Below are 126,763 nucleotides of genomic sequence, written 5' to 3'. Positions count from 1 at the left end.
TCACATTTCGACGTTACACTCAGTGTTGCATGGTGGCTCCTCTCGCTCTCTGTCAGTACTCCATACTAGCACCGAGGCGGCCTGGGGGAATTGGACCCAGGACAGGCATCAGGCCATCACTCAGCCTTTTCCATCTTGGGAATCCTCGTAAAATGAGGTGCAATTTCTCCAACAGTGAAAGTTCCTTCTTATCCTCAAGACAGGCTCCACTACTTTCACTCTTGCAGACTTTTTACTCTCTTTGGACTGCCTTTATTAACCCATTTAGTGCTGCAGAGGTGCAATACACATCACAAATGCATACACATAGAAGACAAGGACAATACAAAGGCACAAGACAAACACATTCACACTTATAGAGGGGCCCTGTTAACTCTGGGCCACTACATTAACCCCTTAATGACATGGTCTATTTTGGGCTTAAGGACGCAATGATTTTTGGCGGATTTTCTTCTCCATTTATCGAAAGTCATAACTTTTTTATTTTTCCGTCGACACAGCCGTATAAGGGCTTGTTTTTTGCGTGGCGAACTGTAGTTTTTATTGGTGCCACTTTTAGGTACGTTGACTATATTGTAAAACTTTTTTTTTTTTTATGATAGCAGGGAGAGAAAACGCATCATTTCTTTTTTTACAGCGCTAATCATGCAGCATAAATGACAAAATCCATTTTTTTCTGCAAGTCGGTACGGTTACAACGATACCAAAATTCTTCCATTTTTTTAGGTTTTTCCACTTTTCTGCAATAAAAACCCTTTTTTTGGAAATCTTTTTTTCCCCTCTATCGCTGCATTCAAAGTCCTGTAACTTTTTTATCTTTTTATGTAAGGAGCTCTGTGAGGGCTTATTATTTGCAAGACAAGCTGTAGTTTTTATTGGTACCATTTTGGGGTACATACGGCTTTTCTGATCACTTTTATTGCGTTTTTAGGGAGACAAAATGCCAAAAATTAGCGTTTTCTTTTTACAATTTTTTCTGTGCACACTCAAAAGCATGTACAGCTTATTATACGTGTCGTTACGGACGTGACAATACCAAATATGTGGTATTTAAATTTTTTCTTAACCTTTTTTTATGCTAATATGAGAAAAAGCATAAAAAAGTTTTTTTTTTACATTTTTTAAATCTTTTTTTTTCACACAATTTGTGTCCCCTGAGAGACTTTTACCACAGTACTGCTGATCGCTGTGATAATATACAGCGATCATAGGCATTGGCACTACAGCGATCATAGGCATTTGGCCTGTGCCATGGACACAGGCCGGGCTCTCGCGATAACATCGCCAGAGCCAGCTGAAGACATAGAGGGAGCGCGCTTCCTCTGTGAACTCTTTCCCTGCCACGTTCTACTTAGATCGCGGCTGGAATGGGGTTAACAGCGGGGGGGGGGGGGGGGGGCGGGGTGACTGACAGCCGGCTCCCGCTGCGGGATAGCACGAGATCATATGTGATCTTGCGCTATCCCCAGGACGTAAGTTTACGCCCTGTTGCGGGAAGCACCCTGCTGCCAGGACGTAAACTTACACCCTGGAGCGGGAAGGGGTTAAGGGCTAATGTCCACTAACGGACTTGTACCGTGGTTCCCGCGGCATAAATCCACAGTAGAATTCCGCAGCTATTAGGTTCCATTGAACCTAATAGCTCTTCTGCCAGCCAATGTCAACACGCGGATTTTACCACGGATTTCTGCAGCAGGAAATAAATCACGACATGTTCTATTTTCCACGGATTTACGCCGCAGGAGGTCTCCATTAATATAGCATTAATTGGTCACCAGCGACGCATTTTGTTTACCAACGCGGTACTCTGGCAGTGTAAATCTACAGGCGTATCCCGCGATGGTGATGGGCATGAGGCCTAATACTGTGAGATTTGGGCCAGCAGATTGCACTTTTCATGCAGCATAGCTTCAGGTCCTTGTTGTATGAAACACTCTCCAGTTTGTACAAGTGTTTACAAAAACCTTAAAGGGGTTGTCCCGCGGCAGCAAGTGGGTCTATACACTTCTGTATGGCCATATTAATGCACTTTGTAATGTACATTGTGCATTAATTATGAGCCATACAGAAGTTATAAGAAGTTTTTCACTTACCTGTTCCGTTGCTAGCGTCCTCGTTTCCATGGAGCCGACTAATTTTCGCCGTCTAATGGCCAAATTAGCCGCGCTTGCGCAGTCCGGGTCTTCTTCTGTTCTCAATGGGGCTCCGTGTAGCTCCGCCCCGTCACGTGCCGATTCCAGCCAATCAGGAGGCTGGAATCGGCAATGGAACGCACAGAAGCCCTGCGGTCCACGGAGGGAGAAGATGCCGGCGGCCATCTTCAGCCGGTAAGTAAGAAGTCCCCGGAGCGCGGGGATTCAGGTAAGCGCTGTGTGGATTTTTCTTTAGGTCCCTGCATCGGGGTTGTCTCGCGCCGAACGGGGGGGGGGGGGGGGGGGGGGGCGGGTTGAAAAAAAAACAACCCGTTTCGGCGCGGGACAACCCCTTTAAGGCCTCATTCACACTGGTGAGCAGGATATGGGGCCGTGAATCCTCCCCCCCTATCACTCTAGCTACCATGTGAATTCCCCAGAGATGCGAGGTGTTTTCATGTGAAAACAGCCTCACATCACTTTGGGGATGCAGGGATCCCCCAGTGCGGCTGTCACAGTCATGGCAGAGGATCGCGGAGTGTCTCCCATTGCTTTCCATGGGGCCAGTGCTGCTGCCGCCAGCCCTATTGAAAACATTAGGCACTGCAATGGGGAAAGTACGCAGCAAAATAGAACATGCCGCAACTTGGTTCCCACATAGCATCACATCACAGAGCTATGCAGGAAAACATCACCCATGTGTATGACCGCATGGGGTTCATATTTGTGCGAGATTTCTGTGTCTTACAACGCTCAAATCTTGCACGATTTTCTTGGCTGTGTGAACTTGCATTCGCAATACGCAGTGAATAGATTCCATTGATTACAATGGGATCGTTCACATGAATCTGCTTTATTTTCACACCTAAAGTCCCCATAGAAATCAATAAGGATGCGTAAATGCGCTCAAAATACGCTAGGAGAAGCGTAATACGCTGCTGAATTGCACAGGAGAAAGAACACATCTGGAACTCATTAGACTAATTAGCTATTTCAATTGGTGCATATTTTTGCCAAGTGCAAATGCTCATGCCTTGTGCAGAAAAAGTACAGTAAAATACGCCGATGTGCACACAAAACGCATAGTTTGTCACAAAAATGCTAGACTCTTGAACATGTAAATATGCATATCTATGTGTGTAGGGGGCCTAAGGGAACAGTGCTACAGAATATACCCTCCTGCAGAATATTCATCAGCAAAATCAGATGGCTAACGTTAGCTGCTAACAGTTAGCTGTGTGGATTTTGGCGCAGAATTCAGGGCCGTCAAATTCCGTAACGTACAGAATACTTCTGCAAGATGTACCGAAGGTCGTTTTCATATGGACAAGAAAATTGCGCATGATTTGTGCATTGCATTCATGTGACAGCCCTTTGGATATTTGTAGACAGCTATTAAGTCTCCTCTCAGCCTACTCTTCTGTAAGCTAAACATTCCCAGATCCTTTAACCGTTCCTCATAGGACATGATTCGCAGACCGCACACCATCTTGGTAACTCTTCTTTGAACTTGCTGCAGTTTGTCTATGTCTTTTCAAAATTTTCCATGCCCACAACTGGACACGGTATTCCAGATGAGGTCTGACTAAGGAAAAGTAGAGGAGGATAATTACCTCACATGATCTAGATCACTGATGGCGAACCTTTTAGAGACCGAGTGCCCCAACTGCAACCCAAAACACACTTATTTATTGCAAACTGCCAACATGTCAGGGGGCGGGGCTTATCACGACGTATGATTTCACCTCCGTCGTTATAAAAAGGAATGGTGTATTTCAAAATAGACAGGGTGCAGTTTTTGATTGCATTTGCAATGCGGAAATGCTGCAGAATTTGCCACGGAAATTTCCACTGAGGACACGCTGCAGCATTTCCACCACATGTAAACATACCCCAGTAGTAATATTAACCCCCCCCCCAGAGCGGCCACAGTGGTAATAGTGACCCCCCCTCCAATAGCAGCCCCAGGAATATTAGTGACCCCCCCACAGCAGCCCCAGTATTAATAGTGACCCCCCCCCCTCCCACAGCGACCCCAGTAGTAATAGTTAACCGCCCCTTCCCCCACAGCGGCCCCAGTAGTAATAGTGATACCCCACAGCGGCCCTAGTATTAATAGTGACACCCCACAGCAGCCCCAATAGTAACAGTGAAATCCCACGGCTGCCCTAATAATAACAGTGACATCCCATGGCTGCCCCAGTAGTAACAGTGATATCCCACGGTTGCCCCAGTAGTAAAAATGATATCCCACAGCTGCCCCAGTAGTAACAGTGACATCCCACAGTGGCCCCAGTAGTAATAATGACATCCCACAGTGGCCCCAGTAGTAATAGTGACACCCCACAGTGGTCCCAGTAGTAATAGTGTCATGCCACAGTGGTCCCAGTAGTAATAGTGTCATGCCACAGTGGCCCCAGCAGTAATAGTGACACCCCACAGTGGCCCCAGTAGTAATAGTGAGGGGAGGGCTCTGCGGGAGGGCCAGCATGGAGGGCTCTGCGTGCTGCTCTGGCACACGTGCCATAGGTTCGCCACCACTGATCTAGACTCTATGCTTTTTTAATACATGTGCTTGCCTGTTTTGGTGCTGCATCACACTGTTGACTCATATTCAGGCTGTGATCCATTAGTATACCCAAGTCTTTTTCACATGAGCTGCTTAGCTCAATTCCTCCCATTCTGTGTGAGTTTTTTTGGGACAGAGTCTAGTGGTACCCTACTTGACATATTCTTCCAGTTGGATGTGCAGCCATTTACGAACACTCTTTGAGTACAATCACTAAGCCAGTGGTAAATCCAACTAATAGTTGCCCTGTAAATCCCATATTTGGTATTTTTTTCAATGAAGATGGTATGAGATACTTTGTCAAATGCCTTGCAGAAGTCAAGATACAGCATCTACTGCATTTTCTTGATCCACCCAGTCAGTGATTCTGTCATAAAAGGAAATTATCTGGCATGAATTGTTTGCTACAAACCCATGCTGGCTCTGGTTAGTTATACATTCTCATCCAAGTACTTGCATACATGCTGTTTAATCATTTGTTCAGAGATCTTTTCCTATAGAACATGCTGCGAGCGAAAATATACTTATATACAGGAGATACCTAGGTTATATCAGCAAGCTCCATATCATTATATACAGGGAGATGTATAACTTACACCAGCTGTACATATATATTTATATACAGGAGATACCCAGGTTATACCAGCATGCTCCATATTACTAAATACAGGAGATGTAAATGATCACCACCTAAGGGGCTACAAACACATTTTCACGTATTCCAGGAAATGCATCATGTTTGGAAAGACTATGCCAAGGCGCTAGCTCACATATGTAAATTCGTTTTGCAGCTGCATGCAGCGCATCTTAGATATGGGTACAGGTAAGGGTACAGGGGTTAGGGGGGTGGGGGAATGGTCATAATACTGAGCTAATGTAAATCCCTTTACATGGCCATGTTTTAAAAACGCAGCATTACCAATTTTTGTTTGATTTTGCCTCTGTATTTTCATTTATTGGTACTATTTTCTATTGGCCAAATATGGATCAACATTTGCCCTGTATAAAAAAAAAACAATCATAGCAAATATGAAGGCACAGATCAAACAATGATGAAACACTAATGACATGTGGCACAATGTCGTCTGCAGCATGTCTGTATTATGGGTCCCTAATACGGGCGAGTACCATACGCTTGTCTGAAATCAGCTTGAGGGTGCATTCAGACGACCGTATATCGGCCGGGTATTCACGCCGGCCGATATACGGCGTCTCTCTCTGCAGGGGAAGGAGGCTGGAAGAGCCGGGAACAGTGCCCTGAGCTCCCGCCCCCTCTCTGTCTGTCCCTACTATTTGCAATGAGAGGAGGTGGGGTGGGGCTAAGTTCCGGGAATTAGCTCCGCCCCCGTCCTGCCTCTCCCATTGAAAATAGTGCAGGGCGTGGAGAGGAGACAGAGAGGGGGCGGGAGCTCAGTGCACTGCTCCCGACTCTTCCAGCCTCCTTCCCCTGCAGAGAGAGACACCGTATATCGGGCGGCGTGAATACCCAGCCGATATACGGTTGTCTGAATGCGCCCTAAGGCCGGATTCACATAAGTGTACGCGTATTTACACATGCATTTGTGCAGCGTTTTTGTGGAATGGGCGTTGCGTATTTGCACGCACAAGTTTGTTTTTTACTGTACTATTTGTGTGCACAAATCATGGCATTTGCACGCACAAAAAAAATGGCCAATTAGAGTTCAATACGTGCTCTATCACTGTACAAGTACGCGGGAAATTAGAACATGTTGTGTACTTTTTTTGCACAACTGAAATGCGCACACAAAATACTTGCATGTGAACAAACTAGTTGACATCAATGGGTTCTATTCCCTGTGTATTGCGTGTGCAAATATTTCATAGGCAAATAAGCCGGTATGAATCCAGCCTGTGGTCTGTGTCACGAAAATGTATCTGTGCAGAGTTTTGCGCATGTAGAAATTTGCGCACGATTCGCAGTGAATAAAACTCATTGATTTCAATTAATTTAGTTTGAACAAAAAAATACACAGCCTGCTGTATTTTCCCGGGCATTTTCGCATGAAAGTAGCGCATACTAAACTTATTTGCCCATTTTAATTAATGGTCGTGTGTCTTTTTGTGCGCGTGGTTTGTGTGTGCAAAAACTACACTAAAATACACAGAGGTGTGCGCAAAAATGCAATGCCCAAATACGCATGTAAAGGCACATACGCCTGTATGACACTGGCCTACAGCCGGCCTCACACGGACATATTTGCGTGTGCAATATTTCATTCTCATGCATGTGCATTTCGGCTGCGCAAAAAAAGAAATAACATGCTCTATTTTCATGCTTAATTGAGCAGCAATGGTCTCCATAGAAGTCAATGAAGATCTGCAAATGCGCGCAATATGCAACAAGATGCGTAAAAAAGTTTTTTATAATTGCGCTGAAACAAGAACATATCTGGAACTCTTTAGCCATTTCAATCAGTGTGTTTGCTTCCAACCCGCAATTGGACATGCCCTGTGGGCAGAAAAAGTACAGTAGAATACGCCTGTATGAGCGCAAAAATGCCTTGTTGATAGCACAAAAATGTGCTAAGGCGTGAACAATTGCGCTTACGTCCATGTGAAGCCGGCCTCAATCTCTGTAGCTCTAGCTGTCACCTGGCAGACAGAAAGCAACACAGGAGGTTCTGAGCAGGCAGCACAAGAATCAGAAGCAATAGTATAATATATCAGATATAACATGGGCCCAACTTATTAACTAAGGAGCGATGAAGAAGAAGAAGCGTGCATTGCCTGCAGTACATACACTACAGATAGGACTGCAGACTGGGGAGGAGAGTGACAAGGAATCAGCCTGATACTAGTGATAGAGACATCAAACAGGCAGTAGGGAGGGTCTGACAGCAGAGACAGCTGCTGGGAGGGTCTGCTGAGAGACAGCCCCAGGGAGTGTCTGAGAGACTGGAAGAGCAGGGAGGAGACTGCAGCAAGACAAACACAGCCCAAAAAAATTACCAGGAAGGGTGAGACTGTGAAAGCTGCAGTCTATTACACACCAAGAGACCCTCACTAGCAGCAAGCGGGGTCCTCAGCACAGGTAGGCAGCATAAAGTACCAGGAAATGTCTCACTAAGGAGACTCCCTTTGTGGAGATATTTTTAGATTTGGGGAGTGTTCATGGGGGTAGAACATTTGGGGAAAGTAACAAGTTTGTACCTTGTGAATTTCAGTGTTATGTTTTTGATACTTTGTAACTAAAAGTGTAACCATAACATTGATACTTTGTATATGTGGAGTCTGTTTTGACACATAGATCTAGTAGAGCTGAAATGGCCGTTAACTCTTTAGGGCTGCATTGCTTCTGTACTGTAATAACTGCGGTACATTGGCCTGCACCTCTATGTAAAACCATATAATTGGTACATCGTGATATCACAAGTGATAAAAGCCTAGATTACACTCCCATCTGCACAGTATAGTAAGTAGTAACTTCTTCCCCTATAGAGAAGCACCGCAAGCATGCCAGAGCTGCTAGTCATCTACTGTATATCTTCCAATATGGTGACGTGAAAGATTACAGTTAGTCATGAGGGGTGTTAAAGTGCTGTACCATGTTTTAAAGCTAGAGTGAACCATATTCTGCTGTGTGTTACTTGCTCAGCTCTGCTAAATCTGTGGGCAGTCAGTGGCTCTGACATTATACATATGGGCATTAGATATAGAATATTTGGACTATATAGTCATAAGGGTGCTTTCAAGTGAGCAAAATAATTTTGCAAGATATACTGAAAGACGTGTAAAATTCTGTACCAAAATCTAGATGTAAACACACAGGTATTGGAGCGCAATTCTGCAGCTGCAGATCAAAATGCATCTTTCAGTGCATCTAGCAGAGATGTTCTGCTCTTCCAAAAAAAAACCTAATAAACCTGGTTTGTTACTGTTGCTAGATGGCCATGTTGATGGGTAAAGAAAGATATATCTTGTAACTACAGTCTGTAAGTAAAGCAAAAAAAACCTGTGCAGTATGCCAGACTAAGGCCTTGTTCACACAGCAGATTTATTTGCGCCAAATCTGCTTAAAACTCTCCTCGCATTCATTTCAATGGGAACTCCTTGCTGCTTATATATTATGGATTATTCCACAACAGCTTTAAAATCTGTGTTGTGGGGAAAAAAAATAGTCACTTGCGGAATCGGACTCAATTTTCCTATTGAAATGAATAGGGCCGCTAAAAATCTGCGCTAAATCCAGATCATATTCTTCATGTAAATTTGAAAAATGCGAACGCCATGTCAATTTTTTTTTTTTCCTCTTTAAACCACCGTGTGAATGTATTCTTTAAGGGTGCATTCACATGGGCGAGAGCGGGTCGCACCCAACATTCTTGGGCACGACTTGCATCACACACAGCACACAGACACCCCGTCCGTGTGCTGCGCGATGTGTGGGAGACGGCATATCTGCATGCTCGATTCTCATGCTTGAATGTTCTCCGTTTTGCAGGGCCGCTGCTAGAGAAAAAACGCTCCTGTATAGATTCTCATTGCAAATATTGGGTTGTATCTTTGTGTGAGTTTGGATGTCTTGAACCTCACGCCAATTTCTCTCCCGCGTGAATGCACCCTGATGAGGTTGTCCGGAATTAGAAAAACATGGCTGCATATATTATATATATTTTTTTTTTAAACCTCACTGCACTGGGTTACATCTGGCATTGCAAGCTCAGCTCCATTGAAGTGAATCAGGCTAACCTGCAATACCACATACAACCTGCAGATGTGTCTGGCACTGTTGCAGCCATGTTTTTCTAATCTTGTACAACTTCTTTAATGATAATAAGCAGAGCCTGACAGCCTGTGCCTCACCCAAAATTGATTCCTGCTTAAACCTCTCTTAAACTGGTTTATGTAAAATAAAGCAGATGCAAATTATACTGACATGGGCTTTGTGGGATTTAATGTAAAGATGCCTTGTCACCTGCTCTTCACCTTCACCTTCAAGAAGATGATACTAGAAAACCTGTTCTTCTAGCTGACATTCACTTTAATATGTCAGTGTATTAGGCTTTACATGGTGATTTATGTTTTGTTGTAGAGGTGAATCTCTCAGGAACTCGCCCTGAACGCCTACTCCCAAAGTCAGAATTTTGGCCTTGTCTGCAACCAATCAGATTGCTTCTTTTTTTGTCACAGTCACACAGCAATATTCTGGTCAGTATACCCCATCAATATTTGTAAGCCAAAACCAGGAGAGGAACCAACAGATAAAAAGCATAATGGAATGCGGGAGCAGATTAGGAAATTAAAGTGGTCTTGGGAAAAAAAAAAATTACAAAGCGGCCCCATGTTGTAGGTGGGCCCAAAGCAGCAGCAAAGTGGGTGAATACAAGTAGGTAGGGGTCAGTAAATCACCTGCTGCAGCCAGGAAACCTATGTGGCATGCGTAGCTCGACACAGTAAATTTACTATGTAGCACAGAACATGTTAGAACTGGGGGTATATATGAAGATGCCACCTATTTCTAACCCCTTAAACCTTCATGACATGAATGAACCTTATAGAATGGCTTGTCTTTAGCTGGTAGGGCAGAGATTTGTCATGGGTACTGCATCTGCATGATCCCTGTGCTGACTTACAGCCGAGCTCTTGTTGCAATGACTAGGATCAGAAAGACTTTGATCCCTGTCGTTTAAAGGGGTTGTCCCGCGCCGAAACGGGTTTTTGTTTTTTTTTAACCCCCCCCCCCCCCCGTTCGGCGCGAGACAACCCCGATGCAGGGGTTAAAAAAACAACCCGCACAGCGCTTACCTGAATCCCGGCGGTCCGGCGTCTTCATACTTACCTGCTGAAGATGGCCGCCGGGATCCTCTGTCTCCGTGGACCGCAGGGCTTCTGTGCGGTCCATTGCCGATTCCAGCCTCCTGATTGGCTGGAATCGGCACGTGACGGGGCGGAGCTACACGGAGCCGGCATTCTACACGAGCGGCCCCATAGAAGACTGCAGAAGACCCGGACTGCGCAAGCGCGGCTAATTTGGCCATCGGAGGGCGAAAATTAGTCGGCTCCATGGGAACGAGGACGCCAGCAACGGAGCAGGTAAGTATAAAACTTTTTATAACTTCTGTATGGCTCATAATTAATGCACAATGTACATTACAAAGTGCATTAATATGGCCATACAGAAGTGTATAGACCCACTTGCTGCCGCGGGACAACCCCTTTAACTCATGGTAACCATGGTATCCAGGTGATTAGATAGAGTGAGGGGGCTCCTTCTGTCCCCATCGGACCCCCACAAATACAATCATGGGATGCCGTTGCATAAACATGGCAGCCATAGGCCTAGATAAGATGCCCAGGCATGCCACAGCTGTATGACCATTAGGATGAGCTTTCAGCATTGCCTAATAGATTGTTTTACAGTTGTAGACGAGTATAAAATAATTCTTTGCTACGAGTTATATATATATATAATAGAGAATATACCAAAGATCACATTGTGACGTCCTCAGTGGGTCTAAATAGATAAACTTTATTAAAGATTTATTCCATTGTTAAAAATGTGAAGAAAAATAAACCACGCACTGCATCAGTGTAAAGATCGTGACCTGTATAATTACCTCCATACTGTCACTGCATAAAACCCATTCTATTAAGACCAACATTACTAATAAGAACACTATATAAGGGGCAAAAACTCCCGCTACACCAGGATCACATATTACCATCACCTAGTGATTAATATCAACGTACTGTCACTGAATAAAGACCACTACAAAGATCATTATTACCAATAACAACACTAGATGAGAGCCAAATCATATCCCCAGAGCATGACCATATAATACCACCACAGTGTTGCTGAAAAAACCAAACGCTAGACAGAGACCAATATTAGACTTGCATAGAGTGACCATATAGCACTAGATTTACACAGGGACTTTGAAGACTGTATAAGTGATTACAGTACCGTTATATCCAGATGTCTCCTCTGACTGGAGTTGTTCACTCTCCCTTTTTTCTTCATCTTGCCCAGACCATCATGACTACTTCTCTCTGCTGAATTTGACACGGACATCTTTTACACTTCAATTTTCCAGAGACCTGGCTTTATTTTCTAAACTTCTACATGATCTCCCTATCCATAGTGCCCTAGATAGTAGTAATGGAACCTGAGGTGATCCATGTAGTAATAGTATCCACCTATTTGTGCTCCCTGTAGGCCCCACGTAATAGTGCCACTTTTTTTGACCGACAAACAGCAAAAGTGCTCCCACTCAGTAAGAATGCCCCATATAGGCCCTTGCTCAGTAAGAATACCCTTCACAGGCCTATGGAATTCAGAAAGTGAACAGTGTGGGTGCAGCAGACTAGAGTGGCCAATAGTGGGAGGAGCAACTTAAAAATAAAATTTCTCCCCTCTGCCAGCCCCATGACCTAACCGCTCAACTAAAGATTTTCCCGGTGGGTTGTATGGTCAGTCCGCCCGTAAAGGATAGATTTGTATCTCTTCCACATTCCGGACCCACTCCTGCTTTGGCTTACAATTTTTTGGGGTGGAAAATACTGATCAGAATATTGCCATGCAAATAGAACTGAAGGCCAAAGGCACACGGATGTATAAAACTCATCCGCAATTTTTCTGCATCCATGTGGAATTCTGTATGTAGCCCAAGTGGTGGGCTATACATAGAAGTGCTTTTTCATAAGACAGTTGGTCCATATGAAAATAATCACTGCACACCCTATTTTTCTCTGTATCGCAGACAAGAATAGTACATGAAATGTCCACTGCCCCCACAGATCGGACAGCACATGGCTTGGTGTCAGTGTGCTGTCCAATGCAAGTTGTGCAAAACGCATATGGATATCTGAATCTGGTCCAGTCTAGTTTTGCTGGAAGTATGTAAACCTGAATCTAGTTGCTAGATTGCTTTTTAGATGTAAGAATTGACCTGTGAATATGGCCTTCCAGTAACAATGTCATGATCTCTATTTTCTGTGTGTTCTAAAAGGGGCTACAGTTACAATAACACAACTATGTCAATGGCTACAAGGAAGGTAAAATTAAATGGATCATAAGTTGTTCCTTAATAGAGATGAGCGCGCGTACTCGCTAAGGCAAACTACTCGAGGTGCCTGCGGGGGAGAGCGGTGAGGACCGGGGGGGGGGAGGGAGGAGGATATCTCTCTCACTCCCCCCCCCCCCATCCTTTTTGCCGGTACTCGCATAAAGCACTACTCGCTCGTGTAGTTTACCTTAGCGAGTACGCTCGATCATCTATATTCATTAACTGTCTGGGACAATGGAGAATAAATTATAGTTTCGGCCTTGCTGAATTCAAATAGCTCTTAGCCTGAATTTGTCTACCCTGCTATAGGAGCTCTCCTTCCTCCATCCATGCCAATACTTATGGGTAGCATTAAGCCACGCTAACGGTAATACAGTATATATAACCTGGGAAATAATGTGATGCTTCATTCTCTTTTTACTGAGAATAGTCTATTTCATGCATATGTTTCAGGAGTAGACTCAATCTGTTGGAGAGCCAAGATGTCTGAGGAAGTGATAGTTCCAGTATACGCAACCGGGATCTCTGCCCAGCTGCAGAAGGAGCGGGACCAAGAGCTAGGCATAGGAAAACATGAGAACGCTGTGAAGTTTTTGGGGCAGGATTTCGATCGGATTCAGCATGAGTGTCTACAAAGCGGAACTCTCTTTAAAGATGATACCTTTCCTCCCTCTGCTTACTCAATCGGGTTTAAGGAGCTTGGTCCAAACTCGTCTAAGACCTATGGAGTTAAATGGGTCCGGCCTACGGTAAGAAACTAATGAATTTAATTGTACAGACTCTCCATTGTCTAAACAGCTTTTCTCTGTTTGCCTTTTTTGCTGAACCTTTGGCTGAAACTATGTACAAGTAGAACGCTTGGACTGATTTTCGAATAAGTGAAATTTGCCACTGGCTGTTTTAAAGCATTCCTCAATTCAATCCCTAAAGTTCACATGTATGTTTTTGGGCTTTATTTGCAAAAACATTGCAGCCAAATTACTTCAAAGCCTACAGGAAAATATTGTAAAAGTCTGTAAAGACAGTGTTTTTTTTTTTTTTTTTCATTTTTATGCTTTTTTTTTTTTTATGCTTGCAGATGTTGCTTTAAAGTCTACAGTAAAACATTGCAAAGATTATATACAGAGCAGTTTTTTTGGATTAAGGTGGATCAATGGCCTTTTTATCCCCCTCAAGACAAGAGATTTTTTTTTTTTTTTTTTTTTTTCATTTTCTTTCCTAAGTATTTCCTAAGATGTAAATTCTAAAGTTCAGATATATCCTATGGTTACACACGATTTCTCCTCCCTGATTTCTCTATCAGTATCTGGGGGGTTCATGTTATATGTATGTTTGTCAGTCCTAGCCCCACATATTTTAATTACATTTTCTAATAGAGTTGATTTTAGGTGTCTGTTTTGTGAAGGGTGTCAGATTTATACTTGGACATCTCTGCTTCAGTGAATCTACTTAACTAATTTTAGCATTAAGAGGCAGTAAATCCTTTCCCCTGTTGTGTTCCAGCAGTCATAACTGTTTAACTTTTTCGTTAATGTAGCTTTATATTGCTACTTTATGTTGGCACAAAAAATGTGTCAATGTTTGAGGTGTTTTTTTTGGGGTGGGGTGGGGTGGGGGAAGAGAGGAGGGTTTTAGAAGAATGGAAAGAAAAAGCAATTTCACCATTGTCTTTTGTTTATTTCTGTGGCATTGACAGTGTGGTCTAAATATTGTGGCCTTTATTCTATAGGTTGGTACAATTATGTCAATACCAAAATGATAGTGTGTTATTATGTTTTACCACTTTTGCGCAATATAACTTTTTGTTAAAAAAAACAAATCCTTTTGTGTGGTGCCACATTCCAGGACCAGAGCATTTTGTATTTCTCAATCAACAGAACTGTATCAAGCCTGGGTTTTGGGGAAGCTAAATATTTTTCTGCTTTATTCCCCATTGATTTTAATGTGTTTCATTTAAAAAAAAAATATATTTGTTTACTTATTTTTTTAACTTGTTTAATTTCCATTTTACAAATAGTGCAGTCATATAAAAAACAAAACATTGAAATGATAGAATACTTACTTCTACTGTACAGCGGCCCCTATCTGCATAGTACAATGTTATAGCCCATGGACAGGTCTTTCCATAGTAGTGTCAATCCAGTCACGTGACCCCTGGTGTTCAACTCGCGCTGATCTGGTATCTAATAGGTGAATAGTAGAAAACTGAGGTGCAGCAATCGCACAGTACTACTACCTGCAGCGTCCACAGATACTGACAGACATGACGACGTTGTGGGTAGTGATCTACTAGTTACCTATTAGATACCTGATCAGTGTAAGGGCTCATTCACACAGGTGTGTTGTCACCACGTATTTCCCATCCGTAACACACGGTGAATGGAGGCAATGAAAGTCAATGGACTTTAACTCCCCTATTCACACCTGTGTGTGGGCACTGCGTATCTATATAAAAATAAATCTCGGCATGCTCTATTTCTCCACATATCATACGCGGCCCCTTTAATTGGCTGTGTATGAAACACTGTCCATATACACGCAATTCGTATGGGAGTGTTTCGATACGCATCTAATGTATATGTGAATTTCCAAAACAAAAAAAAATACTACGTCAGGTTGCCGGGCATGCGCAGTGCCAATCGCAACCAGTACGCACTTTCTGCCAGCAGGGAAATTCGCAGTGTTGTAGGCATATGCCTGGGTGAATGAGCCCTAAGTTGAACATCAGGGGTCACATGACTGATGGCCATTACTAGGGAGAGACCTGTCCATGGGCTATAGTATTCTACTATGCAGATAGGGGCCGCTGCGCTGGTGTAAGAAAAGGATGTGAGCAGAATTTTAAATGCATGTATATTAGAAAATTGTATGATTTTATAACTAAATAACTGAAAAAAGAGCAGTAGAAGGCGGACAACCCCTTTTGAGTGCAATATTTTATAAACACGACAATAGCAAACATATTTTTTTCCATCATTTAGATTTTTATTGGAGAAAGAGGGGCGGGGGTGTTTGAACCACATATATATATATATATATATATTATAATATTATTTATTCTTTTTAAAGAATTTGTTAAACTTCTCTTTTCGTAAGTCCCCATAGGGAACTTCAACTTGCGATCAGTATTAAAGTATATAGTAATTTTCAATATTGCTTATTTGGCTCTGCCACAGGGAGGGCTTAATAAACATCCACACATGGCAGCCTTGAGAGCCTTCACTAGGCTCGGAGCTACTATACTAACCCATTGGCACCCCACTATTGCTTCCTAGGGCCCCCTCTCTGACTGTCAAAACTGACCATACATCTAAAACACAGTGTCCTCTAAATCAGGGATCCGTAACCTCCGGTCCGTGGACCAGGCCGTTGGAAGTTTTTTGCTGCGCCACCGTCGGCTGCTCACCACGTTATTAGTAAATACCGGCAGGGGCCGCAGCTCCCCTGCCGATATTCACTAAGCAGCGCCTGACATCAGTGTGCAGCTGGGATCCTCCCCTGATGTCTCGTACTTGGTTCCGCGAGAGCAGGAGGGGGAAGGCATCCAGCAGCACATTGACGTCACAGTGTGCACCTGGGATCAGCGCTGCTAGCAGGGCCGAGCAGAGGAGTAGCAGTGCCTGCATAAGGAGGAAGGGGTAAGTATGTGAATTTCAGGGGGGGGGGGGGGGGCGCTATTACTACTTGGGCTGATATAGGGGATACTATTAGCAATAGTGTCCCCTATATCGGCCCCAGTAGTAATAGCATTACTACTGAAACCCTGCCCCATCCCCACCTCGCCCTGCCAGGCTATGGAAAAATGGTCTTGCTTGAAGCCGGTCCCTGGTGCAAAAAAGGTTGGGGACCACTGCTCTAAATAGTAACCTGCTGTATTTGAAGCTAACTTCAATCGCGGTAGTGCTGGCGGCTGTCAGTTCTCAAAAGCAGCTTCAAGCCCCTGATTATGGAGAGGACGCGGCTCAAGGACCCGCTTCATACACCTTTTTATGACTATGTGATAAGGCTAGGAAGGAGTTAACAAAACACAGCATTTGCTTGATATGGCGATTTTTCTAGTGCGTTCTCCGTAGGCTTCTTTATACAACTTCCAAAATACCAGAATAAATACTGTATAAAATGTAAAAAAAAAAATAAAAGAAAAACCACTTATAATGCATGGCATTATTTTACACATGTAGAATGCAGACAAATTGATAAATGTAGGAGGCGTTAATGGGATCTTATAGGGTCAGAGAGCAGATATGTTTGATTACACATGTAGGTTCACATAAGTGCTCCTATGGACATGTTGCTTATGTATGGAGTGCATTCATATAGGGGACTCGGCATCAGCCTACAAGCCGAAGTGCCTGAAAAGTAACTTATTCCGTGTCCTATGGTAAGGTTATGCTGTGCAATTGCCCTGAAAATCTGCAGCAATTTACAATACAGTACTTGTGGATGAGGTTTTAAAAACCCTGTTCACATATGGCGGAACAAATCTATGCAGAGTTGCAGACATGCTGGATTTCCTAAAGCTAAATGATTGGCGTGCCAACCTTTAATAACCCACACAGTCTGCTTATAGTGAATTTTCCCCGTATTCTATAACTCCCAGTACTACAAGCCACCAATGAAGACTCGAGTTTCTGTTTTAATATTGCAAAATTCCCAGTGATCAGAAAAATATTTTTCCTCTGGCAGAATGACAAGAAGTGAAGAAAGATAGATATGAGCCACCAAACCACACCCATTACACCATGCCCAGCACCCACACTGCTGCTTTAACAGATTGTAGATTCTTGTATAGGACTTCTCAGTTATACAGCTCATACTTAAAGAGCACTTGGCATCTTTCCTGACTTGTCTATTTTCGGAAAACCTTATGTCTCCAAAAAAACAATTTTAGAGCATCTCTTCTGAACTCTGTTGTGCTGTTCCTCTCCTAGTCCTCCTGGAAATCTATGAATTGAGGGCTAGGTGATACCATTTCCGTATCAATGAGATATGTGCCTATACGGTGTGAAATTGTTCACCATGTAAAATGGTTTATGAGCATGGTTTATTGGTAAAAGCTCATTTACATGCAAAGACAATCTTTCAAACGATAGAAAGATTGACCATTTCAGCGATTTATTTTGCATAAAGTCCTAATGGGCACTAATGCCCATTAGCACTTAATCAGCTTCATTTGCATGTAATAGAGCCCCCAGGAGCTGCTTGCAGAACACAGCAGGTGGTCTGAGCTCTGCAATCAGCTCCTTTTGTTATCGCATGGGTGGTCAGCTGAATACAATGTAATCAGCTGCTCTGGTGCAGAACACAACATGCTGTCCCTGCTATCTCTCTCCGGCTGAACAATGCATTTTATGCTCGTCTAAAAATCGTCGTTCAGCCGAACAGCGAAAGATGAAAGCGTTTACACTCAATGATTATCGCTCAAAAGCCATTGTTTGAACGAATTCTGAGCAATACTTGTTACATGTAAATGGGACTATAGGGTAATGGCAACACCCTCCTGTCAATTTATTTGTTCATTATCAGAATAGCAGAGGAATGGCACAAGGAGGATTATAGATATTTACTAAAATAGACATGTCAGGAAAGTTGATGGGTCTTCTTTAATCTCTTAAGGACCAAGAATGGCAAATATAAGGCACTTGGTCCTGGGCTTTATTCCCTGCCGATAGCAGATGTATGGTGCTGGAGTAAAGCCTCTGCTTCTGCAATCAAGCAGCAGCAGGTTAGGTTCCCTCCTGTCAGACACAGCATAGGACTGGAGTAGAAGGGAGAAGCTGTTTTTAACTGCCTCTGCCTTCTCCTTTCCCAGCTGCATAGCACTATGTACTAAAAAGTGAAAGCAAAAATATTATTTCCACTATGCGACCCAGCGATCACATGACTGCCATGTGCCGTCTGTCACAGCAGAATTGCATGGTCCTAGCAGACCCAGATCAGCTCTGTTAGTGACTGATGTCACTACAGTGCTATGTTTTTCCCTGTAACTAGGGCTCCTATGGATGCTTCACCTACAGTGGAAAAGTGTGAAATTAAAGAAAAAAAAGACAATGATAATGACCGCCCATAGGTCTTATATGACATCATGGGGGACATAGTTGGTAAAAATAATAATTACAAAAATAAGAAAAAAAATAATTACGGAATAAAATACAAATGCATAAAAAATAAAATGACCCAAAGCCGATGCCAACCAAAACGTCGTTATATGTGCCCTGTAATCCAAAACCATACATATTATATATCAAAATGAGGTATCCGTTCCTATGCTTCTTTAAACGTAAATATACTAATTAAAAAAAAAAAACAATTATACATTATAATTTTTTTTTTCCAACCCCAATAAAACTAAAAAACAGAAAAGTCAGTGAAAAAAAATATAAAAAATAGCCCTATATGTCATGGAAAAAACAGCAAAAATAAGTTTTGTAGTTGAAGGGAAAAAAAATAGGACAGTAAAACCGCGACATGGGTAAAATAATCCCTAAAAAGTGTCTGGGCCTTTAGGATCAAAACATCCTGGTCCTTTAGGAGTTAAAATATGTAAAACACTCAGCAATTCATCCATCTGTTCTCCTTTCAGTCTGTCATGTTTCATAGCTGCATGCAGATATTGTGCCTATAAAATGCAAGAAAATATTTGGATATTACGACCTCTTCTTTAACATTGATGGTGACAAAAAATGCATCTGGACTTTCTAAAATGGTACATTTTTCATAACGGCATTTTCAGAATGATAAGACCAGTCACTACTTAAAGGGGTTGTCCCGCGCCGAAACGTTTTTTTTTTTTTCCCCCCCCGTTCGTCGCGAGACAACCCCGATGCAGGAGTTAAAAAAACAAACCGGAGAGTGCTTACCTGAATTCCGGCGGTCCGGCGTCTTCATACTCACCTGCTGAAGATGGCCGCCGGGGTCTGCTCCCTCCGTGGACCGCAGCTCTTCTGTGTGGTCCATTGCCGATTCCAGCCTCCTGATTGGCTGAAATCGGCACGTGACGGGGCGGAGCTACACGGAGCCGGCATTCTGCACGAGCGGCCCCATTGAAGAGAGCAGAAGACCCGGACTGCGCAAGCGCGGCTAATTTGGCCATCGGAGGCCGAAAATTAGTCGGCACCATGGAGACGAGGACGCCAGCAACGGAGCAGGTAAGTATAAAACTTTTGATAACTTCTGTATGGCTCATAATTAATGCACAATGTACATTACAAAGTGCATTAATATGGCCATACAGAAGTGTATAGACCCACTTGCTGCCGTGGGACAACCCCTTTAACATGAAGATAAGGCAAGTTGTCCTCGTTCTCAGCAGTTCATTGCAATGAATGCAGTAGTACTCCAACTCCCACAGGAGACTTATGACTAATACGGCCTGTGAATTGTATTACACAGATATTTTTTTTTGCTATGCATGTTATGTTGTCAAAACAGAACAATTGGCTGAAAAACCGGTTAAACAATGATGACCGCAGTATTCACATTCAGAGTGGGGGAGGCAGACTAAAAAGAGAGGAAACAAGGAATGAACAAAAAGCATGAAAACTATTACCAATTTGTGATTACAATCTTTGAGCAAAAGAATTTTTGTGGAAAACTGAAGGGAGGCTCTAGTACCCTGTTGTACCGCCTCTAGCTTGGATACAAGGTGTGATACAGGCGGGCATAAAGGCTTTAGTACCCTGTTGTACCGCCTTTAGCTTGGATACAAGATGTGATAGGGGCGGGCATGGGGGCTCTAGTACCCTGTTGTACCACCTCTAGCTTGGATACATGATGTCATATGGGTGGGCATAGCAGCTCTAGTACCCTGTTGTACTGCCTCTAGCTTGGGTATAAGATGTGATACGGGTGGGCATGAAAGCTCTAGTACCCTGTTGTACCACCTCCAGCTTGGATACATGATGTGATATGGGTGGGCATGAAGACTCTAGTACCCTGTTGTACCACCTCTAGCTTGGACACAAGATGTGATACGGGTGGGCATGGAAGCTCCAGTACCTTGTTGTACTCCCTCTAGCTTGGATACAATATGTGATATGAGCATGCATGAAGGTATAAAGGTTCTGTATAGTATCCTACAACATATCAGTCCACATTTGCTGTAACCGAGCCTCTAGATGTTGCAAAACGCATAGGCTGTTGAAGTTTGCCTCCCGGATGGGCTAATACATGTTCTATTGGTGATAAATCTGGTGACCGGGCAGCCACAGAAGTGTGACAATGTTGTGGGGACATTCCTGTGACCCCCTTATCTGTGCGGTCGAGCATTATCCTGCTGGAAAATGCCTCTTGGAAGCCACCATGAGAGGAACACGTGACTGAAGGATGTCCTGAACATATCACTGAGCTGTCATTGTCCCACTACTAGGGGTAACTGACTGTCGTATGTAATACGCCCCAGACCATCACACCAACAGTGGGGGCAGTGAGCCGCTCCACAGCAAAGGCAGGATTGAGGTGCTCACCCCTAAGTTTTCAGACACGAACATGACCATCACCAGTGCCCAAACTAAACCTGGATTTATGACTGAAGAAATCCTGGTTCCACTCTGTAGCAGTCTAGTTTGGTCGTTCACAACACCAAACGAAGGTGACTGTGGCCGAGTGTCATAAACAGTACACATAAGGAGCTCCATGAGACTAAATATCCTTCAGCCAAGCGCCTTGGTTATGACAGACACAGGGGCCTGCAACGATGGTGCCACCTGTCTCTGGATGGCGGACAACGAAGCACTTGGAGCTGCTTGTGCTTCTCAGATGATCCTCTCTACTGGTGGTCTGTTAAGGGCGTCATTTGCCCAGTCGCCTTGTGTGCCAGTCTGGTCAGAATGGCCCAGGTGGTAGGCAATTCATCAATATGACCATCGAGCTTCTCGCAATAACGTGCCCCTCTCAAACTCTGTTAACTGGGTGAAATCTCTTTGATTGTGTCGTAGAAGCATCTAATGATCAACGAGCTCTGCACAAGCGGAAAAAGAGGTCTGTTACGCACAAGTAACCTTTGAGAGCCTTTTTATAGACCAAGGGTGGAACCACTTTTAAGCCCTCAACTGCCAAGACCGTCCATGTAATCACCCCACAACTCTAATCATTTGCATATCTGCCTGACCTGTAACTGCATGCCGAGTTTTGTCGCAAAATGACATGATTTTATTTATTTTTTACACAAACCGTGTAAAACTGGCATCTACTTATGTGGAATACTAACAGGACATGTACTATTTTATAGTGGAAGGAAGATATATTCCATATATGTAAGTGCTTAATCTTTAATACTGGTCTCCCTCAGTTCTATGTATGTCCCTATAAGGTCAATGGCCTTATATGGAGGTTCTCCCTAATTTCATGTCATGAGGCATAAGTTGGGGGATATGTTGGGCTAGAACGGCAGTTTTTACTCAAATGATCCCAACGTGGGTCAGTTAGTTGAATTATTAATGTGAATTGATCCTGTCCATGGCGTTAAACGAAATTTACTACTCTAAAGAAAATGTACGGCAGCTAAAATACTAAGCTGCCCAACCCTGCAATCGGGGTCTCTATCACTAGTTGAGTTTATGCCGCCCTCAAAAGTATGGTGACAGATTCCTTTAAAATGCTTAGTTGGAAGCAGATATTCTAGCTAAATTATACCCCCAAGGCCACTTGGAACATACCATAATGACTCAATAACATGAACAGTAATACACCACTAACCACTAAATGTTCGACGGTAATCCTGAGGAAGAGAATGAGGAGAGTCCAAGCAAGACTCTGCAGGCACCATGAAGAAAAACCAGATCGGTGACATTTTATTGGTAACTCGCCTGCCTGATCCATGGCTTCTAATATAGAGGAGGAGAGCCTCCCACATACTGTTACTATAGCTTGACTTTGATCTCTGTATTCTGAAGTTGTGCATTATAAAGGTCCTGCTGACAGATTTGTCTTCAACTCCTCATTCTTTAAATTTTATTTTGAATTCCAGTATTTCATACTTTTTGGGCCCTGTTCATACTGCTGACAAAACCTCCATTGGCCGTTGTGTCATGTTTAACAGCCAGAATAGTACGGCATGCAGTGCTATTATTTGCCTTAAAATGATGGACACTAGAGATGAAAGCCATGATGCACATGTAAACGGAGCCTTAGACAGGGGTTGTTCAGCTGTAAACTGTTGATGGCCTATTTTTAGGGGTCTGCTGCCTGCGATCCCCATTGTTCAGTTGCTTGCTGGGCAGGTGCTAGTGCACTGAGACAATTTTGCGCAGGAAGCAGAAAGCTCAGTTCCCACTGCAGTGGCCAGATTTGGAATGGCAGACGAAGATTCCCTTCCAGTGAACGAAAGCTTGGCATGCAATGCCAAATCCGGCCACTGCAGTGGCAATGGAGCTGCCTTCTTCCTGCATAAATCAGATCAGTGCATGAGCACTTTGGCCCAGCAAACACCTGATTTAGAAGAAGTCCCAGCCAGCACATCTCGCTGATATACTCTTGATGGCCTATCCTAAGGATAGGCCATCAATAGTTTACAAATGGACAGTGTCTTTAAACATATGTATAGTATATATTACATATATCATTTCCTTGTGATAAAAGCACCTTAAGTATCGATATATGATCTTGGGATCTGATAAACCTGTGTTATGATGGAAATATTGATCAGAATGTCCATAAACACACATTTTTTTTAATGATTGGGAAAGCAGTATTTCAGGTCCTTTTCAAGTCGGTCTCTAGTCAAAAACTAAAACCACTGTCCTAAGAGTTCACCTACTAAACCACACCCCTGCCCAAGTTGATTACCATAGACACACCCCTGCCCAAGTTGGGTACCATAGCCTCACCGCATGCTCTGTGCAAAAGAAAATTCTCTGGGTTGACCTGTAACTAGATTTCAGAAGCAGGTGACCCTAGCAGGTAAGACTTTAGCTTTTATACACTCATTTTTGGGGTGGTGTTGATTGAGGTATTTTACTGTGAGAATGTGATGGCAACAAATGGGGAGAGATATAATTTTTTTTCCTCCTTAAGAACAATTTCCTACCATTGCACATGCATGGACTCTGTGTGCCTGATGTGCCATTAGTAATACAGAATGTTGTATTTGCCCTCTTTTATTAGCCCATTTATTATGTGCGCAATAAATGACCTGTTTATCTGGCTCACCTAAAAGAGACCCTAGTCAGAGTCCATCCGTTTGGCTATGGTTCAGTAAATCATGGTAAACACTAATTACTTGAAATTGCCTGAAGCTCTCTGGTTGTTCAGTTCTCAAACACATTTACATGTATTCACAGGACGCTATGGCAGGCACTATATAGCAGTACTGAGATAAACCCTACCAAATGAGCACCATGGAGACAATGTTGAGGGTGCAGCGAAGGGTCTCGTCATATAGTACAGTGGTAGTCACTTTGTAGGCACTGTGCGCAAAAACAATATGTAAGCACTGATGTGGCAGGCTCTATTTTTATGGGCACTAAGATGGGGGAGGGGGTGTTGGATTGTATGGCACTATTATTTGCCACTGTTGTTTATGCAATGTATAGTAGTAGTATTAGGGGCAATGCATGGCAGTCTTTTTAAAGCGTCTCTATCAGCTGTAACGTGCTACCAAAACTGCAGGCATCCCGTTATAAAGCAGGAGGAGCCAAGCGGATCGATTATATAGCTTTATAGGGAAAGATTCAGTACAACTTGTATTTTATTTACTTGCATCTCTGCACATTCTGAGCTGAGTGGTCCAATGGTGGAGCTATCAGTGATTGACAGCTGTCTGTATGACTATGCATGCAGTGGAAGCTGTCAATCACTGATAGCTCCGCCCATTTGACTATTCAGCTCAAAATAGCTCAGAATAAAAGTTAATAAAACAAGTTACACTGCATCTTTCCCCATAAAACTATATATCAGTCTGCTCAGCTCCTTCTGTTCTATAACATCATGCCTGCTGTTCGGACAGCATGTTTAAACCAACACACTCCCTTTGAAGGGGTTGTCCCGCGGCAGCAAGTGGGTCTATACACTTCTGTATGGCCATAATAATGCACTTTGTAATGTACATTGTGCATTAATTATGAGCCATACAGAAGTTATAAAAAGTTTTTTACTTACCTGCTCCGTTGCTAGCGTCCTCGTTCCCATGGAGCCGACTAATTTTCGCCCTCCGATGGCCAAATTAGCCGCGCTTGCGCAGTCCGGGTCTTCTGCTCTCTTCAATGGAGCCGCTCGTGCAGAATGCCGGCTCCGTGTAGCTCCGCCCCGTCACGTGCCGATTCCAGCCAATCAGGAGGCTGGAATCGGCAATGGACCGCACAGAAGAGCTGCGGTCCACAGAGGGAGCAGACCCCGGCGGCCATCTTCAGCAGGTAAGTATGAAGACGCCGGACCGCCGGGATTCAGGTAAGCGCTGAGCGGTTTGTTTTTTTAACCCCTGCATCGGGGTTGTCTCGCGCCGGGGGGGGGGGGGTGTGTTAAAAAAAACAACAAAAAAAACGTTTCGGCGCGGGACAACCCCTTTAAGGCCGCCTGCACACGAGCGTTCCGGATTCTGATAGCGGATTTTCACGCGCGTATGGTACCTAAATGCGCTTGCGGATAGGTGCGGATGCGTGAAAAATCACGCGCGGATATACGCGGATGTGTTGCGGAAAAAAACGCGCAGAAAAACCAGCAGACACCCCTTATTGTAAACCCAACCCCTAGAGAACTGCCCATTCTTTGGAAAACAGCTTAAAAACCAACACCCAGACTCCGTTTTGTCCCTCTTGCTTGTGCGAGCACCGTTAAATTATTCTGGCAACATGCTTTCACCTGGTGAGCAGATGTCTTTGTGGGCATGGTTGATCCATGTAACTTTTTTCAGGCGCTTCTCCAGCGTGACTTTATTTCAGTCACTGCAAAAAAATTCACAAGAGGAAGGCCGCCTGCACACGGGCGGAAATCCCGCAGCGGTATTTCCGCCACTGAAAGTCTGCATAGGAGTGCATTACAATACGCACTCCTATGCAGACGGCCGCGGTTTGGCCGCGCGAAATCTCGCGCTGCAAACAAACCGCGGCATGTCCTATTTTTGTGCGGGGCTCGCACTCACCCGGCCGCCGGCTACGGTCTGCGCATGCGCCGGCTGCGCGGCAGCCGGCACATGAAAGAGCCGGGGCCGCCAGGCGCGGGTGAGTATGCGCTCGTCACTGCAGGCTCTCGGGTCGGGTCCCGCGGCGAGAATTCTCGCCGCCGGATCCGACCCGCTCGTCTGCAGGCGGCCGAATTCATTACTACAGATTTTGCATTCTTAGATCCTGCATTGGCAAGAAATACTACCTATCTCCCTCTACAAATTTGCCTGTGAAGCTCTGTGCTGTGTGTTGGGACGCCTCCTACCATGCCTACTTCCTGTAGTCATAGCAACCAGTGACTCCATCCGCAGCTGCACTGCGGATGTGCTGCGTGAAAAAACGCACCCATTCACTTGTATTGGAGGCTTCACGCGCAGAATCCGACCCAAATTAGAACAGGTCGCAGATTTTTTCACGCGCGTGAAAAAACGCGATACAAATCCGTCCGTCTGGGAACAACTGCGGATCCTCATAGGAGTATATTGGCTGCGGTCTGGGGCAGATAATGTGCCTAAAATAACGCGCTGGAAATTCCGTTCGTGTGCAGGCACCCTAAGGCCGCCTGCAGACGAGCGGAAATCCCGCCGCGGGATTTCCCGCGGGATTTCCGCCGCTGAAAGTCTGCATAGGAGTGCATTACAATACGCACTCCTATGCAGACGGCCGCGGTTTGGCCGCGCGAAATCTCGCGCGGCAAACAAACCGCGGCATGTTCTAATTTTCTGCGGGGCACGCACTCACCTGGCCGCCGGCTCTGGTCTGCGCATGCGCCGGCTGCGCGGCAGCCGGCACATGAAAGAGCCGGGGCCGCCAGGCGCGGGTGAGTACGCGCTCGTCCCTGCAGGCTCTGGGGTCGGATCGCGCGGCGAGATTTCTCGCTGCCGGATCTGACCCGCTCGTCTGCAGGCGGCCTAAGGCATATATTTCGAACCTGAAACTCTAAAATAAGTGTATTTTTGCTAGGTGAATGTGCAGGGTTATGGGAACATGATTTTCATGCATTTTAGAATGTTGGCGGTTATCATACTGTGTTTGGGAAGTGAATGTCAGTTACAAGCATGTTTTCTCTATTTATCAGCTTTCTAATTTGCATATGACTCAAATACTATATGTGAAAAACTTGACACCGCTGCTGCAATTGTTGGTATTAGCAATGTTTATGCAATTTCATAGTGGGAATCGCCACTGATGGTTATAAAAATGGTGGAGTAAAAACAGAGCAGATTTACTACTAGAAGTGCCAGAAAACTTTTACATGCATTGCACCACATTTACAACGTCTTAGACACTTTTTTTCTTTTTTCTGCTGTGAGCATGACTCTACGAATGGTTTTGCAGAAAGGGGGCATGACCTAAATGAGATGCCGTGCTTGAAAATTTTGGTTTAGAATAAACCAACGGGGTAGTATAAAGTTAGACAAAGGTGTCTAAAGATGGAAAAGAAGGTAAAAAGATAAGCAGCTCACTGATTATTTCCAATACATCAGTCATCCAGGGAGCATGTGTTAGGGCTCCTGTCCATGGGCGTAGCAATATCCCGCGGCAGATCTCCGCTGCGGGAGCCACCGCCGGGAAGCAGGAGAGAGCTGACGGCTCTCCGCACTGAGCCTATCTGACTGACAGGCTCACCGTGGAGAATCGCAGCATGCTGCGGTTTAAACGCCCGTGAGCGGAGAATTGCTATGATTCTCCGCTTGTGGACAGCGAGGCTGTGCTTTCCATAATAAGTGTCTATGGAAAGCATTCACTGTGTTCCCCGCGGCCGGATTATCGCCTCGGGGAATGCAGTGAAAATTTGCCTGTGGACAGGACGCCATAATGCATGGACATGCACTGAAACAAATTTCAGTTGAAACATGAAGCAATAGCAAGGGTGAAGCTCAGTACTGTACCAGGAAAAACGATGGTTACAAATAAAATGGATTAAAAATTCTTGAGTATCTTGAAGTCTCCCAAAAAACTGGTTCTTACCCAAAGTATCATGCAAAAGCAACAACAGGGAGTGTTTAAATGTTTGCAAGTGAGTACAGAGGAGTGCGGCTCAAAATAGTCACATGTTTCCCCTGCAGAGAGAGGAAAAGGGAACATTAAAAAAGTGTGAATTAGCTTGTGATTGCGGTGCAGCTCTACAGACATCAGCCACTTCAAGGAATAATCCAAAAATAAAGGTCTGCTTGTCGGGCTCTTCAGTTACATAGAAATAGCCGACTGGTGGACTACCCCCTCCCAGCCCAACAATATAAAGCCAGTCCACATAGAAGTCCTGAACTCGCACAGCATCCAGCAGAGAGAACCCAGAACTTTTAACATTACAAGTCCCATAGACCCCTGCAGAAAAAAAAAACGCTGCGAATTTTGCTGTAAAAAAAACTGTAGTGGGTAGTCACCCTTAGGGTGGACACCCACTCGCGGTTTTTTTTCTATTTTGCACTGCGAGAGCAAGTGAAAACACTCGCCTCGCAGCGCAAGAAAAACGCTGGAACATCGCCAGTGTTTTCAATGGGGCCAACGGCAGCAGCGCTAGCTTCATTGAAAACATAGGGAGAATACCACGAACGTCTGCCACAGCTGTCACACCTGTGGCAGAAGTGCAGCATGCTATCCCATTGCTTTCAATAGCTAAGATGGTGCTATTCATGAATGAATAGCTAAGCGCTATCTGTAATTGGCTGAGCGCTCAGCCAATAGCTAAGCACTAGCTGAAAGTGCTGGACAGCAGTGCCGGGGAGCCAGCTGGAGGATGCGTCTGAGCAGCGGAGAGGTGAGTAATTTTTTATTTTTTTTTTACCACTTATTGTTGCTTTTCAGGGAAGGGCTTATATTTCAAGCCCTTCCCCGAAAAACATACTGCAGGGTTTGCTACAAACCACTGCTTTCAATGGGACCGGCAGCAGCGCCGATCCCATTGAAAGCAATGGGATAGCATGCTGCACTTCTGCCACAGCTGTCACAGCTGTGACAGCTGTGGCAGAAGTCCACGGCATTCTCCATATCTTTTCAATGGGGCTAGCGCCCCATTGAAAAAAAAACTTAAAAAGATATAAAATATAGGAAAAATGTATACTTGCCTGATTCAGTGGCTCCCTGTTCAGTGTTGGAACTCTATGCCTGTCGCTTGTAACCTGGAAGCCGATAGGAGGTCATGCGCTGTACGTTGCTCATGTGACCACTCAGCCAATCACAGGCTTAAGCAGCTATGGAAGAATTCACCACTGAAGCTTGTAAATGGCGGAGAGGCCATGTTCACGATGAATAGCACGTGACCACCTCTTGGCTTCCTCCGGGTTCAGTGCGGCAGGCACTGTTGCTCCTGTGCTGGACTATTTGCTGCTGAAGTAGGTGAATGTAATTTTTTATATTATTATTAGAGATGAGCGAACACCAAAATGTTCGGGTGTTCGTTATTCGAAACGAACTTCCCGCGATGTTCGAGGGTTCGTTTCGAATAACGAACCCCATTGAAGTCAATGGGCGACCAGAACATTTTTGTATTTCGCCGATGCTCGCTAAGGTTTTCATGTGTGAAAATCTGGGCAATTCAAGAAAGTGATGGGAACGACACAGCAACGGATAGGGCAGGCGAGGGGCTACATGTTGGGCTGCATCTCAAGTTCACAGGTCCCACTATTAAGCCAGAATACCGGCAAGAGTGGGGCCCCCCCCCCCCCCTCCTCCCAACAACTTTTACTTCTGAAAAGCCATCATTAGCATGGCATACCTTTGCTAAGCACCACACTACCTCCAACAAAGCACAATCACCGCCTGCATGACACTCCACTGCCACTTCTACTGGGTTACATGCTGCCCAACCGCCCCCCCTCCCCCCCACAGCGCACACCAAAGTGTCCCTGCGCAGCCTTCAGCTGCCCTCATGCCACACCACCCTCATGTCTATTTAGAAGTGCGTCTGCCATGACGAGGGACCGCAGGCACACACTGCACAGGGTTGGCACGGCTAGGCAGCGACCCTCTTTAAAAGGGGCGGGGCGATAGCCCACAATGCTGTACAGAAGCAATGAGAAATAGAATCCTGTGCCACCGCCATCAGGAGCTGCACACGTGGGCATAGCAATGGGGAACCTATGTGCCACACACTATTCATTCTGTCAAGGTGTCTGCATGCCCCAGTCAGACCGGGCTTTTTAATTCATAGACACAGGCAGGTACAACTCCCTATTGTGAAGTCCCTGTCGACCCACAGCATGGGTGGCTCCCTGGAACCCACCGGCGGTACACAGAAATATCCCATTGCATTGCCCAACACAGCTGAGGTAGTAATGTCGTGCGTAATACAGGTGGGCTTCGGCCCACACTGCATGCCCCAGTCAGACTGGGTTTTTTTACAAGTGGAAACAGATGCATTTATAATTCCCTGTGGACCCACTGCCTGGGTGGGTGCCAGGAAGCCACCGGCGGTACATAGAAATATCCCATTGCATTGCCCAACACAGCTGAGGTAGTAATGTCGTGCGTAATACAGGTGGGCTTCGGCCCACACTGCATGCCCCAGTCAGACTGGGGTTCTTTACAAGTGGACACATGTAGGTTACACTCCGTGTGCACCTACAGCATGGGTGGCTCCCTGGAACCCACCGGCGGTACACAAAAATATCCCATTGCATTGCCCAACACAGCTGAGGTAGTAATGTCGTGCGTAATACAGGTGGGCTTCGGCCCACACTGCATGCATGCCCCAGTCTGACTGGGGTTCTTTAGAAGTGGACACATGTAGGTTAAACTCCCTGTGGACCCACTGCCTGGGTGGGTGCCAGGAAGCCACCGGCGGTACATAGAAATATCCCATTGCATTGCCCAACACAGCTGAGGTAACGTCAGCTGGAATGCAGGTGGGCTAAAAATTAATTTGATTACACTGTAGGCGAGGGCCCACAAAAATTGCTGTATCAACAGTACTAATGTACATCCCAAAAATTGGCCATGGCCAGCCAAGAGGGCAGGTGAAACCCATTAATCGCTTTGGTTAATGTGGCTTAAGTGGTAACTAGGCCTGGAGGCAGCCCAGTGTAACGAAAAATTGGTTCAAGTTACAGTTCCAACGCTTTTAAGCGCATTGAAACTTATAAAAATTGTTCAGAAAAATTATTTGAGTGATCCTTGTGGCCCTAAGAAAAATTGCCCGTTCAGCGTGATTACGTGAGGTTTCAGGAGGAGGAGCAGGAGGAGGAGGAGGAGGAATATTAGACACAGATTGATGAAGCAGAAATGTCCCCGTTTTGGATGGTGAGAGAGAACGTAGCTTCCATCCGCGGGTGCAGCCTATGTATTGCTTACGTATCGCTGCTGTCCGCTGGTGGAGAACAGAAGTCTGGGGAAATCCAGCCTTTGTTCATCTTGATGAGTGTTAGCCTGTCGGCACTGTCGGTTGACAAGCGGCTACGCTTATCTGTGATGATTCCCCCAGCCGCACTAAACACCCTCTCCGACAAGACGCTAGCCGCAGGACAAGCAAGCACCTCCAGGGCATACAGCGCTAGTTCAGGCCACGTGTCCAGCTTCGACACCCAGTAGTTGTAGGGGGCAGAGGCGTCACCGAGGATGGTCGTGCGATCGGCTACGTACTCCCTCACCATCCTTTTACAGTGCTCCCGCCGACTCAGCCTTGACTGGGGAGCGGTGACACAGTCTTGGTGGGGAGCCATAAAGCTGGCCAGGCCCTTAAAGACTGTTGCACTGCCTGGGATGTACATGCTGCTTGATCTCCGCACCTCCCCTGCTACCTTGCCCTCGGTACTGCGCCTTCTGCCACTAGCGCTGTCGGCTGGGAATTTTACCATCAGCTTGTCCGCAAGGGTCCTGTGGTATAGCAACACTCTCGAACCCCTTTCCTCTTCAGGAATGAGAGTGGGCAGGTTCTCCTTATAGCGTGGGTCGAGCAGTGTGTACACCCAGTAATCTGTTGTGGCCAGAATGCGTGCAACGCGAGGGTCACGAGAAAGGCATCCTAACATGAAGTCAGCCATGTGTGCCAGGGTACCAGTACGCAACACATGGCTGTCTTCACTAGGAAGATCACTTTCAGGATCCTCCTCCTCCTCCTCCTCCTCCTCCTCAGGCCATACACGCTGAAAGGATGACAGGCAATCAGCCGGTGTACCGTCAGCAGCGGGCCAAGCTGTCTCTTCCCCCTCCTCCTCATCCTCCTCATGCTCCTCCTCCTCCTCCTGTACGCGCTGAGAAATAGACAGGAGGGTGCCCTGACTATCCAGCGGCATACTGTCTTCCCCCGCCCCCGTTTCCGAGCGCAAAGCAGCTGCCTTTATGGTTTGCAGGGAATTTCTCAAGATGCATAGCAGAGGAATGGTGACGCTAATGATTGTAGCATCGCCGCACACCACCTGGGTAGACTCCTCAAAATTACCAAGGACATGGCAGATGTCTGCCAACCAGGCCCACTCTTCTGAAAGGAATTGAGGAGGCTGACTCCCACTGCGCCGCCCATGTTGGAGTTGGTATTCGACTATAGCTCTACGCTGTTCATAGAGCCTGGCCAACATGTGGAGCGTAGAGTTCCACCGTGTGGGCACGTCGCACAGCAGTCGGTGCACTGGCAGCTTAAAGTGATGTTGCAGGGTGCGCAGGGTGGCAGCGTCCGTGTGGGACTTGCGGAAATGTGCGCAGAGCCGGCGCGCCTTTACGAGCAGGTCTGACAAGCGTGGGTAGCTTTTCAGAAAGCGCTGAACCACCAAATTAAAGACGTGGGCCAGGCATGGCACGTGCGTGAGGCTGCCGAGCTGCAGAGCCGCCACCAGGTTACGGCCGTTGTCACACACGACCATGCCCGGTTGGAGGCTCAGCGGCGCAAGCCAGCGGTTGGTCTGCTGTGTCAGACCCTGCAGCAGTTCGTGGGCCGTGTGCCTCTTATCGCCTAAGCTGAGTAGTTTCAGCACGGCCTGCTGACGCTTGCCCACCGCTGTGCTGCCACACCGCGCGACACCGACTGCTGGCGACATGCTGCTGCTAACACATCTTGATTGCGAGACAGAGGAGGAGGAGGGTGCTTTAGTGGAGGAAGCATACACCTCCGCAGATACCACCACCGAGCTGGGGCCCGCAATTCTGGGGGTGGGTAGGACGTGAGCGGTCCCAGGCTCTGACTCTGTCCCAGCCTCCACTAAATTCACCCAATGTGCCGTCAGGGAGATGTAGTGGCCCTGCCCGCCTGTGCTTGTCCACGTGTCCGTTGTTAAGTGGACCGTGGCAGTAACCGCGTTGGTGAGGGCGCGTACAATGTTGCGGGAGACGTGGTCGTGCAGGGCTGGGACGGCACATCGGGAAAAGTAGTGGCGACTGGGAACTGAGTAGCGCGGGGCCGCCGCCTCCATGATACTTTTGAAGGACTCCGTTTCCACAACCCTATACGGCAGCATCTCAAGGCTGATGAATTTTGCTATGCGGACGGTTAACGTTTGAGCGTGCGGGTGCGTGGCGGCGTACTTGCGCTTGCGCTCCAACAGTTGCGCAAGCGACGGCTGGACGGTGCGCTGAACTACACTGCTGGATGGGGCCGAGGACAGCGGAGGTGAGGGTGTGGGTGCAGGCCAGGAGACGGTAGTGCCTGTGTCCTGAGAGGGGGGTTGCATCTCAGTGGCAGGTTGGGGACAGGGGGAGAGGCAGGGGTGCAAACCGTCGGTCGTCAGGCGTCTCTGTGAAAAACTGCCAGACCTTAGAGCACCTCGGCCTCTGCAGGGTGGCATGGCGCGAGGGGGCCCTTTGGGAAACAGTTGGTGGATTATTCGGTCTGGCCCTGCCTCTACCCCTGGCCACCGCACTGCCTCTTGCAACCTGCCCTGCTGATGCCCTTGACTCCCCCTCTGAAGACCTGTCCTCCTGAGTAAGCGTTGCACACCAGGTGGGGTCAGTCACCTCATCGTCCTGCTGCTCTTCCTCCGAATCCTCTGTGCGCTGCTCCCTCGGACTTACTGCCCTTACTACTACCTCACTGCAAGACAACTGTGTCTGATCGTCATCCTCCTCCTTACCCACAGAAAGTTGTTGAGACAGTTGGCGGAAGTCCCCAGCCTCTTCCCTCGGACCCTGGGAACTTTCGAATGGTTGGGCATCAGTGACGATAAACTCCTCTGGTGGGAGAGGAACCGCTGCTGCCCAATCTAAGCAGGGGCCCGAGAACAGTTCCTGGGAGTGTTCCCGCTCCTGAGCAGGTGTCATTGTAGTGGAGTGAGGAGGCTGGGAGGAAGGAGGAGCAGCAGACAGAGGATTCGGATTTGCAGCAGTGGACGGCGCAGAACTGCGTGTTGACGATAGGTTGCTCGAAGCACTTTCTGCCATCCAGGACAGGACCTGCTCACACTGCTCATTTTCTAATAACCGTCTCCCGCGTGGACCCATTAATTGGGCGATGAATGTGGGGACGCCAGAAACGTGCCTCTCTCCTAATCGCGCAGCAGTCGGCTGCGACACACCTGGATCAGGAGCTCGGCCTGTGCCCACACCCTGACTTGGCCCTCCGCGTCCTCGGCCGCGTCCACGTCTTCTAGGCCTACCCCTACCCCTCAGCATGCTGTATTACCAGTGATTTGATTTCACAGGCAGGAAATAAATTGGCGCAAGACTGCAGCCAAATATAATTTTTTCCCTTTTTTGAAAACGAAAGGCCCCACTGCCTCTAGTGAATGAATAATCTAAGTTTAATAACTGTGCTGTGTCCCTGCTAATGTGTCACAGAACGTGAGGGTAGCAGAGTTATTAACTCTGGCAGAGCAGGTATTTTTTTTCCCAATTAAGGAAAGCAAATGGCGAAGCCAGGAGTAAAACGTAGCTGGGTGCGTCTGATTTTTAAACGTTGCACACGCAGCCGACACGTGTCCACCGCCCTTAGGACGGACAGAGGCAGGACAAATAGAATTATTTTCAGTTTTTTTCCACCAAAAGGCAGCACTGCGTATATTCAATGAACATGAGAAGTTTAATAACTGTGCTGTGGCCCTGCTAATGTGGCACAGAACGTGAGGGTAGCAGAGTTATTAACTCTGGCAGAGCAGGTATTTTTTTTCCCAATTAAGGAAAGCAAATGGCGAAGCCAGGAGTAAAACGTAGCTGGGTGCGTCTGATTTTTAAACGTTGCACACGCAGCCGACACGTGTCCACCGCCCTTAGGAGGGACAGAGGCAGGACAAATACAATTATTTTCAGTTTTTTTCCACCAAAAGGCAGCACTGCGTATATTCAATGAATAATAACTGTGTTGTGGCCCTGCCTACACAATTCTTTCCCTGCAGTATCAATGGAGGGTGCAATGCTCTGCAGAGGCGATTTTGAGAAGAAAAAAAAAATGCAGCACAGCTAACAGCAGCCAGCACAGTACTGCACACGGTTAAATATGGCCCTAGAAAGGACCGTTGAGGTTCTTGAAGGCTACACTCACTCCTAACACTCTCCCTGCCTATGCAACACTTCTGTCCCTAATGCCGGGTGCAACGCTCTGCAGAGGCGATTTTGAGAAAAAAAATAATTGCCACTGCTAACAGCAGCCAACACACAGCTATCAGTGGCCCTAATAAGGACCTTTGGGGGTCTTGAAGCCTACACTAACTACCAATTCTTTCCCTACAGCAGCTCCGGTACAAAGAGCACTGTCCCTCATCTAACTCACACGGCATCTGAGGCGAGCCGCGGGAGGGGCCGACTTTTATATTCGGCGGACACCTGATCACCCCAGCCACTCACAGCAGGGGGGTGGTATAGGGCTGGAACAACACAGGGGGAAGTTGTAATGCCTTCCCTGTCTTTCAATTGGCCAGAAAAGCGCGCTAACGTCTCAGGGAAGGAAGTGAAAGTAACCCGAACACCGCATGGTGTTCGTTACGAATAACGAACATCCCGAACACCCTAATATTCGCACGAATATCAAGCTCGGACGAACACGTTCGCTCATCTCTAATTATTATTATTATTATTATTATTATTATTTACAGTTTTAAACCTACAGTATATAATTTGTTTCAAGTCTAGACTAAGACTAAGGCCTCGTATCGACGCGGAAATTCGGGCCCGCACGGATTTCCCGTGCAGAACCCCGCAGACATGAGACCAAAAAAACAGATATACTTACCTGTCCGGATGCTGCAGATGTACCATCCGTAGCGGCCGGATCTTCTTTCTTTTGGCCCAGCGGATGTGCTCGGCACGCCGGAGGCGTGCTGCAAGTGTGGGCCGTGCACATTTTTTTTTTTTCTTTTGAACTCCTGCTTTCATGTGGTCCCACGGCACAGCACAACTACAGCTGCGGGTGTGGCCGCTGGACCGGATGGCTTCCATAGGCTTCAATGGAAGCCGCGGATGACCCGCACAAAATGGAGCATGCTGCGGGTGATTTCCCGCACGTGCGATCCGCGCGCCAGGAAAAAATGACAGCCGTATTTATTAACCTGCAGGTGTCCAATGATTCCCTATGGGTGCAGATCATGCTTGCGGGACACCCGCGCGGATTTACAAATACTGTTTTGCTTGTGGACATTGGGCCTTAGGGCTTGTTCATATGGGCATAAGTATATTTTGGCCACAACTTAAATACACTTATGTCCTCATATCTTGCCTGCTGTGGCGTGTATTTGTGTGCGCAAATGCACTGCGTGTTTGCATGCACAAAAATACGTGTAAAATCACATTGTGTGCGTGCGTGTGCGCGCGCGCAGTGAATCCACAGGTTTACTGCAGTCAAGTTTTTTTCCATAAATATAAAAGAAAAACTCAATCTTAATGTTTTTGAAAATAGTAGAAATTGGTGCAAAAATTCCACAAAACAAAGAGTGACCTGGATGTTACCAAAAAAAAAAAAAAAAGAGGGGGAGGGTGATGAGGTAAAAAAACTATTTTTACAGCCAACTTGCAAAAGGGCATACAGGTTATGCATAATCGGACCTAAAAGCAAATTTACGAACACAATATATACATACAACACACATGAACCCACAAATACAAAACACAAATGACAAAAGTAAAATTTTGGCTACACAAACCACCCTGCCGTACGTCTAGCCAACAGTTTTGTCCTATCTGTGTCATGCACCCCTCCAGCTCCTGCACTAGTTATAATACATTGCTAACTCTGGGGGAGGGGGGAAAGGAGTTCAGTGGTATATGTAGTATATAAGTTGAGGATGCGATACCAGCAGCACACTTTATGGGTGTGCTGCTGGTATCGCATATTTAACAGAGCCAAGGTGGATATTTGCAAACCTGCTGATGAATCACTCATCTTGTTTTGCTGTACAATGACAAATGTATTTTAACCCCCAACAGTCATGTTAAAATTGGAATCCCTCTGGACCAACAAGGGTGGGGGGGGGGGGGGGGGAGTTGAAACTAGATGGACATTGTCTAACCCCCCCCCCCCCAAACACACACTCCCCTCCACACACACACACAGTCACTTTTATTGTAGATTGTGAATTTGTCTCATTATAAATATATCTGACACAGAAGAGAGTCGCCTTAAGTGCATTTTTATCCCCTTAGTGACATGACTAATTTTAGCCTTAAAGGGGTTGTCCCGCGCCGAAACGGTTTTTTTTTTTTCAACCCCCCCCCCCCGTTCGGCGCGAGACAACCCCGATGCAGGGGTTAAAAAAGATCACCGGACAGCGCTTACCTGAATCCCCGCGCTCCGGTGACTTCTTACTTACCTGCTGAAGTTGGCCGCCGGCATCTTCTCCCTCGGTGGACCGCAGGGCTTCTGTGCGGTCCATTGCCGATTCCAGCCTCCTGATTGGCTGGAATTGGCACGTGACGGGGCGGAGCTACACGGAGCCCCATTGAGAAAAGCAAAAGACCCGGACTGCGCAAGCGCGTCTAATTTGGCCATTAGATGGCGAAAATTAGACGGCAACCATGGAGACGAGGACGCTAGCAACGGAACAGGTAAGTGAATAACTTCTGATAACTTCTGTATGGCTCATAATTAAACGGCAGAAAAAGAGTAAGCCCCCTAGGAAAACCAGGATACAAATTGGATTGGAAAAGGTTAAGAGCCTTATCCCCTGTTGTGTTCCCGCAGCCATAACTTTTTCATTTTTTCATCAGTCTATCTGTATAACACCATTTTGTAGAACGAATTCTAGTTTTTATAGAAAACATTTTCACGTACATATAATGTATTGAGAAACTTTTTTTGGGCTGGGGGCAATGAAAAGCTATTTCACCAGTGTGTTTTGGGATTTATTCCTATGGCGGTCCCCAAGTGTTGTAAATATTATGTGACCTTTTATTTTACAAGTCATTACAACTATGAGAACACCAAATTTATAGAGATTTTATGTTTTACCACTTTTTTCAAAAATAAAAAATACTTTTTGTGTGGCGCTACGTTCCAGGACCAGAGCATGTATATGTTTCAGTCTACAGAGCAGCATTAGGGCTGTTTTTTGTGGGACAGCTTGCAGTTTTTACTGGTACCATTTTGAGGTATATACGATTTTTAAATGATTTATTTTGTGTTTTGCGGAGGCAAGATGGTCAAAAAATAGCTGTTTTGGATTTATTTATAATGGAATTGTCCATGCCTGATAAATGCAATACTGTATTTAATAGTATGGGTTGTTATGAATGTGACTATACCAGTTATGTGTAGGTTTCTGTTGTTTCCAAAAACAACCAAACATGAATGATAGTATCACAATATATGCATACAACATAATATGAAAATGGTACCTCTGCTAGTGACCTCTAATACATTAAATTTAAATATCCATTTAGAACCTTCTAACTCTTTGTTCTCTTACTCTTTTCCTCATATACAGCAACTTGTTTCAAACCCCCAGTTTATCGTGGATGGTGCTACCAGAACAGACATCTGCCAAGGAGCTCTTGGTAAGTCAGAATACGGGTTGGCAGGAGGGAGAGGTGCAATCGCAAGCATTTAATAACAATTATCTTTATTTATATAGCGCCAATATATTCCGCAGCGCTTAGGCTGGGCTCACACGGGGCAGAATTGCCACGGAATTTCCGTGCGGAATGTCTGCACGGCAACTCCATCCGTGGCTCCTAATTCTGGGATTAGCCAGCAGAGTGGACAAGATTTTGCAAAAATTTTGTCCACGCGCTGCGGCCACGTCGTGCGGAAACAGACATGCAGCGCGGAATATAAAGACTCAGCATGTCGATTCTTTTTTCATTTACACAGCGGCGTCTCTCCTCTATATGGGGAGAGATGGCCGCAGTGGAAATGCAGGCGTCGAAACAGCTCCAAAACCCGTGGGGTTTGAAGCTGCGCTTATTCCGCGGAAATCACAGTTTTTCGGTGCTGCCATTCCGCGAAATTTCCGCTGGATTTCTGTCCCATGTGACCCCAACCATGCAAGCAAACAAACAAAACCACGGTTACATGTAATACACTGAAGTTTTGTGAATCAGGGATTGCCCGGATAGTTTTGGATAGTGCGTTCCAGAGGACCTGTGCTGCTCCGGAGAAGTCTTGGAGGCGGGAATGAGAGGTTTAAATTAAAGAAGCGCTTAGTCTGATTTTGTTAGCGGAGCAGAGGGTGCGGGCTGGGTGGTGGATTAAGATGAGGGAAGCAATGTAGGGCGGCGCGGTGCTAATGAGAGCTTTATAGATGAGGGTGGCAAGTTTAAATTGAATTCTATATTTGACGGGCAGCCAGTGCAGTGACTGGCACAGGGCAGAGGAATCTGTGTAGAGGCTGAACAGAAAGATGAGACTGATTGCCGCATTCAGGATGGATTGGAGAGTGTAGAGTCGGGTGCGGGGGAGGCCGATCAGCAGCGAGTTGCAATAATCGAGCTGAGAGTGGATGAGGGCAACAGTAAGCTTTTTTAGCATGTCCATGGTGAGAAAAAGGCAGATGTTCTTGAGTTGTAGGTGGTGTATTCATCAATATATTGGATGTAGGGGGTAAAAGAGAGATCTGGGTCAAATATAACCCCAAGACAGCGGGCGTGCTGTCTTGGAGTTGGCCCGCTTCCACACCGGCAATAAAACTGCACGATTTTCTCGTGATGCGACAGTGCTACAAATCGCATGTATGTGGAGTCCATGCTTTCCAATGGGTTCTTTCACATGAGGTGTTTTGTAGCATGCTACATTGCGAGAATACAAAATCGCGTCATGCTCTATACAGCCGCGATTTGCGATATTTTGTAGCCCATTTTTCCCTATGGACCCTTTTTTTGTGTTGCATCGCACGAAAATGTGGGTTTTGGTGTGTTGCAATGCAACTTTAATAGAAGGAAATCCTACAGTCAAAGCCCTAAAATACGCCCTATGTGCATCAAAAAAATAAAATAAAACATCACCTCAAAGGTACTACCCACTCTAGCATGCGTCTCACCTGAAGCTCAAGCACACTTTTTTCTGTAGACAGCAGGCAGCCCTTCCTAGATTGGAGGTTTAAAATTCCCACCTCCATGAAGCACTGGCTGGGATTAGTTCTTGAACGCTGGCTCAGCTAATCACAGCCATTCCATAAATAAATGAATCAATGTGATTTGGTTCATCGAGTGCTGGTTCTGATTGATTTTCAAGCGCCGCTTCTCAGCCAATCATAGCCATGGCTTCCTGGAGATGTAGAATTTGAACCTCCAATCCAGGAAGCGCTGGCAGAAAACTAAAGACAAGTTCTGGGGACCTCCATAGCAGATGCGGCGGAGCTGACAGCGCCTCTCAGGTGATGTTTTTTTTTTTTAATGCAGCCAGGGATTATTTTCGAGGTAGGGCTTGTATTTCAAGCCCCCCTCAAAATCCCGGCAAAAGAACGCTACAAAGTTACGTGACTTTGTAGCACCACGCACAACTTTGTAGCAACACAAAATTGCGATATCGCACAGACCGCTGATGCGATATTGCTTCGATGTTTCTCGCGACAATATTGCGTCTCCCGTGGGAAAGAGGCCTTAGGCCGCCTGCACACGAGCGTTCCGGATTCCGCTAGCGGATTTTAACGCGCGTATGGTACCTAAATGTGCTTGCGGATAGGTGCGGATGCGTGAAAAATCACGCGCGGATATACGCGGATGTGTTGCAGAAAAAAACGCGCAGAAAAACCAGCAGACACCCCTTATTGTAAACCCAACCCCTAGAGAACTGCCCATTCCTTGGAAAACAGCTTAAAAACCAACACCCAGACTCCGTTTTGTCCCTCTTGCTTGTGCGAGCACCGTTAAATTATTCTGGCAACATGCTTTCACCTGGTGAGCAGATGTCTTTGTGGGCATGGTTGATCCATGTAACTTTTTTCAGGCGCTTCTCCAGCGTGACTTTATTTCAGTCACTGCAAAAAAATTCACAAGAGGAATTAATTACTACAGATTTTGCGTTCTTACATCCTGCATTGGCAAGAAATACTACCTATCTCCCTCTACACATTGCGGGTGTCTGCTGAACAAGGCTATTAACCCAATAAATGCCGCTTCAGTGGCACCAGTGGAAAATACAACTGTTCCCGCAAAAAACAAACAGGGAGGGCTAAGTAACTTGGGCGCATCCTGGTGGCTGATGCACCCGTCTTCCTGCACAAAACGGCCGCAATGCAGGATGGACGTCTTTCCACAGAGCTGGAGGAAAGAACACAAGTCCGGCAATGGAGCCGGTCATGTGCTCTTTTCTGCCAGCGTTGCGGAGAGTCGTCCGTCCTGCAGTGTGACCGTTTTGGTATCGCTGCATCCGTAAAAGTCTGATCTATCAAAGTAATGTATGATTTACCCTGCACGGTGAATGTGGTCAAAAAAAATAAAGAAACTACGCACGAAATGCACTTTTTCGGTCACCCTATTTCCGAGAAAAAATATAATAAAAGGCGATCAAAAAGTCAACTGTAAGCGAAAATGGTACCAACAGAAACATCAGGACATACAGCACAAAATGAGCCCTCACACAACTATGTCGCCAAAGTAATAAAAAAGTTATTGCACACAGAAAATGGACACAGAAAATAATTTTAAAAAATTAAATATCTTAAAAAAAAAAAAAAAATACAAGTACTACAGCAAAAAAAATACTATATAAATGTGGTATCGTAGTAATCGTACTGACCCATAGAATAAAAATATCAGGTCGTTTTTGTTGCACTTTGCGCGCTGCAGAAACAGGACGCACCGAAAGATGGTGGAAAGTCTTTTTTTTTTCTTCTCTCCGATTACAATTTTTTTAAGGTTTTGCAGTAAATTATATGGTACAATAAATAGTGCCATTGCAAAATACAACTCGTCCCGCAAAAAAACAAGCCCACATACAGCGACGTTGATGGATAAATAAAGGAACTACGATTTTTTAGGGAGTAGGGGAAAAAAAAAAAAAAAGCGAAAAGTTCCGTCACTAAGGGGTTAAAAGTGGGGATGGAAAAAAGCACAATAAAAACAAAAGTAAAACTGCTTGGCCACTAAGGGGTTAAAATGAAAAAAAAGGACATTTGACGCAATAGTGAATAATACTCACGCAAGTTCTTCTTTTCCGCTTCTATTGCGTTCGTCCAGGCATCCCCATAAACCTGAGCGGAGAGTTGAAGCCAGGATTGTTCCTTTCGATTCTTGTTTAAGTACTCTGGGGAGTTACTGTCCCATATGCTAGGGAAGTCCTGCAACATTGCGACAAGTTTGCCCATGTCGATCATTATTCGTTACGCCTGGTGGCTGCAGGCTGGTGGCTTGTGGCTGCAGGCTGGTGGCTTGTGGCTGCAGGCTGGTGGCTGCTGTCTGGTGGATGAGGTGACTGGAAGGGCAGTGGTGCTGCTGAAATTTGCCTGTGAAGCTCTGTGCTGTGTGTTGGGACGCCTCCTACCACACCTACTTCCTGTAGTCATAGCAACCAGTGACTCCATCCGCAGCTGCACTGCGGATGTACTGCGCCTGGCGGCCCCAGCTCTTTCGTGTGCCGGCTGCGGCGCAGAAGGCGCATGCGCAGACCGGAGCCGGCGGCCGGGTGAGTGCGTGCTGCGCACAAAAATAGGACATGTCGCGGCCGTCTGCATAGGAGTGCGTATTGTAATGCACTCCTATGCAAACTTTCAGTGGCAGAAATCCCGCGGGAAATCCCGCGGCGGGATTTCCGCCCGTGTGCAGGCGGCCTTAAAGTCCACAGCCTGTGAATTTATGCTGTAGATTTTCCTAGTCGATATCCTCCCTTTCAAGGAGCTGAGGCAAAATCTGCTCCGTGTGGCCATACCCTATGAGCATTGGCAGACACTGCAGGTGATGCTTTCACAGCACAAAAGGGGATCATTTGAGGCTGTTTTTTTATGGACATGTTGTATTTTTTAATGGCACCACCTTGGGGTACATGTGTTGTGTAGGTTTTATTACATTTTTTTTTGGGGGGGGATTGAAAAATCCCACAGATATTCCACCATTGTGTTTTGTGTTTGTGTTTTAACGGCGCTCACCAATCGGTGAAAATAACATGGCTTTCTTATCTGGAGCAGCACAATTACTGCACATTTATGGAGATGTTTTTACTACTTTTGCAAAATAAAACACATTTGTAAAGATAAAAAATTGAATCTGCATTACCGCAGATTCGTATTCGCTGCCTATTTGCACCAGCCCATTCACTTTAATGTCCTATTGCAGGGCAAAATACACAACAAATTAGGTCATGCCGCATTAAAGAATACGTTCATGTGAACGAACCCATTGAAATAAAAGGGCTCAATTCATTGCATATGACGTGAGCAAAAATTGCGTGTTTTAATACACTGCACACATACGCTCATGTGATTTTATTTAGATTCCCCCCCCCCCCCCCAGGGTTAAAGCAGGACAGAGGTCAGGGAAGAGGGGGTGGGGGGGTGGGAGGCATATCCTGTATGATTTTTACCTCAGTCATTATGAAACTTACAGGTCCGTTTCAAAAAAGACAGGGAGCAAATTCTGAATGAATTCCAAACAACAGTCAAAATCTGTACCGTCAGTGCGGCCTTTGACTGGAAATCAGTTGCGTACCCGCAGCTGATTTCATACTAGGCGGCGCTCCCTCTCACCTCCTCCGTAGGCTTCCCACTGTCAGTGCTCCCCAGCTTTCGATTCCCAGATACCTGTAATGGCCCCCCTAACCAGCATCACCACACCTGACAAGGCCACTGGGAATCGGAAGTCGGGAAGTGCTGCATAGTATGAAATCGGCTGCGGGTACACAGCTGACTACTAGTCAGAGTCCGCACCAATGGTACAGATTTTGACTGTTTTTTGGATGCGGAAATGCTGCAAAAAAATTTGCTGAGGACATTGTGCAGCATTTCTGCCACATGTAAACATACCATAAGTCAGCGTGAGTTATGCTGCCATGTGCAGAGTGGCCTCAGGAGTAATGGTGACCGCCCCCCACAGTGGCCCTGGGAGTAATGGTGACCACACACACACAGTGGCCCCAGGAGTAATGGTGACCACACCTCACAGTGGCTACAGTAGTAATGGTGACACCCCCACCCCCCCTACAGTGGCTTTAGTAGCAATATTGTCTCCTATATTAGCCCCAGTACTAATAGTGACCTCCATAGTGGCCTCAGTAGTAGTAGCGCCCCCCTGAAACCCATAAACTTGCCTCCTCCTTGTCTTTAAAGTGCCGCTGCTGTTCTGGTTGACACTGCGCGCCCAGACGTCTCCTCTCTTCTTCTTTCCTCCTGCGGATCCAAGGAGGAGAGGTCAGGGAATGAGGATCCCAGATGCACACACTTGCGTCAATGTGTGCATCCTTCGGCATCAACAGTGAGTGATTACCAGCCGGAGAGCCACGGCACCCGGGTGGTAATTACCTTCATGGTGACCAGACGTCCCAATGGACAAAAGGCTGTCCTGCTTCTGGGGAAAGCAGGACACAGGGTCCCAATGCAGGACTGTCCTGTCTAAATCGGGGCATCCTGACACCTTTAATTAGCCCCTAAATCCACCCTTTGAAGGCAGCCATAAGACTGATGTGGCCCTCTGTGGCAGTGAGTGTGACACCCCTGAGATAGATAATACTTTGGAGCAGTGTTCTACCTAACCCTACACTTTTTCCTTGAAGTGAGCATTTGCTCTGCGGTAACAATGCCGCCGGCAGCTGCTCCACAGAGTGTTTGCTCAGATCTCCCCTTCTCTACATGCAGCTTCCATCCCATTCGCAGTCGTGGTTCTGGAATATGTTGTTGTGCTTTGAGAATGTTGTTGTTTAGAGTGGATCCTTGTACGTAGATGAGGGCGCTGCAGGGTACGGCGTGTGGGCGTTGGAGGGCGTGGAGGTTGTGGGGTTTTTTGGGTGTGTGACACAGGGATTCCCTCAGGCGTAGCTCCCTCCTGCTGCCTCACATTTCTCTTCTCTGAGTCACTGCTCTCCGGCTCAGGCGTGTCTGCATGCATCTCCACAATGTGACCTGCGCCATTCACTGTATGTTCTACTCGCTGCTCCCTTATCTAGATTCCCCGGTATACGGGAAAACAACGTGCTCCCCAATGTATGTGAGAATGCGTGAAGGGGTTAAACTATACAGAATTCTCTGCTTCTGACATTGGCATGCTCTTGTACTTGTCCTCTTGTGCAGTGTGTTCACCTTCTGGTTGCTGAGTCACATTTTTTTCTGCAACTAATTAAGGGTCCGTTTAGGCCAAATGAGTTCTTATTTGTATGAGCTAATGATGTCTGAATTCTCTCGCTCGCTCTCGTGCAGCCTGATATACAGCAGATACATCGCTGGCTTGTTCAAGGAGAAATTGTACAGTCATTAGCATTCGCTGTATAAGTGACTGAGAAGACTGAATGATCGGTATTTAAACCAAACGATAAGTGAACGAGCCAACGATGATTATTCTGCCTGCATAAAATGAATGAAAAGCAACCGATTTTTATCATTCGTCATTCGATCGTTGGCTACGTTTTACCCCTAAAACAATTATTCGTTTTTGCTCGTTTGAACGATCATTCCGTGTAAAAGCGCCTCAGGGCTGGGTTCACATGGGACGGATTTGCCGCGGAAATTTCACGTGGAATTTCTGTGCGGCAAATACGCCCGCAGCTCCTAATCCCGGGATTAGCCAACCATGTTGACTTTACAAAAATCTCGTCCACATGGGGCAGTCAACCCGGCTCAGAATTGACAGCCGCAGCACTGTTGCGGCCTCATTCCTCTTTATGGGGAGAGGAAGCCACAATGGAATGCTGGCGGCCGAACTGCTCCAAAACAGCAGTTTGCCGCGGGTTTTGAAGCAGCGCTTATCCCCCGGAAATCTTGCGTTTTTTCCATGCGGCCAAACAGCGAGATTTCCACGGGATTTCCGTCCCGTGAGAACCCAGCCTAATAATCCTCTGCAGTTGTCTCCAGTTTCACTAATTCTTGCTCCGTCCCTCCTGGGTCTGTACTTGTAGTTTCTCTAAATTGTAATGAATTATAGTACTAATTAGTTAATTAGTACACTGCCCCGAAACGCAGTCATAAATGACCACTATATGCCTGTGTGTGAGCACATTACCAGACTGCATTCTTTTGTAGCTCTTTCACAGTGACTTCTGCGTAGATTTTGCCAAAAGCCATATAAGTGATGTGTAACTACAAGCCTATATCTGTGTTCACCCTGAATGGGTTAACAAAGTATTTAATCATCATTTGGAGTATATTTTGGATCCAAAAACTTCATTTTTTTTGCCAAGTGTTTACCATTAATGATTGATCTGAAGACATAGGCCTGGCTCACACAACCGTGTTTGCTGGCGTGTCATGTGCGAGCTCGCAGCAGCATGTGTACTTACTGCATGTCGCCAATCTCCATACACTGTCTTGACATATATGCATGCGTAATATACACCAAGATAGGCCCGATGTCATGTGCGGGGAGATCCGAGCGTCTTGCTGCCCACGGGGCTGCATTAGCATCCGTAGGGCAGCTAAAAGCTTGCGAATGGGATGTTTGTTTTTTTTCCCGGTGTGCGCGTCACACGCCTGGGAAGAAATCACATCATGCTCGATCTTCCTGTGGATCTCCTGTGCTTCCATTGAAGGCAGTGGAAGCCGTGCAGATCCGCGGCACAGCCAAAGCTGTTTTGTGCTGTGCCGCAGATACGCGAGAGAGCATGAGTTTAAAAAAAGTGTGCACGGCACATGCGCGCAGCACGCTGCCGGCATGCCGAGCACATCCGCCGGGCAGAAAAAAGAAGATGCGACGAAGGGGAGACCCACAGCGTTCGGACGGGTGAGTATCCGTCATTTTCCTTGGCATGTCCGCAGGCACGCAGGGTTTCTGCTGCGGGAATTCATCAGCGGAATCCCTGCATACAAGTGGACATCAGGTCATAGAGTATGCCGCGATCTTTTTTGCCATGTATTTTGCACGTGTAGTGTGAGCAGCACGCTTGAAAGTCTACGGCCGGGCTCACACAACTGTGCTTGCCAGTGAGTGAGCATGCAGCACATACACAATGCCATGCATACTTGCTGGATGTCTCCACTCCCCATACACTATAGAAGCGTCTATGCGTGCATAAAATGCGCCAAGATAGAGCATGCTATGATCTTTTTCGCCCGCGCATATTGTGTGTGCATTGTGTGAGTGTCACAAATGAAAGCCTGGTATATTGCACACACAAAAACTGTGCGCATAATACGCAGTAGCATACGCTCATATACTGACCTGCCATATACTGTGAAATTTCTTTGGTATATATGGACACAGTCTGATGATCCGGATTTTTTTTCCCAGCACAGAACAGTAATGTTAACTTTCATAAGAACAGAAACTTTACATAATTAGAAAATCTGTATATTATAGCATATTTTGGGTTGACATCTTATTCTGAGGGGTTTTCCTTGGGGTTCCCCAGCTTTACAAGTGTGTTTTAATAATGTCTGTATAACCATCGATTCATATTTGGTAATCGGGCGCCTACCGGGTCTCTATTGATCTGGATAGATGTTTCTTAATTGGAAAGTTTTTCTTTATAACTTTATTTTCGAGTGTGACAGGTGAAACAACTTAGTGGCCAAAGCGACTTAGAGAAGGGAGGGACCCATCACTTTGGTTCATCAGAGCTTACACCATGCCATCGGTTGGCTATTTTATGGGTTCAGTGGAAGCTCAGGTCAGAGAAGATGAAACACACAGGTTTGTTCAGCATGATAGACTTGAAAATCACATTTTTTTTTCTTTGGCTTTCTTTACATTTTTACCATGAATTAGTTTTTTGTGAGTGTGAATCTTTAATAGGTTTTAACCCATTTTGATGTTTTTACTCATTCTTTCCAGGTGACTGTTGGCTTCTCGCTGCTATTGCCTCTTTGACGTTAAATGACACCTTACTCCACCGAGTGGTTCCTCATGGTCAGAGCTTTCAGCAGAATTATGCAGGATGCTTCCATTTCCAGGTAATGAGAGATGTTCATTTTAGAAGTACTCTATTGTTAATGTCTGTGCAAGGGGGTAGTGCAGGACACAACAGTTGCCTTTGGGTAAGGCCATAATAAAGAATATGGCTTGATATGTTTACAATGCATCTATACACCTATAAGCAAAGCTGGGATAGAATAAATGCCACGACTCCTTGCAAAAGGTAGAGGAGTGGACCCGACTGCTGAGAATGACTGTTTTCTACTATACCATTTCTATGTAAACTAAGGGCCCTTTTATACGGAACGATTAGCGTCCAGATTCTCAATGGATTGTGCGAATCTGAATAATAATCATCCAATGCAAGCGCTGATAGCGGCAGAATGACTAACAATATTAGTTCATTTGTTTGCTTATCGTTCATTGTACAGTTTAGGCAGGCATAAATATCAAACAACGTTTTTGTAGCAGTTTCGCCTTCGGGAATTCTACTGTGGCTTTTTTTCCCCATAGAGAGGAAAAAGGCTGCTGCAGAAAAGAGAAAAGAATTGACATGCTACAGAATTGAATTCCGCGCCGCATGTCAGTTTATGTGCGGATTGGCCCTAGTGTGTGGACGAGATTTTTGCTAAATTTCGTCCACTTTGCTGGCTGATCCCGCGATTAGGAGCTGTGGGCGGAATTGCCGTGCGGACTTTCAACACGGAAATTCCACGGCAATTCCGCCCTGTGTGAACTCAGCCTTAATGTAGAGCTCACATAAAGTCACTGGAGGTCAAGTGGTGATGGTATTATGTTTTAGCATCACACCCATTAGTATCACAGTCTTTTCAACTCCACCTTACTAGGGTATGCCAAGCAAGATAAAAAAATTCTCCTGCACTTTACCTAACTACTAGGAAACCAGTTGATCGAGGTCCTAAACACATTATAATTCCCTAATTCTAAAATAAGAATGTCTTGAACACAGGTAATCAAAGCAAAAGGTGCAAAAAATAAAAAATCACTGAAATCATTGAGCACCTTGTATAAGTATAGATGGTGACCCCAACAAATTTTTACGTGACACTAGATATTTTTTTGTCATGATCGATCTTAAAGTGGATCTATCAGGTTGCTAATAAGATCTAAAAGGGCAGCTAGGACCCCTGACTTATATAGTTTTATGTTATTTGATCATATTAAGTTAATTTTTGACATTTCATAGACACATGGCAGAAGATTTTAGTGGGGGTTTTGGTGTTGAAACGGACATTGTACTCCTGAAAGTACGTGGTCCAGATGCTGTGGAAAGTGTGCAACAACTGAAGTAATGGCACTTGGCATAGCAATGTCATCAGTAAGGCTGCATCCACAAGGGCAACTTTTTTCACGCAATTTTGTCACAATGCAACAGTGTGACATCGCATGTATGTAGAGCCCATGCTTTCCTATGGGTTCTTCCACACAAGCAATGTTTTGTAGTCTGCGAACTTGCGAGACGACAAAATCGTTGCATACTCTATACAGCCACGTTTTGCGTTTCTTTTTGTAAAAGCGTACCTGACTTTTCAGATAACTTTTTGGAATAAGCTGCTGCGTGTCCCCATGAGGTATAGAACAACAACTGGCCATTATGTGACTTGTATCCTACATTTTTTTTGCCAGTTCCTCACCCCACCCCCTTGCAGGCTCCATTTGTAAGACTGGTGGTATTCTATCCTCCCCTACTCCCTTTACCTACCACAAAGAAAAAACTCAAACTCCTTCTGGCTTTTTAGCGGGATGGCCACAGCTTTATTAAACCTTATACAATTTGACAACTTAAAACTTGTATAACCAACCCCTTCCCATGTTTCTCAACCCCTTTTAAGTCATTACCCCCCAAAGGCGTGCGTTAGCCCCGCTGGAGTCGGGCTGTAAACCACCCTGCTCCTCCTACATGGGAAGTCCTTCTGCCTACCTGCTGTGACAACTTCCAAACCTTACCCTACCCCACCCCTTTTCTCGCCTGACTCCCCTTCCTTCACCTATGCACCTTCTTCCTCTCTTCTTTCTTCTCACACTCCTCCTCTTCCTCTTTTCTTGACTCCTCCCTATCCCCTACCACGGTCGTCCCCTTTCTTTAACCCCATCTCTTCCAAAACCCCACCTCCAGTCCCTGACAGCTTCCTTAGACAGTTTGCTGGCCGCAATTCTCAGTTCTCTCTGAACTAGTATGCGGAGACTGCTGTTGTGATCTTTGCACAGGGAGATTCTGCTTTCTGTAGTTTGTGCGAGCCACTGCTTTCTCTCCCCTCTGCTTTCTACAGACTTCTATGGGCATCATGAGTTATCCCCTTCCCCTACTTCTTGTGGCCTGTCTTGATATTTCTGTTACTAGAGATGGGCACCACTTGACAACAGGCAGAGGACAGCAAATTAGAAGGAAGAGAGAACCCTAAATGGGCAGCATTTTGGAGGTACTTAAAGAAAAAAAGGCAATAAAAAATAGCAAAAGTGGAAATCACTGTAGCTAAATCTCATAAGCACAAGATGTTTGACAAGTCAGTAACCATTTAAGCTGTAGATACATTTACAACAGCTGTTGGCTTAGCGCTTGTTCTATTCTCCCAAATTTCCCGACCCACTTGCACACTAATCTCAGCTCACAAGTCTCGGCTGAGCATGCATATTTAATGGAAAGAAGAAATAAGCTGTTTCTATGCACCTCCAGCAGTGCCTTGTCTCCAGTAGGCACAAAGAAGCTGGCATGTTGCAATCCGACAGCAGATGTGATGGGAGGCGGAATCGGGACTCCTTCACTCCACATTAAATAGCTGATTGGTCCTGCTGTAATTGACGGGTTTAGCTGATATTTGTCTAATGAGGATGGGCAATGTTAGGTTCTCATTAGAGCACCTAATGTCCACGAGAAGCCTTTATCGTACCTTGGACTTAATTGGTTATCTGTCGTTTATCTGAAAGTTGAGAAGCAAAATAAAACAGAATTTGATCTAACGATGTCATGTTGTGGTACAGATACCAGTGTGTGTTACCCCAACAATATGACTCTTTATGGTGTGATATGTTGAAATGGTCATAGTGATGTTTTTAGTGTAAAAATTGTATATTTTGTCTGTTGTTTCTCATGATACAGATGGTGGATGAGATCTGTCAAATGATCAGGCAGCCTTTTTAATCTTTAGCGAGTGAATTAAAATGTATATCTAATAAAGGTTCTATTTTAAGGAACTTGGTATAGGGGTTAATGCAGCATTTTACGCATACGGCCGTGGGAATGAGCCCTTAGGGTGCATTCTCCAGGAGCATACGAGTGTGTGTTTCGATCCATGTATACCCAGCATATTCAAGGGCTGAAATGGGGTGTTGCCTTGCATTTTTCTACCTATCGGCAGTCTTTTTATGTGCGGAAATACACATAAAATCCCATCGTGCGTAAATATACAGTGACTAGAACCCATTAGTATGCGATCGCATGAAAAAATATGTGGAATATCCTGTTTGGTGCATATTACGCACCATAGTAGCTCACTGAAATCAATGGGCGTATGTAAATACATGTGAAATGTGCAGGGATGCAGAACCCCCAACGCAGGTGTGAAAGCGGCCTCAATCTGTCTGATTCCTTGGACTCTGTTCTCAAGGGGCCCACCATATCACTACATCACCCGAGGAACAGCAGCTAGCCCGTACCATCAGTCCCCAGCCTTATACTGTGATGCATCCGGGTGGGAGTTGTAACTAATAACCACCGGGATCCAAACCTTCCACTCACAAATGGTTAAGAAATGTAAATAAGACGAAATATGTATCAAGTAATTTACTTTGTGTTATTTAAGGAAAACTGTATTGTTTGGTAGTTGGCAATTCCATTGCTGGCAGTTTGAGCCCTTATATGTTAGTGGTTTGTGCTTCCTTTTTTGCCTCTCTTTGTACACAATAGGAGGGTTGGGGTCGAACTATTTTGACTCCTAATTCTGCTTTACACACTTATTCTTCTCTCCACATAACTGTATTGTGTTGGTTGGTGTTGCAGCTATTACTTTTGGAGCATATTTGGGTAAATCAAGACTAAGTGATCACACAATAAAAAGCTATGAAGAGTGATACAAAGCTTAACTGCTAGCACAGGAAAGGCTGATGTAGCTGCCGACCTTCCCATGATGGCATGTACACAGAGATGAATCACTTTCCTGACATGGGAGGGACCTCCCTGACTATCGAAGAGAGCTGTAGAAAGGTGATTTAACTTCACCGAATATAGCTCTTCTATTTGCTTATTGACAGTGTAGCTCAGTCTTTCTTTTATGCATATAGATGTATACAGTATTGACTTTACAGGTTTTGCCCTATGAACACTTTTTGTCCAGGTTTTTAGAAGACCAGAAAAATACATAAGATCTTTTTGTCTGGCAATTATAGCAAACCATTAACTGTGTGGAGGAAGAAGAAGCAATTAACTACCCAACACCTCCAAGTCTACTTATCCGAGTTCTGAAAATATGCAAAAAGACAATTTAAGGGCTCTTTCACACAAGCGTATATCGGCCACTGTTTTCATGGCCGGACGATACATGCTACGATGTGAGGTGTAAAAACTCGTGAACAGGTGCACAAATCTAACGTTTGTGTGCCCATTCAGATGGCATGGGCCCTGGCGCATATACTCTGAGGCTGCCATGCTGTTGCCCCTTCCCTCCCCCTCATCGGCTCCCCTCCTCTCTCCTCCCCTCCGGCTGATTGCAATAGGAGGGGGCAGGACGGGGGCAGAGCTAAGTGCTGCCCCGTCTCGCCTCCTCCCATTGCTGGCTGCGGACAAGGGGCAGGAGGTTAGCATCCTGCCCCCTCGTGTTGCAATCAGCCGGAGGGGAGGAGAGAAGAGTGAGGGAGTTTAGCAGTCATGCTGCTAAATTCCCTCCCACCTCCCTCCTCTAGCCATTGTCATTGGCTCCCATGGGAGCCCCTGCAGCAGCCAATGTATTTCCGCCCAAAAGATAGCTCCAGGACCTTTGGGCCCAACTTAAAAACGTCCGGCGCTATATTGGCCGGGCGCTTTTACGTCACTGGAATACGGCAATGTAATCTGATGTATTGGAATCTAATGCATAAGATCATAGCATATATCGGCCGACCGTGAAAACGGTAGCCGATATACGCTCGTGTGAAAGAGCCCTAATAGCCAGGCTTGGTATTGCCTCTATATTTCCTATTCATTTCAATGGAAACTTGGCCTGTAATACCAAGCCAGGCCACTGCAGTGAGAATGGAACAGTCTACTTCCTGCAGAAATCTGCTCACCACACGAGTGCATAGGCCCTGAAGGCTGTTGATCTGCATGGTTCCCTGGCAATAGTCCCCGCTGACCTATTATTGATGACTTATTCTAAGGAAAGGCCATCAATTGTTTATAGATGCACAATCCCTTTAAATTGTTGGCAGACACCACTAAGTGCGATCTGACTATAGCAATTTAATGTTTGTGACCTGTTCAAATAATATAATTATCTGTATGATATATGAGAAACAAAGAAGGGATTAATGGGAATAATAAAGAGGTTAGGTGGAGTCTAGAAGGTAAGTCGGGTAAAGACCAAAGCATTGTCCTGCATGGAGGGTGTGCAGAATACAAAGCTGGTCAAATATGAGATCAATGTACTTGTATCTTTATGTATCAGAACAGTATAGACCTAGTTGTTCTTGTTGTAATATATACATATACTGTGTAGACAGCAACATGATGCAGATAGCTCAGCATTTCAGGTGGTGTAAAAGAATAATATATTTCAGCTCTTATACCCAAAGTTCTCCAGGATCAAAAGATGCGGATGGTTGTTCCAAATAATGAATAAAAACAGAGGTGTAGCTAAATACTCGAGGGCCCAGATGCAAAAGTTCAGCATGGGGGCCTTCCACAACTTTCCTTTACATCGTTGGGTCTTTTAAGAAGCCCATTGATGCAACATCAGCAGCTGGGGACCTTGCTAGAATCTTAAGATTAGGTAGAGGCTAAATGTAGGGGACCCCAATGCATCATTTGTAACAGGGCCCCCCAACCATCCATGTGCCATTTTATAATACTGGTGTTTTCTTACATGATAGAAGGACCTTTAGGTCCCCTAAAGCAGGGTTCCCCAACTCCAGTCCTCAGGGACCACCAACAGGTCATGTTTTCAGGATTTCCTCAGTGTTGCACAAGTGATGTAATTCTGGTCAGTACCTCAGACATTGCCACAGGTGTTCTTACCATAGGAGATCCTGAAAATATGACCTGTTGGTGGTGCCTGAGGACTGGAGTTGGGGACCCCTGCCCTAAAGCTCCAGGACCTGGTAGCGACTGCTACCTCTGCACCCCCTATAGATAGCTATACCCCTGAATAAAAATCGATCTTTTTTTAGTAACTGAAACTGTTACATATTATTTTTCTGCTAATATTTTAATTTTTTAATTTTTGTTTTTAAATTCTATTATCCGTTTATCATTATGGGGGTAGCTATCTTGCCTGATGGTTACGGCAGTTCCGAGATCTGCTTTAGAGCCATCACATGGATATAGGAAACTAGTGTCTGGAGAGAAGTCCATATTGACTTCTATGAGAGATATTTGTGTGCATGTTTTATGACCTGTGCAGAGCTCATTTTGGATGGGGGAGGAGGAGGTAAGCTGTGACCATTACTTATTAAAGATGAGCGAGCATACTCGTTAAGGGACAATACTCGAGCGATATAATAAGATATAATAAAAAATAGCCCTGTATGTCACAGGCAAAAAAAAAAAACGCAGCAAAAATAACTTTAGTAGCTGAAAGAAAAAAAATTAGGCAGTAATAAAAAATTTCTGGTTCTTTTAGGTACAAAACAACCTGGTCCTTAAGGGGTTAACAAGAAAATAAATAATGTATTACTTTACATAACTGCATTTGGTTTTGAATAAAAAGAGCTGATGGTTCTTGTTTCTGATCGAACCTTCTATTGTTGTAGCTCAACGTTATTAAAAAAGTAGAACAAGATCTTCTTCCTCTTTCTCCTAGAGAACTAAACAAATCCACAGTGCAATAGAGGTTATCTGGACCCTCCGTTTACTTCCTATGGGTAGATCATATGAAACACCATATTTTGTATATAAAATTGGTTGTCTTATCATATTGTGTAGCTGGTTTTCCCCAAGGATGATCCTTCCATAAAACTTCATGTAAATTCTTAGGGAAGGCGTCTCTCTTTCTATTTGTGGGCACTCGATACATTAAAATATCACATAGAGTACAAGTTTTAGAACAGTGTGAGATTTTACTATTTGGGTAGAAACCTCCATTAGGTTTTGTTGGTCTTTGCTTTCTTTAAAAAGAATGTGTTATTGGGAAATTACCTAGTGTATAAATAAAGTTGTGTTCAGTATGTTTTTAAAGAATTTTTGGGGTGTTTATTTTTTTTTATTGCTACTTTAAAAAGTTATTGTTTAAAAAAAAAAAAAAAAAAAAGTAAAAATCCACACTGATCACGAATAGGCTGACACTTCCTGTTCTGTAGAGCAGTGTTCCCCAACTCCAGTCCTCGGGGACCACCAACAGGTCATGTTTTCAGGATTTCCTCAGTGTTGCACAGGTGATGTAATTATTGTCGGTGCCTCAGCCATTGCCACAGGTGTTCTTACTATAGGAGATCCTGAAAACATGACCTTTTCGTGGTCCCTGAGGACTGGAGTTGGGGACCCCCTGCTGTAGAGAATTTTCAGCAGTCATCTCATTAACCTCACAGGCAGAATTACAATGAAATTCACCCCTGTATGAAGATAACGCTGGATCCACCATTACATGTAACTACTGTACCTGTAAATGAGAACAACTGAACGATCGGTATTTAGACTGAACGATTAGCGAACGAGCTAATGATGATTTTCATGCTTGCACGTAATGAATGATAAACATATTAAGGATCGGTCATCGTTTGATTGTTGGCTGTGTTTACACTGAACGATTATCGTTCAAATTCGAACACTCCAGCGATTTATTTTTTTTTAGCGTTTGTGCAGATGCAACGATTATTGTTCTATGACCTCAACATGGCACAGAACATGCCTAGAAGAGCCCCCCCCTAGAAGTCAATTAGCCCCCACCTGTCCATTATGGGTATGACCTATGAGGCTGCTGTAAAGCATGTCTGTATCTCTAAATCCTGTTAACTGCAGCAAGATGGCAGCTCCCATAGTAAGTTACAGAAAACAGAATTAAAAAAAAACTACTACTGGAAAATAAAAACAAACTAGAAATAATATAGGTGATACATTCCCTTTAAGACATGGCACTTCATGATGGACCCGGTTTGTTCTAAGTTTTTGATGCTGAAAATGTAGTTCTGATCTGTGCGATTGTGTATTTTATAGAATTATGTACTAGTAGGATACATAGTGACCATCTCTGTTTCTCTGTATTTACAGCTATGGCAGTTCGGGGAGTGGGTAGACGTTGTGGTGGATGACTTTCTCCCTGTAAAGGATGGAAAACTTGTCTTCGTACATTCAGCTGCTGGGAATGAATTCTGGAGTGCACTGCTTGAGAAGGCCTACGCTAAGTATGAGTGCTTACTATGGACATACAGTGTAAAGATGCCCATTGATGACTAATGGATGATGTACTTTTTTGCTGTTTTGGTGGCTTTTCATACCCACACATTTTAAATGGTAATATTATATAGTCACACAATTGGCTACAATTATACATTTTTCTTACAGAGCTAATGGGAGTTATGAAGCTCTGTCTGGTGGGAGCACTTCTGAAGGATTTGAAGATTTTACAGGAGGAGTTACTGAGTGGTATGAGCTGAAGAAGGCTCCTTCAGACCTTTATGGCATTATCTTAAAGGCATTGGAGAGGGGATCCCTCATGGGTTGCTCAATTGATGTAAGTGAACACTAGGATTGTTCCTGCCTCATAATCTATGGACATTTTACAATATTAACCCTTTTCAGTCCAATTTCCCTGCCACCTGCACACTCCCCAGCTCCTATTTATTTTGGGTGGGAAAGCACTTTTTATTCCTTGGAATTATTCAACAGAAACACATAAGAATGACCAGTCATGATGATATTTTTTTGCAATTTTTTGAAAATTAAACATGAGTTAATATGTATATTATCGTATGTATATTATACATGTACTATGTATATCATATATGTATATTACACTGTGCATAAGAGAGGTTGAATGTCTGACTTCTCTCCTCTGCATACCGTAATATACATATGCAGAAGAGAACTCCAATATTGGACCTCTCTTCTGCATCGTGTTAGAAACCTGTCTGTCTGACCTCGTCCGGCATGGGAGCTATGCAGGGAAATCTCAATGTCAGATGAGGTCCATCACTGGAAATGAAAGGGTTACGTTTATTCCGTTCTCTTTCTGCTGGCATACTTGCCTACCATGTGAAACTGGCTGATGGACTTGTTTCTCTGGCGGTGGGAATTAACTCCACACAACTGATGCTTCCCTGTTGCTGTCTGGAATCTCAGGTATTCCCCAATTCGATAACTTCTCCAGCAGTCCAACATACAAAGATGGAATGGGTGAAAGGTTATAAAGTTAAAACATAGCTTTTATAAGGATAATTAAAATAAGGGTACCACTGTAATTAATATCTTGCCTAAGATGCTAGCCAAATGTCACCATGTGATATCAAACCAAAAGTTGCAAAAGGCTACATAATCTAATTACCATAAAGCAACATAAACATGACTGAGCCAAACCAGAGGATAAAGCAAAAAAGAATAAATGAATGATGTCATATATTCGGATATGCTTGATTCATCTGATGTTTCAGTATTCTGACGGCTCTCGTCATGAAAATTGCTGGTATATGAAAAAGAGGAGGAAGTACAGACTCAAACCCACTTATTCCCCATAGTCTAGTACACCCTGTATCACAAAAAGTGTGGTTACTGCCTTGACAAAGGCCACTCAGAATAAAAGTCCCTAGATGGGAGACCTTTAGATTTCCCTTTGGGCATTTGGGTCTCCTATTAATTTGCAAACGTGTTTCACCAGTATAGTAGACAAAGGGCTCATCAGGGGATAACAACAAACATTGACACAAGATGATGATGATTATCTGTTCAGTCACATCCAACCTCTCGGTCACTCCATGGATTAATGTTCTCCATGCATTCCTGTCTAACACAATATACTAGGACAACTTATTCTACAGTGCTTTCAGGTAATTTGAGCTGGGTACTCATTTTACCAACCTCTGAAGGATGGAAGGCTGAGGCAACCTTGAGTCGGCTATCTGAACCATGTGGGAATTGAACATGCAACCTTCAGGTCATGAGTGAGAGCTTAGGACTGCATTCTGCTGCCTTCACATTCAGCACCACACAAAGCCCATAATTGTCAGGTTAATTAATCTGTCATCTGAATATGCTGCCCTCTGTGTAAGAGTAACATATTATAGCTTCAGGTCCGTATTACTAATGGCCAAAGTGGTACAAAAATGGTGCTGTTTGACTGCTCCTCGGGGCAGTGATTGCCACCGCTGCGAATGCACATCTGCTTCGTTAGGAGCCTCCATCACAGAGTCCGTTGTTTTCATGAGAAAAATGGCATGCAGCACTAATCTTCTCGTGAAAATGCTGGACTCCTTATTGGAGTCTGTAAAGTCTATGCAGTTCGTCATGTGATGGGTTCAGCAGAGTATTGTGGTTTCCGTTATACACCCTCACCACAATGTAGATGTCAATAAAGTAGGAATAGATTTCCTTCATGTTTGATGCATGTCCATTTTAGCAATGGTGCCTTTGTTCTCATAGATATAGAGATTTTCTTTGCTACCTATAGACACACAATTTTTTTTTTACATTTTCCAGCCTTTGATTCATTCCTTGTGTTATTGCAGACGAGTATTACATATACATCATCCAGCTCTACAGACGGATATGATAGTGATCAGAAATAGATCTGTATACTAGATCTGTCACATGACTTTGTGGTGAGAAAAAGATGATCTTTATCACCCAAGTGCTGCCGACATCATGTATTACATCCAACCAGATGTGTTTTATGGGCCAAGGGTATATACATATGTCTCAGCAATAGTTAATTGTTAATGGCTGCTCAAAACTAGGTTTAAGGAGGTCAGACGTGGGCATTTATCTGATGCCCTTGGAGATGACACTTGCCCATCTTCAAGCTCGCTGTACATCTGCAGAGGGCCACTGCCATCGTTTCTATGCAAAGAAAGTCCTCAAAGTATTCACTTACAAAACCTGATTCATTTTTTCTGTCTTGTTTCATTCAATTTGAAGTAATTGGAATTTTCACAGATTGTTTTGCTTCTTATTCATAGATCACTAGCGCACATGATATGGAAGCCATAACGTTCAAGAAGCTGGTCAAAGGCCATGCGTATTCTGTTACTGGAGCCAAGGAGGTAAATATATGTGACTGACGCACACAAAATGTATGTTTAACATACTACCAGTTGTGAAAAGAATTTAACAATAGATCTCACATTTTGCTCACTTATCAACTGCAGAGAGGTCAATATGCTTTAGGCTGCTTCCACACAGGCGACACGATATGGACGCTTACTAGCCAGAGAAGGGGCCGCAGCGATCACCTGAGCACCACCGCCTCTTCACACAGCTGATCAGTGGGGTTCCGGGGTTGTAGAGCCCTGGCGATCTCATATTAATAATTTACTCTGAGGATAAGTCATCAGTATTTCAGTCCTGGAAAACCCCTTTAACCATTGAGTACCAAATTTAGTGCAGCGTGCCAAGAATGCCTCTTGAAGGCTTTATAAACTTTTAGAGGCAAGACCAGATTACCCACCGATTCAAGGATTTTTGGGTGTATTTAGGACTGATTTTATAAAGTTTTATAAACAATTAGTTTTCTTCATCTTCAACCGATTTGTCAGAAATGGGCAATTAAGTGGATAAGTTTACAGTAATACGGAGGACAGACATACACCCCATGCAGAAGAAAGTGTATTAGCAGCACATCCGGAAGCTGGCACCTTGCTGAGATTGCCATAACCTGTCGGCAAATGGGAATGGAGAAGAATTTATGTAGCGATGCGACTGGGATCAGGAAAACTCATATCGTCTATTACAATGGAGCAGATTTATTACTAACTTCGTCCGCATGCACACAGGCAGGTCGGATTCCATATGTGGAATCCAGCCCTGGCAGCAGCAGCAGCGTCCACCCATACCTGCTTTTGGTTCACTTCATCTGTACTGCGGATGGTCCACATGTGTCGCTGTCTGACGTGCACAGTACAGATTTTTTTTTTTTTTAACTCCAACTTTTTCCTCGGAATCCGCAGCCCATCCTCAATGTGAATTGCGGATGGGCCACGGGTCTGACTGCTTCCATTGACTTCAATGGAACCCGTCCGAGCAAACACCACAGGAAAATGGTGCATGCTGCGTGTTTTCCTCCGCGAGCGGAAACTGCAATTGGTTTCCACTCGTGTGCATGAAAAATCACTTTTCCATAGCATGCTATGGGCAGTATTTGCTGTGGAACCCAAAGGTTCGAACACTCCAGATTCTGCAGCAAAAATCTGCCCATGTGCATGCAGCCTTAAAGGGATTCTGAACTAAATTCTTGCTACCTGAACCACAGGCAGCGTGAAGTCAGCACAAGTCTGGATATTGCAGACATGTTGCAGCATTTCCGAAAAAGCAGATATTTTAGAAAAAAATATACTTTTTAAAAAGCTGCCTGGAGCCACAGGTGCAGCTCTTCACCAGGATTAGCTGGATTGACAGGTCTTTCCCTGTTTGTGTACAGAGAGAGACCTGTTAATCTGGTCGATGTGGGTGGGGAGCTGCTCCCATGATTCAATCCCTGTTCCCTGGCGGCTTTTTAAAGTATGTATGGTATGTCTTTTTTTTTTTTTTCTGCAACGCTGCAGAGTATTCGAATAAAGCATGCATATCTGCCATATTTATGCCTGTCCTGACTTCATGCCGCTTGTCGTTAGGACAGCATGAACCGGTGACTGGTTCTCTTTAACTAAAGATAGCCTAAAGCTAGAGAAGCTAGCCAAATGTTGCAATTGCTATAGCTTTTATGTAAACTATAATACATCTGACAAATACAAGATATGCCAAACAGTCTGGCGCAATTAATTTAGAAATTCATCCACCCGGGTTAATAAATCCGTTCCAGTATCTTTTAAGAAGAAGGCAGGTTTATCCACCATATATGATCCTCTACATTTCTGATGAGCTTCTTTTAAGGATGGAAAGGACTAATGTGAAGAAACTTTTGCAAAATGTGGTTTGTTGAAGATCCTACCATAGTTGCATAACAGCCAAGGTCTAAGGCCGGCGCATTTGCACGCGCCTGAGTACTGTGATTTTGCAGAATGAACAATGCTTTATTGCGCGCATATCGGGATATTTTATTGTACTTTTTTTTTCCCCCGCAAGGCATGTTTACTTGTCCACGCAAACAACCGCATCAATTGAAATGGCTAATTACTTCCAGACGTGTGTTTTTTCCATCGCAATTACTCAGTGTTTCACGCATATCCTTGTGTATTGCACATGCATTTGCGCTCCCTCATTGACTTCTATGCAGACCTTTGGTGCAAAAATATGCAGAAAACCGTAATGCAAATGCTAAATGTAGCGCTGCGGAATAAGTTGGCGCTATACAAGTGAAGATTATTATTATGTAAATCAATGGGTTCTGTTCTCTGCATGTTGCACGCACCAATTTTGTGCACACAATTACACGTCAATACGCCCACGGGAAATCAACATAAGTCTTATTCACACGAGCGTATATCGGCCACCGTTTTCATAACGTTTCCAATGCATCAGATCAGATCGGTGATTTACCGCCGCATAAAAGCGCCAGGCTGGCCCAGATAGTCTTGGAACTATCCTTCTGACTGTAATACATGGGCAGCTGCGTAGACTCCTATGGGAGCCAATGACAGCTGCTGGAGAAGGGAGGTGAAAGGGAGTTTAGCAGCGTGACTGCTAACCCTCCCCACCCCTTCTCCCTACCCCATCTCCTCCCCTCCGGCCCTTGCTGGCTATTTGCGATGGGAGGGGGTGGAAGCTATTTGCTAAGCTCCCGACCTGCCCCTTCCCATTGCTGGCTGCCAACAGGGGGCGAGAGCTTAGCTTACTAGCTCTCGTTCCGTCTCCTCCCCTTGCCGAGAGATGGCGAGGGGGTGGAGAGGGGGAAGGCAGTTTAGCAGAGCTACAGCATTGCGGGCTCGGCGTATATGCACCGGGCCATCTGAACGGGCGCACAAATGCTCCGGGCCGTCTATACTTCGCCCGGCCATCTGAACGGGTGCACAAATGACAGATTTGTGCGCCCGTTCACACATTTTTACGTCGCCGGTGGGCAAAGGTAAAAACGCTGATGCCTGTGTGAAACAACCCCTAAGGCTTTATTCATGCAAGCGTATATCAGCCGCTGTTCCAATGGCTGGCCGATATACTCTACCATATGATGCATTAGATTCCAATGCATCAGATCAGATGGGCGATTTTTGTAAATTTTTTTAAAATTTATTTATTTATTTTTCCACCATGTTAAAGCTCACGGTCAGCCAGGTGCTTTTATGCCGGCTAGGAAAGATAGTCCAGGAACTGTCTTCCCCACTGGAATACGTTGGTTGCTGCATAGACTCCTGTGGAAGCCAATGACAGCTGCCAGAGAAGAGAGGTGGGAGGGAGTTTAGCAGCGTGACGGTATCTCGGGCTTGGTGTATATGTGCCGGGCCATGGCCATCTGAACGGATTTGTGCGCAGATAAAAACGCCTATGTTCGTGTGAAAAAGCCTTAAGGGTGGTTTTGAACGGAATGACTGTGCTTTTCTACAGGAATGATAATCGGTCACTGAATGGAGGCGGAGCATGTTGATCTTTTCGGCCACACCCTTCCATTCAGAGTAAACAGGCAGTTGTTCATACATGAATGACTGCCTGTTTACAAAGGCTGACAGTCATTCCATTTTTATGCCTGTTTTAAATGAATGACGAATTAATTATCGTTCGTTCAGTCGTAGTCTGTGTATACACTGAACAATTCAGTTTCACATAATCCAGTTATTACTTGAACAATAATCCTTCTATATAAAAGGGCGCTAAAGGCCCATTTACACCAGCCAATGATCACTAAAAAAAATCGCTAATCACCGATCATTTTAGCGATAATCAGTGCGTCTAAATGTGTGCCCATAATGCATTTTTCAGGCACTGCTAGCTGATCGTTAAATTCAGTCCAACCTAATAATTATCAGTAAGATAAATCCAACCTCCTCCTTTTTGTCTTAGGTAAACTATAGAGGTCAGAGAACAAAGCTAATTCGGATGAGGAACCCATGGGGAGAGGTAGAGTGGACGGGACCATGGAGCGATAAGTAAGAAACAGAATAAATCTTTACGCTTCATATAGTAAAACACTTTTTCACAAAAGACATAAACTGCAAATATCTTGTATTGTTCTAGCTCCAATGAGTGGAATAATGTGGATCCTTCAGAGAGAGATGAACTGAGAAATAAAATGGAGGATGGTGAATTTTGGTGAGTAAGGACTAAAACATTTTGGTCTACAGCAAGAACACAAGCTTCTAAGGCTATCCATACGTTTCATGTAGCTGTTGACCCACCGCTATCTTGCTTGACACCATACACATGCATGCTCAGCTCGGGCCAATCATGTATGTGAATGTAGGGAGGGGTGAAAGTCGCTGATGGACTACTCTGGCAGTGGCTTATCTCCCAAGAACAAAAGAATCACAGTTGAAGTCTAACTACCGAATCCTTGCCTCCATTGAGGTAGTTGGGAAGCTCTGGCACACATTAGGTGATTGGCAGGTCCTACTGAGATTTGTAAGATCTAATGTCTATTGCCACCCTGACAACTGTAGTAAGTCATTCTGATACAGGATATCATTTATGTTAGTGGCCTCCAACCTGTGACTCTCCAGCTGTTGAGAAACTGCAACTGACAGACATAGGCTATTGTTTGAGACCATTGATCCATGCAGCTGTCTTGGTTTGCCAATTCTGAATCGACAATTCATGTTGAGTCATGTTTTTGGTCTGAAGAAAAATGCAAACTTGTCATAAAATATCAGACAACAGTGCGATGTTTCTAGCCCCTGGTTTCATATACAACGTCCTGTTTCCTCTAGTGAAGAATGATTCCATGTTATTGTTTTGGTGTAGAAGTGCCTGGTGATCCAGAATATACAAATGCTGCCTTTTAACTGGCACATTTTGCTTGAAATTTGGCATTAACTTTACATGCAAGTATAACTTGTATATAGAAACTATAGACACCCAAAATATATACCCACCGCAGTAGATCAGATATCTAATTCATACTAGGTTCTGGCTTATGCTACCTTTTTAAGACCTGGAATGGGGCTATGGTTATGGAGTCCTCTTCCATGGTAAGTGGCTCTGTATTTACTACTGAACATCCATTCACTTTCAAAGGCCAAACTTGGCCACTAAATGGCCTAATTATAGTGATTAGTATCCATTTCAGATGGGCTCTTCACTACTAAGACTTCTGGGCAGGAGGCTGGAATATATGTTCGGGTCTTCCAAGGACATGGTTTATGGAGTTCTGCACATACAGGCAAAGGAAGGATCCTAAGAACTCAAGGCAGTTTATATTCGCATCTGGAAGCTGCAGTGAAGAAGATATTTGTGACTAGCTGACACTTTTGCAGTAATTATAGTAACTCTCGTATAAACTGTAATCTGGTTGCAGTACTCACACTTAATATACGTTTGATAAAGTTTTACTAACTGTGGCCCAAATTATAATGCTGTAATATGCAAATAAGGGTGGGTTCTACTTTCCTTCCCCATTTGGGGAGCAGGAAAGGGAAATCCCTACAGCCGAAGTGCATGCAGCACTTTCTCTTCCGGTATTCTGAGGCGGATCTGTGGCGGAACCTCCGATCGAAGGTTCCAACGTAGATGTGAAACCCGACCAATAGGATCCAACAATGTTCCTAAATATGGGAACTGGAAAATATGTATTTTCACTGGAGATGCCTTTTTAAAGTCCACTTTTGAGATTAAGTAAAGTCTTTTACCATGAATGTAATTATCTTAGTTTGCCAAGTATGTCGTTATTTCCTTTTCGGAATTTTAGATCTCTTAAACATAACTTTTTCTGTCTCCATATATCATTTTTAATTCCTTGTCAACAGGATGTCTTTCCAAGATTACCTTCGTGAATTCTCTCGCCTTGAGATTTGTAATCTCACTCCCGATGCCTTAACAGCACGCAGATACCGCAAGTGGAACACAACCCTTTACAGTGGAAATTGGAGGAAAGGGAGCACGGCCGGCGGGTGCAGAAACTACCCTGGTAAATATAATCGTGTGTTCTGGAATATACGGTAGTTTGTCTATGCAGAATTCTACACATATTGGAGCTTATAAAATGGGAAGATACACTATGAGGCTGCATTCCCACGAACGTATATCGGCTCAGTTTTCACGCTGAGCCGATATACGTCATCCTCATCTGCAGGGGGGTGGGAGGATGGAAGAGCCAGGAGCAGGAACTGAGCTCCTGCCCTCTCTCTGCCTCCTCTCCGCCCCTCTGCACTATTTGCAATGGGGAGAGGCGGAACGAGGGCGGGGCTAATTCTCACCACTTAGCCCCGCCCCCGTCCCACCTCCTTTCATTGCAAATAGTGCAGAGGGGTGGAAAGGAGGCAGAGAGGGGGCGGGAGCTCAGTTCCTGCTCCTGGCTCTTCCATCCTCCCCCCCCCCCCTTCCTGTAGATGCGGACGACGTATATCGGCTCGGCGTTAAAACCGAGCCGATATACGTTCGTGGGAATGCAGCCTTATTCTGATTTGGGATTTTTCCAAACTGCTGTGCCGTCCATTAAAGTGAAGTTTCACCTTGGAACCATTCTAAAGAATATATTAGGAAATTACATAAATGGGAATCGGCTAATAAAATGATATAATACATGATATACTACCACATTCACCAATCATGGTGCGACGAGTCCTACAAAAGTACAGTACATCATACTGCAATGCAGATCTGTAGTACAGACCAGTGTTGGTCTGTGTGCCCCTATGCCAACAGTTTTCGCTGCAGTATAGCAACCTTTGGAGCATACCATATTTTTAGATAAAATTCTCTGCAGTTCTGAATTTGTGTTACGTGGAGCTGAAGCGTTCAGCTATCATTTCAGTTGAATCAGAGATAAAGAGGGAACATAAAAAAAAACTGTGGCAACTTACTCTAAGTGTGCTAAAGTCCAGTAGACTTCTGGGTGTCTTCAGACTGCCGTACCCCAAATATATCCATAGGGCCTATTGCCCCAGACTTCAGTATATCTTTTTTCTCTTTCAACTCTATAGAGAAGTGTAATCAACTACATCATTCCTTACAGATATACACAGTTAAACTGGATAACTCCTTTATATTGTTCAAAGCAAGAAATCTTTTAGTAAGACATTAACTTATTGGCCAAACCCCGTGGTGTGAACAGTGGTTTGCCAGAATTAGAGTCCTCCATTGTGTTTAAAAAGTTGGTCAGTATTGATCTCCTGATAAAGGCTGTGCAACCTAAGTCGAGGGTCACTAAGGGGGTTTTACACGGAACGATTAATCCATCGGATTCCAGTGATCCAACAAGAATCTATCGTTCAGAAACTGAAAGACAAACGAGAAGTGAATGAGTTCTCATTCATCATTCAGTTGGTGCATGCATTTACATGAAATAATGGATCATTCTATGTAAGCAAACAGTCATTCTTACATGCCTACTTACTGTGAACGGAGGCGGACGGGACGGAATGATCCCGTTTCACCTCCATTCAGTCAGCCATGCTTGTTTCTATGTAAAAGCACAGGAGTGATTATCACTGGGACGACCTGTCGGGCATCTGTTGCCTGACAGATCGTTCGTGTAAAAGCACCCTTAGCCAAAGTTTAGCTAAACATTTCCTCCAGATAAATAACCAGATTTGACACCAGTGTCTGGAGATGCCATACACTGCTTGCTTCTTGAGCAACCAGTACCCCCAAAACGTCTATATCCTATGTGACCCACTATCGACTCTAGTAGCGGAAAAGCAACAGAAGTCTTCCCCAACTTTCAGACCACTAAGTACGTGTCTGGATAGGCAAGGTTATACTCTACATAGAGCAGACAAAAAAAAACAATATGGTACAATTAAAATTGTAGAAATGAAAAATATACAAAAAACTGTTATCTTGTTTTAAAAGTTGAGTAAAAACTGTAAAGGGGGAAACTGTATCATAGTTTTATTTTAGTGTGCCTTTCTGCTATGAAACTTTATATTTAGTAAAGACTTAGCAAAACTTGGTGCTACCTAACAGAATCCTGATGGATTGTTAGAATAATTTTTTATGCCTTTTTGTTGTACAGCAACCTTCTGGATCAATCCGCAGTTTAAAATCAAACTAGATGAAGAAGATGACGATGATGACTACGGCTCAGAAAAAGGCTGCTCTTTTCTTCTAGCCCTAATGCAGAAGAATCGCAGGAAGGAGAGGCGATTTGGGAAGGATATGGAGACCATTGGCTTCGCAGTTTATGAGGTACTTTACTTGTTTAGCAATTGGTGGGAAACAATTTCTATAGGATTAATTTCTATACAGAGCATGTAAGAATTTTTAGGTAGAACACTAGCTGTAAGTAAAATAGTGACCAATTGAGAAAAAAGGGAAAGCAAGTGATTGTAGTTGTACTGCAGTTGACTGTGCTTTTGAAATTGCTACATAGCTATCAGAATCATTCATAGACTGTTAAGCATCTGTGATCTTAATAGAAATAGGAATGTACAATTAAAGGGCTTAGAAAAAAAAAATTAAGCTTTTTTTTAGAAATATGCTACCGCAGTCCCTATGCAGTATTTGGTATTGCAGTTTGGACCTGTTCACTTGAATGCAATACGAGGCACATCCCATGGACAAGAGTAGAACTCTTTCTGGAAAAGTAGCAGACCCTTTAAACAGATGCAATACAAAGATGAATACATTATCTTCTTATCTACATGCTTTCTCTGGATTATGGTAGAGCATTGAATCTGTAAATAATTTTTTTTTCTTCTCCTTTTTCTGCAGGTTCCCAGAGAGGTATGTATTATGTCTGAGCATCTTTGAGATGTTTGTATGTCTGAGTGATAATCGTTGTGTGTAAAACGGCCTTTGCATTTGTTTCCTTTAATTATGCCAACGCCTTCCTGCGCACTTTTACATGTATTGAATGTTGATGTTTGTTTTGTGAAGTACCCTTTTTATTGTATTTAATGCCTCTTGATGTATTTCTTGTGTGTGTTATTTTTCACATCCTTGTAGTAACCTGTTTGCTCTTACTTCACTAGTTCTTGGGACAGTCAGCTGTGCATCTTAAACGGGACTTCTTCCTTACAAACTCCTCACGCGCCCGCTCTGAGCAGTTCATAAACCTGCGAGAAGTCAGCACTCGACAAAAGCTCCCCCCAGGAGAATACATAGTGGTGCCTTCCACCTTTGAGCCCAATGTCGAAGGAGACTTTGTTTTGAGAGTTTTTTCAGAAAATCGCCATGGGACAGTGTAAGTGTCAGCAAGGAAAAGGAGTAATTCTATGAAAGAAACTTGGCAACCTAATAGGCCTGGCTAAAGGAGACGTAAAGTGACTAAAGGTGATGTCAGGAACTACGTCACACCCGATATGGATATGGCTGCCCATGTTTTGCACTGTATTTTTTGTAGTACTCGGTTTAAAAAGGTTTTGATCTTTGTGATCACTATTTTCAAGGGGCCTTTTTAACAATTAGTGATTTTCAAAGTGTCCTCCTGGTGGGAGTTCCAGCAATCTGAGGGGAAGCTTAGCAGTTATTGTTTAACTGCCCTGCAGCGCCACCACAGGGGAAATGAAACATTACACAGTTGTCATTCACATCAGTAGGTTCTCTGTGTAATGCAGGACAAGACAAGTCCTCCAGAGAAACCATCTTTATAAGGCCGGTCTCACACAGAGTGGTCGGATTCCTCATGTGGGAGCCCACAGCAAAATCTGTACCTGTCCCCATCTGCGTGTGCCTTTCGATTCCTGTATTGTGGATGGTCATGGTTAGCCGCCGTTGGTCATGCGCAGTACAGAATAATAAAAAAAATCTTTTTTTTCCCGTGCCGTCCCTAAGCGATGATGTGGGTACCCGCTGCCTATCCGCAATGTCAATTGTGAATGGGCAGCAGGTCGGACGGCTTCCATTGACTTCAATGGAAGCCGACCATGAGGAATCCGCACAAGAATAGAACGTGCTGCAATTTTATTTCCGCGAGCGGAAATCACAACCACTGTCCGCACATGTGAGTGGACATGCGAATGTTCTATTCTTGTAAGGCTAGTTCCACACAGGCGATCACGATTTTACTGCGAGAAAATGGCGGCAAAAACGTGTCTTTGTTCCCACAATTTTTGGGTGTCAGAAATCTCCTGCACTGAATTGCTAAACACTACAGATCATGTGACCAAGAGACTTCAATAATCCATCCACCCCTGAACTAAACACCACAGGCGGAGTGGATTGTGGTATTCCAGCAATTGTGTGTGTAATATGTAATATGTAATTCTTACTCAACCCCTTTTAAATTCTTTTTCAGGGAAATGGATGATCCAATCACTGCTGACTTACCTACTGAGGTAAGTAAGAAATTAGTGCAACATATGTTCCTACTAAGGCCGCCTGCACACACCCGGGTCAGATTCTGCACGTGGGATCCCACAGCAGAATCCAACCCTGTTCCCGGCCGGCGACCCCCGCGTACGTATCTGTGTTTTCATATCACTGCTGCAGATGTGTCCCAGCCGGCGCACATGCGCAGTACATATAAAGTCGTACTGTCGTCTAGCGATGACGCGTATCCCGTGACCTTTCCGCAATGATGATTGCGGAAGGGTCGCAGGGTGGACAGCTTCCATTGACTTCAATGGAAGCCGTCCACACAAAAGCCGCACAGAATTTCCACTTAAAAAAATTGCGTTTTGCCATTGCATGCTATGGGCAGCATTTGCTATGGAATTTGGAGGAGGACGCCCGCTCCGGATTCTGCAATGCAAATTCGCCCGTGTGCAGGCGGCCTTACCCTGAAATGCCTGGTGCTCCTCTCAGTGCCTATTATGCCAACTTTTGACTTGATGTTACATTCTGATCTTCCCCGAATTTGTAATCCTAAAAGTATGCTCATATTTAACAGAAATGCTGCAGATTTTCTACAGCAAAATTGTCTGCGTGAGGCTGCATCCGCACGGGCTAAAAATCCAAAATGAAACCCAAAATCTGCATTTATGGATTTTGATACCGATTTTGGTGTGGATTTTGTGCATTAAACTCTTCTAGGGTTTTCCTTGCAGTAAACATACGTATGGATGTAGCCTACAGATTATTGTATTTTGCCTGTTGCACATGTTCACAATATGTTGATAAACTGCCAAAGAAACCACCCGGGATGTGTTATATATAATAACATTACAGTATGTGTAAACTGATACAACTAGATACAGTCATTCACCGATAAATCATTTGGGCAGGGCATTGCTTTTTACTATTATACCAATTTAGGATGACTGTGCATAGACAGAGCTGCCAGTCACTGGCGGAAGGGCGGAGTGGGTGTGGCTAGGCTGCAGCTCATGAATATTCAGGACTCGTTCTGTCACCAGCTGCAACTACCGTAATAAAATGCAAGTTTCTCCAAAACTACTGCACAGATCCACACAGCAGATTTATCACAGCAATCAGTGTCACTACCTTATGGTTCTCTTTAGTGAGGACTGCAAAAACATGGTGACGGATTCCCTTTAATCCCTTAATGACGGCCCCATAGTGTTTTTACGTCCTGCCATTGCAGAATGAGTATGCAGCGCTATCTCCCTCCATGCCTCGCGGGTGTCAGCTGTTTATTACAGCTGACACCCCTGTGCAATAGCCACAACATGCCGCGTGGCCGATCGGGGTTGTTAATCCTTCAAATGCCGCTGTCAATTCTGACAGCGGCATTTAAATCCCCACGGGGTCGCTTGATAGGCCGCCTGCCAGAATGCGATAGCATTACATCATAGTGCAGGAGCCATCAAAGCATCACTAGCTGTGGTCCCCCCTGGGAACTAAAAGAAAATTAAAAAATAAATACAATAAATTTTTATTAATTATTTAAAAAGAAAAAAAGTAATAAAAGTTTAAAAAAACCTTATGCCATATTTACAATAAAATAATCTAAATAATAAGGCAAAAATACATATATGGTATTGCTGCGTCCATAAAAGTCTGATCTGTCAAAGTAACACATTATTTATCCTGCACAGTGAACGTCATCCGAAAAAAATAAATAAATAAAGAACGCCAGAAATGCCATTTTTTTTGGTTACCCAGTCTCCAAGAAAAAATGTAATAAAAAGCGATCAAAAAGTCGTATGTATTCGAAAATGGTACTAACGGAAATAACAGGACATACTGCATAAAATGAGCCATCGCACAACTATATCGATGGACAAATGAAAAGTTATTGTGCGCAGAAAATTGAGACAAAATAATTTAAAAAAAATTAAATATCTTTAAAAAAAAACAAAACAAATACTATAGCAAATAAAAAAACAAAGTTTGGTATCCTAGTAATCGTACTGACCCATAGAATAAAGTTATCAGGTCATTTTTGTTGCAGTTTGAGCGCCGTAAAAACAGGACGCACTGAAAATGTCGGAATGTCGTTTTTTTCCCCATTTCTCTCCACTTAGAATTTTTAAAGAGTTTTTCAGTACATTATATGATACAATAAATAGTAGCATTCAAAAATACAACTCGTCCCGCAAAAAAAAAGCCCTCCTACAGCGGCATCGTTATGATTTTTTAAAAGGGAGGAGGAAAAAACGAAATTGGGCGGAAAAAACCAAAAAGCTCCGTCACTAAGGGGTTAAGTACTTGTAGAAACATCCAGCTTCACAAGAAACTAAAAAATAATTTAAAAATCCAGTTTTCTTTCAAAACTATGAAATTAAATATGTAGTGACCACTACGTTTTCAATATTCATAGTTAGAAGAATAACTTGCTTCCTGAGTTTCCGGCGGATGAGCTGGATGTTTCTACAAGTGTTTTGTATACCTGGATGGTCAGGCATGTCCGTGCTCTATAGGAAGCTGGCAGATGGCTGGTGAGCTGGTTTGCCTTCTTTCTTGTTCTCAATAGCACTCTTAACCCTGCGACTTTTGCCTACGGGTGTGTTGTGTTTTGCGAGAAAAACGTATTGCTGTACATGCACTTATTACGCATTTGAAAAACATGGTGTTCCAAAAGTAAAAAATAGAAAGCCGCATCGTACTCGCATGAAACTCGCATTTACATGTGAGAGCATTGCGATTTAACTTTCCTTTTTTTTTTTTTTAATTATCCCATAGGGAATAATGGGCAATTCTTAGACAGAATCCCCCTAAAAATAGGACTTGCAGCTATTTTTCAATCTTGCACTATCGCTGCGAGTGAAAAATCGCTCATGTAAATCAACCCTTTGAAATCAATGGATTATTTTCCGTACGAGCTCTATCCGTATCACAATAGGACCGGACTTATATAGGAAAAATCGTTCATGTGAATGCATCCTTGGAGTGACATTATGCTAGGAAATACATGTAGCTAATCTGCCATCTAGGGGCCAGTATGCAAACTGCAATATCTCATCAGAATGGAAATGTTTCATTGGTTTCTAAAAGGGAAAAAAAAGTTTATAAAAGAATATATAATATGAAAGCTTCTCAACTGAAGTCACCTGTATATACCCCTTTCTGGCTGCACGTGTGCAGCACTTATCGAAACACTCCAGTTAAAACTGTTAGGCTGCTTTCACATCTATGTTGGGGTTTGGTTTCCTGCTCCGTTCAGGGAACAGGAAAGTGGAATCCCTTGACTAAACTGATCCGTCTTATGACAGAGCCAAACAGCGCTGAATGGAGCCCATTGACTATAATGCGGTCTGTTTCCGCTCAGCTGTCCAGGATTTTACCGGAAGGAAAAGCGCTCCATGCAGCGCTATTTCTTCCAGTATTTTGTGTGGAGTCTGCAACGGAACCTCCGACCAGAGATTCCAGCGCAGATGTGAAAGTAGACCTAAACTATCTTATGGTTTATGATTGCTTATCATACATTATAATTAATTGATATGAATCTAATTATAGATTACAAATCTTAAAAAGAATGGTTACTATTTGCTCTCGGACCCCCCTTTAATCTACACACACCTTGCTGGCCCTGCTGTGGTTAATAAACACTGGGCGAGTGCATTAGCTGCACCTCAATATTAATTTTTGTGTTTTTTTTAATGGTTTTAAATATTACTTGATTATTTTGTCTTTAAGGAAGCCTTATCTGAAGATCAACTTGATCAAGGATTCAAGGACTTATTCCGACAACTTGCTGGAGCGGTATGATTATAACACAACTGTTGTCATTTACACAAGCAGAGATAGGGGGTATACACAGAAATAAAAGTAGCTGGGCTAGAGGGAGCTCAGTGCCTATGGATTTATGTAACTCCCCAGAGAGTGGTAATAACTGACACTTTTCCTGGTATATACACTATAACATCATAGAGCTGAGCCGCTCCTTAAAGTGGTGGTCAGTGAGTTTAACGTGAAAGACCACATATACATCAATACCCCAAAGAAAACAATACTTGTAGCAGTGACAATGGATTTCAATTCATAAATGGGCACCTCAAATCTTTTTTTCTTTGGCATATGAACTTGTATAACTACTATATACCTACCAGGAACTGAATGGGAGCTGTAAAAAAAACTCTGCACACTAGTGGAGGCTGTAGGCAAACCATATCGCCATGTGCTGGAATGTATGAGAAGCAGTTCAGTACGAAGCCTCCTCCCACCATGAGCTTTACAGCTTTCGCATGGTCTGCCTCTACAGAAGGCACGCCACTGCTGCTTCGTGTTATCATGTAATTATACTTGCATGTATGTGTTTGTATCCTGTAGTATTTACTTAGTAAGGGAACTTTGATATTTTTGTATTCCTTTATCATATACAGGATATGGAAATAAGTGTACAAGAGCTACAGTCCATATTAAACAGAATCATGGGCAAACGTAAGTATGTGCTCCAGTGCATATAAATAAGGGAACGTCTCAAGACAAGGTTTAGGTCAAGTTATACCACTTAGAACTTTTTAAGAGAACTCCCATGGGTCTTGTTTATACCTCCACTTTCTTCTTTAGAGGGGTTTTAGCTGCTGTATTTTAGTACCTCATTGGCCAGATGATGATATGTATTAAAATTATTTTGTGGTCAGAAATATTTAGGATTGTAGGTCATGCTGTTTTCAACAGTATCGTAGTGTCATGGTCCTCACTTGCTGCAGTACCACTAGGTGTTTGCAGATATCATCAATACCTGTGTCTTGTTTGTTTGCAGATAAAGACCTTCGCACTAAAGGTTTCAGCATAGAGTCCTGTCGCAGTATGGTGAACCTTATGGATGTATCTTTTATTGTGATGCTAGTGATATTTGTTCTAATCCTACTTATTACCTGCATTTGGGTCCCAAACCTTCTGTCATTTCCTTTAGTATTAGATTACTTGCTGTTTAGAATTAGATGAATGCTGATGCTCTCGAACTGCGACTGGTGCATCATCAGCTCAATTTTAAAGGAGTTTTGCCAACATACACCACTATTTCAGAATGCTGGGTCCGGGGCACACAGCTAATTTTTGATGGGGGAAGCTGTGGCCATACAGACCTTTCCCCTGTGGCGGGTGGGAGTGCCATTCCAATGTAATAGCTGGATGGCAGACGGTCTGCCAGAATGTATGTGAATATACACTTATTGTCAAAAAAAATCAAGCACCTACAAGGAGTTGTCAGATTGGAATGAAACTTTTCTCTGTGTGATTGTAACGTTGATATAAGTGATTACAAGATCAGAGCAAAAGGAGAATTTATTGTGGAAAACTGATCCCTTGAAGGGAGGCTCTAGTACCCTGTTGTACTGCCTCTAGCTTGGATACAAGATGTGATACAGGCGGGCATGGAGCCTCTAGTAGCCTGTTGTACCGCCTCTAGCTTGGATACAAGATGTGATATGGGTGGGCATGAAGGCTCTAGTACCCTGTTGTATTGCCTCTAGCTTGCATACAAGATGTGATACGGGCGGGCATGGAAGCTCTAGTACCCTGTTGTACCACCTGTAGCTTGGATACAAGATGTGATATGGGCAGGCATGGAGGCTCTAGTACCCTGTTGTATCGCCTCTAGCTTGGATACAAGATGTGATACAGGCAGGCATGGAGGCTCTAGTACGCTGTTGTACCGCCTCTAGCTTGGATACAAGATGTGATACGGGCAGGCATGGAGGCTCTAGTACCCTGTTGTACCGCCTCTAGCTTGCATACAAGATGTGATACGGGGGAGCATGGAAGATCTATTACCATGTTGTACCACCTCTAGCTCGGATACAAGATGTGATGCAGGCGGGCATGGAGGCTCTAGTACATTGTTTTTTCTCCTCTAGCTTGGATACAAGATGTGATACGGGCAGGAATGGAGGGTCTAGTACCCTGTTGTACCTCCTCTAGCTTGGATACAAGATGTGATACAGGGGGCATGGAGGTTCTAGTACCCCGTTGTACCACCTGTAGCTTGGATACAAGATGTGATACAGGCGGGCATGGAGGCTCTAGTACCCTGTTGGGCCACCTCTAGCTTGGATACAAGATGTGATACAGGTGGGCATGGAGGCTCTAGTTCCTTGTTGTACTGCGTCTAGCTTTTAAAGTGTGATAATGTTGAGGAGGCTTCCTGTGAACCCCTTGCTGTGTGCGACTGAGCATTATCCTGCTGGAAAATGCCTCTTGGAAGCTGCCATGAAAGGAACACATGTGGCTGCAGGATGTCCTGAACATATCACTGACTGTCATTGTCCCTCGTACCACTACTAGGGGGGACTGATTGTCGTATGTGATAACCTTCCAGACCCATGTCATAGGCCTTTCACTAGCCCAGCCAGAAACCTACTGTACACTGATGAGGAGCAATCGCCTAAAAACAGCAGTCCGTGCATGGTTTCTGGCTTTGGCTTACAATTCCCAGTCATTGTTATAAGACTTGTCTAAAAAGTCTAATATGGTGCTGCAGAGGTATTGTTCCATCTTCCCATTTGCCCCCAGACCAATAGTGGGGGCAATGTGTCACTCCACAGCAAAGGCAGGATTGAGTTGCTCACCCCTAGGTCTCCAGACATGAACACGGCCATCATAAGTGCCTGAACGAAACCTGGTTTAGTCACGGATGATAAAACGATTCCACTCCGTAGCAGTTCAGTTAAGTCTTTTACAACACCACTGCAAACAGACGTGACAGTGGGTGTCAAAGGTAGTGCAAGTAATGGGCGTCGCAAGACCAAATGTCCTTCAACCAAGCATCTGGAAATGGTTCTGACAGACACAGGGGTGTGCAACAATTGTGACACCTGCTTCAGGATAGGGGAGAATGAAACAGTTGGAGTTGCTGCTCAGACGATCCTCTTTACTGTTGGTCTGTCGAGGGCGTCCAGAGCCCGGTCACATTGTCCTCCTAACACCTCCTAACAGTCTGGTCAGAATGGCCCAGGTGTTAGGAAATTTATCAATATAACCATCCAGCTTCTCACATTACAATAATGCCCCTCTTAGACTCTGATAACTGGAAATCTCTTCTCTGCGTCGTAGAGGCGTCTAGTGGTCAACAAGCTCTACACAAGTGGAACTAGAGGTCATTACACACAAGGAGCCTCTGAGAGCCTTTTATAGGCCAAGGGAGAACCCCTTTTAGGGCCTCAGGTGACAAGACCATTCATCTAATCATCACAACTCTAATCATTTGTATAACTGCCTGAGATGTAACTGCATGCCGAGCCTTACAGCAAAACGACAACTTCTTCTAGGGGCTTGAATATTGTTCTGCCAAAGAGTGTATATGACTACTTCATCAACGGTCTGTTGGCTTGTTGTGCGCCTTTGGTTATCATTAGTAAAATCTACAATTCTTCAGATTTCTTATCTTTAACTCTAACATCTCAGAAAGATGGAAATGGAAAACTTGGAATGGTGGAGTTCAATATCCTGTGGAATAAAATCAAGAATTATTTGGTAAGCTCTCAGGGAGCGGAGGCGATTCTAGTGTTTACCATCACAGTTCATGGCGGTGGACACTATGTGGTGAGATGTAGTGTGCCACTTACCTTTTCTCTTTCTTTGTTAGACTGTGTTCAGAAAGTTTGACATGGACAAGTCCGGGAGCATGAATGCCTATGAGATGCGCCTGGCAGTGGAGTTTGCAGGTTGGTTTCATGTCACTGTGAATTCCCAGCTTGGTACATTAAGTAAACTGCTGTATTATAAACATTTACCTATTTATATATCCAGGTTTCAAACTTAGCAATTCCCTGCATCAGCTCATCATCACCCGATATGCAGAGCCCGATCTGGCGGTGGATTTTGATAGCTTTGTGTGTTGTCTAGTGCGGCTGGAGACCATGTTTAGTAAGTGAACGTGCCAATTTAAAGCTTCATCTGTTGTGGTGTGTGTGGCTCCGGCTTATGCTTCTTACAAGCTTTAAAAAAAAAAAAAAACTATACCTCATTATGCATTTTTTTCACACTGTAGGATGCCTTATCGCCTTATCACAGGCATTTTATTGCATATGATAAAACAAGAATCAGGTTATCAAATGCAGTGTCTTATTTCAGACTTTCATAGAAGAGTTCATAAAACTTTTCAGGAAAAATGTTCCCCCTGTGAATGTGCCAAAAACACGTGATATTGTTTTGCATTGTAAATGTGACCAACAGAAGTCACACACTGACTGCTACTCGCATTATATTCCTGCACTTATCCTTTTTTTTTTTTTTTAATCTTTTGCTTTGTTTTGCCTGCCCTTAAGGCAGAAACCATTTAGTTACATAAGTTTTTTTATTAGATAGATGCAGATAATACATTTCTCTAATAGAGGTATGTGAATATTAAAACCAGTCCTAACTGACCTGTTTCCTGGGCAGTAGCTTCAGTTTTTCTAGAATTTCACCTTGTAACATTAGCTCTATTGTTGTGTCCCTTAGGCTGGTTTCACAGTGGTGTAATAACACCTTTCTTTTAAAGTAGTAAAACCCTCTTTCTGCGGTGGCTCATTAAGCTAGGCTTAGATCGCCTCGGGGTTCTTTTTTAGTGGTCGAAGTACAGTTCAGCTATAACACAACCACTTTAATACAGTCATATTATGTCTGTGCGACTGGAACGATATTATTTCATCAATTATTAACTGTCATTACTATGACCATAAATTGAAGTAATATCGTTCCATTCGCTAAGACTTCTGTTTTCACCTTATAAGCAGAGCTATAATCGATGGCGATCATTTGATTTTGTACATTTTGGATCTGATCTTATTACAAATTCTGTACTGGTTGGATTACATTGTATCTTCCTCTCGCTTTAGGATTCTTCCAGGGGATGGACACAGATAAAGATGGTGTCATCAACTTCAACCTGTTCTCGGTAAGCCCTTTGCTGGATTACTATTACACCTTTCACCACTAATATACATACGTAAATTCGCTTATGAGCTGTAATGTAACTACTCTCTAAAAAGGTCCAAATGTAGTCGAGTTCAAATCACACTCTGAAGTAGGTAATTATGAAGTGGTGTTGAATGGGGCTGGGTATTTAATCTTTTTTTTTTGTTTTTGTAGTCCTTATTTTATTTATTTTTGTTGCCTTTTTTCCTGCTTTTATATTGTATATCCATCAGGATGCTTTTACCTTTCTGGCCAGACAGAGCAATATGAGCCTGGCCTGTACTTCTAGAGCTGAATGGGAATGTCAGAAACTTGTTCTTGGGCTCTTTTGTGAGCTTTTGATGCTTCCATCAGGGGCGTAACTATAGAGGATGCAGGAGCCATAGGGGGCCCATAAGGCCTCTCTTCTCCATATAGGTAACCCAGTACTATGAGTAAAGCATTATAGTTGGGGGCCCTGTTACAAGTTTTGCATCGGGGCCCGAGAGCTTCAAGTTACGCCTCTGGCTTCCATTCTTTTCTGTAGAGCAAGACGACAAAACTCTTTCTCCCTTCGTGATGTGTATAAATAATGATCTAAGAGAAGATCATCAAGACAAAGAACATTGTCCATTCAAAAAAAGAATATGTAAATGGACTTTTGTAACCAGCCATCTTGATATTGGCCTGGTTTAGGTCAACTATGCCTATATAAGCATACACACACAGTCCCATTTTTACACCAAACTTTTTAGAATGACTGATGTTTTTGAATAACTCTCGTTCATTCTATCATTTCAGTGGCTCCAGATGACAATGTTTGCATAAAGAAATCCTCGTCCTGCATGTGCTGGATCCCTGAACGCTGTCCTGTAATCAAGAGCAAGTGCCTTCTCACACTCTGACCCTGGTGCCAAGCAATACAATGAAGACATGCCTCTCTGCCGTCACTCCTGCATATGTTCCTGCGTGGGCTGTCCTGTCTCCATAGCATTAGTTCTATGTATATCTCCGACAATCTCTTGCATCCTCTTCCTTCACTTTCGCGGGTCAGAGAGAGATCTTAGAGCAATGGTCTCCAACCAAACTCTATAGCTGTTTCAAACTGTCAACTTCCAGCATACGGCTGTCGGGGCATATGGCGCGTGGTAGGTTGGGGTCCACGGTCTTTGAGTTTTGCCTGCGTTCAGATGTCTTATGTTACACTAGTTGCCCTCTCTTGTTTTGTACTGGCTTAATAGCCAAAATAAAGATGATCATTCTGTAAGAAGATAGCTGTACTCATGAACTGTATATAGGATATTGCATTGCTTATACAATACAGACTTTTTGTATAACTAAATACAAGTTTGATGATTTTAGCCAACATTATGATGACTATGATAGAAGAAATACAGATGTTATACAGCTTTATAGGTAATAACATAATAGATAAGGCTGGACATGGCCATGATCAAGCCCATTGGTGGGACAGCAGATGTGGACACTCCCAGGCCCTGGCCCCTTAAGAGCTTGAGGGGTCCTAAAACATTCTACTGGCCCTTATCTAGATACTAGTACTATAAAAGAAGACATAATATAGTGGGGAGTAGACTGTTCCAGATTTTGTATTGGGGCCAAAGAGCTTCAGGATAAAGTGGATGTATAACTATATATTTTTTGCTAATTAAAACCAGATACTGATGCATATATTTTTTTCAAATTTTGTTTTTATTTTCTGATTTTGTAGATTTTTATGAATTTTCTTTGGAGACTGCCATCTTGCCTGAGCTGCTGTTAACAGCATTCAGAGATATGCTTTACAGTAGCTACATGGACCATAGGAACCTATAGTCTGAAGATGGCTCATTGACTTCTATGGGAGTGTGTTCTAGACACATACTCTGTGACCTGTGTAGGGAGTGGAGGAAGCGAGCTGTGACCATCAACTATTGTGAATGGTAGATCCTGTCTTATCAATATGTGTTACCTTTCATTATAGACCTACCTGTGATGGTAATGAGATGACTGCTAAAAAGTGATCGCTACGGAATCGGGATGTCAGCCTATTACAAGGCTCAGTGGTCACAGTAAAAACTGTAGGGTTTCAGGATTTTTCCTATTTAAATATAGACAGTGATATGGCAAATTTAAGGTCAGGAGGGTATAGTTTCCCTTTAGGAACAGCACCTAGAAGGTGTGAGGAAACCTATAGGGCCATCCATGCTCCTCTGGGAAATATGCAAATTCAAAATTGGAATAATACCTCTACAGCACCACCTATTGGAAGGTAGCATTTCTGCAAGTTAATGTCGGACTTTTTAACAAGCTTTGTAGCAATGACTGGGAATTGTGAGCTAAAGCCAGAATCTTTAGCTCCTCGACGGAAGCGGTGTGACCTCGACGCGGTCCGTCAGCCTATGCGTTTTGGCCAAAATGCAGTACTAACACCCGCATTTTATCAGTATGCATTAGTACTTTTGTATGTAGTTTGCTAGTTGGTGGGGGAGCCCAAGATGTCAGCCAGTGTGGCCCACCTTAGAGATACAGGGCAACCTGCTGTTATATCAGCCAGGGTTGATATCCTGTATGGTGGGTCACCACCTATCAATGGCTGACATCTTTGGTATCGTTCACATGTGCAGGCTTTTAGTATATGCAGTCACTCCTCCCCATTCTGGGCTGGGTTGAGTGGGTGACTGCATATTAGCTTGCCAGGAACAAGTTGCTCCTCCACACATTATTGTCTGGCTGACTACATATCCTCAGGGCTTAAGGCCATTGCGCCTGCCCTACGGCGATTGTGCCGGTGGCGATTGTGCCTGCCTTATGGCGATCGTGCCTATGGCGACCGTGTCTGCTTTGCAGACCTTCAGGTATTTTTGGCTTTTTCAGTGAATGTGTTTGTTTTTTTCTTTTTCCTCACCTCTGTGATTCCCTTAGATTTTAAGGAGCAATAGATTTTTCTTTTATTTGCACCCATAATTGCTGCCACTCGATTATTTATTTCTTGACTGCTGTGTTAAGGTTTTCCAGTCCAAAAACCTATTTTAAGTGGCAGACAGACTTACTGGATTTAATATCCTCTCACCCTTCTCGGGTTTGTGCTGTTTTTTTGCTGCTGTCCAATTTTTGGGTGATTTTGTCCTGTAAATACACACAACCAGTTTTGGTTCTATGGCTACATTGCTAGAATATAGTGGTTAATGGATATATTTTTTCTACAATGTCATCACATTATTCTGTAGCCAAAGCATTGCATCACACCTGGTTGTGATGTGAGAGGACACTACAGTAGTTCTTTAACACTCCCATCGTATGGTAGGTGGTACAAGGAAAAACAACTTGTAGGTTGCCCATTACTGCAGAGAGAGGCTTTGCATGATAAGACAATCACAGATACACAGAGTTTGTGGCTCACCTGTTTTGCATGTGTGCTTTTAAAAATTTAAGGCTGCATCCGCACGGGCTACAAAACATCGCTCATGTGAAAGAACCCATTGGAAACCATGGGCTTCACATTGTAGCGATGATTTTGTAGCCCATGCGGATGCAGCCTTAATAATTCATAAAAAGTAGATTTGCCTCAGGTCCCTGTTTTAAAGGAAACCTGTCATCACCTATGAACGCCACAAACAAAGTTATACTTACCTGCTACCTGTTCTCATGCTGTCACCTGTGGAAGTCGGCACACGGACAGCGCAATGGACTCCTCTCATCAGGCTGTGCACGCATGCATACTCTGTTCTCTATGGAACACATCCCGGGGCTCTTCAGGACCTGCCCTATGAGCACCAGAACGTTCGTTTATGATGCTCATAGGAGATTAAAGATTATCTTTTTAAATGGGTTGTCTGCCCTCTTTTCGACTGATGACCTATCTTCTGGATAGGTTGTCAATAGTTGATGGACAGCGGTCTGCCGCTCGGGACCCCCATCTTTGAGCTGATTGTCCAGTGCAGCAGAAGGGATATTGTCGTAAGTGGTCAGCACAGGAAGTGGGAGCGCCGGCTTCACTCCAATTGAAATCAGTAGGAGTGCTGCGCTGCTACTCTGCTTCCTGGTTCTCTTTCGGTCAGCACTGGATGTGATGCCTGACCAGGAGAGAATCAGGAAGCGGAGTAGCAGCGCGGCACTCCCACTGATTTCAATCGGAGTGAAGCTGGCGCTCCCACTTCCTGTGCTGACCACTGATGACAGCCTGCTGTACAATCAGCTGACAGATGGGTGTCCGGAGCGGCAGATAGGTCATCAGTTGAAAATTTAATTAAGGGCTCTTTACATGAGGCTATTATTGTGCACAATCATTGTGTAGTGTAAATATGTTGCAGTCTTTTACTTCTTGATTAAGGGCTATTGCCCACAGATGGATTGTCGCTGCAGAAATCGCAGCCAGACACCCGCCGAAAGCTCCGCAGCAATAACCCTCCATAAACATGCCATGTAAAGCAGTCAATGAAAGCCGTTCATCTTGCAATGTTTCTGCATTTGAGCACCGCGGAAGTATTGTGGGAAATCGCATCACCACCCACCACCGCTACACTGCACATGCTCGCTGGCAGAGACTCTCGCTGCGGATCCGGACAGATGAGTATAGGGTCTCTGGGGGGGCGCCGGCTCTGATTCCGCTGCGATATTCCGCAGTTGGAATCCGACCCAGCCGTGGGCATGAGGTCTTAATCTGCTATGTAGACATAATTATTAATGAAATTCCCATGTGTAAGCAGCAATCAGCTGCAAAGAGCAAGCACAAAGAAGGAAATACCAGTCATCTGTTAAGTTGTCAAAACCACAAATGATATACACAAAAGACAAACCTACAGGCTTTTTCTTGCACCACACCTTGACCTGGCCTATTGCTCAGTGACGGTATTCTCTCTCTCTGTAGTAGCTCCAATCTGTACAGTATACCAGAGACACAAGATATTACCGCAGGATACACCGAATATACTGGGGGCGCCGCAGTACCATATACTGCACTAAGTGATGTAGTATACTGACATGTAATATACAGTAATTGATGCCATGTCCTCAAAACATGGAATACCAAGCCGTGGACAGCAAACAGTTCAGGATGAATCCTTGGCTGCAGTTTTTAACATATTTACAATCATTTTCCCAAACATTTTGTTAGCGTAGCGAACATTGCGTCAATCTAGTAAGTTAAAGATTGTTTCATAGATGCATAATACTTGAATATTAAAGAGTAGCTGCACCTTTCAGAAACTTTTGCCATGTCACTGCTGAGACTCCCTTTGATTGCTAGAACGAGGGGGCTGCAGCGCTTACCATAGCGTTGTGCCCTTTTGTCTGTCTTCACTGCTTTTCAGCTTCTCCCGCTTTTTCTATAGCCCTCGGAAGTTTGCTATAGCCCTCTATGTAGCCATCTTCAGCTGATAAAGGGAACCAAAAAGCAGCGACGACAGCCAAAGGCACACAGCGCTCACGTAAGTGCTGCCGCCCCCTTGTTCTAGCAATCAGCGGGGCCTCAGCAGCAGTACCCCCACTCATCAAAACTTTTGACGTCTCTCTGATATGTCAAAAGTTTCTGCAAAGTGCAGCTACTCTTTAAGCCGGGTTCACACGGGCGGATTCTAATCGCAGGATCCACGGTAAAATTGAATGTACTTACACTTTTTCTTTACACTCGTGGAATGTGAATTACGTATTCCGTGAGCAGAGCAAAAAAAATAAAAAATCGCAGCAGATTCCGCATGGACTGCCTCCATTGAAGTCCGACACGCAGCCCATACACAATTAACATTTGTAAGACTAGCTAGTCACTTAAGCGAAAATACGAAAAAAATTTAAATCCTTTATAGGGGAAGTCCAGAATTATAAAATAAGCTTTACTTCTTTTCTTCTAGCACCACTCTTGCCCATAGTTTATCCAGTATTACCCGTCATGCAGGCAATGCTGAGTTGCAAAAAAAAAAAAGACCTCACAGTAGTTGAAATCCAGAACGGCTCGTTCTTTCCTTACCTGTGTCAGTGACTCGCCTTCCATGCCATTTACAATACGCAGTCTGTACACGTATCCAGTATTAACCTGTTCATTGTTCATTTTGCAATATAACCAGTTTCCACCTGATGAACCAAATCTGTAATAAAAAGCCCCTCGTGTTCTGGTTTGATGAATATCTAAGCACTAGATAAACAACCGCTTACAGAGATGACTCATATCCATCAATTGTCCTGAAGGAATCTGATGTTCCGAGGTTCATCAATGCTTCCTTTCATTGCATGCCAGAATGAGAATGCTTTAAAGGAAGAGACAAGAACTAACATAACTCATTACGAAGTTCATAGACCAGTATGAGTACAACATGTGCCCGGTTTTAATAATTAAAGAAATAGACATTGTCTCCAGTTACAATCACATTTCTTAAGCCAGCCTTATCCAGTCACATGGTGTACCATGAAATTCATTATCACTATGGTCTATGTGAACTCCAGCAAGAAATGGGAATGTCACAACGTGTTATCTGTGCATAACAAGGTGCATTATCTTGTCTAAAACACGAGCAACAGATGGAACAGGCTGGATTTGTCATGTAATAGAATGCTTCTCCTCTTAACTAACAAAAGTTGGCCATAGATGTGAGATAAAAGTCGCCTGAAATGCTTATTTCCTACCGATCATAAGGTTATCCCATATCCTGTCTATAGGAAAGAACTTAATATCTTGGTACAACCCCTTGAAGGGCAATAGCTTCATTAATATGGCTATAGAGTGCAAAACATAATGGTGCAATTTTGTAAAAAAATAAGGTTAAACAGAGCAAATCCGAAAGAATATGCAGTGAATGTACTCATGTGCATATTACTGTGGTGGTAATGCAAAAGCAAGCATCCAGAAATGGAGAAGAATGGACCTACAAGCGCCACGAAATATGCCAACATTGAACATACTAATTCTGAACTGCATTGTTATAATTGCTATGTATATAAATGCAAGGTTCTTAGCGCACATGTTCATCAAATCTTACCTCTCTTTGGGCCTCGGCTTCCAAAATGAACTCCAGCTATACTCTGCTTTAGTTTAAATCTAACTAAGGGCTCTTTCACACGAGTGTATATCGGCCCGCCGATATATGCTACGATCTGATGCAATGGATTCCAAAGCATCAGATTACATGGCTGTATTCTCGCGACATAAAAGTGCCCGGTTGGGCCAATATAACGCCAGGTGCTTTTACATTGAGCCCAAAAGATCGTCCTGGAACTATCTTTCGGGCCGGAATACATCGGCCGCTGCACAGACTCCTATGGGAGCCCATGACAGCGGCCGGAGAAGGGAGGTGGGGGGGAGTTTAGCAGCATGACTGCTAAAGTCCCTCCCCTTCTCTCCTTTCTGGCTGTTAGCAATGGGAGGGGGTGGAGCTAAGCGCCACCCCATTGCAAACAGCCAGAGGGGAGGAGAGAGGAGATGAGCTGGGGAGGGAAGGGGCAACAGCATGGCAGCCTTGGCGTATATGCACCAGGGCCTATGCCGTCTGAACGGGCACACAAACTTTGGATTTGTGCACCCGTTCACGAGTTTTTACTTCTCAGATCGTAGCATATATCGGCCAGCCGTGAAAACGGCGGCCGATATACGCTCGTGTGAAAGAGCCCTTGGACAAATGGGATTTATTATCAAACATACCAGCCAACGTAAAAAGTGGGCATGGATTTAGGGTAGGTTAACACAGAGTGTGATTTGACAGTTGGTTCATTTATGTTATCAAAAAGTCCCACTGTACAACTACCCTAAATACATAAGTATCTTATATCACAGCAAATAAGCTGTACAGTGCCTACTATACACAGTATAGAACTTCTTCATATACAGTACGTGTCTTATAAAGTAGAACCTAAGTGTCATATACAGGTTATCAGTAGGATATAGACCCTAGTAGTAGAGTTGAAACCCAAAATTGCAAGCGAGGTTAAAAGTCTATTTGTGTGTAAGTTTTGTAGCAATTATGCGCAAATTATATTCCTCTGATCTTCGCTCTTGACTCTTAGGGGGTTCATATCTAGCTACTGAAAGTGAATGTCTCGGACTCTCTGCTGCCATGGTCACTAAAATTTCTTTCTAATGGAAATCCCATATTTTATCTCATCCTGACACTTCTAGCATTGCTAGTGCAAGGAAGCTTGATGAAGGAGAAGAATCCAATCCAATTGAGTAATATGACTTTGTATGCAATGTTTTATTCAAATAGAATACCTCTGGCCATAGGTGTCCTTATAAGTTTCCTCACACACATTCTAGCTGCTCTCCCTATAGAGAAACAATACCCTTCCTGACCCACATTCATAGGCCTCTCATCAGCCAAGCCAGAATCCTACTACACACTGATGAGGGACAATCACCCGAAACAGCTGTCTGTGCATGGTTTCTAGTGTTGGTTCACAATTCCCAGTATTGTTACAAGGCTTGTGTAAAAAGTTTACCATAACTTGCAAGAATGTTGCCTTACGATAGATGGTGCTGCAGAGGTATTGTTCCAGCTTACCATTTGCATATTTCCCAGAGGAGCATGGATGGCCCTATAAGTCTCCTCACTCACTTTATAGGTGCTCTCCTTAAGGAGAAATGATACCCTTCTCTACCCACACCTATTGGCCTCTCACCAGCCAAGCCAAAATCCTACTGCACACTGATGAGGGGCAATCACTCTGAAACTGCTGTTTGTGTATGGATTCTGGATTGGCTTTCAATTCCCAGTCATTGTTACAAGGCTTGTATAAAGAGTCTAACATTGATTTGGACTGCCTTCCAATAGAGGGCGCTGCAGAGGTATTGTTCCATCTTTCCATTTGCATATTTGCCAGAGGAGCATGGATGGCCTTATAAGTTCCCTCACACACCTTCTAGAAAGATAATATAGTGGGTAGCGCTCCACGAAGTGGATAGAGGTAACAAAAATAAGAGATATGTGGAATGGAAAATGCTGTAGAGAGATGACTCACCCCGTGACGTCGGGCCCAGGTATTGGGCTCCGATGCGTCAGAATCCAGGATGACGTATCAATCCACAAAGGAGATGAAGCTTCCTTACACTGGTCACCAGGGACATCTTGGAGAGAGTGTCATGGTTGGTCCCAGAGATGGAAAAAACACACCACGGGATAGGAGACAAACCAATAGAATACAAAAAACAAACCAGCGCTCCGGTGTTTTGGAAGATAGCAGTCAGAAGGTACAGCGATTGGTATTTGGGTTATAGTTGTAAAATGAATCTTACTTACTTCACAGGGGTGCTTTATTAAAAAGCACCCCTGAATCCAGGATGACAGGCAGAATTCAAACGGTGTATAAGGAAATCCTTTATTGCGACGCGTTTCGAGTGACCTGACGGCAACCTTTGGAAAGTATAAATGCTCATTGTAGGACTTTTGGATTGTCATATTACTTATTTCTATATGAACCTGATAAGGTTATATTAATCGGTTCACTATTTCATCATGCAACGAGATATATACACATATATACATTTAATAGATATCCATTTCCATTCTATGACATGCAATCCTCCCCAGGTTTTCCACCTAACTCTTTGTAAACGTCATCTAAGCAGGCCATGACCTATTGTCCTCTAATTACATGCATTATAAATTGTTGGTATGTTCTATGCTTTTTTATGCTTGAAAAAGGCCGAGAATACGGCCGAAACGCGTCGCAATAAAGGATTTCCTTATACACCGTTTGAATTCTGCCTGTCATCCTGGATTCAGGGGTGCTTTTTAATAAAGCACCCCTGTGAAGTAAGTAAGATTCATTTTACAACTATAACCCAAATACCAATCGCTGTACCTTCTGACTGCTATCTTCCAAAACACCGGAGCGCTGGTTTATTTTTTGTATTCTATTGGTTCACACAAAAATTATAAGTGCAAAAATAATATTGCTTGCTATTGCAGGTAAAATTTGTTACTGGTAGCTGCCTCCTGGTATAAATACCAGTGGCAACCTTAAAAGGCATGCACATCCAAAATGGAGACAACCGCACCCCCATATGTGCAATGTCGGAAACCAGGTTAGATAGTACATCCAAACCAAAGTGAAATAAATATACGCAGGTGCACGGTATTGTGGCTGTACTGCAAAAGCAAACATACACCGAATACAACAGCATTCTGCAAACAGCAAGCAACCTGCCAACACTGGATACATGAATTACATTACTGCTTTATTTAATACTAGCGTACCCGTCGCGCGTTGCTGCGAAGACAGACATACATACATTCGTTTTTATATATCTAGATGACGGCAGCAGCGACCACTGAGGTTTTGTAGGCCGCTGCTTCCCCCTTGCAGGCTGAATAAAATAGCCGTTGGGTGGAACATACAATTTATCCGGCTGCTGTGGCTTCTTAGGAAGATATCCTAGTACTTGTTTACCCACTTCCAACTCCAATGGTAATTGGCTGGCGTGCTCTAGTGGTTCCAAGCTGTACGTGTCATAATACAGCCTTAATGACATCACAATGCAGCTTTATAGAACATGTTGTGGCATGTTCAAGGGCGTCCGATGTTGATGACATCAGTGATGACATCACAATAGCAGGTGGCTTACTTATTCGATCTACGTGGGGGGGGGTGTAACTTTCGACGACGCTCGCGCGCGCGCCATTTATCGTAGGATATTTGTACTATGCCTATAATCTTCCCAGGAGTGTACTTAACAACTTCCCAAAGTTTCATGGCGATCGGATGAATGGTGTAGTAGCGCATAAAGGACAAACAGACACGCAGACACGCAGACAGACATACATTCAATTTTATATATATAGATTTATATAAATTTGAGGTTCTTAGCCCAAATTCTGGTCAATATTTGAGAGCCCATCTGCGTTTTCAAAGCAACCTCATTAGATGGGATCCTACACTGCCAGACTTTTCCAGCCTTGGCTTCCAAATGCTGATACTAGATTACCTTTGGTAAGCAGAGCCCAATTATACTGCATCTTACTCATTTAAACATAACTTTTTTATAGCTTTTACACTACTAGCTAAATAAACCAAAAGCTACACAATTAAAAGCCCAAAGTGATTAGTTAATTTATGCAAAATGCCAGCATTACTGTTAGTATTCCACTCTGGGGTGGGGGTAGCGGAATATACTGATTTGAACTTGTGACTGGAGCTCACAGATACCTATTGCTGATTGAAATCGAAAGGTTCCTTACTACTAAACAGCAACATTTTAGCAGATGAGGGATGTGATTGGCAGAACACTGCGGGTGCAACCTAATAATGTTAGAGGCAATGCTTTTAAGCACCTTACCATGTCAGTTTTCTTCCATCCAGTCTCTTACATCTGAGGACGCTGATTAGTGGGGAAATGTGTTGGGGAGGAAGGGGGGGAGGGGGGGGGGGTAGTGTCCCAGAGTAGGGACCCTCCAGCACTTTAATATCTGTCGCCTGTAGGGTTTATGTGTTTGTACTGTTAGATATAATAGACTGTGTTGCTATGTGTATTGGCTCTGTCTGAGTCAATGTTAGGTCATTGTCTGGTGTCTGCATCTTCCTAACACTGTGTGTATTGTCAGTCACCCTAAGCAGGCCTAGGATTGGCTAGGTAGACCACCCTATAGCTTGGGATTGGTTGTGGGAGCAACTATAAAAGGCCAGAGCATAGGGGTATAAGGGGAGAAGAAAAGGGAAAAAAAAAGAGAAGGAAGAAAGAGAAACAAAAAGAGAGAAGACAAGAGGGAAAGGGAGAGTTAAGTGTAGCCTAAGCAAACTGGGCTCAAGTCAAGCTCTGTAGGCCGGAGAGGAATCTTTTTGGTCCCTGCAAGAAGAGGAAACCTAGACAGGGCAGATCCCTCGGAACGAGGAGGAGAGAGGTCTTTTCAAATTACATCCACACGGAAGAACCCTCAGATAACTTAGGCTGGTGGGCGCATCTTCCAGAACAAGGAAAGAGTAAGAAATCGGTATGGGTGATTGCTACTAACTGCTAAACTGTTGAAGTTACTACTAATTAGAAAATTGCAAAGTTGGAACTTTGTTGAAATCTTTTGCAAGTGTGGAGTAAACTGTGTAGCTTCAGTTTTAGTTATCCAAGCTGGTGTGGACTCTTTATTCTGACCCGACCAGAGTGCTTCCACCTAAAGGCACTGGCGTGGCGAGAACATTTCAATTGCACACCTCATTATTACGGTGATCCCTATTGCCACTGTGTGCCGCTGGGCCAGGCCGCGTCTAGACAGTCCGGAGAGGGACGGCAGAGCCACCATTGATGACCATCTCATTCCCCTCTGTCTCCCCCCCACAAAGGTCTCTGCTCGGCTATCACAGGGGCAGCTGGCAGTTAATTTTAATATACATATATGTCTTGTCCACCATTTTTATTGGCAATACTGGTATTTATTGGTATCTGTGAACTGCAGTGGAGATCCAAATCAGGATATTCAGTTACCTCAATCTCTCTGAGTGGAATGCTAATCAGAAATGCTGGTATTTTGAAAACAGCAAACGGCTGCTCTGCCGAAAACACATCCCTCACCCACCTGATTGGTTACCACACGCTGGATGTCTCCTATGAATATTAAACTCACAAGTGTATGGGAGAGGGGGCGCAAGACAATCTGAGAACGATCATGTTGTGGTGCTGCACATGATCTTCGGGAAAAAATGTCACCTGACTCCCTGTCATCACCCCTAACAGCACCATAACTTAGTTAATTGTGGTGTTTTCTTCAAACATATGAGGAGGATAATACATATATGTAGTTCACTGTGAAGTGAACCAACCACATTGAACAGATTACTGAGGCTTAGGCTTCTTTTACACGAGCGCATATTGGCCAGCGTTTTCACGGTGGGTCAATATGCGCTGTGATCTGATGCATTGGCTTCCAATGCGTCAGATCACATGGGCGTATTTCTGAGATGTAAAAACGCCTGACCAAGCCAATATAGCGCCGGGCGTTTTTATGTCGGGCCCAAAAGATAGTCCTAGAACTATTTTTTGGGCCGGAATATGTCGGCCGCTGCATGAGCTCCTATGGAGGGAGTTTAGAGCTAAGCACCTGCCCTTTCCCCCGCCTCTTGTCCATAGCCATCAATGGGAAGAGGCGGTGCGGATCAGCGCTTAGCTCTGCCCCCGCCCCCTTCCATTGCACAGAACAAGCGGGGAGGAACGAGAGGTGTGCCTGCAATGGGGAGGGAGGGGAAATGGGCGACGGCCTGGTGAGCTCAGCGCATTTGCGGCGGCCTCACCAGGCCATAGGTTTGATTTGTGCGCCCGTTCACCAGATTTTTCACTCCCAACGTAGTGTATATCAGCCGGCTGTGAAAACGGCTGGCCGATATGCGCTCGTGTGAAAGAATCCTAAACCTAACTTTTATGTGCTTCTAAATAATCCTCAGAGAATTAGCTTCCTATTTACTTGAGAGGTACATCTTTGCATTTTCTGCATCCATTTCAATGCTGTACAACTCACTGTATGGCTGCATTCACACGAACGTATATCAGCTCGGTTTTCACGCCGAGCCGATATACGTCATCCTCATCTGCAGGGGGGAGGGGATGATGGAAGAGCCAGGAGCAGGAACTGAGCTCCCGCCCCCTCTCTGCCTCCTCTCTGCCCCTCTGCACTATTTGCAATGAAAGGAGGCGGGATGGGGCGGGGCTAAGTTCCGAGAATTAGCCCCGCCCCATTCCACCTCTCCCCATTGCAAATAGTGCAAAGGGGTGGAGAGGAGGCAGAGAGGGGGTGGGAGCTCAGTTCCTACTCCTGGCTCTTCCATCCTCCCCCCCTGCAGATGAGGACGACGTATATCGGCTCGGCGGGAAAACCGAGCCGATATACGTTCGTGGGAATGCACCCTAAGGGAGAAATTGGAACAATAGCTTTTTGCAGCTGGCACCATTATATTTGTGATTTGCCTTCAACCCTGCTTTTGAATGGAGCAGAGAAAACGTACTCCGAGCATGCTTGACCGAGCATGCTTGACTGAGCATGCCTAAGTAATGATGAATGGCCCAAGCATGCTCTCCAGAAATACCTGAGGCAATGACGAACAGGCAGAGCATGTTTGTGGCACTACGAGCATGCTTGGACTGCAATATGAATACACCTAACTACATCTCAGACAATCACAATAAGAACACAATAAGATCACATGATCGCCTGAAGACAAGAACTTCAGGCACTTTCAGATAGAAAGGAATAACTAAACATCATAATACTAGCTCACCTATATATAATGGGAGACTGGTTACAAATTGAATTTTAAAAAATTTACCGTAATGGAGCTTTAAGTGGACAGTCAGGCTATTAATTGTGTACTTTTTTTTCAGTTTATCTAGCTAATAGCGTAAGCTAGCTATTACTCTGCTATAACTATGATTCTTTCCCGCAAGTGAAAGCAAGTAATCTTGTAGATATGATACCTTTTAATGGCTAACAAAAATACATGATGTTATTGTGAGCTTTTGAACCTCTTAGGATTCTTCCTCAGACATAAAGAATCCTGAGAGGTTTGAAAGCTCGCTATAACATCATGTATTTTTGTTAGCCATTAAAAGGTATCATATCTACAAGATTACTTGGGTTTTCTTGCTAGAAACAACCACATTTTGCTCTACTGGCTATAAAGGAAATGGAATAATACCTCCACAGTGCCACCTATCAGAAGGCAGCATTCCTTCAAGCCAAAGTTAGACTATTTATACAAGCCTTGTAACAATGCCTGGTAATTAGTCCATCTCCCTTATTTGCATATTACCCAGAGGAGCATGACTCACCGTCACTCACCTTCTAGGAGTTCTCCCTAAGGAGAAAAGATAGCGTTTCTGATGCTCTACTGGCTAACATGGTGCCAAACTCTTTTCTGCTCTAACTGAAATGAAACTTGAACATATAGGAGAAAGTTTATGTCCAAAATGTTTGGAAGACAGCCATACCCCCATATGTACAATGCGAAGAACAAGGTTAGGTCGCACCTCCGAAACAAATTAATACAAATGTATACAGATGCTTTCTCTTAGGCCTCCTTCACCCGGGCGACAAAGTCGCGCGATTTTGTAGCGTTGCTACAATGCTACAAATCGCATGTATGTGAACCCCATGCTTTCCTATGGGTAACTTCACGCATGAGATGTTTTGTAGCATGCAACAACCTGACACAAAAACCTTGCAGGTCTGACGTTATGCCCGCGACACGCAAGGTTTTGTAGCCCATGAAAATGCTATTTTTGTGCGGTGCGATGCTACTTTGACAGTAGGGAATCCTACTGTCAAAGCCCTAATCTTGGTCCTGGCTGTAAGAAAAAAATGTAAAAAAACACATACATCACCTCTCCAGCGCTGTCAGCCCAGCCACGTCTTCTTCCCTGGTCTCTGGCACTATTTTCCTTCATCTCTTCTGGCTGGGGATTAAAAAATTCCACCCTTCTGGAATCGCTGGCTGTGATTGGCTGACGATTAGCCAATCGTCAGCCAATCACCAGTGGCAGGCACACATCCCGGGTTTGATGAACAGATATACAAATTTTCTTGAGTCTCGTGCAGGGGCAGTGTCAAAGGATGGCTGCGCCTGCGTACTATCGTTCCCCTGGGCCTGCGCTGACTTTTTGATCTTAATGCGCCTGCGCTCTATCGGCAATTAGTTTATCACGTGACCAGCAGTCCGGCAGCTTCATTCTTCATCCTGTTATCTGCAGGTATATTCTGCCTATGGACTGTGAGCAGCGAGAAGAAAAAGCTGTCTCGACTGCCCCAACCTTGTTCCAGTTGAACAGACTTTGATTGAAACTTTCTGACCATGCCCAGCTTCTTGCCTTCTGATACATACTGTTTCTGCCAAGCAGAGAGCTAAGTTGAAATTGTGAAGAAAAGAACTGTTGAATAAACGTTCCTGTTACAATATGAGCGGCAAGCCAGAATTTGAACCCTTTCTGCGTACATTGCTGTGTGTCCCTGCAGTTGGGCCCTGTTCCTTACCTGGCCATCCATACACCCAATTCGGCTGGATCTCCGTTTAGAATTATTTGAGTCACCGGTGAAGGAGGAGCAATGGCAATGCCCTCACAATACAGAAACCTGTTGCTGAGGGGTTCCCACCAGTTGGCCTAACTTCACATATGCCAATACCTTTATGATATTTTCCCAACTATTGTGAAGTAGATAAGGGTATAATGACATATATCAGTCAATGAACCCATCTTCCTTGCTATTCATGTATGGATGGTATCTAAATTCTAGAGCTGCAGATGATATAAGATGATTATGCAGAATTTACGTATATATTCTTACTTCATTAATCCTGCAGGTGATTAAGGGTTAACATGCACATAACAGAGGACTAGAGATCACCAGACTTACAAATTTGGCTCTGAACAGTTTTCTTATGGCATACACTTGCTTCCTTTTGTTTAGAAGCCAATGGCATCTCTGACTTAACTCTTTGTTCATTGGGATCAAAATCTGCCATTTCATAATGCTCTGGGACATTGTGTTATAAGAAAGAAATGATAGCATGAATGGAACAAAGGAAGCTATGAGAACAAGTTTAAACTGCATGAAGATATTTCATGGAAATGTAAATTTACAATGAGTAGTGAAGGGGGAGTTAATGAGCAAGAACAAAGATACATATATATAACCAGACTAGAAAAACAACATAAACGTGCAACATCATGAGACTATTGGAGAAGAATCATTAGGAAGATTGAAGTTTCTTTAAGGCAAGAAGTCAAAGTAGATCTCGCCCTTACAGCAGACTTTGGACCAATTATTTCCCACATAAATCTGATAAGACCTGTATGGCATTCACATGGCTTTCAATGATGTCCTTAAATCCATAGGTGGAGTTGGCTGTTTTCAGATACTGCATACCATCCTGTTATTGGTACCAGTGGCCATGTTATCATGCCACAATCTTCTTCAGAACTTCACCGGTGCAGTTCCTGAACACCACTGCAAGCTTCCATCCACCAGTGACTTGAATCATGGAAGTCGGGCACATTTTATGAAACTCTTCACTTCATTGAATCAAGACCACAAACCCTGGAGATGCGTTCAGTACCAAAAGGCTAAAGATTTGTTATCGAACACAACTAATAGACCATTGAAAGGAAAAATGATGGAATACTGTAAAGAAGGGTGGACCTATGATCGAAGCATCTTCTCCTCAACCATTGTTACTGAGGTATGACTCCTAATTTATATTACTTCCACTTAGTCTGTATTTATAGTTAGGATTTGAGGGACATACTTCAAAATTTAGAACAATTAGCCTTTTTTAAATGATCATTGGTAAAATTGACGATACAAATCTTATATAACGAATTAATATTATTCATTTGATAAGTATTTGTTCTTCACAGTAAGCAGTGGGGTAGTAGTGTTTTAAGAGATATGAAATATAAACTAACAGTACTTTTACATGACATATTAAAGGGTGGTTTCACACCTATGCCCAGGGTTCAGTTTTTCCTCCTCTGTTCGGATGGAATGGAACAGCTCCGAACAGACCCCATTGACTATAATGGGGTCCATTCGGTTTCTACTCAGCTGCCTGGCTTTTAGAAGAAAGAGAAAAGTGCTGCATGTGGGCCTTTTACTTCTGGTATTCTGAGCCAGATCTGCGGCAGAATCTCCAATGCCAATGTGAAACCACCCTAACATACATCAGGTGGGGTAGAAGTTGGAGATGAATTGCATGTGTGATGAGTCGAGGTGCAATGAGGCAAAGGCCTAGGTTGTCCAAAAACATCATAAACCAATAAGAAGAAGATGCACATGCCAAAATATTGAATAATATAAAAATATATAGCTTTAATAAAGTCACAATAAGATGATAAAAACAAAGGTGAATGCTGCAGGACAAACAATGCACTACATCCTAGAATGGGTTAAATTGGTCATTCAGTACTGAGCTGCAGCACTTTATTACTTGTTTGTCTGTCCATTATTATATAATAGTCACTTCAACAAGGATTAGGCTTTTTTGATGCATTACTACTTTCTTATTATTTCTAGTCTTTTACATAACTATCAGGCTTATACCACGCATGCCATTACTTGGTTATTTGATACATTTTGGGATGTAGTCTGTTTTCCATCCTGCAGTATTTGTCTTGGTTTTTATCGTTTCCCTATGATTCTATTATCAATTTAATAACACTAAACATTTTTAAAGTTTACCATATGTTTCTTTTTCTTATTGGTTTAGGAGAGTGTTGATACAACCTTATTGTATGTTTTGATAGGTTACCCGTTACTATTATTTTTGGTTTGCTGAACCGCTACTAATATAGGTGTGGCTGTCCAAAAATATAAACTTAGACCTTAAAGCCATTTTGAATTACAGCTGACCCATAGTCTGTCATGATATAAAGAAATGGGGGTGCACTGCAAGTGACACATGTACCCCTTTACTTTGTGTGGTTAAGAAAACCTTGAAGTTCAATCTGAAGGTGTAAGCCCAAGAAGACAGCTCAAGTAATAAAAGGCCTGGAAGGGGAGTATGCATCTGCCGAGAGACAGTAACAGGAGCCTATGATGAGGCCCAGAGCAACTGGTGTGTAAAGTGAGAGACACCCAGGTAGATGTCATGATTAGTAGAGAGATGAAGAGGTTAACGAGGGCCTCGGGCCACATAGTCGTCAGAGGTATCCCTCTAAGAGTCAGGGAACCTGGTGGGCTTACAGAAGTGAGACAGATAATGCAGCCAATAGCTGCCTACTGTTAAGAGGATCACAACAATGTTAGTAACAGGACTGGTTGTCCATAGTGCCAACAAAGGGCCAAGAAGGGTGTCTGAAAGAGAGAACATGCTGAGTGAAGGAAGTATCTGCAAATACCCTTCTCCTGCAAGTTGTATATGGTGCAAGTGGCACAGAGGGACAAAGTGGTAAAATTATAGAAGTTACTGACAAATTGAAGTGTTTGCCATGTTTCAAATAAAAGTTAAAATGGCAATATGTCACGGACTGCATGGACTGTGCTGAAAGGACTACGCTCTGGAAACAAAAGCAAGGGTTAATAATGTGTGAGCTAAGGTATGTGCATGTCTCAGTGAGCCTGGAAACTGGTAGTCATCTAGTAGATGCATTGGGCATTGCATACAAGTGGCTGGTACAATCCTGTGAACAGTATCTGGCAGGGCATGCTGTAGTTGGGGGTAGCCTCCCTTATATCTATAGCAGAATGGAAGGTTTGGATAGTAGCTGGCAGCCATCATAGACTTCAAGAGTGGCTTAAAGTGTTTCTGCAAGTGTTCTACGGTTCTGATGAAAGGGACTGTGACCATAATATGGAAAGCAACCACTAAACTTGTATCAATTAAAGTGACAGTCACCTAATGTTCCTCATTATAAAAAGAATAGAGTTCTTGCTTGCACCATCTACAACTGTTTGCAGCATTTTTCAGAGGGGATGCACAGCAATGTGTTCTTTATACAATGAGTCCTTCTATTGGTATAAGAAGCACTATTCTTGGAATATGTACTGGAATGCTGATTAGAAATGTGCAAAACATGACCTGTGTGATGCAAGGAAATAAGGCAACCTCCTCAGCAAGGTTAGAAATACATGGCTGCTATATGCTGATTATTGCATCAGAGCTCGTCCCAGTATGTGGGTCATTCTATTCACTGCTCCCATCTGCTAAACAAGCGCAATGGCCGCAAGCAAACTTAGCATTAGAATATAAATCATATTATTAATCATGGGTGTTGTGTAAATCCCAACCTTTGTGCAGACAACCGACATTTATAATAAATCTGGCGTCTTTTACCTTGCAGTGGAATCTAGTTTGTGACCAGCGTCCTTGGAGGCAAGTAGCTCGGTCCATCTACATGACTGGTGTACTTTTGGGAGCGCTCGTCTTTGGCAGTCTTGCTGACAAGTAAGCTCATGTTTCTTCCTTCACATTTTAGTCTGTGCAACCAGTTTCTGGTCTTTGCTGAGTATCTTTGTACAGAACACAACCAATATCAACCAATACTAACATGTGTAAGAGGTTATCTATTACAGGTTCGAATTTTAAGGGCAGCTTCAAATGAGCGTATGTACAAATACTTTTTTTGCGCACACATGGTATGTTCATATGCGTGTGTGCAACACAACCTCGCCCTGATTTAAAAGGCTATTTAGCCTAATGAGGTCCAGATGTGTTCTTTTCCTTGCAGTTTTGCGCAGTGTTTCACGCATTCCCTTGTGTATTGCGAGCGCATTTGCACACTTCCTATAGACTTCTATGGGGTCCTTTGGTGTGCAAATTTGCAGGAAAATAGAGCAGGTCCCTTTTTTGGCGCGGAACCGAAATGCACGCAAAAAGTAGGTATTTATATAGGGTTATTAGAAGTAGTATTTTTGTTTGGGGTCCTACTAGTATGTCAGTTTAGAATGTTAGGGCACATTTAAGCTGTGCGGTGTATATAAGCACTTGATTTTTGGGGGGGGTGGAACGTGAAAAAACAGCAATTGTGTAATTGTTGTATGGGTTTTTACAGCATTTACTATGCCGTATAAATGAAATGTTAACCTTATTCTCTGAGTCAGTACTATTACTACTGTATACTACTAAATTTGTTAAGTTTACTGTATATAGGTTTTTTTATGCTTTACTACTATTGCTCAATAATTAGCAACTTTCGCACATTTCTTTATAAAGGCCCATTCAGACACAACGATAATCGCTCAAAAGATGTCGCTTAAGCAACTTTTGAGAGATAATCATTGTGTCATTTACAGTACAAGATGATCGCTCAAGATGAGCGATCACCTTGCACTGCCAGTGGAGGATGCAGAAGACAAGCGGGGTGTCCCAGTTTGTCTTCTGCATCCAGCTGTTCTCTGCTTGGTGCGCCCGGCTATCATACAGCTGTGCGCTCCGTGTGGGGTATGGAGAACAGAGCTGCGCCACTCTGCTCTTTATACCTAGCCTGTGATCAGGGAACAATAGTATCAGCTGTATCCCGCTGTGAACCCCTGATAAGGCTCATAGTCATCTTTCAGCACGCTGAAAGACAACGATGAGTGACGGGATAATGAAAACTGCACGATGTCCGTGCAGATACACACAACGATTATCGCTCAAAAGATGTCTTTTGAGCGAATTTTGAGCGATAATCGTTGTGCTTAATGGGCCTTTACAGTGTGAAGTATGCTGGATAGATAATATAATGATTTTAAAATATGAGTCATAACAAATGTGGTGAAACCAATCATGCAGTGTTTTTCACTAGTTCTCATGGTAAAGTGTGCTTTATGGAAAAATTGTGATTTTTATTTTTAAGTGTTTTTTATTTTTACAGGAAAACATTTTTTTACAGCACATATTGATCCCACAAGGGGACTTGAAGATACAATTGTTTGACCACTTAGATAATATACTGCATTACTTGTGTAAATTACCACTTTCTTCCTTGACAGTATGGTCTATTACTGTCAGTGAAGAAACTGACCACTGTTGTCCACTGTACATGGCAGAGCCTTAGGGCATGATTTGGTCTATGACTGCCATGGCAGTCATTGGCACCCACGATCCAATTGCAGAAATACCAGTGGGGTGAAGGATGGAGCCCCCTCCATTTCCAAACCTCCCGGATGCCATGCTCTGAATTGAAAGCAGCATCTATAAGATTAAATTGTTAGGATCGATGATCTTGATAGCTGCAGCAAGATTACGGCTTTCAATTATGGTCCAACCCTGTTCCAAGTTACTGAATGCTCAACTTCTGAGCAACCTCAAACCAGTGCCATGCATGTACCGCGTAGATCAGGAAGAGGTTATGGTCTAATAGGTTATCTGTAAATCAACCCATAAAAAAATAGATCCTGGTGACAAATAAGTGCAACTAAAGTAAATTCCAAATGGGGTTGTCTTCTGCAGGATCCTATTATGACGTCAGAGTCTGTGCCCACTTAGAGGACTCGGTTGCCCACTTAAGAGTACTCTGTTGGGCCGGTCAGACCCTAAACACACAATGTGTTTTATGACACACTATGCTGCCCTTGACACCACCACCGGGGCAAATGTACAGAGTAGTGAACACCCTACTTTTCATTGTATATTTCTTACTTTTCATTGTATGTTGCTTGGTTTTAATTGTATGTTTTTTAGTTTAGGCAGAATGGAGATCCTCACATGGTCTTACCTTCAGATGGGAGTAGCTGGAAGCTGTGCTGCATTTTTACCTACATATGATGGCTATTGTGCTTTCCGCTTCCTTTGTGGTGTGGCTTCCTCTGCTATTTCTGTCAACAGCATCTCTTTAAGTAAGTAACCTCTGATGATAGGTTAAGGGCCAGTAATTATTTAAAGTATTAAAAGTAAAGTATTAACTAATCACAGTATTTATGTACCAATCCAAATGTCAATAGATTCAAAAATATCTAAAATATGTGTTTTATACACATTTTTTTTTGTCTTAAAGGGACCATGTCACCTGTTTCATGCTGCCAGAACTGTGGGCAACATGAACGAGGGTTACAGGTATGTGCAGTGCCCCAATGTAAGTGTCATTCCGAAATGCTGCCGTGTTTCAGAATAAAACACACTTTAAAGTTTGACTTGGAATGGAGCTCCAAGTTAAAGAGACGTGCCACGACGGCCTCCACCTACCCCCAGCATAAAGACTGACAGTCAAACGGTAAAGTGTGTTTATTCTACACATACCTGGGGTACTGCGCATACCTGCATGGTTCGGGCAGCGTGAACCTACAGACAGGTTTCCTGTAATCATTTCTTGTGTCTTGCAGTCTTAGAGTGGATGCCTAAGCATGGCCGGACACTAGCTGGGAATTTTTTTGGCTTTTCCTACTCATTGGGACAAATAGTTTTGGCTGTTATGGCATACATGATCCGAGACTGGCGATGGCTTCAGTTTGCCGTTTCTGCCCCATTTGTTATCTTCTTCATCTACTCTTGGTAAGCTATCATCAATAGTTCCCTTATGAGGAAGGGAAAATGTGGCAGTACATGGAGTCGGGGAAATAGTTTATAAACCCGTCTTACAGTTATACCCATTTACTGTCTTATGATTCAGGTGGCTACCTGAATCTGCTCGTTGGCTGATTCTTCGGGGTGACCCTTGTAAGGCTTTGAAACACCTGCGAAAGGTTGCTCAAATCAATGGAAAACAGGAAGAAGGAGAGAAACTGACGCCAGAGGTAAAATATACAATGTTTTGTGTAGTGTTCAAACCGTGATACAATTACCACAGCCCTGTGTACAGCTAGAACAGTCAATTAGTCTGCTTATACAAGGTTTTATTCTAATATTTCAAGGGGAATAGGCATGACTAAGAGCATGAAAAACATAGATATATACTGTATGGGACGTGTGTATAAACCTTAGTCCATACAATTGCTATATTCTTCACAAAGAGACCACCAAGCATGGGCATACTTATAGGGGGTGGACCCAGGAGCCCTAGAGGGCCCATAAAGTCTCTCTTCCCCATATTGCAAACCAATGCTATCAATGAAGCTTTATAGTTGGGGGCCCAGTTCCAGATTTTGCACTGGGGCCCAGGGGCTTCAAGTTACACCTCTGCCACCAAGGACCTCAGTATGTCTTTTGCACTTTGTGGTATTAGATGCCTTCACCCAGCCACAGGACACATGTACTTTTAGCTGAGCCTCTGATTTCCAACGGTATGTATTATGCCACATATTGATAGTGAAAATTGTTCTGCAATGTTCCAACAATAAATCATTTATTATTACATTATTTATGTTCATATTGCAATGCTACCAGTTTAATTTTTCATCCTTAAATGGGTTTTCTAGTGGAGAATGGGGAAGGGTTGGGTTAAAATGTTACTTGATCTGTTTTATTTCTGGGGTACCCACGTTTGGAGTCTCCCAGATTTATTTTGTACTGTGCTCTAAACGTTTGTTTTATTTTTCTTGGGTCCATAATCCTTAGTTGGACATATGTGGCAATTATGTGTGTCTATTTAGCCCTGGTTTTTAAGAGTAATTAATAAGGGCTTATGCTTTAGTATTAAAGGTCTATTCTGTGAAGGGTTAAAATGTTAAGACCATGGACTGCATAAAATAACACACTAAGTTTTAGTCACCCTATTAATACCCTTTGTGCTTTGATCCACCACCATTCTACCTTTTGTACTGCTGAGGCCAATGATTGGTCCCAGTGGTCACATGCTTACATGACAGGTGATCAGTTGCCTGGATGCAAATGAAGACCAGAGAGAACCAGAGCAGCAGGGGATCAGAACACCGCCGGCATTAATAGGGAGTGCATAAGTTAGTTTGTAATTTTAATGCAGTCCAAGCTTTTAGAATTCCCCCCCCCCCCCCACTAGACAACCCCTTTAAATGTATTTTTTTTGTCATTTCTTCAACTTTAACCATCTCACCTTCACTGTTCTACCCACAGATGCTTTGCTCTGAGATGCAAAAAGATATTCTTCTCATCAAATCCTCACACTCAGTGTTAGACCTTGTCCGCACCCCGGCTATGAGACGCATGTCACTTTGTCTCGTTCTAGTTTGGTAAGTTGATGTTGCTATTATGTATCATTGATTTACAATTCTCTCCCTCAAACCAATGTATTATGTGCTATCTACTATTACAATGGGAAGCATATTGTTGAATGCACCATCTGACAAATGTAATAGCTCACCTGGTATGTAAACCTGACCCCATACGTGTATACCAGCAAAATGTATCATGACTAGAGACATAATAAATTATTATACTTCGATCAATAGGTTTTCAAGTAATTTTGCCTATTATGGGCTCAGTATGGACCTGCAAGATTTTGGACTCAGCATTTTCCTGACTCAAGCACTATTTGGCGGAGTAGAAATGGCAGCTAAACTGATGGTGATGCTGTTTATGACATTTGTGGGGAGACGAGTCATGCAGTTTGGGTCCCTGTTTCTTGCCGGTGTTATGGTACTATCTTATGGCTTCATATCTCAAGGTAAAACAACTCAATTCCCTGTTAATCCCTTCCAACAACAGTTACAATACCATTTCATTGTTAGGCTGCCTTCACATTTCTGGTTGGAGGCTCTGTTGCAGATCTGGCACAAAATACCAAAAGAAATAGCGCCGCACAGGTCTTTTTCTTCCAGTAAAATTCTGGGCAGCTGAGCCGAAACCGAATGGACCCCATTATAGTCAATGGGGTCCATTTGACGCTGTTCGTTTCTGTCATGAGACGTATTTCTTCGACCAGGAGATTCCCCTTTCCTGCTCCCCGAATGGTGCAGGAAAATGGAATCCCCATTGCTGATGTGAAGGCGGCCTTACGCTATTTTATTGCATTGGGGACTAAGAATTTAAGAAATTTTACATTGGGGCGCAGGAGCTTCACCTCTGCTACCTAATGCCCTGTTTCCACAACTAACGGGGTACATGCTCTTCTCTTACAGAAATGCAAATGTTGTGTACAGTCCTAGCAGTGACTGGCAAGGCTTTTCTGGCTTCTGCTATTACATGCATGTACCTATATACTGGAGAGCTGTACCCTACAGAGATAAGGTAGGTTTGTACTGAACTTTGCCTTATCAATAATTTGCAATGTTCATAAGATTGATTTCAGCCCTGCTTTATCACGTCAGATATTAGCTAAAGAGTTTTTCAGAACATGTGGTGGACTTGTGCTTGTACATAGTAGCCAGTCCGATGGGACAGAGCCGCAGTAGCCTCAGCCTATATTATGTTAGGAGGTAGATTTCTTCAGACTACCATTAGAAAGTGGAACTAGGTCAGAGTCACTCATTATAAATGTGACTTTATAGAGTAAAAAATAAGAAAACAGTGAAAGGAAATCTGTCACCACTTTTTGGGCTAACAGCTGAATATACTGGCAGATGTCCGACGATATGAAGAACATATTGATACCTTAAGCCTGGGTTCACACAGGGCGGATTTACCACGGTTTGCCGTTGCATATCTGCACTGCGGCCAAACCGCTGCGTTTGCAGTGCAATGCAGTGCAAATGTGTTTGGGCAAAAAGCTGTCCTCACAGGGCGGATTTTTTACGCATTCCCACAGTGCGGAAATGCAACTGCGGCGCGGTTTTTGAACGCAACATGTTCATTCTTTTGACTTTTCCGCAGCGCTTTTTTGTCCATAGATCTCTATGGACGCAGCAAAATCCGCACCAAAATGCGCTGCGGAAAAAAACGCTTGTGGACTTTCAGGCTGGGGTCACACAGGGCGGATTTGCCGCGGTTTTGCCGCAGCAGATCCGCCCGCGGCAAAACCGCCCGCGGCCGCTAAGCCCGGGATTAGCCAGCCATGTGGACGAGGTTTCTCAGAAATCTCGTCCACACGGGACGGCTAATCCGCTGCGGTAAATCGGCCGCAGCTGCGGTTTCAAAAGAAGCAGCATGCTCATTCTTTTTTGCATTCCGCTGCGGCCGCGCTCTCCTCTATGGGAGCGCCGGCCGCAACGGAAGAGCAAGCGGCCGGACCGCTTCAAAGCCGCCGCGGCTTAAACCGCGGCGGCTCTGCCGGCGGAGATCTCGCGGTTTTTGCTGCGGCCAAACCGCGAGATTTCCGACGGCAATCCGCCCCGTGTGACCCTAGGCTCAACGTGGAAAATCCGCAAGAAAATCTGCAAGACAAAAATAACCTTTGAAGCGGTTTTGCCTCAGAAACAGTTCTTCTGCGGCAAAACCGCAACGGAAAAAACGCAGCAAAACCGCAACAAATCTGCCCTGTGTGAACCCAGCCTTAGTGTGTGTCTCTGCGTCTTCACTGTCCAGATTTCGTTGGTGAAGTGCACCGCACACTATACGCAAATAAGCGGTGGACCGTGCAGTGGGGGGCAGTATATGCAGTTGTTAACCCAAAAACTGGTGACAGGCTTCTTTAAGCTTTGATATCCAGAGGTAGTCATTTACATGTTATTTTTAACACACTGTACATCTAGAGAAAACAGATACTAATGAAAGTATTATTTCCCCTTTAAACATGCAGGCAAACTGGGATGGGTTTTAGTGCTATGAATGCCCGCCTGGGCTCTGCTGTGGCGTCTGCTTTGCATCTAACCGGGGATTTTTCAGCAACCATCCTTCCCATGATATTTGGGATCACTCCCATAATAGCAGGATTCTTCTCCTGCTTTCTATTGGAAACCAAAGACTCAGCATTAGCAGATACCATCAATGAAGTTGAGGACAGGTAAGAAGTACTGCCTTCTGCTTTCCTTCCCTTACTCCCTTTTATTCCCTTTTATTGCCTTATCCTATGACCACTTACAAGATTACAACAATGGGTCTGTTTCCTTCTTAAGGCCCATTTACATGCAAAGATAATCTTTCAAAAGATTTAAAGATTTATGCATGTAAAAGGGTTTCCAGGAGCTGTTTGCAGAGCCCAGCATGTGATTAATCACACACCCAGTTGTGCGCCCAGCTGTGTTGTTCTCCTCACAGGTGCCAGCATGTTACAATGTTATCTGCCAGCTCCCCTTGGAGATAACAGCCTGCGGTCTACTAAGAGATAAATGTGTTCGCTTTATCTCGAGTAGCTGAATGATGGATTTAAGTTCACCTTAAAATCATCATTCAAACAAAAGATGCACAATGGGTGCGTTTACATGTAACAATTATTGCTTATTTTTGGTCTTTTCAACCAATTTTGAGTGATACTCGTTATGTGTAAATGGGCCTTTAGAGATAGTGCCACTCTTGCCTATGGACCATATCAGGTACTGCAGCTAAACCTCATTGATGTGAATGTGGCTGATTTGCAATTTCAGATGCAACTTATGGACAATAGTGATACTGTTGGGGAAAAAGAAAAATTAAACATGTAATTTCATACAACCCTTGAACATGGTACCTTGGGGCCGTTTTACATGGGCCAATAAATTCTGTATCCAGCAAGAAGCTAAATGATTAGCATTCAGTGTAAATGCATGCCCCGACTTATTGACAATCGAGAACTCATTAGCCTCTCACTCATCGTTCAGTTTGGGCATGCAGAAAACTGAACGACGGATCGGCCCGTATAACCAGGCAGTTGTTCACTTATGAATAATTGCCTGTTTACTGTGAATGGAGGTGGACAGGCCGGACTGATTCCCCGACCCGCTGCACCTCCATTTGCTGAGCGATAATCGTTCCTGTGTAAGGGAAATCTCACATGGACGGATTCTAATTGCGGAATCTGCGATCGCTGTCCGTGCGGAGAATCTGCGGCAAAAGGCAGGCATTGAAAGGCATGAAATTACGTTTTTTCCTTGATGCTCATGAATACGAATTGTGTATTCTGCGAGCAGAAGAAAAATCGCAGCATGCTCTATTTTGCCGTGGACTCTGTGCAGATGGCCTCTAATGGAGTCAATAGAGGCCATCCGCCCCGCAGCCGATAAGCAAATAACATCACCTATGTTAGTGATGGCTAACCTTTTAGAGACCGAGTGCCCAAACTGCAACCCAAAACCCACTTATTTATTGCAAAGTGCCAACATGTCAGGAGGCGGGGCTTATCACGACATACGATTTTACCCCCGTCATTCTAAAAAGGACAGGGCCGCTTCAAAATAGACAGCGAGCAGATTTTGACTGCTTTTTGGATGGGAAAATACTGCAGAATGTCCTCAGCGGAAATTTCTGTGAAAAATTCTGCAGCATTTCCGCATCCAAAAAGCAGTCAAAATCTGCACCCTGTGTATTTTGAAACAGCCCTGCCCATTTCCGCACATGTAAACATACCCCAGCGTCAATAGTGACACCCCCTCCCAGCGGCCCCGGCAATAATAGTGACCCCCCCCACAGTGGCCCCTAGTATGACATTGACCCCCCCACAGCGGCCCCTAGTAGCACATTGACCCCCGCCACACACACACAGTGGCCCCTAGTATGACATTGATCCCCCCCCCATCCACAGCAGCCGCTAGTAGGACATTGACCCCCTCACAGCGGCCCCCAGTATGACATTGACCCCCCCCCACAGCGGCCCTCGGTATGACATTGACCCCCCCCCCCCACAGCGGCCCTCAGTATGACATTGACCCCCCCACAGCGGCCCTCAGTATGACATTGACCCCCCCACAGCGGCCCTCAGTATGACATTGACCCCCCCCCCCCACAGCGGCCCTCAGTATGACATTGACCCCCCCCGACAGCGGCCTTCAGTATGACATTGACCCCCCCACAGCGGCCCTCAGTATGACATTGACCCCCCCACAGCGGCCCTCAGTATGACATTGACCCCCCACAGCGGGCCCCCAGCATGACGTTGAGCCCCCCTCCCCCACAGCGGGCCCCCAGTATGACGTTGAGCCCCCCCCGCACTGCGGGCCCCCAGTATGACGTTGACCCCCCCCCACAGCGGGCCCCCAGTATGACGTTGACCCCCCCCACAGCGGGCTCCCAGTATGACGTTGACCCCCCCACAGCGGGCCCCCAGTATGACGTTGACCCCCCCCCACAGCGGGCCCCCAGTATGACGTTGACCCCCCCCACAGCGGGCCCCCAGTATGACGTTGACCCCCCCACAGCGGGCCCCCAGTATGACGTTGACCGCCCCACAGCGGGCCCCCAGTATGACGTTGACCGCCCCACAGCGCGCCCCCAGTATGACGTTGACCGCCCCACAGCGCGCCCCCAGTAGACGTTGACCGCCCCACAGCACGCCTCCAGTATGACGTTGACCCCCCCCCACAGCGCGCCCCCAGTAGACGTTGACCGTCCCACAGCGCGCCCCCAGTATGACGTTGACCGCCCCACAGCGCGCCCCCAGTATGACGTTAACCGCCCCACAGCGCGCCCCCAGTATGACGTCGACCCCCCCAAAGCGGGCCCCCAGTATGACGTCGACCCCCCCCAGCGGCCCCCAGTATGACATCGACCCCCCCAGCGGCCCCCAGTATGACATCGACCCCCCCCAGCATTACATTGACCCCCCCCCCCAGCGGCCCCCAGTATGACATCGACCCCCCCCAGGCACACACACAGCGGCCCCCAGTATGACATCGACCCCCCCCCCCACAGTGGCCCACAGTATGACAGCGACCCCCCATCCCCACAGTAGCCCATTAGTGTGACAGCAACCCCCATTCCCCGGGACCCATATACTTACCCGCTCCTCCTCTGCTCGGCGTTGCTGCTGGTACTGATCCCAGTGCACACTGTGACGTCAGTGTGCTGCCGGACGCCTCCTCCCTCTGCTCTCCTGGAAATAAGTAGTAGGAGATGTCGGGGGAGGGAGGAGGAGGATCCTGGCTGCACACTGATGTCACCGGGATCAGCACTGCTATCAGCGGCGCTAAGTGAATGGCGGCAGGGGAGCCGCAGCCCCTTCCGACATTCACAAGTGGTGAGCGTCTGATGGCGACGCATGCCAGCAGGAAAGGCACGCGCGCCATAGGTTCACCACCACTGACCTACGTCATTGCATAGTGATGGCATGGGAAATACGAAGAATGAAAAAAAAAACTCTACTGCGCATGAACTACGGCGAGCCACCATGGTCATCTGCAATACAGAAAAATCAGGTAGACAGGTTGACCGGCCAAGCTCATAGCCGGAATCCGCTGTGGGCCTCCCGCATATGGAATCTGACCCATTCGTATGAACCCGGCCTAAAAGCACAAAAAGGGTTACCGCTGGGATGAACTATCGGGCATCTGCGCCCAACAGGTTGTCCCGTGTAAAAGGGCCCTTACTCTAGTCCTTAAAAAATACACATTTGCTTGTGTCAACAGATATACTGTAGATTTTAAACCACACTTTGTAAATTCTACAAATGGATGAAAAGATACTAAAAATTGCAACTTTATTTGTTTGATAATAAATATATATATATGAAAAGCAAACTAAGGCCAAATGCCCACGTTCAGATTTGTACCGTGTTTCCCGCTATGTAAATCCGCAGCGGAATTCTGCAGCTATTAGGTTCAAAAGAACCTAATAGCTTTTCTGCCTGTCAATGCCGACACACGGAATTTTACTGCAGATTTCCGCAGCGGGAAATAAAACGCGGCATGTTCTATTTTCCGTGGATTTACGCTGCGGGAGGTCTCCATGAATATAGTATTAATGGAGACCGTGGAAAAACAAGCGTTTTTCCACGATCACCAGTGGGCGTGTCTTGTTTACCACCACTGTACTCCCGCGGCATATCCCACAATGGCCTTGTGCATGAGGCCTAAGACTATGTTCACACTAGCGTTTTTTTTTACTTAAACTGTTCCATTAAAAAAAAAGAAATTTGTAAGCTTTCTGCTTACGTCCATTTTTTAGCATTTAAAAGGTGGAGGCTGTGGTTCTTCAAGGAATGTGGCTCAGTGGTTAGCACTGATGCCTTGCTAATGCTGGTTTCCTAGGTTCAAATTTCATCAAATGCAATCTCAACTTTGGAAAATTCCATACCCTTGGTCAAATTTGAAGCCACTCCCTCTTTCGTGTTTCTTGTGCCTTTAACCAAGCTATCTTCCCGCACACCTGCCCTTCTACAAACAGATTGCCCATTTTGTGTATCAGACCCTGGATTTTCTTCCTGATTTCACTACTTCTTAAACGCTTGTGCTGCACCGCCATCTTGTGTACCAGACCCCGTCTATTTCCTCCTGACTTTGCTACTGCTTGAACCCTTTGTACTGCACTGCCCTCTTGTGTACCAGACTCTTGTGAGCATAACATCTGACCGCAGTATTTTTGAAAAGAAAAGGCCGCCTGCAGACGAGCGGAAATCCCGCCGCGGGATTTCCCGCGGGATTTCCGCCGCTGAAAGTCTGCATAGGAGTGCATTACAATACGCACTCCTATGCAGACGGCCGCGGTTTGGCCGCGCGAAATCTCGCGCGGCAAACAAACCGCGGCATGTTCTAATTTTCTGCGGGGCACGCACTCACCTGGCCGCCGGCTCCGGTCTGCGCATGCGCCGGCTGCGCGGCAGCCGGCACATCAAAGAGCCGGGGCCGCCAGGCGCGGGTGAGTACGCGTTCGTCCCTGCAGGCTCTGGGGTCGGATCGCGCGGCGAGATTTCTCGCTGCCGGATCCGACCCGCTCGGCTGCAGGCGGCCAAATGCAGTTAAAATCTCTAACAAAAATGCCACAAAAAATGCTGCAAAACACGGTGTATAATTACAGCCTTAGGGCGCCCACCCACTGGCGTTTGCGATTTTCGTGCGTGAAAAACGCAGCGTTTTTTGCCGCGTTTTCGCGGCTTTTCCATTAATTTCCATTGACTTTCATGGGTGCATTAGGAGAAAAATAAGGACACATATGCAACTGACAGTTCCTATGTTAAAAAACGCAACGCAACGCAAAAAAAAACGCTAGTGGACAGGAGTACATTCAATTCTAATTGCTCTTGAGAAAAAACGCAAAATGCAAAGAAAAAAAAATCGCCAGTGGGTGGGCGCCCTTAGGGCTTATTCAGACGACCGTATATCGGTTGCGTATTCACGCCGGCCGATATACAGCGTCCCTCTCTGCAGGGGGAGGAGGCTGGAAAAGTCGGGAGCAGTGCACTGAGTGCTTGCCCCCTCTCTGCCTCCCCTCTGCCGCTCTGCACTATTTGCAATGAGAGGAGGCGGGAGGGGGGGGCTAAGTCCTTAAACTTAGCCCCGCCTCCTCTCATTGCAAATAGTGCAGAGGGGCAGAAAGGCTCCCGGCTCTTCCAGCCTCCCCCCACCTGCAGAGAGGCACACCGTTTATCGGCCGGCGTGAATACCCGACCAATATACGGTCGTGTGAATAAGCCCCTAGCCAAATACTGTCACACTAATTACACCGTACAATTAGATATAAGAACTTAGGTTAGCGACACTTGAGGAACCAACTACGTAGGAAGGGCCCATAAATATGGGAGATACTACATATTTTGTTACGAAGAACATGTACTAATTGGATCTCCTCAATCCTCAGGCACAGAGATATTTCATCAGAGGTAGAAGAAATAGAGAATGAACCGTGGAGTCATAAAGTGAAAGTCCATTTACTGGAAATCTCCTAATAACTGAAGACCGTGAAGTGTCTATGATCTTCTATTCTCCTCTGACATTCATGAAAATCGTGTGAAAGTGTCAGGTTGGATATTTATCCAGAGGAAACTGCCTCACCAAATGACTGGACCGTCCGGGAAGACTTTGGACTGAGCTTGGAAGGAGTATCTAGATTAATCCAGTATTATTATTACATAGCTGCTTCTACTGACTAACATGAATTACACTGTATACTGTATGTATTTAATGGTCGTCAAAGAATATTTGTTGAATTGAAATTAGCAATTTTTTTTTTTTACAATAGTTACAGGTAGCCAGCTGGAGAAGTGGCAGGATAGTTCAGTCGTCGGCGTTGTTACCTCGTGGGTCCAAATTGGAGAAAGGCGATATCTGTGTGGAGTTATGCATTCACTTCTCATTTTTGGGTTTTGGTCCAAGCTAGATTCTGTGTAGACTATTAGAACAATGCATTTATGTATGATCTATGTGGCACCATGTTGAAGATATTCTGAAAACCTCTGTATGCTTCCATGTATGTGGCGGTACAGAAGGGCCCTACAAAAGTCTATAGGTGTCTCATTATGGTACAATGGAGCTACAATATGGCTGTGTGTGCGGCATATTTGCTCAGAAATTCAGGTGGACATAAGTCCTCTAGTGAAGCAGGTGGATGGAATATGATGGACCGGCGGTAAGAGATGGAGACAGGGGCATTTGTTGCAGCAATCATTAAACTTTACTAAATAGAAAACATAAATCATATGGCATCACTCCACAGGAAGGTTCTCATACTGAAATGTTGCACAACATAATATAAAACAAGTCAGGCTCAAAACATACGTGGGCCAATTGACTCTCTGGTGACAACATCGTTCACAGAGCTAATAGCCTGAAAGGATACATGTATTCTGTAGCCTCCCAGCTGTCTCTGTGGTATATCTATCTTGGTTATAAACACTCATGGCAGCTCTCAGATAGGTGACTCTGGCAGACAGCGGCGTTCTGGCTCCGCCCCCTTCTACGCATCATCGTGTAGCTCCGCCCCGTCATGTGTGCCGATTCCAGCCAATCAGGAGGCTGGAATCGGCACACGTCATGGGGCGGAGCTACGCGATGACGCATAAAAGGGGGCGGAGCCAGAACGCCGCTGCTGCCGAATCGAGCCGAAGGCAGAAGACCCTTCTGCGCAAGCGCGTCTAATCCGGCGATTAGACACTGAAGTTAGACGGAGCCATGGAGACGGGGACGCCAGCGCAGGGAAGGTAAGTGAATAACTTCTGTATGGCTCATATTTAATGCACGATGTATATTACAAAGTGCATTAATATGGCCATACAGAAGTGTATAACCCCACTTGCTTTCGCGAGACAACCCCTTTAAGACAAGATGACCTCCTAGGGCTTCATCTATGCAACAGCCGCTGCAGAGATATTTGTCTGTGCCCCTCCTATTGTTCTCTGCTGTGCCTCAGCATGAAGAAACAGCCACACTTACAGCTGGTTCCACTCCCAAGTCTCTTTAAGAGCGGCCTCCACCAATTCTGCCGCCCTCCTCCTTAAACTTTGTCACACTCTTCAGCAAGATGGCGCCCGCCTATCTATATCCCCTCTCCTAGCTCTCCCTTTCTCTGATGCACTGGCCGCAGCACATACAGGTGTTGGGCTTAGCCCTCTGCATTGTCCTTACATGGGGCCGCTTTTCACAGTGATGAAGCGCTAGCCACATCACTCCTGCATCACTGAAGAGGCGGAGCCTCAACTTCTTGACTCTTGGAGTGCCCAGACTCCTCTCTTACCTGGCTGCTCTCCTGGCAAGTGGCATGGCTCAGCACAGCTGTCATAGCAGCAGCCGCCGATGAGTCTTAGTGTATGGAGGGAGCGAGGAGAGCTCCCTCAACCTTGTTCCATTAGTACGCTCATATTTTTACATATTTGCATGTCATTTGCTTTCACCCATTTATAATTCAGTGTACATTCCCAAATAAAGTAAATAACCCTTTCAAATCCACTGTCTGACGTCTGAAGAGATTCTGATTGAAGGCTGTATAGCTCCGATGTCGGAAGATGTCCGGCAGGGTATTCTTACTGTAGATTACTGGCTGCTCTGTTGTTGGGGGCCTCTCCAGCATGTCCAATACCACAGTACTGGTTCTAGCCAGCAGATGGCGCCATTGTATAATGACAGAAAGAGAGAACCCCCTAGGAAACCCTGAATCCAAAATTGGATTGCAAAGGGTTAAATCATAAAGAAAATAACACGATGATTTGCCTAACCAAAAAATACCCAACAACTTGAGATATAAAAATAAGCACTTTATTTAATATTTAATATACATTGCACTGAGGAAATAATGCTCACCCCCCCTCACATATTGTACAATTACATAGATACTATACATAGCTTGTACATTGTGAATATCAGTGAGACACATTAAACAGGAGTGTGAACTCTTCATCTAAAAATATAACTATAGATCAATTTTTTACTACCTCCCTTTCCTGTACAGATAGCAGCGATACTTCCTATTAATGGGACATATTGTTCATAATTTACCATGCACCTTCGTTCTGGTCTCCCACAAGTCTATGCTCTGCAGTACTCTTTACGTGAGAGGGACATATAAATTGCTCATCCTGGGACTCCTGCTTCATGAATACAACATCACAACTACAGACTCTCCAGGACTGTTGTGACACGTATACAAGAACAGTAGGAGGGATGTAATTCACAACAATAAAAAAGTATATATTATACATAGAGCCTGTGGGAAGCTGAGTGACAACTCCGACGTGCTCCGAAATGGGTGCCATTAGTGCCATATTTGTTGGACTGCGATCACTCTTGGCTTCACACAACTGTTACTGCCCTTTTAGTAAAACTATTGTTGTGTGCAGAGAAACAACATATTGTACTTTTAGTGTTACTTCAGTAAATACACCACATTAATATTATATGATATGTATATATCGCTATATATGGTTTGTAATGTATATCTCAGTATATCCCAAGTATACAGATATTACTGTATTTGTACTGGGCCCAACATGATTGAATAAAACTGGTGTATTATCCAACGGCTTGTTCCATATAAAGTCTGTAATAATTGTATAGACATCTCTGTAGGCTTTAGTTTTTCCAGAATGATCTAGTAGTATATAACCAAGGCAACATTCTGCAATGGTGTCACTGTTCTTCAGTATGCAATATCTATGTGTATTTAGGATAGTCCATAACCCATATAGCCTTGTCCTTGAGATGGATTAGTTGTGAAGGCTCATCATGAGTGTTGAGCACTTGATGCCGTCTTAATATAAGAGCTGATGCATAAGGCCGTCCTGAGTCCGCGTGATACAAGACATGATGTATACCAAAGTCTGTGAAGTATTGAAAGTTGTCATATTGTCTCTTTGAAGGTGTCTGGTTTCTTGTTAAGTAATTCAATCTCTAATTTCACTTCATCTTCTTTTATCCAAATCTTTTTTAGCCTCCTGAAGATGGAACATAAAAATTGATAAATAATGGAGTCCAGATAATGATCTGGTCTGAAGCACATGTGTACAAAACCCAAATGGCTGTGTACCAAAAGGATTTTCCATTACTAGGTTTTGTCCTTCCCCTTAAAAAGTATGTGTGGTGTAGTAGAAAGCAGAAATATCTTGGACAACCCCTGTTAACTACATTCTAGGTGGTCCTGCTACTGGGATCCCCCAGCAATAACTCAGAAGGAAGTGACTGTATTTTGGTTCTGCAATTAATACTCCAGACTGAGACAGACTATGAATGGTCACCATGTATTACTACATAATATATGTGTGTCTGGCCACAACTAACCCCAGTGAAATGAGGCTGATCACTGGGAGTTTGGGGGTCTGGGCCTGGGCCGATAAGCTTAGTGCCATGGAGGCTTTCTGGAGGCGAGAGCCTGACCCAACTTTTTGGCAGCCATTATTCTATAAAAAAATGTTGTCTCATAGAATACTGTACTCACTTTTCTTCCACCTCTTTAATGGTGTCCAGTAGAGGCCTATTGCGAGTCTCAGTCAGCAGACAAATAGCAGCAATACCAGATAAAACAGGGGCGGTGCCAAAGATGACAGCTGGCAGAATTGGGATGTGATCTCCAATTAAATGAATCACTGGTGCAACTACAGATCCAACTCTAGCATTCATGTCTGAGAAGCCCATACCTGTTTGCCTGTAATACAGAAGGAACAAGATAAATGATCTGATCTATGCAGAGATTTGACTGCACAGATTCATAAATAACAGTGGCCTTTATCATATGGTTCAATTTACTAAACTTCTAATGACGCTTATTTGGTAACCAATAATCACGAAGAGGGCTGTTGTCAGCAAGAAGAGTGGGTGTACATAATAGACACCGGCCACCACTGTCCTTGTCATATACTGGTTCACCTCACCATAAATCCCTCATAACTAATGGCCTTCTATATAGTAACTGGAGATAGTGAGCCCTGTGCAGTTTCCCACCACCTAGTAGGCAAATGGATTGGTCTAAACTGTGCGAGAGCCCCATATCAGCAACAGGGTAAGAGAGCTGCTACTATTGTAATAACTCTTGGTTTAGAGGTATAGATATAGGGGGACAGAGGTAGCAGTTGCACCCAAGAACTGGTGTCTGAAGGAGCCCAGAAGCTACTGAACAGAAGCTTCAGGTTATGTCTCTTCTGCTTATGCTATCTAGACATGATGCTCTCTGAACTGTAAAGACTCGTCATTAGAGAATATTAAGATTTTTTCAACCATTATGATAAACAATCAGCCAACTGATAAATGCTCAATAGGAGCATTTATTTCCATCCTCAGAACCTCTAACTGCTTCTTTCTTCCTCCATATTCCCCAATGTAATTATCAGCAGGGCTCACCTTATTTCAGTAGGGAAGAGTTCTCCAGAATACAGATAAGCGCACATAAAAGCCGAGGCGCAGAACCCTTTCCCCAAAGCAGCCAAGGCTGTTCTCAGGGCTCGCATGTCTGCAATGACAAAACAGGAGTGAACCAACCATGATACATCTGCCTTATGCCACAGAAGTGGAGGAAATAAACTGAAATCTTACATTTGCATTCAAAATAACAAGAATTTAATTGAATTGTCTGTATGCAGTTATGTTCATGTAATACATACATATAACAGACAGAATTAAGATCGGGCTTTTGATTCTTATGTTCAACCTACCTATTGGTACAAAGATATTAGCAATAATCATGGAACCCGCAAGGATGAGGAAAGTGCCCTGTGTCACCCTTCTCCCTATGTAGCTCATTGTCAAAGCCGCCACAAACTTGGCTGGGACATCAATGGCGCCAAAGCAGAACTGTACGAGGTAGATGCTGATTCCAAACTTCTGCAGGTCCATAGCGAGCCCATAGTAAGCAAAACTTGTAGAAAACCTGAAGGTATCGAGAAATGTAGATTGTTAGATGATATAGCATTCTTGTTGTCATTTATCTAAATGCTTTTTTACTGCTGGTCACGGATTATAATGAATCCCATTACACGCGGATCACCATCACATGCCTTATATTAGACAGGTCTCCGGTTTTTACTTCTGCAATAAATCACTGCATTTCTTACCCTCACATTTTTCATTCCTAAATTTTTCAGATTTCTTTAAAACACAGGTATATATGTGGTGATTGCCATAAAATACAAGGTCTTTAGGTGGAAAAGTTATTAGATAAATGTTGGCTGAAATCACCAATTTTGGCAGAATAGACTGACAATCTAATGAACGAGGGCAGCTCAGCTGTCCCCTTATATATGTTGTCAAGGGGAAAGAAGAAATCTAATCCATTGTTTTCCCAGTGGACAATTATTGACCGGGTAGTGATCCCCTTATGATTTATGACCCGGTCTCTAATTAAATAATGTAACAGTGATGACAAGTAACTCACCAGACCATCATCAGACATCCTGTGATCCGTCTCATTCCGGGGGTTCGGATAAGATCCAGTATGGTGTGAGAGGATTTTCGGTTGGAAATTTCATTTTGCATTTGTGAAATCACCTCCTGTAAGTATAAAAGTACAACATGAAGTACAGAAGCCAGAAGTACAGAAGTCTGCATACATGTAATAGGGACATTGCCGTATGACTACAAAGAAAAGGGGCTTAACATTACAATTTGTAGTAATGTAGTTTACATTTATTTCTAGGAGCTTTTATCTTAGATCTTAAGAGGAGACGTCATCCTTTAAAGGAAACAAATGTAACACATTTGAAATAAAATCAAAGTGAAGCCCTAAATTCTGCCAAAGCACTGGGATGCAGTCTACAAAGGGACGCAATCACTGGCCCTTCATCAACTACCAGTCATTACACAAGTGCAGTACCAGCAATATGCAGTATCCACATAATACTGCCATACAGTGTTCATATAATAGTGCCATCAATGTCCTTGTAAAACCACCACATTGAACTCAAAGCACCATAAAATGCCCAAGTAATAATAGCACATTATAGTGTCTAATAACAGTGCTATACAGTGCCAAAATAATACCATCACTGAGTGCTAAAGGCTTTTCTAAGGGGTGGTGGAGCTGTAGTGATTCCATGCCCTTCCTACAATGCTGCCCAGGCTCTCACCAGTAAAATTAGGTAAAACAGGATTTCCTTATTAGCCGTTTATAACCTATACACAATAATTGGAATTTTAATATATTTTTTTCATCACCTCTTTTGTCAGTTTAAGTCCTTCCTCCAGTTTGCCGTTCATTTTTGCCACACGACGCAGGTTGGTTAAGGCTTGGTCTGTCTTTCCATTTAAAATAAGCCACCGGCCAGACTCTTGTAAAAACCTGCGTTCACAAACAGAATCTATTAGATGGATCTCTGCTGCCGTCATAATTCTCAACCACGAAAAGCCGTAAATAACACTTATGTCACCGCAGTGTGCAGCGAACATCAATGTGCCCCTACATTATAACAGAATCATCCAATTGTAGCAAATAACCTTGAGGCCAGTTTCACACTGCCAAGACATTAGCGGGAGATTTGTGCGTTGTAGGATGCACAAATCTTGCACGAATATGAACCCTATTCTTTTGGATGGGGTCATATACATGAGCGTTTTTTCCCCCACATCGCATTGTGGTGCAGGAAAATATTGTGGCATGTCCTATCTTTGGGCTTTTCCTCAGAATGCCTCGCCCATTGCTTGTAATGGGATCGGGAAAAATAGTGCACAGTGTGTGAGGTGCACATGATGCAAGGTTTCCCATTGAAAAAAATGGGATACTTGCTAATCCTCTTTCAGCCGCGCCGGAGAAGCACTACTTCCCTGAAGTGATACAAGGCCTTTTTTGACACTAAAACACCTTGCATCCGCTGGGAAATCGCACGTTCCTAAGCACGATATCAGGACGAGTTTCACAGCCCGATATCACTCTCGCCCGTGTGAAATTAGCCTCAGGTATGTTTTTTCTTAACAATTTAGTTGACAGTCAATGTTATGGATCCATAAAGGGTGTCAACAATAATTCAACCACTCCAACCTGAATTTAGGGGTCCAAGCGATGATCTAACAGAAAAACATTTTCCTATGTCTCAAAATTTATTGTGAAATGTGGCTAAAAGTGTCAGAATCCAAAGTAGCAATAAAATACAACCGTAAAGAAAAATAAAATGAATACTAGAAAACATTTGTATGACGTCTAATGGTAATTCATAAAGAGATAGATATAAATACCTAAAGTTATCAATAAAGTAGCAGCACTAGCTGTAGTAGTAGTAATAGTAACAGTAGTAGCACTAGCTGTAGTAGTAGTAACAGTAGTAGCTGTAGTAGTAGTAACAGTGGTAGCACTAGCTGTAGTAGTAGTAACAGTAGTATTAGGATTAGTAGTAACAGTAGTAGTTCTAGTAATCTAGTAGTAGTAAAAGTAGTAGCTGTAGTAGTAGTAGTAACAGTAGTAGCACTATCTGTAGTAGTCATAATGGTAATAGTAGTAGCATTAGCTATAGTAGTAATAACAGTAGCAGTAGGACTAGTAGTAACAGTAGAAGATCTAGTAATCTAGCAGTAGTAACAGTAGTAACTGTAGTAGTAGTAACAGTAGTAGCACTATCTGTAGTAGTAATAATAGTAATAGTAGTAACATTAGCTATAGTAGTAGTAACAGTTGTAGTAGGACTAGTAGTAGATCTAGTAATCTAGTAGTAGTAACAGTAGTAGCTGTCGTAGTAGCAGTAGGATTAGTAATAACAGTGGTAGTAGTAAGAGTAGTAGCAGTAGCTGTACTAGTAGTAACAGAAGTAGTAGAATTAGCTGTAGTAATAGTAACAGTAGTAATAATAGTAGTAGTAGTAGCAATAGTAGCAGTAGCTTATGTAAATATTGTATAAAGCTTATGTTGATATTACATAAGTTGATAAATGAATATATGAAAAACAAGCTAGCAGGGATATGTTGATGTGAAGATATCTGTAATCATCCCTACGGCCCCCAACCACATACCATTTGGCTGTGAGTATTACATATAAAGGAGGATCATATAATATGTTTTATGTTTTTTGCATTTTCTTATGTCATTACATAAGAAGGATAGAAAAATTGCAAAAAATCTACATAGTAAAAAAGTTTGATAATTTTGGAAGTAAGAAGTACTTACCATGAATATATAAAGAAAAGGTAGAAAGGGGCAGTGACAGAGAACTGCAGCCAGCGCCAGTCACGAATTGCATATGCCAGTCCTGACAGCACCATCTGACCCGAAGTGAAGACGTAACCAATGAAAGTTCCTGCCAGTGTGCGCCCTTTGACTGGCATCCATTCTAACACTGCCAACATAAAGTAAACCCAAGAAATGAGAATATTATCCGGATTATATGTATTTATATATGTATTTTTCTATATGGTGTTTCCAAGTTTTCTACTCACTTTGTCTATTTATATGTTCTTCATATTGCTGCTGAGTTTACAAGTGTTTCATTATTGTATGTATGGCTGGACAAGGGCTACAAAACCTCTCTGTGACTTTTGAATCAATTTCCTTGCTTCACCTTAACATTAAGATCTATCAGGATGGTATATCATTTATGTGATAGTACAGTACTTGCCCTATAGTAATGGTGTATTGAGGGTATTTAATCTATAGTGATGGCATAGATCAGGTATATGATTTCTGTGGTGGTACTACAATGGATTACAGTAGTAAACAGCATAGACAATAGCACTCACTTAGGCACAGTGTGTTGAGTAAGACGCTGGAGAAGGTCATGCCACTGATGAGTCTGAAGAACACGTAGCAAGGGAAACTGGGTAGGAAAGCAACAAGAGACCCGGCTACTGACATCTGCATGTATGACCAGATCAGGACTGTTCTACGGCCAAACCTAAAAGTAGAGCGGAAAAAGTCAAAGAATGAAAATTATACTGCGAATAGAAGTATAATTTCCCTTGCGAACAAGGGAAATAGAAATGAAAACCACAAGACCTATTGGTGGGTTGGCTCTATGCAGCTAGTTGGCGTCTTTCTTTGTACGGCTATTAGATATAAATATACATCTACTTCAGGGTGAGTATGTAGTCATCAAGGCCAATGAATTATATTCATTGTATCTTTAGCCACAGGCATTGACTGCACAAGTTAGGTATAACTAGTAGAAGGGCCACATTGTTAACATGTTGAAAAATGAAATTTACCTGTCTGAAATGCCTCCAAAAATAGCTCCTCCGAGTAAAACCCCCACCATGTACACCGACTGTGCCATCTGCTTCATGGGGCGCAGGTCACATATCAGATCCCACTGCAAAATAAAAGGTAAAATAGCAGGGATGCTGTTTAGGAGATTTGCCTACTTATGGTTGTATTGGACTATCTACATAGCAGTTTCTTGGAGTAAATACATTGAAAAATATGGTTTCAGGAGGGAACATCATATTTATAATGCTAACATTGTTTTTAAGCTGTGGAATATAAGAATCTGGCACTGGCACACCACTCTGATAGTGAAACAGTACATATATATATAGATCTCAACACCATTGTGTTTTTAAAGTAAGAGAAATGTAAAGTTTCTAGTAAAGTAAAGGAAAAGAAAACACAAATCTTTCCAAATCTGGATTTGAAGCAAGAGCTACATATAAAGTGACTGACAACATGGAATCTTACCTCCGTGATAATAGAGGACCTTATAACACTCTTGTCGTAGACCCATCCATCAACACATGGTTCTGTTTCTATCTCGGTGATATTTGCGAGAGTACCATTGACATTAAGAAAGCTCCATTGGGGCTCCTTGAATCTCTGGCATCTTGCTGGCAGACCTCTCTCATCCGTGGGCACGGTTACCCTCAAGAGATCGTGATAGGATAAACCTTCCGTTCCATTAAGACCAGGTTTCGGCTCACAGTGGTGGCCTGGGAAAGCAGCAGTGAAGTTCTGTAGGAAGTTGTGGCAGGCCACCATACAGACAGGAAACGCCAAGAGTAAACTATGGAGTATCTGGAAAGTGCCAACACCACCGATTCGATCGAGTAGATTTGCAAATGTCATGTTGTAGGTCTATGTTGTGAAGCAGGATCGGAAGGACTGAATAACAAAAAGATAAAGAAATACTTAATAAGTACATCCCACTTCAAAATGAAGTATTAAAATGCAGAAACGTTATAATGACAATGTAACATATAACCTTTTTCCATTTTCTTTCCTGTAAACCTATGTGTTATTCCTGCAAGCTCTGTGAGCATTACTATACCAGTAGAAGCAATAGCATAGCTGCTATGGGACTCCATTAATATAGCTATGTTAATTATAATAGTGAAAATATGGCAGTAAGTGTATGCAACTTATAGGTTCTCCTTTGTGCATAAGTTATCAAGTATGACACTACTATCCAACCTGCTGTAATGCTGCTCTTAGGGCCTCTGATACCATAGGATGCCATATACCAAAAAATTGAGCTCTTCTTCTGTAGAGGCCATGTAATGGTCTGTGGGCTTTGTGGAGCCCTACTTGTCATATATAAGATGTATATATTGTTTTCTTCTCATGTGATCGGTCAATATGACAAGCAGAACAGTGATAGGTGAGATAAAAAGTTAATCAGATAAGAGTATACTAAGTCATACTGATGGTCCCTACTGATAAAGTTCAATATAACGATGTGTCTATATGCTCACCTGGTAGATTGACAGCTGGTCCGGCAGATGATTGGTGAAGGTAAGGATGTTACAAGGCTTTGGCTACAATTCCACTCTCGCCTCCAGCTGGGAGTAGTGTAGTGCATCCTATAATTCTTGCAGGTAGCTGGTTCCCTTATATACAGTTTACACCTTGAAGAAAAAACATGTTGATGAGGTTAATGAGTCACTCAAATTCTAAGAAAATAGTTGGAGGTGGAATTCAGGATAGAAAGTTCATCATTATCACTTTAGTAAAGTTTAATCTCTTAGTATCCTGAATTCACATGTATGTTCACGTGTTGGATATGGTGCAGACATTTCTGAGAATATTCTTTTCAACTAAATGAGGCTTCCAGAAATCCATGGACATGGAGTAGGTGAACACCATTTAGTTGGAGGCAATCACATTTCTATGCTAAGCTCTGCCCCGGCCAGGAGAGCAGCCAGGTGAGAGAGGAGTGTGGGCGCTCCAAGCCCCAAAGAGAAGATGTCCCCCCTCCTCAGTGATACAGTGGTGTGTGGCTAGGGCTTCACTGCTGTAAAAAGTGGCACCATATAGGGACAGTGCAGAGGGCTGAGACCAGTGCTGTAAGTGACACGGCGAGTGCATCACAGAAAAGGGGAGCTAGATGAGGGGAAATAAATAGGTGGCACCATGTTTGTGTAGAGTGTGACGCAGCAGAAGTGGTGGAGGCCGCTCTAAAAAAGACTTGGAAGTGGCCCCAGCTGTGAGTGCGGCTGTTTCTTTATGCTGAGGAGCAGCAGAGACCAATAGGAGAGTCAGAGAGAAATGTCTCTGCAGCGGCTGCTGCATAGCTGAAGCCCTGAGAGGTAATTTTGGCTGAACAATTGGAGGCTGGTGAATTAGGAGAGTCCAGACAGCTAAAGGGCCGAAGGTAAAACGTGCATGCTGGGAGAAGAAGTCTTCCTTTCCGCCACCGTCTTGAGTCAGAGATGAGATGGCTGTGTAAAGGCCTGTTCAGTGACCACTATGCAGATGAAGATGGAGGAGATCAGTAAGGTCCAGACCATGAGAGAGAGCCAGAGTCTTGAGACAACTCAAGTGTCCAAGTTTCACTGTCCAAGAGGAGAATCAAGTGGGCCCTTGTTCTGAAAAGAAGCAGTGTGAATTAAGTTATGGCCGAAGCTACTAAGTGTCCAAAAGCATGACACAGCTTAGTTAGTAAGCTGGAATAGTGTTCATGCCAGCTTGTGAATACTGAAGCCTGCAAGGAAAATGGGACACAAGTTACAGAGACTGCTGAGAAAGTGTTGCAGTGCTTTTGACTGGACAGAAGGGAAACCAGATGTGTCCCGAATGCTGCCCTGTACAGAACTGATTGAGAGCTTCTTTCCAAAAATGCTGCGTTCAGATGTTATGTTGAAGTCTATATTAATTTATTGAAAAGCCTGCATACACTGCTTTTTATGGTGTTTTTTAGCATCGGTATGAAGGAACAAGATAAAAAATTACCACCAAAACTGCTTTTAAAAAACGGTACAGAAAATACTTAAAATTCATGGCATTATTTTACAAGCATTTAAAACTTTTGAAAAAAAGTGTGTTTGTGAAGAAGCCTTAAATGGGTATTTCCACCAATGTATGTCATGGGAGTCCCATGGGGTTATTTTAGACTAATCAGTAAGTTATGACATATCCTAAAAGATCATAACATATTATGCTAGAAAAAGACACGACATTGCTTACTGCTTGAAGAAACAAGAATAGCAGATAAGGTAATATTACTGGAGGACCCATTTCAATTGCATTGGTGGTCAGTGGTCACCTCTGTGATTTTGAAAATTGGATCTACCACTAACTTTCTATCTTGAATTCCACCTCAAACTAGTTTCTTGATGACTCATTAATTAAGTAAATCTATCTATCTATCTATCTCATATCTATCTATCTATCTATCTATCTCATATCTATCTATCTATATATCTATCTATGGTATATTCATGAATGGCAGAATTGTTGCAGAAAGTTTACAACGGAAAAATGTCATTGCATAAACTGAATGGGTCCATGGATTTCTGGGAGCCTCATTCACATTATTCACAATATTCTCAGAAATGTCTGCACCTTATCCAACACGTGAACATACATGTGAATTCAGGATCCTAAGAGATTAAACTTTACTAAAGTGATAATGATGAACTTTCTATCCTGAATTCCACCTCATACTAGTTTCTTAGAATTCAGGTGACTCATTAACCTCACTAACACAGTTTATTCTTCAAGGTGTAAACTGTATATAAGGGAACGAGCTACCTGCAAGATTTATAGGATGCACAACTCCTATCTGGAAGCACAAGTGGAATTGTAGCCAAAGCCTTGTAACATCCTTACCTTCACCAATCATCTGACGGAACAGCTGTCAATCTACCAGGTGAGCATATAGACACATCATTATATTGTATTGTACCAATAGCGTCTATCAGTATGACTTGGTATACTCTTAACTGATTGACTTTCTATCGGATCTATCACTGTCCTGCTTGACTTATTGGCCAATCACATGACAAGAACGAATCCTAAAACAGAAAGTAATATATACATCTTTTATATGACAAGTAGGGCTTTACAGAGATTAACAGAGTCCCTAAACCATTACGCGGCCTCTACAGCAATACTGCTCCATTTTTTTGTAGATGGCTTTTGGGGTTTTTATTACATCAGAGCCCCTAAGAGTTTGGATAGTAGTGTTATATTTGATACCTTATGCACAAAGGAGAAATACAATTAGCAGAAACCTACCACTATATGCTCCTTACTATAATTAACATAGCTATATTTGTGGAAAGTGGAAAACAATATATATTTTATAATGTCACTATAACTTTTCTGCGTTTTAATACTTTATTTTGAAGTGGGATGTATCCATTAAGTATTTCTTTATCTTTTGGTAGTTCAATCCTTCCGATCCTGCTTCACAACATAGACCTACAACATGACATTTGCAAATCTACTCGATCGAATCGGTGGTGTTGGCACTTTCCAGATACTCCATAGTTTACTCTTGGCGTTTCCTGTCTGTATGGTGGCCTGCCACAACTTCCTACAGAACTTCACTGCTGCTTTCCCAGCCCACCACTGTGAGCCGAAACCTGGTCTTAATGGAATGGAAGGTTTATCCTACCAGGATCTCTTGAGGGTAACTGTGCCCACGGATGAGAGAGGTCTGCCAGCAAGATGCCAGAGATTCAAGGAGCCCCAATGGAGCTTTCTTAATTTCAATGGTACTCTCGCAAATATCACTGAGATAGAAACAGAACCATGCGTTGATGGATGGGTCTATGACAAGAGTGTTATAAGGTCCTCTATCATCACGGAGGTAAGATTCCATGTTGTCAGTCACTTTATATGTAGCTCTTGCTTCAAATCCAGATTTACCAATATTTGTGTTTTCTTTATGTTGTTTGCTAGAAACTTTAAATTTCTCTTACTTTATAAACACAACGGTGTTGATTTATACATACTGTTTCACCATCAGAGTGGTGTGCCAGATTCTTATATACCACAGACTAAAAACAATTTTAACAATATCATAAATATGAAGTTCCCTCCTGAAACCATATTTTTCAATGTATTTACCCCAGAAACTGCTATAACCCAATACAACCATAAGTAGGCAAATCTCCTAAACAGCATTTTACTTTTTATTTTTGTAGTGGGATCTGATATGTGACCTGCGCCCCATGAAGCAGATGGCACAGTCGGTGTACATGGTGGGGGTTTTACTCGGAGGAGCTATTTTTGGAGGCATTTCAGACAGGTAAATTTAAATTTTTAAACATGTTAACAATGTGGCCCTTCTATTAGTTATACTTAACTTGTGCAGTCAAGGCCTGTGGCTAAAGATACAATGAATATAATTAATTAGTGACTACATACTCACCCTGAAGTAGATGTATATTTACATCTAATAGCCATACAAAGAAAGACGCCAACTAGCTGCATAGAGCCAACCCACCAATAGGTCTTGTAGTTTTCATTTCTATTTCCCTTGTTATAGTTTGTCCCTATTTGCAGTATAATTTTCACTCTTTGACTTTTTCCACTCTACTTTTAGGTTTGGCCGTAGA

The 126,763-nt window shown here is 43.9% G+C and overlaps 4 protein-coding genes across 5 annotated transcripts in view; 3 read left to right on the top strand and 1 right to left on the bottom strand.

Annotated features, from left to right (window-relative positions):
• Window positions 1-7,599: 7,599 nt before the first annotated feature.
• CAPN1 (calpain 1) lies at window positions 7,600-79,917 on the top strand. Of its 2 annotated transcripts, XM_066582893.1 has the most exons (23): window positions 7,622-7,753; window positions 9,755-9,870; window positions 13,185-13,480; window positions 38,605-38,674; window positions 48,026-48,144; window positions 56,520-56,653; window positions 56,814-56,982; window positions 59,420-59,503; window positions 63,390-63,475; window positions 63,564-63,638; window positions 65,288-65,448; window positions 67,498-67,670; window positions 68,196-68,207; window positions 68,456-68,667; window positions 69,721-69,760; window positions 73,464-73,529; window positions 74,150-74,207; window positions 74,533-74,597; window positions 77,175-77,243; window positions 77,356-77,434; window positions 77,520-77,636; window positions 78,590-78,648; window positions 79,449-79,917. In XM_066582893.1, the coding sequence occupies exons 3-23, from the start codon at window positions 13,214-13,216 to the stop codon at window positions 79,473-79,475; spliced, it is 2,142 nt and encodes a 713-aa protein (XP_066438990.1). In that variant the 5' UTR covers window positions 7,622-7,753; window positions 9,755-9,870; window positions 13,185-13,213; the 3' UTR covers window positions 79,476-79,917. The 2 variants fall into 2 exon arrangements, with proteins under 2 accessions (XP_066438989.1, XP_066438990.1); XM_066582892.1 differs by lacking the exon at window positions 9,755-9,870 and having other exon boundaries at window positions 7,600-7,753.
• A 15,339-nt stretch (window positions 79,918-95,256) lies between these two features.
• LOC136582096 (solute carrier family 22 member 20-like) lies at window positions 95,257-111,819 on the top strand. Its single transcript, XM_066582890.1, has 10 exons — window positions 95,257-95,780; window positions 98,380-98,483; window positions 100,704-100,858; window positions 101,342-101,510; window positions 101,629-101,752; window positions 102,987-103,102; window positions 103,322-103,536; window positions 103,991-104,099; window positions 105,547-105,750; window positions 111,450-111,819. Exons 1-10 carry the CDS (start codon window positions 95,406-95,408, stop codon window positions 111,535-111,537), a joined length of 1,659 nt encoding a protein of 552 aa, XP_066438987.1. The 5' UTR covers window positions 95,257-95,405; the 3' UTR covers window positions 111,538-111,819.
• Window positions 111,820-113,823: 2,004 nt separating this feature from the next.
• On the bottom strand, window positions 113,824-122,766 carry LOC136582095 (solute carrier family 22 member 20-like). The gene is made up of 11 exons (XM_066582889.1): window positions 122,672-122,766; window positions 121,662-122,081; window positions 121,193-121,296; window positions 120,728-120,882; window positions 120,159-120,327; window positions 118,223-118,346; window positions 117,444-117,559; window positions 116,725-116,939; window positions 116,414-116,522; window positions 115,515-115,721; window positions 113,824-115,014 (listed from the first exon to the last, which is right to left on the bottom strand). The coding sequence occupies exons 2-11, from the start codon at window positions 122,043-122,045 to the stop codon at window positions 114,921-114,923; spliced, it is 1,677 nt and encodes a 558-aa protein (XP_066438986.1). The 5' UTR covers window positions 122,046-122,081; window positions 122,672-122,766; the 3' UTR covers window positions 113,824-114,920.
• A 2,827-nt stretch (window positions 122,767-125,593) lies between these two features.
• The window catches only part of LOC136582097 (solute carrier family 22 member 20-like), a 6,302-nt gene continuing 5,132 nt past the window's right edge, over window positions 125,594-126,763 (top strand). The window contains exons 1-3 of the mRNA XM_066582891.1: window positions 125,594-126,012; window positions 126,350-126,453; window positions 126,751-126,763. The exon at window positions 126,751-126,763 is cut by the window's right edge and continues 142 nt beyond it. Of these exons, the coding sequence (XP_066438988.1) occupies window positions 125,629-126,012; window positions 126,350-126,453; window positions 126,751-126,763 (501 nt within the window). The 5' untranslated portion in view covers window positions 125,594-125,628. The remainder of the gene's footprint in view (window positions 126,013-126,349; window positions 126,454-126,750) is intronic.

Source organism: Eleutherodactylus coqui, chromosome 11 (assembly GCF_035609145.1).
Source record: "Eleutherodactylus coqui strain aEleCoq1 chromosome 11, aEleCoq1.hap1, whole genome shotgun sequence".
Lineage (NCBI taxonomy): Eukaryota > Metazoa > Chordata > Amphibia > Anura > Eleutherodactylidae > Eleutherodactylus > Eleutherodactylus coqui.
The sequence above is the reverse complement of the archived record's forward strand: the minus strand, read 5'-3'. Positions and strand labels throughout refer to the sequence as shown.

Excerpts from the sequence above, each read along its gene's own strand:
- LOC136582095 (XM_066582889.1), bottom strand. The coding sequence starts at position 122,045 with ATGACATTTGCAAATCTACTCGATCGAATCGGTGGTGTTGGCACTTTC. Across the intron at positions 120,328-120,727 it reads ACTCAACACACTGTGCCTAA|TGTTAGAATGGATGCCAGTC; the intron begins GTGAGTGCTATT and ends TTATGTTGGCAG. Across the intron at positions 116,940-117,443 it reads GGATGTCTGATGATGGTCTG|GTTTTCTACAAGTTTTGCTT; the intron begins GTGAGTTACTTG and ends CGATACCTTCAG.
- CAPN1 (XM_066582892.1), top strand. The coding sequence starts at position 13,214 with ATGTCTGAGGAAGTGATAGTTCCAGTATACGCAACCGGGATCTCTGCC. Across the intron at positions 74,598-77,174 it reads GTATGGTGAACCTTATGGAT|AAAGATGGAAATGGAAAACT; the intron begins GTATCTTTTATT and ends CTAACATCTCAG. Across the intron at positions 77,435-77,519 it reads CCTGGCAGTGGAGTTTGCAG|GTTTCAAACTTAGCAATTCC; the intron begins GTTGGTTTCATG and ends TTATATATCCAG.
- LOC136582096 (XM_066582890.1), top strand. The coding sequence starts at position 95,406 with ATGGCTTTCAATGATGTCCTTAAATCCATAGGTGGAGTTGGCTGTTTT. Across the intron at positions 95,781-98,379 it reads CCTCAACCATTGTTACTGAG|TGGAATCTAGTTTGTGACCA; the intron begins GTATGACTCCTA and ends TTTACCTTGCAG. Across the intron at positions 103,537-103,990 it reads TTATGGCTTCATATCTCAAG|AAATGCAAATGTTGTGTACA; the intron begins GTAAAACAACTC and ends CTTCTCTTACAG.